Raw genomic sequence first — 144179 nt, 5'->3', positions numbered from 1 at the left:
ATTTCAATCTATGTGTTCTTCAATCTCTGTTTTCTAATCTATCTCTTTGTATTTATTTCTTCTCACACATTTTCATGATAATTTACATTATGAAAAGTTCTTATAGATAGAAAAAAAAACTCTAATCTTTTTTATAAATCAATGTCTCCATTGAACTTTTTATTTTATCTTTTATTATAAATTTTCATAATATAAACTTAATATAAATAATATATAAATATAATTTTAGAATATATATAAAAAATAAATTTAAAAAATTTTGGGGGAGCCGTGGCTCCCCTGTCATTGAGTAGGTCCGCCGTTGTATATGTTACTATCACCTAATATTTTTACGCTACACTCTCAAATTTCATGATAATCAATTCTTTTAGAGAGAACGATATGAATCTAACTTGTATGTGAAAGATTTGCGATTTTTAATTCAAAAATTTAAGATAATAAATTTATAGATCCACATTTTTATTTTTATATAGTATTCGGTTTTTTCAGTTTCGTCAAATTTTTTTTATCAAATCTAAAACAACAAATTTAAGGGAGTTAGAGGATTAAAACTATATACTACCTCAAAAGGATTTATTTGAGTAGTAGAATGAATTACCCTATTTTATGCAAACTTCACATGAGGTAATTCCAAGTTTTCAAATTCTTATTTACAAAATATCTAAGAAGTTGAGACAGAGTTTTATTTATCATTTGGATTTGTCTAATTGTCTCATGATAACGAGTTTCGTACCCACAGATAAGTAATAGTTGGCATCCACAAGTATTTATTATCCATAGGTACTTTAATAATCGTCGTTTATAGATAGGTCAAATGCGAGCATCATACTATCTGTACGTGCGAGTATCCGTTATTCACCAAAAGTTAAAATTAAAATTCAATTTATGTTTTATAAGTTACATTTAATTAAAATTAAAATTTAATTTAATTTATATTTTATTAAATTTAATTTAATTAAAATTATATTTTTATTTTTATTTAATTTAATTATTGTTTTATATTTTTTTTGTAATTTAATTTAAATTTAAAAAAAAATTAAAAAAATATTTTTCTTTAAATATCTGTAGATATATATATGGGTAACTGCAAATTTTAAAATATTCATAAATACTTTTTAATCGGATACCCAATAAATAAATAAGCAAATAACAAGTGAATTTTTTTTTTACAGATAAAATATTATTTGTGACCGACCAGTTGTCATTTCTAATGACAAGTTATACAAAAGAATAATTTTGTATCTAATTTATCCCACTAACACTTTTCAAAAATAACTAACAAATTTTACATCTCTATAAAAATTACATTTAGACTTCAATTTCTAGCCCAAGACTTCCTTCTTCTGTTCAAACTACCTGAGATCGGTGAGTTAACCGTCTGAATTGGGTAAAAACGGCACAAAATAGGGATCAGATTAAATTATATAGTGCCCTTACGAAAAGTAATGGCATTTATTGGTGAATGAGTCAAATCCTTGCGATCCTTGGCTCTTTTTTATCGGGCAATATTTGTTTTTTTATTTTTCCTGGTTTTAAAGTAAGGTAACTGCGCCAGGAAAATAAGTTGAGATTAGATTGTATTTTGATGGGTTTAAATTGAGCCAATTTATTAAGTTAAATAGATAACAAAACGCGGTACCCACCGGAATCGACACACGCGTCTCTCTCAACTTCATAAACACGGCTACCTCTGGATAATGACATACCACAGAATTATGCACCTAGTCACCATATGAACCCAAGTAAAACCTACTAAATACTTCTAAATTAACATATGACAAATTGAAATCTAAAAATAATATATTTGAAATTTTTAATTTTGATATTTATAAAACTATATATATTTTTAGAAAGTATTACATAAGTTTAGGTTTATTTCTTGATATATCCTAAATGTATTTTCTTCTCAATAAATATGGTTCAGTGAAGATTATAATTTCATTAGGATTGTTCTCCCGAAATTATGATATTATTAAGTTTTGAGAACCACTTGATTAAGTAATATAAATAAAATTATCTATGTTAATTAAGCATGTGCATTGTTTTATATGGAGAATTTAAGTTTAAGTTGTGAAACTAGGTTTCAAAGCATTTATCTGTGTCGACAAGTTACTGTCGTGAGACTGTTCCAGAGATAGAGCTTTTCATAATTGTGAACGCGACACCATCGGTTGTTAATTTGAGTTTCCTCTATCTTAGCTAAGATTGTTATGTACGTTTTCCACAGCCAATAAAAATCAACAACCTATTCAACTCACTCTCATGCACATCAATTATTGTTCTCTTTTTCTTTTCTTTTTTTTCACAACAATTTGTTTTTTTCATCTATTCGAACTAAATAAAATCAAAGATATTAAGGGTGGCATATCTGAAAAAAAAAAAATTCCACTCATATTTTGTTTAAGACGTTGATGCGCCTTATATGGATAATTTTAAAACTGAAACTGAAGGATACTTGCAATTTATAAAATAAAAGTGACGTTTAATTAAATTTGTGTAATTAATATTATTTGTTATAATTTGATTTCATCCAGCTAACTTTTGTTTGCTAGCTTACGCTTTTTAACACTGTCGATTTGAAAACTAGAGCACAGAAACCATGTGCTGTGTTTTGTTTGTATTCATGATTCAGTAGATTAGAATTCAAAGGTTTAAACAACACCAAAGACTATTCTAAAAAGCGCATGAGCAGTGAGTGACGCTATAAAGTGCAACCCCACTTCATCCCTTTTAACTATTATTCAAACCAACAACATTTCTGAACACAGAAATAGAAAAGTTCGCACCTTGCAGAGAGAAATAAAGAAATAGAAAAGATGAAAGAGAGAAAAATTGTGGTGGCTGTGGATGAGAGCCAAGAGAGCATGTATGCACTGTCTTGGTGCATCACCAATCTTGTTTCTGATACCAACAAGCTCGTGCTTCTTTATGTTAAACCACCCTCTGCTTTCTACTCCTTGGATGCTGCAGGTTACTTCATTAATGACACTTTCTTATTATGTATTCATATTGTTTGCACCTTATCTTACAATCATGTTTTGCAGGGTATATATTTTCCAATGATGTTATTGATGCTATGGAAAAGTACAGTATGCACTTGGTTAACTCAGTGATGGAAAGAGCTGAAGCTACATGTAGAGATTTGAAGGCTACAAATGTAGATCCACCTTACATATCTTGATTAGTCCTTTTGGGGGGGTTTGGTTTCGCCGTTCTGTTTTTGATTCTCTGAAATTGGTGATTTTGCAGGTGAACATGGAGAGGGTAGTTGGTGTAGGAGATGCGAAGGATGTAATATGCAGTGTGGCGAAGAAACTAGAGGCTGATACCTTGGTTATGGGAAGCCATGGCTATGGATTCTTTAAGAGGTAAAGTTTGATTACAAAGTTTATTTTTATTTTATCTGTGTTTGGAGGCAGCTGAAAATTTTGATGAGTTAATCGGATTGTTGGGTGTAATTTGCAGGGCAATCCTTGGAAGTGTTAGTGATCACTGTGCAAAACATGCAGAGTGTCCGGTTGTAATCGTGAAGCACCCATAAGAGAGATTGGTTTTCTGGACATAGCTTTAACTACTTCATGAGTGTATCTTCTTGCTGCCTATAGTTTGTGTATATAAGTTTTACTTTTGTTTTATATTTTTGCTGTGGTTGAATCGTGATATAGGTTGTGTTCCTAAGGTTGGAAATCATGAAATGACATCGACGTGTGCTTTTGCAAAGTGAATCAGGTTTAGCCACAATAAGCAATCTCAGGTCCTCGAAGAACCAGTGCTACAAAACAGGACATAAATCTTATGATCTAAGAGCGCTAACTTTTTCCTTTAATTAACCATTTGAGACTAATTGATTTTGAGAAGTTGACTACAAAATTTGATTATAAGGTAAGAGTTATACTCAGTGGAATAATAGAGTGAACAAATGACAAATTCCTTAGAATATATACCAATTTGTAAAATCAAACTTACTCTTATTTAGACAAAATAAATTGATTTTATGGTATAGAATTTCTGATAACAAATTTTAAATGAATATGGATGGAGAAGGTTGATATCAATAACTCATAAAACAATCATACACTATTTTCAATTTAAAATTTTAAAATAATAAATTTACAAATTTTTATTATTAATTAAGTTTTGAATGTATTAGTAAACTTCATACCTCAATTTCTAAAAAATAAAAGGGGTTGTTGCTTAATAAATTTGCAGGTGGCGTGCTGCATTGTTAAGTACAAAAAAGTCCCTCCAATTATTGCATACAGTAACTAATCCTAACTGAAGAGACGTGAATGCAAGGGCTTGTGATATTGGACTTTGGAAAAGCAAATGCCTATTGCTTCCTGCACCCCAATAGACATTAACTACACTCTCGTGGTAACCGGAAAAGACTCAAATACCTTCACCAGTGCATCACACATTGCTGTTGCTGCCACGGCATTGATGTCGCAGATGAAAAAGAAAGGAAAAATTGCTGCAGAAGAAGAAAAAGAGAAAAAAGTTTGGAAAAAAATTTTCAAAACGAATTTCATGTGTTTCCAAAAGTTATTTTTGAAACACATTTGATAGAGGATTGTTTAAAAAAAAAAAATCATTCCAAAAATTATTATATAATTTTGCTCCAGAAATCCTATTCCGAAAATTTGTTTCAGAATACATTTTATGTGTTTTCAAAATTTTGTTCTAAAAATCTTATCTTAAAAATCCCATCTTGTAAATTCTTTTTTGAAAACTTTGTTCCAGAAATCTTATTTCAAAATTTCACAAATACTTCTTCCAGAAAGTTTCAAGAACATCTAATCTGAAAATCATTTTTACGGCCATTTTGAGAAATTTAGGAAGTGTGGAAAGAAATTCTGAGGATGCAAAACGTAAAAGCCCAACTTAATTTTGTGATCAACCAAACAGACAAATTAGATATCACTGGCCCAATATTTTTTGGGCCTAAATCAAACTTTTAAGAGTTATTGTTGAAATAAGACAACAATCTGTTAAAAATGATTGTCACATTTTTAAATTTTGCTTTCAGCTTTTAAATGTAAATTATTCATTAAATTATTATAATAAAATTATGTAAGATTTATTTTCAATGGATAATACAGTGAATCTATGTCACATCCTTTAATACATTGATGATCTTAAGCTTCTTTTTTTATTAATTTTACTTTTAAAAGATTTCCACTGAATATTTTTAATTATGGAATTTTTAGAGAATATTTGTTTTTATTTATCTTTCATTTACATTCTATTTGTTTCCAACGATAAAAACTTGGTGAGAAAATAAATGCTAAGATTTTAGAAAAATAATACATTCAATCACGAAAAACAAAATTACACTGCAAACATTTTATCCTACATACGAGGAAATACGAAGAAAACTAACAATTTATACTTAAGATAATCTTATAAATAAAAAAATAAAAATTAAATAAAATAAAGGAAAGCTTTTATGTTTTTTTATTCTAGCGTAATAAATGATTTAAATATGTAAATATAATTAATAATAATTAAATAATAAATTAAATTAAATTAATCTGTTAGTGTATGGTCGGGTACATCCCGGCCCAGGTAAGAGAACTCTCATACTCTGGCCCAATCGCGGGGGTTTCGATCCAGCGCGACGCTGACAGCCCAATAAGTGTGATGGCCGGGTACATTCCGGCCCTCTTGGCCGAGTACATCCCGGCCCAAGGGAGTGGCAAATGAGACATGTGATTATGGCGCAGAGGTACAGAGGAGTAGCGCGCAATCTCAGTCAAAAAGGAAGGAGTTGATATTTGGCGAAATACATACGGGCAAACCCCAAAAAGTAAGGAGTTGATATTTGGCGAAGTACAGAGGGGCAAACCCCAAAAAAGGAAGGAGTTGATATTTAAGAAGTACAGACAACCAAGCCCCAAAAAGGAAGGAGTTGATCTTTGACAAAGACACAAAAGAACAGCCAATAAGGAAAGAACCGATGCGTGCAACCTCGGTCGGAAAGGGAAAAAATCGATCCTCGGATACAAATGGCCCGCAAATATTAAGGTCTAGTGAACAGGTAAAGGTACGCTTACATCTCATATCAATCACTTTCTCACTTGAGCGCGTCGGAGTGCTTGCAGGTACCCCCACCTCCAGAGCGCAGACGGCAGGGAGATTCAGAAGGAGTTCAGAGAGGAACAGGAGGAGGTTCTACACAGAGGGTTCTTAAGATTGTCTGGTTCCGCAGCGAAATAGTATCGATCAGGTACATAATCAATTCAAAATTTTATGATTTAATATATTTTTATTTCAAAATATATCTTTTTACAATTATTTCCTAAATATATTAATATTTTACCAAATTTATTCTATAATATCAATCAAATCTATTATAAACCTTTATATCACTTTTTACATCATTTCATCAATCCAAACAATATATTTTTCATTCTCCTTTGTTTTCTTCTTCTTTCTTTACTTTTTCAGATTCACTATTTAATCCGGATGCATTCTTAAACTGTTTGAATAGTGCTGATATTGACAACACACCCTACCCTACCCACATTCACTTATCATTTAGGATTTTGAAAGAAATGTTCTGTTAATTGAAGATAAGGTGTTTTTTTTAAATCGGATTAAATATAATTTTCTTCTTTTAATTTTTATTTGAAAATTAGAATTATTTTTTTTCTGAAAATCTTAAATCAATTTAGTTTCTTAATTCTATAATTATATTAATTTAATTTTTTTAACCAAATTTTATTAAGTTTATTTTACATTTTAAAATTTTGATTTGTTTACACAGTTTAATCTATATTCGCTTGAATGTTAATTGAGAAACGAATTTAAAATGTCAAATAAATTTAAAAACTAAATTTTAATTTAAAAGATTAAATTTACATATTTATAAAAATAAAAAACTAAATTGATTTAAAAAAATTTTAAAAATAAACTAATTCTAATTTTCGCTGCGAACAAAAAATATATTTAACCTTTCGAAATTTTTTAACCTCCTAATTATCCCGGATATTTCCATAAGGCAGAAACAAAATGAGATATAACGAAAGGGTAGATTAGATTAATTTTCTTTCATACACAACTGAACTTCAGCCATTAAGGATAGAAAAAAAAAAGATTATGCATGAAAGTGACGTGATTGTAAATTGTAATTATGATGACTTGGGAATGAAAACAGGTGGTTCTTGGTACTGTAGGTCAAGTTTCAGATTTAGTTTTCTTTTCAAAATTAATTCCACTTTTAATAATTTTATTTTGAAAATGCATCTCTTTTACTATTTTAAGTGGTTTTAATTGGTGATTAAAGGATAAAAACGATTAATTTGAAAGTAATAACAAAAATTAAAATACAGAATTTTAAAAAAATTATAACAAACTAAGACTCAAAATATTTGGAAGAAGTACATATTTTACTTTGGATCTTACTAAATAGTGTCATAAAGACATTAGTAATAAAATTTTAAAAAACATATAAAAAGGTATATAAAATTAAAAAAAAAACTTTTTTGCAGATTAATAAGAAAAAAGTCTTTTAATTTCTTAATTTGGCACCGATTGGCCTCTACCTAATTTGAGTTGAGTTCCTTTTGGGTTTTGAGTGGAATATATTGTGAGGCCTTACGGAAAAGTACTTCTTGCATAATCACTTATGCTATTTCAGACGTAGGTCAAATAGTCAAACTTTCTTCTGAAACTATTGTTCCCAAAAAAATATGACCTTATTTTGCGGTAATGCGAAAACATAAATAAAATATAACGTACATAAATCAGAGTTTCATGACATTGGATTGGGAATCTTAAAAAGGATAATGGTTTGTTATACAATTTGAAACATTTTAACGTTTGGGTAAAGAGTTATAAAAGAATTTTGAAATTCTAAATTATATGAAAGTAACTGAATCATTTACTATTAATAAGAATTTGAAATTTTCTTTAATCCTAAAATCATGATTCTCCTTTTTATATTTTCTCTTCAGATATTAATTTGATTGAGAGAGAGAAAGGGGTATTGTTGACTTAATTTGTAAGACCCTAGCAAATGACGTTTTAAAAGTGATAGTGGTTTAAAAATAGTGAGACTCGATTATTTTAATATTAAAAGATTTTAGTATAAATAGAATTGTTATAAATAAGTTTCATTATTTTAAAACACACCATCTATCTAGAAACCACTTTTCTAGAGTTCTCTGACTTCTCTCTAGAGGTTTTGTCTCTCTGGTCGTCTGATTGAAGAACCGAGACCGTAGGATTGATCCTCTCGGCGAGCTCTTCAAATTGGACCGATCAGTTTCTCCGTACGCGTAAGTTGAGTTTTCGCTCTTTATTTTAGTCTTTTTCTGTTTTCTGTTGCATGCAGGCCCTCTTCCGCTTGCATGCGACGTTTTAATCATCGGTATGAGTCTCTGCTGATCAGTGATCATAACGGTATGTCTTGATCGTTCTTGTGATGTTTCTCTGTGTAGATAGAGCATCCTGTGGAGTTAGAGGTGTTGACGTTTTTAAAGCGTTGACGTTTATAAAGTTGTCTAAACAGGATAACAGGTAAGGGAAGCTAACTGTTTTACTTGAATTTCATCTAGAAATCATTCTGATGACTTTGAATTGCATGATTGATTGTTGTATGAGTGCTTGAATTGTGTAATTGAGTGTATGCTTGGATTGTGCTAGATTTCTTTACTGTTGCATGTGAGAACAGATTGGGAATCTGGTATTTTCGCCTAAGCGAGCAGCTCTCGCCTGAGCGAAAACACCAGAAACTCATCCCCTGTTTCTGCGCGAGATCTCGCCTAGGCGAGCCAGTCTCGCTTGAGCGAGAGTCATTCTCGTCTAAGCGAGACAACTTAGCCTGAGCGAGAATTCGCCCAGAGTTTGGGTTGTTCTCTGTTTTGAGCCTCGCTCAGGCGAGAATGACTCGCCTAAGCGAGAGAGCCTTTTTGCCTAGGCGAGACCTTCTAGCTTGGGCGAGAAACCCTGCAGTTGAGTGTTATTTCTTTGTTTCTAATGGATGAAGCTATGTTTGAATGTTAAAATATGAACTTAGTTATGATATGCATGAATTGTTATGACTGGTAATGTGTGCGGTGAAATTGCATGAAGTTGGAATATGAGAAGAAGTGGTTGAACTAGGATTTCAAGGGAAATTCTAAGAGGAATGTTTTAGTGTATGTAAGGACATAAGGACTCAGTTTTGGTTGGTATCCTGACGCTCCTAGTAACCATTAAGACTCATGTAGAGTATGATGGATTACGTCGGGGAGAGTAGCAGGAGGTCCTGGTCTATGGACCCGATCCGCCATAGAGGTGATGGGACTTACCCTGGGAGTGGTTGGGTGATAACCCCTTGTGTCCAAACTCTGCAGAGTTTGGGAACCATCGCAGGTGCAAGCCACCAAGAGATCTGATGTCGCTTACATAATCCGGATATTGAGTCTAGAGTCATGTAAATGTGTTGTGGTGGTCTATATGATTCTAGTGATAATGAGAAAGATTGCGTGGTTTCTGTTTATAATTGAACTGCATGATTCCTTAATCAGATTAGCTTACCCTTGCTTTTTGTGTTCCTGTCTTGTGTTGTATGTTTCCTTTTGCGATGATCACCTATTCGGTGGGAGCAGATGTGGTTGCAGTGTCAAAGGCACTTCTGGAGGATGAAAAGCCATCGTGTTAGTGTTGAAGAGGAGGTTTCTAGTGGGAGCTTTAGCAGTGGTCAGTAGTACAGAGTTTATTAGTTTAGTTTAAGTGTATAAGTGATATATTTTTATAGTCATACCTTTTGTAAGACTGTATTAATATATTGGGTACACTGGATTATCTGTTTTGGAACTATGATGAAACTCCCTATTTTTATTAGTTTTAAGCTGCTGAAATTGGGATGTTACATTTATGGTATCAGAGCAGTTCGTCCTCAGGATGACTTGAGGGTTGTGGGTTTGTCATGTCTTTTTTGTGTTGGAGTTTGAGTTTAGTAGAGTTTGTCTTTGAAACCGAAAGTATTAAGAACAGAAAACGTCTTGATAAAGTAATGAGGGTGCACACTCATGACTAGATCAAAGATTATTTTCCTTTCTTAATTTTACTGGTTTGAGAAAATAAGAGAGATAGAGAAAAGTTTTGGCTATCAATAGATGTTAGAGTTTTGCTTTCTGTGTCCATGTTTGTTTTGTTGCACCTTTGTGGTTTGCGTTTAGTGTTTATAGTGATAGAGGAATGCAGATTCAACGTCAACTTGACCTGCTTACCTTTGTGAGGGTTGGATATAGCTTTTGAGATTACTTTTTGTCTCAAGGATATTGGTTTGTTGTATGAAGTAGATCGATGAGCGGGGAAAGTTAAGCTTTGGGTTAGTAGACTGGATAAAGAGGTTAAAATTTAGCGTCAATGTTTAGACTAAGGAAGCTTCAAGGGCAGGCTCACGAGATCAAATTTCACAAGTTTTCCAAAAGGAGTTGAGTTCAAAGGTTAGAAATATTGAAGATATCAGTGTATGCCAGCGCAACAATGTTTGGGAAAAATTAACTTGGTTCTACATCATGGCAATTCTGAGGTTCAGAGTTATCTAGATACATGCAATGTTAGGAGAAGTGTCATTAGATATAGTCGTAAGACCATATCTAGTGCTTTATTGGATTGGTGGAAGAGAAACAGTTGGTAGATCCTAGGTTACAGAAAATAATGAGATTGTTTGGCATCGAGCAAGCTAATAAAGATAAAGATCGTGAAGTGTAAAAAGACGACAAATCCCTAGTGGGAGGTTAAGACATATCAGAGTTTGAGGATCAGTTAGGTAAGATGATGTTTCCTAAGTAGAAAGAGAAATAATATGTGGATGAGACTGAAATGGCATAAATGTTTCATATTAGGTTCAATAATCAGAAGGAGATGCTTGGATCTTTTCAGTAGACAGCGGGATGTTTCAAGGAAAAATAATTCATGAGCATAAGCATTGACTTTGGGGCTGAGGTAGAGAAATTCAAGTGTGGGGAGAAGAAGTGAACCGTTAAGTTTGATCTTGTGGGAACGATAAAAGCTAGAGAAGGCAGGGTACCGTAAATAATGAAAAGAGAAGAAAAATCTTAAGTAGTTAAAATGGTGTCTACGGTAGTTGGTGTTGGAGTTGTTAATGCAAATTATCAAATTCAGAAGGTGGCATTTGGGATATGAGTTTTGGTTTCGTTCGTGATCATAAAACCTTGGTGTCGTCAATATGGTAAATGAGTCATGGTTAACTGCAAGGAAGAGTTGGAGTTTGAGCTAGTAGTTTTTCTTCTATGGCGAACAAGTAAATGTTTCTTGGACGTGTGGTATGTTTCGAGGTGATCAAATGATTCAAATTCAAAGTTAACTTAAATTGTTTCCTTTACAAGGTTTGGGAGCATAAATCTCAAGGGTGACTTGGTTGTTTTCCAAGCTCATTCTGGTGGAATGTGGTATCATAGGAACTAATGTTCCTTGTTTCAAGAAGGTGAGTAAATGGTTGTGCATCACTGTATGGAACAAGTTGAAAAGTGAAGACAGAGTGTTATCGGTATGAGTGTTTATCTAGTAAAGGCCGCGAAAAACATATGCAAGGGATCTTAGTGGTGAAGCAGTTTTAGTTATGTTATGAAGTAGATGTTAGAACAATCACCGACAAACGGTGGGATTCATTATGGCATTGATATATGAAACGTAACCAGTATCAATAGTTTTACATTGGATGGTTTTGCTAAAAGTGTGGAGTCAAGACAACAGGTGGAGGAGTCCTTAGAAAAGCAATGGTTTAATCGCAGTGTATCATCGTTAGTAATCTAGTCTAACAAAGTTTGGAAAGAGAAGTAATTATATGTTAAGATCTACGACTGTAAGTGGTTAAGATGAGTGGAAAATGTGTTAAGGGAAAGGAAGTTCTAAGAGTGACTTTAAGTAAGGTTTTACAAGCAAATTATTATCAAGGTTTCGTGACAAGTTTCTCAAGTGTGAAGAGAGTCGTCAAGACGTTGAAGAAAAACACGATCGGCGCTTTAATGATTGATTATTCTTTTGCAGTTTATTGTGGTTAAACACATCATATGTGAAAATGGTTGTTGATCAGAGTGACGCAGCGGAATAATGGTGGGATATACTTATCAATAGTGGGAAAACAGAAAAAGAGGGGGTATCTTACTCTTAACCTGGTGGTTGATGTGGTAGTGAGTTCTCTAAAACAGCAGATGTGTCAGTGTTATGAAGATTTGTTAAAGATGTTTAGTGATCATCAATAGCTAGAAGTATGGAGTTGCATAGAGGGAAATGGATAGGAAACGAGAGAGCAAAATCAAGTTATGGTTTTGAGTTGTGCTATCACCGTAGAAGTGGAAAAGTGCTAGTATATGTTTTAAGCGGAAAGAGAATTGCAGTGGTTGGTTCGACAATGAAGAGTAAGAATTGGTGGAGAGATGGTTGAAGATTAAAGGGTTTAATAAAATGCTAAGAAAGTGTCACAATTTGGGGTCGTTGTTGCCGCAAGTGAAGGGTCTACTCTGGAAGTGGGATAGCATTATTATGGACTTTGCTACCCTGGTCAAAGTCAGTGTGAGAAACATGATGTCATGAGGATGGTGGTGGATAGGGTGGTCAAGAATGTTATGAAGTTGTGTGCGACAAGTCAGATGAGTGGTACCTCAAGGAAGAAACTAGATAATGAGAAGTGATAACAATCGCGTTCTAGGTAGAGATCGGTTGCAAATCTTTACATTTTGGTAAACACCTACTAGAAGTAGTGGAGAACATATGGAAGGTGGGTCAGCATATCAGACATAAGTGGGTTGGTTAGGTGTCAATGATCATTCAAGTTTTAAGGTGGAAGGTGGAAAGTTACTTTGAAAGTAGTGACTAATCCAATCTATATTGTTAAACATATATCGCTTAGCACAGAGGCAGAGTTTTCAGTCAGTTTAGTTGTTGCAATCGTTAAGTTAGTCATGTCTAGGTGGTTGTTGTAGAGAACATGAGGAGAGCATGGTTTTCTTTCTATCTAACGAGTGAATTTTCGGGGACGAAAATTTTTCTTGTTGGAGAGAATGTAAGACCCTAGAAAATGGCGTTTTAAAAGTGATAGTGGTTTACAAATAGTGAGACTCGATTATTTTAATATTAAAAGATTTTAGTATAAATAGAATTGTTATAAACGAGTTTCATTATTTTAAAACACACCATCTCTCTAGAAACCACTTTTCTAGAGTTCTCTGACTTCTCTCTAGAGGTTTTGTCTCTCTGGTCGTCTGATTGAAGAACCGAGACCGTAGGATTGATCCTCTCGACGAGCTCTTCAAATTGGACCGATCAGTTTCTCCGTTCGCGTAAGTTGAGTTTTCGCTCTTTATTTTAGTCTTTTTCTGTTTTCTGTTGCATGCAAGCCCTCTTCCGCTTGCATGCGATGTTTTAATCATCAGTATGAGTCTCTGCTGATCAGTGATCATAACGGTATGTCCTGATCGTTCTTGTGATGTTTCTATGTGTAGATAGAGCATCCTATGGAGTTAGAGGTGTTGACGTTTTTAAGGCGTTGACGTTTATAAAGTTGTCTAAACAGGATAACAAGTAAGGGAAGCTAACTGTTTTACTTGAATTTCATCTAGAAATCATTCTGATGACTTTGAATTGCATGATTGATTGTTGTATGAGTGCTTGAATTGTGTAATTGAGTGTATGCTTGGATTGTGCTAGATTTCTTTACTGTTGCATGTGAGAACAGATTGGGAATCTGGTATTTTCGCCTAAGCGAGCAGCTCTCGCCTGAGCGAAAACACCAGAAACTCATCCCCTGTTTCTGCGCGAGATCTCGCCTAGGCGAGCCAGTCTCGCTTGAGCGAGAGTCACTCTCGTCTAAGCGAGACAACTTAGCCTGAGCGAGAATTCGCCCAGAGTTTGGGTTGTTCTCTGTTTTGAGCCTCGCTCAGGCGAGAATGACTCGCCTAAGCGAGAGAGCCTTTTTGCCTAGGCGAGACCTTCTAGCTTGGGCTAGAAACCCTGCAGTTGAGTGTTATTTCTTTGTTTCTAATGGATGAAGCTATGTTTGAATGTTAAAATATGAACTTAGTTATGATATGCATGAATTGTTATGACTGGTAATGTGTGCGGTGAAATTGCATGAAGTTGGAATATGAGAAGAAGTGGTTGAACTAGGATTTCAAGGGAAATTCTAAGAGGAATGTTTTAGTGTATGTAAGGACATAAGGACTCAGTTTTGGTTGGTATCCTGACGCTCCTAGTAACCATTAAGACTCATGTAGAGTATGATGGATTACGTCGGGAGGAGTAGCAGGAGGTCCTGGTCTATGGACTCGATCCGCCATAGAGGTGATGGGACTTACCCTGGGAGTGGTTGGGTGATAACCCCTTGTGTCCAAACTCTGCAGAGTTTGGGAACCATCGCAGGTGCAAGCCACCAAGAGATCCGATGTCGCTTACATAATCCGGATATTGAGTCTAGAGTCATGTAAATGTGTTGTGGTGGTCTATATGATTCTGGTGATAATGAGAAAGATTGCGTGGTTTCTGTTTATAATTGAACTGCATGATTCCTTGATCAGATTAGCTTACCCTTGCTTTTTGTGTTCCTGTCTTGTGTTGTATGTTTCCTTTTGCGATGATCACCTATTCGTTGGGAGCAGATGTGGTTGCAGTGTCAAAGGCACTTCTGGAGGATGAAGAGCCATCGTGTTAGTGTTGAAGAGGAGGTTTCCAGTGGGAGCTTTAACAGTGGTCAGTAGTACAGAGTTTATTAGTTTAGTTTAAGTGTATAAGTGATATATTTGTATAGTCATACCTTTTGTAAGACTGTATTAATATATTGGGTACACTGGATTATCTGTTTTGGAATTATGATGAAACTCCCTATTTTTATTAGTTTTAAGCTGCTGAAATTGGGATGTTACATAATTACTATTTCAGAGTTATAATCTCAACATAATTTTTTTTAAATAGCAATAAAAATTACTTTTAGACTAAAATTAATTATATTTATTTTTTATTTGATATAATTAAGATGGGTTTATTGTTAACGTTAAGTCCTAATTATTTTACAATCATTCTTAGTTATATTTCCTTAATCAATATAAATATTAATTTTCAGCCGTTAATGCCAAACATATCAGTTTTTCATATATGTAAATTAAAATTATTTTGAATTGATTTTAATTAAGATTTTTTTAATTAATATTAATTTAATTTTTTTTTTACATAAAGTTAATCAGTGATATTTCACAATCAATGTTAATTAGGAAATTATTAACCAATAATAGGAGAATTACGTTTCGGTTAATGTCGATTAATTTTATATCATTAACCAAGATTGATCAAAATAAATATTTCACAACCACTTTTTTATTCAATGACAATTAAAAAAAACTCAATCAAAAAATAAAATAAAATAAATTTAAATTTAATTTATTTGAATACTTTAGAAAATAAAATAAAATTTAGGTAAAGTGGCAATAACAAAGACTAACTATTGGTAACTTATTTAAAACAATAGAATGATGATCATAAAAAATGGACCCCATTTCATTAAAAAAAAGAAATAGAAAATAAAAGCATAGTGTGAGTGCCGTAACAAATGTAATTATGAATTGGGCATTAGATACAGTTAGATTGACAATCAGCGAAGCACTGTGACCCACATATTAACTGTTTAAACCAACTAATCATTTCATTGTTTAACACTTTTTTCTATTTAATATTTCATATATTTTAATTTCGTGTTCCTAATTTAACGAAATATTTATGACGTCATTTGATTGGAGCAATCAGTTTAAACGGCTGCAATTAAAACTGGACTTCCGCCGACCACACTCTTCCAACCAATTCTAACAACGTTGAATGCTACATATGTTATTGGTCACACAAATAAAAATTAATAAAATTTTTAATAAACATTCTCGTCTATACGACATCGTAATTTAAAGAGAAACTAATGACTGAAAAAGAGTCGTGTAATTCCTATAAATGAAAGCCGTATTTACTGTAAATTTGTATTGAGTGAACTGTAATTTATTTTAACGTTTTTACGCTATTTGATGTACAGGACTTTTAGCTGAATTAAATTACTTTTTGATGTCTAAAAGCGGTAAAATTGAGAAGTAATATGATAACATTAAGAATCCAATCAAACCTAGCATTTAAATATAATATCACATGACGATAGTTAATTAGCAATTATTAAACATATTTAAGACTTACCACTTGAATGTATTTTGCTTATAACATTTATATTTATCAAAATACATTGATAAGTTTATATTATAATTTTTAATTATAAGATTATGTAATTTATCTCTCAGGAAAAATTTAAAATTATGATTTTGATAATAATTATAAAATAATTTACAACATTTTTATTGGATAATTTCTATTACAACATATTTAGTTTTTCAGTAAAAATATGTTGCAATTATTTACGGAAGGTAACAAATTCATGTCAGGGAAAACCACATAAAATAACTTCAATTGAACTTCAAAATATTAGTTTAGTTTCATTCAAATTTTATATTAAATTAAAATTTAACCAAATAAAATCGTATATAATTTTTATATTTTATTTTAAGTGACTATGATAAACATTCCAATAATAATACATGAAAAGTGTTAATATAGAACATAAAATACTGTTACATAAACCGAAATCATAATATATAAGCAGACGAAGTTCATTATGAATGTTTTTTACGTAATTGTATGAACTAACATCCACACCCAATTGCATTTGTAAATCTTTATTCTTCCTTAACAATGAAATCATAAAATGACCGTAATGTTGACTCTTTTCTCATCTAACTGGTATCTATTATTGCAATTTCCGAGGCTAAGTTACTAGAAAAGTTCGCCTTGAATCATGCCACATTATCCATGGTTCCTTCCACTGCAGGTCAAGCTCACGACCAAACCAATTAGTCATAATTCTGGTCGTTGATGCTTCATCATATTAATGATAGCGTACATCACAGACTACCCATTCATTAATGCTACAAAATACATGTACATTTTGTGTTGACCATCGTTACCCTTCCACAGAGAAACCTTACAAGGTTCCAATTACACCACATGCAAGCAACCAAAACTTCATTTTAATTCAGTACCACGTCCCTAACAGTACAACCAAACCACCTTATTATATTTTCACACTTAACATTTCGGGAAAAACTAATATTAAACAATTTATTATCTTATTAAAAAGAGTTTTCATATTGATTACAACATATTCAGCAGTTTAAGTTTTAAGTTTTACCTCAATCAAAATCGTCATCCCCGGCTAGAAATAAGGATAAATGTGGCAGACATGTTATACCCCAAGTCAAATTTGGAAGTGACATTGTAACAGACACAAAGGCCAATACTCATCTAAACGAGAACAACCAAGTTCACCATTATGTGCGTCACAGGATGTAGCGGTTTAACAAACATCAATTCCTTTACCAAACGTGCCCTTGACGTAGGTTTTCAAACCCCAATATAATGCAATCCAAACCCAAACTCCTTTTACTTAAACTCAATAGATTGTGATTGTGATTGTGAGAGATGGGGAACCAAGTCTCACTTCGTCCCTCAGATGGCAGGGGCAAAATCGTGTGGTGGGACGGTTCCGTGCATGAAATTGAGCAATCGGTGACGGTGGCGGAGCTGATGCTGGAGCACCCGGAACAGGTGGTGGTTGAGTTGCATTCGGCGGTGAACCAGAAACGGCCGACGCCATTGCCGGCTGATAACAAGTTAGAAACAAACAAGGCGTATCTGATGATTCCCGTGAAGCGAGGGAAGCCCGTTGGGTTAAGCGGGGAAGAAACCCGACGCATTCTCTTCATCCTTAATTCTGCTCTGCATTCAAAGTCTCTTGTGGGGTCCTCAAAGTTTGTTCCTTGGCTTACGCGTTTGTGCCAGAACACTACAATTGTGGAACCGGGGAGAAAGGAAGAGGAAAGAGAGAAGAACGAAGAGAGGTGTCAGTTTTCGGAGCTTCTGCCGGAAATTCTAGAAGCCAGGCCGGAGTATTTGAATCGGCAGTTGTCGGGAAAAGGGTGGAAACCTACTTTGGACACCATTAAGGAGAAGAACATTGACAGAAAACACACTCATTGGTTGTTCCTCAGGACTTTCTAGTCCTAACTTTTGTCTCCACTTTTTTTAACTCTTTAGTTTCAGTTGTAGTTTCATTTCGATGATCTAGTCAAAATTTGCAGAGATGGTTAAATAGATTATCGAAATCAAACTCTCGTACTTGTTAAAACTGTTTTTGTTTTTTAGCATAGTTAATCAGTGAAAAAATGTTGTGGTGCCTTTACGCCGTTATGTATTCTGTGACAGGATACCTAGCTACCCAATCAAATCGTGTTACATACAAAGCTCAGGGTTGTAATTTTGTTCACATCAATGTAGAGTTAATATATGGAAAGGAATTAAAGTTCTTCTAACATTCATTTCTCTTTGCTCTTTTCTTAGATTGAACTTTGCAGATACAAAAAGAGTTGAAGAAACTAATTTGTAACTGTTTATTAAACAGAATATTTTTTAGTAGATAATGAAATTAATTCTATGTTCTACTGGTAGAAAATATTTACATACTGAATCAATAAAAAATTATTATAAAAGTTAACAAATATATTATGTGTAAGGTAATTTGTGAATAAATAATATAGAAGTTTTTTACATGGCATGGCCTGGTTTGCGATAATGATTTGAAAAGAATCTTGTAGAAATCAACAAGATAAATTTTTAAAAAAGATATGTGTATGCAGTTAATTATAGGGTTTAACTATTCAAATTAAACATGATTAGTAAAGAAGGACAAAGACACATTGGGGGTGGACATGATTTGGCTTTTACAAAAATTAAAGAAAAGAAATAATTAGGCTATGCATTTCGTAGAATCAGAAAAAAGAAAGTTCAATTTTAAAACTAGACCACTTTGTTTTATAAAACTGGATTCAAAATCATTTTAGATCTTACTGTTGAAACTAGCTCTGTTTATTTCCTTTCAAAACTAATATCTTTCCAACACTAATATCCTTGCAAATTTTTAATATATATACCAAATATTTTATTTTAATTATAGTATATTTTGTGTCAAAATATTTACTAAAGATGTGTCACTGTAGAGGATGTATGTGTTTGAGGAGATTAATATCCTTTCCATTTTTGCACTTTTTTTTTTGCACAGTATATGCTGACTCCTAGAGTCTCATAAAATTCAAGCTTCACAAAATTTTAATAGGTTTTAGTAGGGATGTCAACGGGACGAGCAGGATATGAGTAGTAGCTCCCCCGTACCTTACCCGCTGGATAAATATTTGCCTCGTACCTATACCCATATCCGTCAGGTATCCATTATACGGGTACTCGTCTATTTTTTTTATATTCGCGAGTATCCACGGGTACCCGCGGCTATTTACAAAATTATTTAAAAAATAAATATTTAATCATAAATTCAAATAAAATAAAATACATCACTGTCATAAATTTTAAATAAAGTTCAAACAAACTCAAGTCCATACAAGTCCAAATAATTATAAAAATAAATATAAAATGACGGTTCAACACAATGGAAATTATTTAATTAGTGTTTTGATCAACAAGTTCACTTTCTCCGATTGATTCCTGAAAAATAATCAAATAATAAATCCCAAATGTCATGTGTCAAGTATTCTTATTTTGATTCCATCATTTGACAACAAGCATACCATAAACGTCATTGTCTATATAGGGTTTGATGTATATGCCCAACTTCAAAGAAGGAAAAGAGAAGAATGTTAAGGGATGTACTTGGAAGAAGACAACGTACCAATATTTGAAGCCGAAAGAATGGAGACAAAAAAAGATAAAATGTACAGCTTAGAAAATATTAGATCAGAATGTTTTTTACTAATATATATATATATATATATATATATATATATATATATATATATATATATATATATATAAGGATATTTGTGTGAATTAAAGTTTAGCGGGTACGGGTATCCACGGGTACGGATACTATGATATCCGTACCCGCCCCGTTAACATGCGGGTATAAAAAATACCCGTACCCGCGGGTAGCGGATATTCATTTTTAATATCCATTTTCTATCCATGACGGGTTTTATCCGCGGATATCTGCGGGTACATATATTTTTGACATCCCTAAATTTTAGTTAGATTTCAGAAAAAAGGATTAAAAGAAAACCTCTTACAAATAGATCTCATCATAGGTTTGACTTGATGAGCATGCTCATATAACTTACGATTCACGTTATATGAACCTTCAAAAACAATGTTGAAAAGGAAATAGTTTTTTTTAGCCTTGTTCAATGTTCATATAGATGGAGTCCTAATTGATATATTTATTTTAGGATATACTGATATATTACTAAGCATGATCTTCTATCTAATTATGTGAAGTACTAGAGAGGTGGTTTGATATTTGTGGGGTAAATAAAATGTTAAATTCTCGTTTAGACCAATTAGTAAAATCATTCAGCGAACACCATCTACAACGTGTATATATATTGTGGTAGTTTGATTAGAATTGTCAATTTTAAAGTGATATATCCTATTATGTACTTGTATGGATATTTATTTGTAATAATTACATATATGTTATAAAAAGTGAGACATGTTAATATGATTATTTCACACAAAAATTATAATTCTTTAAAATTTTAATTAAATAAAAAATAAGTCGTTGACTTATTGACCCAAGATTGGATGAAATTAAGTGAAAAAAAAATATTAGTGAAGTTAGCCCATAAACTATACCGAGCCAAATCGGTAGCTACTTTTAACGACCCTACTCATAACATCTCAAGCCTTCTACTGAAACTATATAAACAGGAAAATTGGTACAATTCCACAACTAATTAAATGCTGCACTAGAAAACAATAAAATTTAACTAACAATAACGAAAAAAAGCTCTCTGGTCCTGGGTATACCCGGCCCATTGCCCAATCAACCAGACCCATCATAATACAATTTAGTTAAAATATATTTACTTCAGTCCAATAGATTTGGATTTTTTTTTTATAGTTGGATATAGTGAAAGTTAACATTATGGAACTGATAAATATTCTGAATTTTCTCGATTTTCATACTTGTACTCATAGGAATATATTAAAAAGTATAAAATATCAATTAAAAATATATCTTGAATTTTGTCAGTTAAATGTGCATCAAAATTAAATTTAAAAGAGTATAATATATTAGGTAAATGTTTGATTCTGCTTTGGATGAAGTGAAATGTATAAACATGATGATTTCATATTTAAGTGAACGCTACTTTGCATAACTTGTATTATTTACATCCAAAACATGTATCCCAGATTCTAAATAGCATACGAAACTGAGAGCGCATGTTTTTGCAATTACAAATGATTTATTACTCCTTCATTTGTATAACGGGCTCACCATTTTTTCTTAAATGTGAAGCAAAGTGACGTAAATTTATAGTACATAAAAATGATTGTGTTTTGTTTGCTTGGAAAATGATTATGATTGCATATGCAAAAAGGATTGTGGAAAACAGAGCATTAGAAGCCTGGTAATAAGGTTGAAGCATCTTTCTGTATGGGTTGGCAACCTCACTTTTCGTTAGACAACACCAACGACAACAACAACAACGTATGATGATCGTCCAAACAGACAAAACAAATAATGCACAAAGAGTTAAACGCTATTAATTACACACAATAACAAGGAAACTTCTTCTACCAAGCAACAACCTAGAACCACTTCTTAAACCATCACAAATTCTTCGGACGATGCAAAATTACTAAAAATGAAGAAGTCAAAGTTTTTATACTAAAGATTTCTCAACTATTCAATGAAAAGACTTGCATCGACACCTAGAGCAGAAGTCAAAGTTCATTATATACATATGTTACAATCAATAAATAAATAAATAAATAAAATTATATATATATATATATATATATATATATATATATATATATATATATATATATAAAAGAAGGACATGGTAATAGCCATAAATAAAGAATATAAATTGTTCTAGCTAAGAATCGTAAAACTCGGTTCTGTTTATAAAATTTTTGGGTTTGGGTCTGACTTTATTAGAGAGTCCAATGTCAACACTACAACAAAAATCACTTTAGACAATCATATGAATATGTGATGTAAATTATAAAAACTATGGTCTAAAGATTAGACCACAATTTTTTAGATGTGGTATAGGTGAGTGTAGCTATAGATAATAGACAACGGTTTTTAGTACAACAACACTTTTAAATCTGTTCCTTAAAATCCTCACAATTGACAACAGTTTTTCAAGTTGATTTTAGACCTAACTTATATTTTTAGACCACATTTTTACTTGTTTTGCCTACATAGTTTAAAGCAACAGTTATATAATCATGGACTTTCATAATATTTATACAACATTTATAAAAATGTTGTTTATTATATGTTTAGGCCACATTTATTTAGCCGTTGTCTAATTTAGTGTGGTCTAAACTACAAAATGTTGTAGTGCAACCTACTTATTTTTTTCAGGACCTCTTTTAGTTGTTAACATACTTTTCATTCTGTCTTCTCAACCAAAATAGTTCACACTCTTTTCTTCCCTTTCTGAAATAGGAGTTGAGCTAGGGCTCTTGAGAGATCCTCCTCCGAGCTAGCGGAACGTTCCTTCCTCCACGTAAGTCAATCCCCAACATTTGTTCCCTTTTCGTTTTTCTATTCTAGAGCTATAGTTCCACTTCGATTCTTGTATGGAGATTCACTCTCTCTTCCCGTGCCTTGTTTTTCAACTCTGTAGTTGTTTCTGGAGATGTAGTACCTTTCCGTTGGGGCTGGGTTTTTTTTTGTTGCTGTGTTAACTTTTGTCGAGGTAAGAAAAGCTAGGGTTTATAATTTTTTTAGATGATTTACTTGTTTTAACCCATGCATGTGTTTTTTGTTGTTGGATTGATGTTTGCATTGGACTGTAGACTGTTTATGCACTGCTTTTTGGCTTTGCATGTGTGAGCGTAGGTGGTTTTCTCCTATACTCGCCTAAGCGAGTGGTTTTTTGCCCAAACAAGAAGCTCTTGCCTATGTGAGCAGTGGCGGATCTTAACCAAGAGTTCTGGAGGGGCCAAAGTAATATAATGATTTAATCATTTGATTGGATCATTAGTATAATGCTTCAAAGAATTACGCTTCTATAAAACAATGAAGAAGTATAATTTATCTTGTTTTTATTTTTCACATATAATTTTTTTTTATCTCATGAGCCTTTTATAACTTTTACAAAATGAATCTATTATCTTATTGTTCATCGATATAATTTTTTTTAATATATTAAAAAATAATTTACCATAATCTAATAAAAGACTGGGAGACATAATTATTAGAAGAAAAATATATTATAATCAAGTCACAATTAAAAATCGATTATAAAAAACACATAATACATTGTTTTTTGCTTCTATAATCATAAAAAATGAGTATACAAAAGGCTCATGAGATAAAAAATAATTTTAATAATTATTAAACTAATATTTCATCATCAAGTCAAACAAGAAAGACTTACATTTTTTTTCTTCGAGAAATGAAGGAAACAAATGAGAAATGAGAGCAAAAATAATGACTATTTGTTTGACTTCATTTCTTCTTCAAAAAAAAAAAATGAGAGTAAGAGATAAGTACAATTTTGTAAAAAATAAGAAGGCAATGGCAGAAAAAAATTAAAAAATATCTTAATAAATGTTTGATTTAATTACTTGGTTAGTGTTTCTAAAATGTCAAGTTAGCCCTCGAGTTTTTTTAGTCTCAATTTAGTTCCAATTTTTTAGTCGAAATTTGATATTTTTAGACGAAAACAGAGACCAAAAGAGTAATTAAACCTAAATATTTTTATTTTTTATTAAATTTGATTTTATGTTTTATTATTTATTAACATTAAATGTTGTATTTTATAAAAGAAATAAAAAGAGATAATTTAATTTCTATCAATTTTTAAAATATACTATCTATAATTTTAATTTTAAAATTTTTAAAAATTTCAAAATAATATATATAGTTTTAAAAAAAATTAAAAAATATTGGGGGGGCCATGGCCCCTCCCTGCTACACTAATGCTCCACCACTGTATGTGAGAATAGCATAAACTCATCCCTACTCTCTGTCTTGAGTTGTCGCTTGAGCGAGGAACTTTCGCCTAAGCGAGAGTAATCTCGCCTACTTATTTTTGTAATGTATCTAATGAAATAAGGATTCAAGTAAGATTTATCTTGGCACTCAAATGAATCAGTCAAACTCACATAGAGTAAACTGGTTAATGTGGTGAGAGTAGCAGGAGGTCCTAGTCTTTGGCAGGATAATGACCCTAGATAATCATGGACTAACCTTGTGCGTGGTAGGGTGAAATTCATTGACAATGACTCTACAGAGCATAAGAAGCCACCACAAGTGCAAGCAACAAGTGAATCTGATCTCATCGATCTCATTACATGTATCCGAATAATTGAGTTAGAGGGTCTTTTACTATATGGTATTACATGCTTTATGTGTGCTCAATGAATTGCATGCTCGTAATCTGCTTGCTTATATATATCAAAATTATTTTCACCAGCTTACCCTTTCTCTTTGTGTTTGTGTTCTATTTAGTTTTCCTTTTTGTGATGATCACCAATGCTGATGTGAGTAGATGTGGAGGCTCCTAGTGATCGTGAGGATGGTGGAGATGCGGCTATTTAGACTAGGCTTTATTTTTATAGCTCTTTGAGCACCCTTTTGAAACTGTTTTATTTTAAATTCCTTACTTTGTGAACAATCCTTTTGGCCAAACTATTCTAGGTTTAAATTATGTTTATGGACTTATTTTTGTGCCTATGGTACTTGTGTTCATATTCTGGATAACTGTAAAAGATTAATTCTGATATGCTTCTGTCATTGCTCTATTTTATTATAATTTTTTGATACTTTATTTATTAGAATTATCTACTAATTAGGATGTCACAAGAAGTATGGAAACGGGTAAGTTAGAGCATTCTCTTCTTTCATATTTTTTCATTGTCACCCTTATTTAAAGAATTATTCTAATATCAATATTTCCCTTTTATTGTCTATATTCATGATATTTATTAATAGATACTCCTTTAGGATCATTAAAATGTAATTTAAATGTCTTAACAATGATGTTATAATTTTCTCATTAAATGTATATTACTACCACATGAATAAGTACGAATTGGGTCATCGAGTTGTATCATGAACAATCGTTTAAAATTGTCAAAAATTCGATCAACAAGTTGTGTTGTGATGGAATAATTAAGTCGTTAGTTCAATCATCAACTTATATTGTGATCGAAAAATTAAGATCATTGATCATTCGATCATCATCTTGTGTTGTGATCAGATAATTAAGATCGTCGATCATTCGATCTACAACTTGAAGTTATGATTGAGATCACCGGATTTACAACTCTAAATTGTGATCGAGTGATTAAGATCATCAATCCTTCGACCTGCAACTTTAAGTTGTGATCGAAGATTGAGATCACTTAATTGTATGATCTATAATAATATGATTAGTTTGGCAACCTTTCAACCATCATGTTGGCTAAATGTATGCTAAAATTTTCTCTTTGTTATGCTTGCCTCATAAGAAAAAAATCTATAAACAAATTAAAATTGATTACCCATATTCGATTAATCTATTCTAATTAATAAATCTCTTCTCACAAAACTTCATATACTTGATAAAAAATTTATTCATCTTGATAATAACTTGAACATTTACAATAATTAATAAACGTGTGATCTTGAAATCTCTACTCACAAAAATTCATATACTTGATAAAAATTTTATTCATATTGATAATAACTTGAATATTTACAATAATTAATAAATGTGTGATCTTGATTAGGTAGGCTTAGGGATGACAACGGGTCGGGTCGAGCATGGATAATACTTACTCGCAACCCGACTCGCAAAAAATATATTCACCCGCTATCCACCAGTTTATCTGTCGGGTACTCATTTAAAAAGTATCTACAAATTTTTTTTAAAACCCGTGGATACCCGTAGATACTTGCATACTCACAAATATTTAAAAAGGATATATATCTTATAATTTTTTAAAATAAAATTATAAAAATAATATAAATTAAATTAAATTAAGTTAAATATAAATTAAATTTTAATTTTAATTAAATTTAACCTAATAAAATATAATTTGAATTAAATTTAACTTAATAAAATACAAATTAAATTTATTTTTATTTTTTTACGGATAACGGGCACTCGTGGGTACGGGTAGTTTGATACTACATCTGACTCGTTTATAAGCAGGTATTAAAATACTCGCTACCCATGAATAATAAATATTTGCAAATACTAACTATCCGTTACGAAATTTTATCCATAGGTCTACAGACGCAAATTTTTGACATCCCTAGATGGGTTGCATACCACTCGATACTAATTCTAACGTGTCTAGGGATGTTAACGGGACGGGTAGTAGCTCTCCCGTATCTTACCCGCTCGATAAATATTCGCTCTGTATCCATATCCATACCATCGGGTATCCATTATGCGGGTACCTGCATAATTTTTTAATGTCCACGGATATCCACGGGTACCCGCGAATATTTACAAAAAGAATAAAATAAATATTTAACAATATATTTTAATCGTAAATTCAAATAAAACACAATACATAACATTCAAAAATTTTAAACAAAGTCCAAATAACTCATTTAAATTGTGTTGAATGACAGTTTACAAAGAGAATAATTTTAAAAAAAATAATTGATAAAAAAACAATTCATTGAAAATCAATATGTTAATATTTTAATCATGTTTTTTTTTTATTTTTTTAATTTAAATTAGAGTATAGCTAGTACGGGTATCCACATGTATGGATACTATGATACCCGTACCCGCTCCGTTAACATGCGGGTATTAAAAATACCCGTATCCGTTATCTGTGAATATCAATTTCTTATTCGTTGTGGATTTTATTTGTAGATACCCGTCCACACGTATCTCGACCAAAGACATGAACATAATATAATAATGTAAGAAAATAATTTCTAAAATTTCAGTTTCTATAAAAAAAATATTGTTCTAAACATATTTCATTATAAAATGTTTCAAGATGTCTTCTAAAAGTAAATTATTCACCGAAAATTACTCAAAGATATTTATATTAATTTGTGATAATTTTAAAACTATTCTTGAATAATCTTTTTTAAGAATGCACTAACACTGAAAAGTTACTCAGGGGCGGCGCCTGACAACAGTCATGATCTTCAGTTCCCGGTAATGGTCTTTTTTGTGTGTTTGTTTTCTATGATCCTTTTATTCCTTTTGTTTTTTCTTCGAACTTTGGGTCTCTGCAAGGAATACAGTTAGAAAGTTCAAGGAATCACTATGAATAGATTTGTTGGATTTAACTATGTAATGTGTTTCTTATTCATGCGATTCTGCCCCAATGTACCCAATCATAAGGAGCCAAAAGAAATAAAAGGTCAAATTTTGTATCAACCATTTGACTAATGAATCGGTAGATTTGGAGCAAAGAAAAGAACGAATAAAAAGTGCGAAATGATGAAAGGAAACAGACAAAACATCTGCAACACATTATGGGCACCCTCCCAAGAGCAATATCTCGCAAACCTTTTCTCATTCATGTTCCTTCGATGCAACTCAAGTGGAAAGTTTATTCTCTGTTCATCCACTTGCACACTACAATGCTGCTACTCCAATTATCGATATCCAAATATCTAAAATATAGATCATGTTCTTCCCCTTACTTAAATTTGAAAAAACCTCACCTCACAAAAAGTGAAAAAGTTGAGATATGAATGATTAAAAAATGTTCCCAATTCGTAGCGTGTGATATGTGTAACCTTGTTTCCCACCTAAAATTGATCTTTGGATATTGTGTTTTCCCCCTCTCTCTGTTTCTCCTTGTGTAGGTCTACTTGTTCATATAATTGAAGGGGAGAAAGACACGGAAAATAGTGCTTAGCTTTGCTTTTTTTTGTTTGTTCTATATCCCGGGTAATGCAATTATATATGTCACCGTCCAGATATTAGAGATATCAACTATTTTGGGTGGCTTTAGGTTTGCCATGAGATAAGATTTGAGCCACGAGCTATGTCCCAGATCCGAACCTCACTTGTAAGGGAAGCTACTTTCCCAACCAACAAGCACTTTTATAAGTTAAAATTGGACAATACTTTATTCAAATTTAACTTTACACTTTCTTCTTGATCTGTAATTTCTCTTGGACTGGACTCCACTATGTTTTCATGTTTCTGATTTTTAAACCAACCACCTTTGAAAATGTGTGTGATATACTCAACCTAGTTCTGGTTCTGTCCATTTTGTAAGTTAACAGCTCAAGAGTAAAACAAAAACCATCGAACAACTCATGCAGGAATGATTCAATAGCTTGCAATGATTTGACATTGGTAGTAAAATTTGATAAACTCCAATCCAAGTCATCCACTTGTTATGGATATCGGTACCAAGCAGAAAAGTAGAACATCTTCTCAATGTTTGGGACATTTCAGCAAAAAGGGTATTACCAATTGCCATGAGTTGCCATAAGCATTAGTAATTTCTGTGATGAAAAGTTGTTTCTTTATTCTGTTTGGCATCTGAACCAGATATAACAAGAAGTTTTGGACCACCTAATCATTTTACTGGCTAAGATAAGTTATGCTTGCCAGATAAACATTTGAAAATGTCTCCACCAAAATAAAGAAAGTCAATCCCATGCAATATCTAACACTGCACATTTGGTTTAATTATTAATGTCTAAAGAGTAGGACCAACCATACCCAAGGAATAGGGTCACCAATACCAAGGAATGGGATCACCAATGCCCATTCAAATGTTGTTGGACCCATACCCTAACCTCAGTGAAAAATAAGGTATAAGTAATAGAATTCTGAGGTTGCAATTGTAAGCCAATTATTAAAAACATTGCAATGGTAAATATGGTAAATTCAGTTTCGTAAAGAATAAGAAAGTAACAGCATTATAATGTGGTTTTTAAAACCGACATACGGCAGGTGATGAATTCTCTCAGTTGTTAATTTGACAAATTGACAGATATAACTTTTTTGAAGTCACCAACTTGCATTAAATCTCACCAGCCAAGTTGCTTCATTTCCTAAGAAGAAGAAGAAGAAGGTAAAAAGATAATGGAAAATCCAACAGCTAATAGCAACTTCTATCTGAAACAACAAGCCATGATGTTCCCTTACATATATATAAACATTGTTCCATCCCTCCCATAACTTCTCAAGCCACCACTACTTTTTATTTTCCCTTTCCCTACAATGGCTTCAGTCTTTTCACCTCTCACCACTATCTTCTTCTTCTTCTTCCTGATAGTGCTCTGGGGTGGCGAGGCACGCGAGCCTTTTGCGTGTGACCCAAAGAACGCCGCCACAAGGGGCTTACCCTTTTGCAAGGCGTCGGCGGCAATAGCGGAGAGGGTGAAGGACCTGATTGGAAGGTTGACGGTGGAAGAAAAAGTGAGCTTGCTGGTGAACAATGCGGCGGCAGTTCCACGGCTTGGAATCAAAGGCTATGAGTGGTGGTCGGAGGCACTGCATGGGGTCTCAAATGTCGGCCCCGGAACCAAGTTTGGCGGCCAGTTCCCCGCCGCCACCAGCTTCCCTCAAGTCATCACCACCGCTGCTTCTTTCAATGCTTCTTTGTGGGAAGCTATTGGACAGGTAAGCTTTTCTTTCATGGCTTCTGTTTTCTTAGAAGAATGGAATAGTTACCACTGATTTATTCTTGTTTAAAATATTTGTTAGCTCAGGAAACAAGCTAACAAATATATCTTTCATTGCATTTGATTGAACTGGAAAATTATTGAAGGCAGAGAAAAAAATTAATGGTGAGATCGCATTTATCTTTCTCGTCACTTTAGTCAAAAAATTGGAAAAGTGGAGTGAGTGAGACTTCTATTTTTTGGAAAGAAAGTGCAACTTTTGTTTTATACTTACATCCATTAATTCGTCGCTCTTTTCCGGTTTTCCGGTAATACAAGCTGAATTCGGTAAGTAAAAACATTTAGATTAATATTTAAGACGTTCTAATCATAAAAATTATTTTTGAATTATTTGAAATGAGTTTCCTCGATTTTTTATATTAAATTGTACAATCAGATTTTGAAACAAACTTTTTTCAATCCATTAAATATTTTTTTAGAAACATTTGATATAAATAGGACTTTATCATTTTTAATTTTAACAAATATTTTCCCGAAGGTACTGTAATTAGAAAAATTAATGACTATTTTGTAAATAATCAATGTATTTGTCGAAACAATAACTTTTCTTTGATATTTAATATTCAAGTGATGTTTTACCTTTTTTTATTTAAAAATTGTAATGTTGTAAATACATTTTGAAATATTAAATTATGTGTATATATCATCAAAATTGATCCGTGTTGCTCAAAACCAATACCTTAGAAACTTATGGTCGAACTTCATACTGCGTGGTGGATGTGAAAACATCTTGTTCAAAGTTTTCTAATAATATGTTTTTCTGTTATAATTGTTTTAAGAATTTTGTATTGCTTTTATTAATTTCTCAAAATCGTTGATTGGCCTTACTTTTATTTGTTATCTTTACTATATAAAAATCTTAAAAAATCATGTATTTTTGACCCATTGTTTTATTTTGTTTTTATTTCTCTCCTTAAACAAATATAACGTGAATGAAAGAAAGGAAAAAAGATTTAACAGTAAGTAATATAGTATTATTGATGATTATGTGCACTATGCATGCGAACATTTGTTCGACATTGATTTAATTCTCTATCTTGAATTTTATGCTGAAGAAGAATCTTACGCAAACCAATAAAATGATTAAAATATTTTTGTAATTGAATAATTAATAAAAATTGTAACTTAGGTGGCCTCCGACGAAGCAAGAGCAATGTACAACGGAGGAACGGGTGGGCTTACATACTGGAGCCCAAACGTCAACATTTTCAGAGACCCACGGTGGGGCCGCGGACAGGAGACTCCCGGTGAGGATCCATTACTAGCCGGTAAGTATGCGGCCAGTTACGTGAGGGGATTACAGGGGAACGACGGTAACCGGTTGAAGGTGGCTGCTTCTTGCAAACACTTCACGGCTTATGACCTTGATAATTGGAACGGTGTGGATCGCTTTCACTTCAACGCAGAGGTTAGCAAGCAGGATATGAAGGACACGTTCAACGTCCCATTCAGGATGTGCGTTAAGGAAGGAAACGTGGCCAGTGTCATGTGTTCTTACAATCAGGTTAACGGCGTTCCTACCTGTGCCGATCCCGTTCTCCTAAAGACTACCGTTCGAGGCCTCTGGGGTCTTAATGGGTAAGCTTACACTGCAAACACTTTCATTCTCTCTAACACAACAATAAATCTCACTCTTTGCTTTCCCCTACGCTTCAGCTACATTGTATCGGACTGTGACTCCGTTGGGGTCTTTTACAATAGCCAACATTACACGTCTACGCCAGAAGAAGCTGCTGCCGATGCCATTAAAGCAGGTTTGGATTTGGATTGTGGGCCTTTTCTAGCCCAACACACCAACAACGCTGTCAAAAAAGGCCTCTTAACTGAAGCCCATGTGAATGGGGCCTTGGCGAACACGTTAACGGTCCAAATGAGGTTAGGGATGTATGACGGTGAGCCATCGGGCCATCCGTATGGCAATCTTGGCCCAAGAGATGTGTGCACCCCAAGTCACCAACACCTTGCCCTTCAAGCCGCCACACAAGGGATTGTTCTACTTAAAAACAAAGGCCCTTCTTTGCCTCTCTCCACAAGGCGTTACCGCACCCTCGCTGTTATTGGGCCCAATTCTAATGCCACTGTCACAATGATCGGAAACTATGCAGGTACTTTTCATTCCCCAAATATCTTGTTAACTAAAAATCAATTTAACATAACCATCTCTTCACTTTCTTATTAGGTATTGCTTGCGGATACACCAGCCCTTTGCAGGGAATAGGAAAATATACCAAGACTATTCACGAGCCGGGTTGTGCAAATGTGGCCTGCAGAGACAACAAGCAATTCGGGAGAGCTATAAATGCAGCCCAACAAGCGGATGCAACTGTGCTGGTGATGGGCCTGGATCAGTCCATGGAGGCTGAAACTGTGGACAGGGCTGGCCTGCTTCTTCCTGGTCACCAACAAGACCTTGTGTCCCAAGTAGCATCTGCCTCCAAGGGCCCAACGATTTTGGTCATAATGTCTGGTGGGCCTGTGGATATAACTTTCGCAAAGAATGACCCTAGAATCCAGGGAATTTTGTGGGCCGGTTATCCGGGCCAAGCCGGTGGTGCTGCGATTGCAGATATCTTGTTTGGAACATCTAACCCTGGTTTGTCTTCTTTTAACTCTTGTGAAAAAGCCCATAAACTGTATGAAAATAGATAGGTAATGAAATAGGTATATTTAAATTTCAGGAGGCAAGCTACCTATGACATGGTACCCAGAAGGGTACGTTGAAAAGTTGGCAATGACAAATATGGCAATGCGATCAAGCAAAAGAAAAGGTTACCCAGGAAGAACCTACAGATTTTACAGTGGCCCAGTGGTGTATCCATTCGGTTACGGTTTGTCTTACACGCATTTTGTTCACACATTGGCAAGTGCACCCAAAGTGGTATCAATTCCCGTGGATGGGCACCGTCACAGGAATAGCTCCTCCAACATTGCGAACAAGGCAATTAAAGTGACACATGCACGATGTGGCAAGCTTTCTGTTAGCCTTCACGTGGACGTTAAAAATGTTGGATCCAGAGATGGCACGCACACGTTGCTAGTGTTCTCCGCACCACCTGCTGGAAAGGGCCACTGGGCTCCACTTAAGCAACTTGTGGGCTTCCACAAAGTCCACCTTCCCCCCAAGGCCCAACAACGGGTGCGGATCAACATTCACGTTTGCAAGCTCCTCAGCGTCGTTGACACCTCCGGGACTCGGAGAATTCCAATGGGCTCTCACACTCTTCACATTGCAGATATTAAACACTCTCTCGCACTTCACCCACAAACACTTGGAATTATCAAGACTTGATTTTTTTTTTTCCATCATACTCATGCAGAATATACACACTAAATAATCTCAAGTGTACGATAGATTGTATCATAGTATGAATTCCTACATACATGATGTTTTTTGGTTCAAATGAACCATCAACTCAAACCTCAAATTGTTGATATGACATGGCTTTCAAGACCGGACATACTACATTGATTCATCAATCACAGCCAATAAAGTAACAGGGCTTGGTTGGGAAATATATTTTTCTGTCTCTCTTCCATCACTACTTTCTTTACCATTCATTTTACATCTATACTTTTACCAAATGTAATTCTATGATTGGTAATGAGCACTAGCTAACTTTTTCACCATGATTTGCACAAACTACTTTGGCCTTTCCATTTCTACTTCATTTTTACCATCTATCATGTTTAACCATCTGAATTAGATTTTCCTCACATCAGGGATATGGATACTTAATGTATTTTAAAAAGATAATAATACAAAGTTATGAAATATTTTAACGGCACTCAATTATCGTTGTATTCAAATTTTGAATGGTATCAACAACCCATCCAATTGGTTAATTGTAAAATATAAAAATTGGGGAAATTACATATATAAATTGTTTAATAGGTCACTGGTTTTCCAAATAAGGAAAGAAGAACCAGAACGCAACTTGGCTTGGTACAAAAAATGAGCCTCCCATACATTAAAAAGCGATGATGCTCCCATCTTATATCAAAAACAAAAAGTGAGTCTCCCATCATTTAGATTTTAAAGAGCGAGAAAAACTATTAAGGCAATCATGTGACATGTAAACCAATAATGATCCAAATTGATGACAGAAGCTGGCATGTGTAGGCCAAAAAGAGCTGAGCGGAAAAAAATACAATAAAAAAATGGCGTAATGCTTTGATATTGGAAATGGCCTTGATGTTGACGTATAGCTTATAACAGGCCAATACAACACAGTAAAGCATTTAATTCAAGTTCCCATGTTATGGAGTCACAGATTCCACGCTTCCGTTTGTATTATTCAGCCGGAATGAAGGACTTTCACTGTTCAAAAATAGCTTCTAAATATCATAGCCATGCAGTGCAATAAAAAAGGAAAAAAAAAATAAAAATATCATCACTATCTGTCTCAATAAAAAGTTCTGCAATAAGCAACACCAGTTTTTCATTTTTCATCTTGTGAAACTTTTTCTATGTTTACCAAACATTGTTTGTTCCGGAAACACAATGTTACTCAAAAATATATATATACACGTTCTAAAACGATGCTTGACTTTGAATTCAAGTTTCTACTTTAACAATTATGCTTAAAGCTCCATCAAAACAATTGGTGAGCATAAGAAGGGATTGGCCTGAAGAGAATATAGATAAAAAAAATAAAAAAAAGTATGAACAGGGAATACAAGAGCTTTCTTTTTCCACCCTCCAACTAGTCATTATTCAAAGGACAAACTTTCGCAAAGGCTGACTTATAACATTCTACGAGGAGCTGAAAATCAAGAGAAAAAAAAAAAAAAAACCATGGGGCATTGCATATTTTGGTGTCTACTTTTTCGCTTCTATTTCTTAAAATGTTTCCAATTATTGGGGAGACCTCCATCACATATGTTAAGTACCAATCTCTGGAAGAGGAAAAGACCAATAACATGTCTTAGGTACTTACTTTTGATGTTGAATTCAGTGGTCCTGGTTAAAAAGCGTTTTATCTTTGGGGCACCTAATTAAAAGCTGTGACACATAAGATTGCGAAGGATGACTAATACAGAGCCCACAAGGCTCGTTAAATTTATGTTACCAGAAAATGTTTAACTTATTGGGAAGTGTTTGTTTCCTGAATAACCCATGATGAGGACCAACCCTTAGAATTGTCAAACGTCAACACCTCCAAAAATTAGTTTAATTGCCCCACTTGCCTCCTGCTTCTTTCTTCCCATCCAATCTTCAATGTTGACTTTTCATCATCTCACACTTTCAAAACAATCTCATAGCATTCACACCATAAATAAATTCCGAAATTCCCTCCATTTGTACGTTCATACTCGCATATTTGATTCTGCAAACACATTTTAAGTTGAATAGTTTGATTTTTATCCGTTGATTCTTATCACCGGAACGTGTGCTGCAGAAAATTCTTGACTTTGGGAATCTGATCCCATTATACACGCATTATTGCTCCTTTGGTGTTGTTTTGGATTTGCTGTGATTTCCTAATAATGTTGTGGGAGTGGTTAGCCATAATTTTCAGTGCGGTTTGATATTAGGTTTATCCTTAAAAAACTTTGTTACATCTGTGTCTTGTTGATTGATGACCCGAGTGAAACCTTAATTCCCATGTTTCAAAAACCTGGTATGACGTGATAGAAGAAGAATCGCTCTCTATATGCCTGCCACCTGTCAAACTTTATTCACGGATTTAAATTTGATAGTTTTATATTTATATTACTCCGATTCATCATGGTTTAACAGCGAGATGGAGTTTAATATAATGTTTAGCTGACAGATTCAGAGAATTAATAGACATATAATATGCTTGTATTTAAAAAAGAGTAAATGATTAGTGAGAGAGATAAATAAAGGATTTAAAAAGAAAGAAAAAGAAAATGAGCAGAAGCATATGATGTGTGTCTGAAAATTTGAATTTGAATTTGGTGAGGATGATGCATTATTGGAAAAACTTTTGAGGTAAGCATAAGAGTGATATGAAATCACACCCCTATTAAGCTGGCGTTGTTGGCCATAAGTCCATTGAAATTGAAGCTACACATGCATACCAATATGTATATGTTAGTGTATTATTACTGTTGGCTCGCAAAGCGAAAGCTACACTACACATGGGTCACCATCTCCACGTGAAATTTCATCAACAAGACACGTGCATCCCACAGAGGTTCCCTCAGTTTTTGCAGAGAAGCCCTTGGAAAGATAACCACTATGGATAACCATCAGAGGAATACGAGGCAAACAAATAAATGCTCAAACTTGAACAATATATATCCACAACAACAAAAATAAAAAAAAAAAACGATTTTGATTATAGAATATTGAAGCCTTTACGCGTTGAAAAATAGATTATAGCATTGATGAGAGGTTAATGCATATTTTTTGAGTGAAAAGAAGTAGCTTTTGAAGTGATAAAAATAGTTTTTAGAGGCTTTGTGGAAGTGAAACAGAGGAAAAACCTTATCCAAGAATGGTAGTTTGAGAGAATCTTTTGTGATGTGCGTCACACTTTGCCTCCCTATGTACAAACATGTCTTTGAGAACGGAAAGCGTTTCCCATGAATTCTTTATCTTTAATCTCCAACTTATTTCTTTAATCAATATATTTAAATTCGCAATTACGAAGATTGCCATCTCAGGATGCAATTCCTTCAATCATTATATTTATATGTAAAGGATCTTATTATTGCGTAAGGATAAGCAATAAAGGGCCACCCTGGAAAAACTGGGAATCCTAAGTTTCCGTCATTTTTATTCTTAAAAAAATGGTATATCACTTTAACAAACTATGTTATAAACCCACGTTCTGAACATAAATTCACACACAATATTTTCTACTTAATCATTCATTTCATTCATTTTAAGTTTAAGTATTAAACACTTTAAAAAACTTCCCTACTTGTAGAATTTCCATACAGCTCAATTCGCGAACATTAGTATCTCATAAAAAATAAACATATGATTTTGAAAAATAGAAATATTAGATTCTTGAATATTCATTGGATTTCAGCTATTGGGCCGTTTTTCTGGTGTAACTAAGCAATAATTAAGTAGTTCAGCGTATAATTTATGGTCTAATTCAAAAGAATGTTCCGTGGCCATTATTAGAATTACACATAATTACACATAAATACACATAAATCAAATCTGTCCTCCTTGAACCAACAACAACGAGTGTTTCTTAAAATTATAATGAAGTGTAGTTAGGTATATAATTCAACCGCATTATTTATACCTATCATTCAAAGGAGTGCTTCCCATTAGCATAAATATACAATTACAGCCATTTTTTTTCTTAATTTTTATGGAGAATAAATATGAAAGTATTAACCATCAGTTATATATAATTTCATGTTTTTTAGCAAGGTAGGTGATATATTATATTTAATTTCAATCTAATACAATTATAGGAATAAGAATAAAAGTGGCTGTGAATAAGTAAAAGGCTTATACGAATCTAAATTTTCATTTTATTAATGGGATGAAAATTCACTTCGTATGAATAGAAATAGTATTTATTTGGAATATCTAACCTTCTTTTTATGAATAGAAATAGTATTTATTTTGAAAGTTAAAAGTAATTGTTTGAATAATATACAATCGCTTAAGATTTGTTCATTACTTAACCTTCTAATCTTTCGGTCATTAACATTGTGTTCAGAAGGTGAGAAAGACAATCGCGATTCATTTACGACAACATGTTTGGAAGGCAAGAACTTAACAGAAATAGGCATAGCTTTTATATAATGAAAAAAATAAATAGACCCCACAAAGTGTAAGAAAAATAGCGAAAAAGTAAAAGAAATGCATGCACACTATTCGTTCTTGTACTAGCCTTTTTCTTCTCCATGATCTATTGTCTACCTATTCACATTTTGGTATCTTGCAATCGAATAATGAAAGAGTAATGTAAGAAACATTTTCTCCAAGCTTCTTTTTTTAGTGGGGGCATATTTTTCCACATTAAGTCAACAACACTTACAAGCATATGATATGCATAGTGGAAAAGAGAGAAACGAAACTAATTTGTAGGTATCGAGACATATGATGCAGTTGCAGCGCAAGAACCATGGACCTTACCTATTCAGTTGTGGATAGAAACAATAATTGGCAATAATAGGAGGAGAATGAAAACGAAACAAGGGTAGATCCAAAAGTAAAGGAAAGGAAACACACCAATAATGGTTGCACCAATCAAACAGTACCCAAGAACAAACATAGACCCTGCCATGCGTACAACATCAGGCCATCTTGTAAAACTTGTCATTCCACACTTAAGACACAACATGTGTCATACCTCAACCAAAACTAATCTTAAATCGGTACTTTACATCGGTAGTTTTACTATTGATTCTCCGAATGAATTCTAGGACCTATTGTCATTGTCGGACAAAACAAACAAAAGTACTCCAACTAACAAACTCATTCAAAAAAATTACAGACACCCTCACTCTACCTCGTCTAAGGGAAAAGGATCTAACAGGAAGTTGAAGAAAATGAAAAGAAAAATTGAATTTTTAAGAGTGGGTGAAGCACAAGTATGACATAAAATAAGTGGACCTCCAATCCCATGCCATTGATAATCTCTACCAATAAAACAGAAGATGTCATCCTCATCACATTATGGACCCCAATTCCTACCTGGATCTCCTTAGCTGTTGTAGCACAGCAGAGTAACAACTATGTATATGTATTATAGACCCAGTTTATGTCCTTGCCAAGGCCACCCCATTAATGGTCCCAAAACAACCAATACCAATGCTGCTTCTCTAATTTCATCTTTTCTTTATTTTAACTCACATCAAATAATTATATAAAATCAACTTATTAAATAATATTTAAATTTATTTATATATTATAAATTAATCTTATTTTTCACGCACAACTTTGAACATCCATTTCTATGACAATATTCTTAAAAAGTATCGACTGCACCTGTTCTCACCAATCACAGGGACTGCGTGCACTTTTCCTTTCGGACATCTACGTTACTGTGTATGTACGTGTGTGACAGTTCAAAGGTTTAGCACAAAATATTTGAGTCAAACCCAAAACTCAATTATTATGTTAATTAATGTTTTCCTAATCCGCTAATAAAAATGCACACTTCATCTTTCTTGATTTCGTTTTAAATAATCCTTTCAGGGTCGTCTTTTGCTGGACAGAAAGCTTGATTATTTGTCAATGAAAGATGTGGTACTCAAATTATTTTCATGATTTAAATTTGTTTTCCACGTCATCATAGTACAAAATGTGGCATGTGATACGAAAATAAGAGATGACCTTTTCAAATTTCATCAGTCTTGTGCTTAAAATACTATAAAGAAATTAAATCAAACTATATTATTGAAGTTGAAATGTGGCACACCTCACTTCTGTAGCTGTTGGCTGTTAACATTAACATTGTTGAGATTTGAGGAAGCGTAACTAGGTTCATTTTTTTTTTTTTTTCTTATTTAACCAGAAAGAAATTTCCAAAAAGTAACAATTCTTACCCCATATTTTTCTTTTGCAACTACAGAAACCGTAGGAGTATGAATTTCAGTTGGGAATCCGAATTCACAATGAAAATTTTAAATATAGTCAGTTAAATAAATGATTTGATAGATTTATTGTATTTAAATTAGTTGATAAAGAATGATAACTTTATTAAATAGTTCTTTAGTAAACTTATTTTACTAAATCAAAGTTTAAATATTGAATAAGTTATAATATAATAAATAGTATTCAATTTTTAAAATAATTAACTAATATCTCTTTTTTAAAAATTAAGAAACACTTAATAAATATAAATTAAATACCACGAAAATTTAGATGATTTTTTATACGGATACTCTTTTACAATTCTTGTATACTTTATGATTTATTTTTAGATTATTTGTTTTTTCCGTTTGATATCAAGTATTGGTCAGTTAAGTTTTTCATTGTTGTTGACAATTAGAATAATTTGATTGAGAGAAACACTATCATCACAGGAAGAAAAGAAAAACAACACATTTTTTTAATGTATTGGACTGCTATATGGAAGACTAAAATAATAATTGATCACGCAATCATATAAAATATGCCAAAATGCAACAATAATAACGTCTGAAAAATAAAAGCAGCAATCATATTACATTAATAATACAAAAAGTAAAAAAGAAAAATAGAAAAATGAAAAAGCAATAATAAGAGTGGACAGAAATGAGAGAATGAAATAGAAAAACAAAAAGGTGGAGTCCAAGAACTGAGGCTTATCCAGACACATGGAATGGAGAAGGGTTGTGGGGCCACAATGGTGGAATGCCACGTGGAGACAGGCTGGCATTAGAGAGTGACGTGGCAAACGGGAAGTGTAAAATTTTATAACGGGTTTGGAAAGGAAGGGAACGGAGTGCAGAAGTTAGGGAAGCCTTTAAGGCAAACCCATCTGGCTAGTTATCCCCATTCACGTGCATTCATTAATAATATCATATGGGTGAAATAAAAAGCAAACCCTCTTCAAAGAAAAAGCATGATTCCCGTGGCTTACGATACAAGCCACTCTTTTCCATCAATTTTTTTTTTCCCTCACAAGCAATGCTATCTACCATATTTCTTGCATATAAATTGTGCTTTCAGAAAAACAAAACACATATATCACAGGAAGATGATTTTTTTATTATTAAATTTTGATAATTTTTTCTTATAATATTAAGTGTTATTTTTTTAATAATTTTTTATTTTTTTATTTTTTTATTTTTAATATTTTAAAACTATTTAAAAAATGTCATTTTATATTAAAAAAATTGTCAAAATTTAATACTTTAAATATCGTTATCATATTATCTTTCAAATTTTAACATCTTTTATCTGCATTAGAACTTATTTTCTGAATCATTTAAATTCTGCCACCATTCTAAGCAAATCTATTCTTAAAAATGTCATATATAAGGCAGTTAACATATGGAAAGTCTAGGTTGTCACTTCAATTACACCTTTAGTTCTTCTTGATTCTTGTGTTGGATTGAATACTAAGTTAAGTTTTACTGGGTAAATAAATATTTCTCATAAAATTGATCACCCTTTAACACAGGTCATTCTTCTCATTAATTTTGGCTTAAGCATGATCATGCTAAACTTGATGTCCCAGCTTTAAATTTTATTAAAATTAGAAAAGCATAATTTAAACTTAGTGTGTTTAGGTTTGATCTGATCATGATCCTCTCACCAGAAAACAATACACCAGTGTATTTAATGCGACATTGTCGTGTTTTGTTTCCTAAGAAACAAATTTGTTTAATTGTACCCAGTATACTGTGTTTCTCATAAAGTGCTCAAAGCTCTTTCAAGCATCTTCTTTTCTCGATTATTTTCACACTTTTTTTGGTAGAAGATTCCATGTTACACACATAAAAAAAAGTTCTATTAACATAACTATAATAAAAAACGAGTTAATACAACCTTTAATAATACAAAATATGATTTATCAATAGTCAATACATTAAAATAAACTATAAAATTTAATAATAGGTTATATTCGCCTTAAAATCGTTTAACACCAGCTAGAGTTACCTAATAAATATATAAATTATCCCGTAGGCTTAGGAATGTAACGTATCTTAAGACATGGTAAAAATTATGCACTGGTTTTTATTTTTACTGATATTATAAATAATGAGATTTATTTGTTTGATTAAGTAGAAAGTAAAGTATTAACTGTTAAACATAAAAATAGCATAAAATAATTGATACACACAAAATATAAAAGTAAATTACTTTGTATTTAATATCACTTTCAAACCAGTTAAAATTAAACTACAAGATAACCGTAAGAGTTTAATAATCATATATTATTGTCAGGGTAAAAGTTTATACATTACCACTAATAAAAATATATTTAATATAATTTTAATTTAGTATTGTGAAAAATATAAACCGCCAAAACGAGATAATTAAATAACACTGTAAAATATTATTATTTTATTTTATTTATTTAATTCAAATTGTCATACAACCGAAGACACGTCTGACCCGAATAAATATTAGCTATTATGTGTTGACCCGAATTTTACAAAAAACTTGGCTCATAATTAAAGTAAAACTTTTATTGAAATGAAAAATGCAAATCCATCTTAAAATATCTACCATTTATGAAAACATGACACAACCTCTTTCTCGGTGATTACGGCAAATTGAAAAGTTGCACAATCACCATAATCACCAATGCGAAAAGAAAATTAAAGTAGTCCATGTCAAAGTGAATTGCTAACAGGTTATTATTTATTTATTGACCATGTTTCTTATCTAAAACTCCATCATCACACTCTGCTTTACCATGAAAAATTGCTAACTAATGCTCATTTCACAAATCAAAATCAAAAATCACATGGCAAGATACTATTTTGTCTACTTTTCTCTTGAATTATCAACCCATGTTGAGTTATTCGAGTTAATGACCAGGGTTAGACAAAAGAGGTAGGCAAAAAAAAACAGTTTATCAAAGAACCGGACTTTTGAGGTGATAAGAAATTAATGAAAACCAAACTTCTATGGGAAATGTTGTAAATTGTTTCCCTCTGCTTACATTTTCTGGGAGAATTTATTTGACTTAATGCTTCACGGTGATTATCCCAATATCCTTAACCCACACTCATCAAAGAGTTAAAAATACTTTTTTATTAAATATTTATTTTTTCAATTTTAAGCACTGTCCTGAAAATACCGGTTAAAAAGATAATATTTTATTAAGAAAAATAAAATGCAAGTCATAAAGCTGGAACGAGGTCCCAATATTGGTAATGTGAGAGAATCTAAATCTGTGTGTGCTGCCAGCTATGATGTTAAAGGATGAAAGCTCTTACACAAAGGTCAAAGTTGTCAATATCTCTTTCAAGGCATTTTTTTTTGCAAGGTGTTAGCGCTCTACTTACGCTTTTATATATTTATATAGAGTGAAACATTATTTTAATCAATGAAAATGTATAGTTATCGTATATATTTAATTAGTATTTGAAACTATTATGTATTTACACCTGTAAGGCTGTGACGTTAGTATATAAAGTTAAATAAAATTTGGAAAGCCAGATAAAAGAGAAGGAAATACAGTTGTTTATTTGTTGATAGTTTGAAATTCACACCGGAAATAATAGTTTTGTTTAATTGATAGATCTATACATTTATTAAAGGGAAAAAAGTATTTATTATATAATAAATAATGTAATAAGAAAAATAAATGAATAAGAGAGAAATAAGGTAAAAGATGTGAAGAACGTTGAAAGAATCTAGAATCCCTAGTTTGTGCGTCACTAGTCCATTGCCCCAGTTTTCTATCTCAAACTCTCTTCTTCCCCTTTATATATTTCTCTTCCTTTTATTATAGGTGCGGTGAGAGAGAGAGAGAGAGCGATAACACTCCTACCTTAACAGGTGGGAGAAGAAAGAAAAGGGACCAAAGGAGAGGGTGTTTGATATTTTGACGGTCCAGGGTTGAATCTTCTGCCACAGCACCATCAATGGCCGTGACCACTCCCTATCTCAATGCCACAGAAAAAAAGCACTGGTGGCTCACCAACCGTAAGGTAAGAATCTTCCACCGCCATTTTAATTAACAAATCTCTTTTTCCCTCCGTCGATCCTTAACAAGCGCCTGTTACTGTAGGTTGTTGAGAAATACATCAGAGACGCTCGCACTCTGATGGCCACGCAGGAACAGAGCGAGATCGCTTCGGCGCTCAACCTTCTCGACGCGGCTCTGGCGATCTATCCGCGGCTCGACGAAGCGCTGGAGCTGCGAGCGAGGTCTCTGCTCTGTCTGCGGAGGTTCAAAGAGGTAGCGGATATGCTTCAGGACTACATCCCGAGCCTGAAAATGGCGAACGATGAGTCGGTTTCTTCGGATAGTTCTTCGCAACAACTCTCTAGGGAGGGCGCGAAGCTACTCTCCTCTGATACCTCGGGTTCGGATCAGAGCTTCAAGTGCTTCTCTGTCTCTGACTTGAAGAAGAAGGTTATGGCAGGGCTGTGTAAAAGTTGCGACAAGGAAGGGTATTGGAGGTATTTCCCTTTTTTTAATTTTTTTTAAATATATTAGATTAAATACTACGTCATTTGCCATTATTATAGTATTTAGTATGCCCGTCTTGCATTGGTTTTCCAGTCTGTCACTGCGCCTGGATTTTAATTTTTTTCATTAAGAATTAATTGTTTGACAGCATTTAATCATAAAATATAAAATTAAAATGGAGTTTTTATTTTTATTGGAGTTGAGTTTTGTATGAGATGGGAGTTGTGAGTAGGTGTCATACGGGGATGGGGTCTGAGTAAATGCCCCTGCCAGCTGGCCTGCCATAATGAAATGTTTCCTAACTCCTACTTTTAAAAACCCAATTCAATTGAATGCACCGTAACAATGGGGAAACCCCAAAATACTAATATAATATTATTAAAATCTTTGCGTTTAAGTCTTGTTACATTTCAACTCTCCGGGAGTTTCTCTTTCTAAAGTAAAGTAACTCACTGCAACTTCAATTCTTTGAAATGTTAATTAGTGTTTTCATTTCTTTTTATTCATTTTGTTATTTTCATTACCTGTTTTTTGGTCTTTGTTCCTCTGTAAAATAATTAAAACTAAGTTGTTTTGGAACCCAACGGCACCTTTCTTTTACAATTTTTCACAATAAAACGATGAAAAACTATTTTAAAAATATTTTACTGTTAGACAGTTTTTGTGAAAAAGTCTCGCTCCTTGATTTACAAATATTACGAATGTGTTAGAAAAAACTGTAATTAGTCCTCTATAATGTGAAATAAAATAAATAAATGATGTGAAAAGGTTGAAGGACCTGTCTTGATAATTTTTTACTGTACTCAATTGTTTGTATTTCGTCTAGATTTTGTCTTACCTTCTTAAGAATATATTTTCTATTATGATTTTGTATATATGTAATTGATGTATTCAGTAAATATAAAATAGTTGAGAAAATTGGAATTAGAAATTCATTTGACATTTTTCCATTCTATTTTCTGTAACAGATACTTGGTTCTGGGGAAGGCATGCTGCCACCTAGGCCTAATGGAAGACGCAATGGTTCTTCTCCAGACGGGTAAACGCCTAGCCTCCGCCGCATTCCGCCGCGAGAGCGTGTGCTGGTCCGACGATAGCTTCTCCCTCTCGAACCCCCTCTTCTCCGGCGACTCAAGCCCACCCCGGGTCCCACTCCCGGAGTCTGAAGCAGTGACTCAACTCCTCGCCCACATAAAGCTCCTCCTCCGGCGCCGTGCTGCCGCGCTGGCTGCCCTGGAAGCCGGCCTCCACTCCGAGGCCATCCGCCACTTCTCCAAAATCGTGGACGGGCGACGCGGTGCCCCGCAGGCCTTCCTCGCCGAGTGTTATATGCACAGGGCCTCTGCTCACCGGTCCGCCGGCCGAATCGCCGATTCAATTGCCGATTGCAACAGAACCCTCGCCTTGGACCCCACCTGCATCCAAGCTCTGGAAACCCGAGCCTCTCTTCTGGAATCCATTCGTTGCTTCCCAGATTCACTCCATGACCTCGAACACCTCAAACTCCTCTACAACACCATCTTGCGCGACCGTAAACTCGCCGGTCCTGCCTGGAAGCGCCAAAACGTGCGCGCCAGAGAAATTCCTGGGAAACTCTGTGCCCTCACCACGAAGATGCAGGAACTGAAACAGAGGGTAGCTTCGGGAGACACCTCCAACGTGGACTACCACGGTCTCATCGGCTTGCGACGCGGCTGTGGTCGTTCGGAGTTGCAGAGAGCGCATTTGCTTCTGTCTCTGAAACACAAGCCCGACAAGGCAATGTGCTTCATCGAGCGGTGCGAACTGGCGGACGAGCGGGACCTCGATTCCGTCAAGGAGAGGGCGAGAATGTCGTCGCTCTTGCTCTACCGGCTGCTCCAGAAGGGTTACACCAACGTGATGGGTGCCATAATGGACGAGGAGGCTGCTGAGAAGCAAAGGAAGAAAAAGGTTCTGGAAGCCCTGGAAGCTCAGGCCAAACTTGAGAAATTGGAAAACAAAAAGTGCACCGTTTCGTCTCCCTCCACCGCCAATCCCGCGGTTTTTCAGGGAGTCTTTTGCCGCGATCTTGCGGTGGTTGGAAACTTGCTCTCGCAAACGGGATTCAACCGCTCCATTCCGGTCAAGTACGAGGCGTTGAGCTGCTGATTAGAAGAAAAAAAAAAATCCAAGAATCTCTGCTTCGTCGCTTCTTGTACAGATGGATAAGTTGGAAAATTTTGTCACATTTTTTTCTGTTTTATTCTATATTATTACTTTTATGTTTCATTTATTAGTTGTACAAAGTACTATTAATTTGGAAGTCTACTGCTGCCGCAAAACTAAATTATTTAAAACTTCCTACCTAGTAAAATTTGTTTTGCATTATTGCAATGAGTAAGTATTTTAAACAATTTACTTTAAACTTTTCAATAATGGGAATATTGAATCCTTCAAAAACGAATTTACTAATATTTTTTCAATGTTTACCGTAAGTTTCATTTTAAAATTTTTTTACTGGGTGCAATTTAAATCGTATTGTATGTCAACATGCATAGAATGTGTGTTGACTTAACATTCACTTTTGGAACAAATTTACAGCGCTCTTTTAGAGGACTAAGCATGGAGAAGTAGGTAAGTTTAAAGAGGAGAAATGTAAAGTTAAATTAATGGTGGGGTCCACGAAGAGAATCGCGATTCGTCTCGAACTACTCAAATACAAAGGACTCTTGGAATTTCTTTTCCCATTATTGAGTACGAAAGTACATGGGAATCTTTATTATTTTTTTCAGATCACAGTACTAAATAAATAAATAATTTTAATTTTCAAATAAATCATCAAAAAGGCTAATTTTCACTTTTTTCATTTCCCTTCTAACAAAATAACTTCCTCAATTTTATTTTACCTTTTATCTGTTTTTCTTTTGTTATTTTCTTATTTCTTTTTCTTTCCAAACTATTTATTTCCTAAAATAATCAGGTCTGCGTGTCACCTAGAAATATAGGTGGCAAAAATATATCGAGAGAATTTTGTAATGACTGAATATAGACATGGGTATAAGAAATTTTCGACTTTTTGAATCGAATATGGGAATGAATATGAGGATGTATATATTTTTGTCATAATATTCGTTCCCGTTTAAATTATTAAAATACTTACAATTAATTAAATAACCTTATATATATATATATATATATATATATATATATATATATATATATATATATATATATATATTCTATTTTTTATTTATTTAATTATTTTGTTTGTCATGAAACTCATTCGTATCTTCAATATATTTTTTATTTTATCACAACTTTATGTAATTATGTTAAAATGATGTATGTCAATTAAAAAAAATTATGTCTTACATTTGAATATTTCTATTATTTTTTAATATTCTTATTTATTGAATATTTTCATTTTCCAAGAGAATGTTTAATACTCTCAATTTAAGTATTAAATATCATAAACCTTTCATTCAATAGGTAATATAAAAAAAAATCTTTACTTATTATTATTAATTTTTGTTTCATTTGAAAAACTATTTTGTTTCGCTAAAATAATTTTTGTTATTTCTCAACCATCGAGTATATATATTGATATTTGAAAAGTTTCCTTAGATATCTAAGGTATTTTTTGATCTTATCATACATTTAATTTACATTTGTTTTTCTTTGTGTGATATCTTTCAATAGTCTCTCAAATTGTTTAGAAGACAAACATTTGTTAATTGTTTAATATATTTATTTATTATTTATTTTCATCATATAGAATACTATTTCGATATATTTTATCTACTTATTTTTTATTTCTAACTTATTATTGATCATATTATAATTTTTTTCACTACAATTTTATAAGTAACTTTATTTACTACAATATAAAAATTTAATGTAATTATCATGAATATTTCTTTTATCACCATCCAACAAATATTGAAATTCAAAAGATACAAGATCTATGTTAACATTTTATTATTATGTTTATTATTTATTTTTTACGTTATTTTAATCAAGTGATGTGTATTATAACTTTTATTAGTGTATAAAAAAGAGATTCATTAGAATTTAAAAGATTGAAGTAATAAACATTTAAAATACATTTTAATTTGAATATTTGTTTTCTTTTTATATATTTTTTAAAAATATTTTTAAATTTGATCAACTAGGTTTCATTAATGTTTGCAAATTTAATAAATGTTTTGGTTCTCATAAAATTTTATTTGGTATTCTAATATAAAAGGGAGTCACGACTCTCTCAAAGTTTTCTTATTTTATTTTTATATGTATTTTAAAATTATATTTATACATTATTATATTATTTATATTAAGTTTAAAAAAGTTTTCTTAAACGAAGTGTAGTCCCTCCCATCCTCTTTTGTTTTTTCTTCATTGATTCAATTTTCACCTTTAATGTCTCATCATTTTCAAAATGGAATTATACATAGTGAATTTAAGAAGTTAAGAAACATTTTGAACACATTAATTTTTCCTTTTCAGTAAGTTTATTTTCTACCACTTTCCTCTTACATTTGCCTTTTCGACTTTATTGACAGATATTTATCTATGTTAGAGATCATAAAATCATACTCTAATAGTTGATTGAAGTCTTCTTAGATAGAACTATTTTAGGTTTTAAAGTTGTACAAATAACATTATAACAATCTACTTTAACTTTAAGATAAGAGAAACTAATTATTTAGAAGTTGTTAACTTATTTGAAATATTAAGTCTTGATTTTGAGATTTAATTTACAGTTTTAAAATATTCTCTAATCACATGAAACAAAACACATTTATCTATTGTGTCCCATCAGATAATAATACATTTATCTTTTTCTAAATAGATGAGAGTTGATAAATTTATATTCAAAAAATTACGATAAAGAAATTTAAAGAGGAAATGAAAACTTTTTTTAATTAGAAAAAATAATTCATATATAAAAGAATTTTTTTTCAAAGTTTCGACACCGTAAATATCATGAGTAAAACCAACCAAAATCTTAAGGGTGCATTATTATTTGTCAATATATATATATATATATATATATATATATATATATATATATATATATATATATATATATATATATATATATATATATATATATATAAAAGGAGAAAACTTATAAAGTATTTTTCATTCGTAGATTCCTAATTGTATATGGCGTGGTCAATTAACAGAAAAATTAATTTAGTCTTTGAGTGTGTAAAAAACATGTTACCTATGTTTTAATTTTAAGTTGTGAGAGTATTTTGTCATTAAATTTAACAATGAATTTGATACTAAATTAGAAAACCATTTTGTTATTAAATTATGGTATCTTATTATTATTATTATTATTATAAATAGTGAGGGGAAAATTTACCTTTTAAACATTTTGCAAAGAAGACATATTTTTCAATTTTCCTGTGCATTATAACCAGGATACTGTCTTCTTTCACATTCAAGAAATTACGGATTAGGAAAAAAAGTAATATAATATAAATAAGATTGATTGTTTAAAGAAAAGGCTTCCTTAGGAGGAATGAAACTTATTTTATTATTATATATTTTTGTTATTTTTATTTTATTTCCAATTTCTTACGTGTATCATGTTTCCCTCCAGAACCAGAAACAATATGCGCGTACCCGTTGGTGAATCTGATTCCAACCTCGGAAAGTGTCTTCAAAATATACACTTACTCTGCTTCACAGTACTCTTTTTGAGTACTTTTATTTTATATCGTCCCTTATATTAATTGTTTTTACGGTGTTATAATCAATGAATAGTTAGTACTATAAAATAAACTTATTGCTTCTCCTGTGAAAATTGAAAAACAGCTAGCACATTAATTAATTAGAAAAAAAAAAACAATTGTACAAATTGTTAATAACTAGTGTCCTTTGTGAATATAAGTTTGTTGAAAGAACAATGTTAAAAGTATGTCATTAAAATATTAAACAAATTTATAATATTTAAATAAACGTAAAATCTGAATTTATAAACATTTTGTAAGATGAAGATAAAAGTTGATTACTTGGGTCAAAACTTAAAAAGTAGTATTTGACTATATATCTAAAGTAGTTTTTGATAATAAATGCTCTGATCACATCAGCATTCTAGCATTGGTTGATTGAACATGATGCGTACAGAGAAGAAGGTTACGTGGAATTAGGGCACGAGCTGCTGCTGAAAATAGTGGAGGCAACTGTGGAAGCGCATGATGAAGTGGTGCAGAAGGGAAAAAGTGGTCAGTTTCTGTAATCAGTTTTGCATTCATATACAACCAAAGATGAAAAAGGTCTAATCAGCACTCAATACAAGAAAACAAAGGATTAGAGAGGAAACGTCAATTCAACTTTTACCATCACAACCCTTTTACCCATGTGTTCCGTACCAGTGAATTTTGCTTCAACAGCTTTTATTATATCAATGCAAAAACTTTATACCAGGGTTAACCTATACACAAATTGAAGAGGGTCGTTGGGATTCATCCTTGGAAGCCTAATAATGGTCTTTTGTCTGAGGCGTGCTCGCTGATACACGCAAAAGCTTGTGTATTTCTTCTTCTGTGTAAGAGATGCATTATTACACTGTCTTCTCTGAGCTTCCTTCCACCTTGGAGGAAGGATCCAACTGTTGCCAGAAAAAAGTTTCAATTTATTATTCACATTCCCATTTGCTGATTTTGAAGACACCCACTTCAAGTGTTTGAGAAAATGATTCACTCAGTTAATACCAACAAATGTGACAACTGACCAGGTCAAATTGTAGCCAAATCTGATGCTAAATGAAACTGCGTGTAAATATATCTTCTTTCTCAAACTGTCCAGTAAGCTAGTTTTACGTTTAAGTAAAAGTGTGGTAGCAAAACTGTGTGCCATGATTGGAGTTGATTATGTTTTCAGATGTAACTAAGATTCTGTACCTTAATTAAGCAACTCTTGTTTATGAAAAACCATGGGTCAGCTTGTACACGTTACTCCAATGCAGAAAAATCCAACAAAATATAACCAGGTCTATGCCAGAGAAATCAGAACCAAAATTGCAGCCTCGTGCAGAGGAAGAAAATTTGTACAATCTTAATAAGTTAGTTGAAATAACCTCTTTACATTTTGAGGTATATACATCTTTTCTTCGTGAGTATAAAAATGGGTGGTGATAGCAGATGTAACGTCAAAAAATTTATTATTTTTAAGTTAAAATTTGTATTCCACTTATATATTGCGAAACTATTTTAAACTTTCGACATGTACTACGTTGAAATTGTTTGACATGAGTTTAGCACCCCCACCTTATTGTTTCCCTCAAACTTAAAGCGAGGAAATGAACTGTTGGATTAAATTTTTGTGGAACAATCTGTTTGAGTCAAATTTATTTATTTTTCATAAAGTCTTTATAGAAAAGTTCATTCCAAACAGACTCTAACTTATTTTGTAGATTTACTCCTAACCCACTCAAAAACAAATTAAACAAATGACTGAATGAAAATATTCCATTCCTTTTCTTATATACGGATATTTTAATCTGCGGTTGCTTTATTATTTTTTACGTGCCTTTAAATTTCTTTTTAATTTTGGTATTCTTTTGTGGATACGTGTTTTGAAACAGATTTAATAATCACAATAATTCGTATTGATAATAAGAATTAAAACGAATGAAAATAAGATTAATGTATAAGATAACAATTGAAGTCGATTTTTGATTAATACTTAATAATCCAAAAATAATTAAGTGTCTTAAGCATCCTAGTCTCCATCACATTGAATATTTATAATGATAAGTAGTTGTCTTGGTTGGAAATTACACAACTACTACTGAGCTGGTATTTGAATAAATGCTATAAACAAATTCCTTTTTATTTACCATTTTTGTTTGAATTAAGATGTAGAAAACATAAAAGAAAAAAATGTGTTTGATTTGGTATGGTTGATAAATAACACTGGTGGAAAAAAAAAAAAAAAACTTCTCTTGCATATCTCTTTCACTCACGATCCATACAAAATAAAAATAGTACTATTTCTGCAAAAGCATAGATTATACAGTCCATAAGCTTTAGTAGGTAGTGATGAACTACTTCTCTGACTGCATTATATTGTGATAATTAATTCTACATGTTTTTTTATTTCAATTATACTTTAATATTCGCTTTGAAAGCATATATAATACTTGTGCCGAAAGAAAAGGTGCATCTCACGAGGTACTATTTCTTTAATTGTTATATATACTAGTATTCTCTGCTCAGAAGGCATCTACATGGGACATTATTGTGTTTAGTCTTTTCTTTTCCTTTCGAATTTCGAAAACCTATATTCTCACTAGCTCCAGAGCATATAATCATGTCTAAGTTCATGATTTCAATGTATCAAATATAACCTAATTCATTTCTTAGATTTTTTTTTTCATGTAGTGTGAAATTAAATGAATGAAATTTGAGGAATACTGATAATAAATTTATTCGAACAATTTTTGCATCAATATTTACAGGAGAACGAATTCAACTTTAAAACAAATTTAGTTTAAATTAAGCTGATATATGATCGATACTTTTATAAGTACAGAGTTTAATATTTATATACCGTCAAAATGTAAAAAACAATACTCCGTGTAAATTTTTTAATAAAATTATTAGAATTAGAGACAGAGATAAAGTCAACTTATAATATAAGTGAGTAAAATTTTTATTTTAGAAGTCGATATTATAAAATGAATTAAATTTAAAATTCACTTTTAACATAGTATCTGAGCCAGGTTAGAACTTAATCTAACAAAATTTTGTAAACATTCTGTTCTAAGCATTATCAAACCACTAATGAACTATCTACTAATTTCTAGTTTCACACACAAAATAAATATATCTCGACGTGAATTTTATGAAAAATATAGAAACCATTTATTCATTAAATCTTCTTTTCTCAAAATAAAAAAGAAAAGTAAAGATAGATCTAATTTAAATTTGTTTAGATTAAATTAAATTGTATAATTGAAACTATTTGGATAATTAAAAAAATAAAATAACGGTAGGTTTATTCTCCAAAGACTGAAAAATTGACCCTGATTTTTTAATATACTCTTTTATTACTAGATAAATTTTATGTGTGTTGCCTACAAAATAAGCTTTAATCTAACTCCCCTGTAAAAATCATGTTGAAGAGATGAATGATTGAGAAGATTTTAGAAGTTACAGAAATTCTGGAACACAAAATGGACCGAATTAAAAGGAATAAATGTGATTATGCAGAATTATATATTAATATGTGAAGAGGCGGAAACAGAAGAGGTTTGAATGAAGGTTATTTGTGAAGAGGTGATGTTTGAATGAAGGGAACACCGAAAAGAGGTTAAGTCATGTGCTGCTATCATGTGCCTTATTTTCTGTCCAGATAAGCATGGATTATATATGCATAAACACTGTCTTTTCTACGTCTTTTTGCATAATGTGTTTTATGAAAATATCCCTTAAACTATTACCACATTATTTATTAAAATCTTACCACATTTTTTATTTCACAATAAAAAAATGTGAAAAAAAAAGTTAATGAAAAGGTGAAAAGATCAATAGTGTGTTGTTTTTTGCGACATGGGGAATCGAATTTCATTGCCAGTTAGAAAGGAAAAAAAAGTGATGGGTTTTATTGAGATCTGAGTTTGCAGGGAACAATATTCCTTTACAACAACACATGCGAAGTTGTTTTCATGTCGCTATATGCAAAGGGACCTATCAATTGTGCTAACTTACTATTCAAAAGTAACGTAGCCACTGCAAGAAGCTATAATCCATTTACTCATATATTATTAATCTATGTTTATGTTCTATCATTAAGGACAGATACGGCACGAGGCATGGGTTTAAGTTTGATTAAGACGTTATTATCAGCATTAAAGACAAATAGAATTGATCGTGTTAGGTAATCTTCAGACACATGAGTTTTGTCTCAAGAACCTAGAAAAGTTGTTGTGGTTGCAAGAAAGATCAGATTTTTTGTACCATCAACATGAAAACAGTGATTATTCAGAGGGAAAGGACAAGTGAGCAGAGAAAAAGCCTTTTGAAGTTGTTCACAAGAAAAAAAAAAAGGCCTTTAAAGATTTGTATGGAAAAAGGATGGGCTTTGTGATATCACGAACTCATTTCAGATTGAAAAGTTGAGTTAAACAAAGCCCAATACATTTTCTAGTTTTATTAAAGACTCAGTTACTATTAGGACCTGGTTTAAGAATTGTCTTTTTGACAAAGATGTTCTTGTATTTGGAATAGGATACTACTATACATGCAAAAGTTAACAATTGTTTTATTTAATTCAAAACTAATGAAAATGAATAAAGTAATAGTGAAAAAAAATCAGTTTTAATAGATTTTAAAAAATAATAATTTAAATTAAAATATTGTTAAGATCATAACCACACGTTTAAAGATTTTATGTACAAAAAAAGTCATATATATTAAATTAAAGTTTATATTATTTTATTATTTAAATTAAATAATATAAATTTGAATACTGTCTATTTGATCATTGTTGAACAAACACCAGCTGTTTTTCTCCTATTTCAATTCTCAATTCCATCTTTTAAATTCACTATTTCAATTATCAAATCCATTTTTTAAATAGTTCACAACCGTACAATAAAAAGAATAAATTAGAAGTGATATGAATGAATGAATAAATGATTTATAATATTTGATATTCAATAAGTTTTGCTAAATATGAGATCATAATTCTTGAAGACAAATAACAGATACAAAAGTTCCTAATTTAAATTATATAAACATATAGCATAAGTACAGTAATAATCTAAGTTATTGTCACCAAAATGCCGAAATAAGCAAACACTATGATCTAATGATAACATAAGTTTTAGTCATAATGTGTTTTTGTAATGCATAAAATCATATTGGATAAGTATTTTTATTTATAAATTTGTGACTTAAAAATAATATGAATTTTGGTTTTAAAAAGTATATTGTAATTCTATAATGAGAAAATTAAGTGTAATTTTCAATAAAATAACGCAGAATTCCACATAAGATTATATAGATTTTATGTAAATAATAAATGTTTGTAGTGTATGCATGTAGTATACATAAGAATAAAGTTAAGACATAATAAAAATGCATTCATCTTAATACTTACTCTTCCTAATGATTAATAATTTATGAAGAAAATTATAGCTCTCAAACATAATATAAAATGTGTTGCTAATATCATAGTGGAATACAAATGTCAAAAGGAGTTATGAAATAATATTTTCTTTTTGATCTTAGACATGAAACAAACTATAATATTTTATTGTTTTTTATTATAAAAAATACGAGTTGACATTTGTAAGGCCCATTAAAATCTTGTTCATGTAATTCTGCCCTAAAGTAAAGGGCTGCTCCTTGTAATTGGGCCTAAGGCTGGCCCAAGTGATAAAACTAAACCCTAAGTTGTCCTAACGCACTCACTCTCACTTTTCACAAAATCAGCTGTCACGCCTTCTACTCCGAGAGAGAGACCTCTGCTAGGGTTCAACCGCCTTTTTGCATCCAGTGGGCTTGAATCAGTTTTCCGCTTCTCGTAAGTCTATTCCAACTCGTGCTCGTACTTCCTTCGATATTTCTTCATGTTTGTTTTCAGCTAAGATTCCGTAATGAGCTTATCTTGTGATCTGCTCCGTTGTTTCTCCAGTTCCTAAGCATACCCTAGAGCCGTGGTGTCTGTGGTTGCTGTTGAGTTCCCGTACTAGCATATTCCAGGTAAGGGAAGCTAGAACCCCCCTTGTCTGGTGTTTGTGATGTGTGTACTGTTGATTTAATGATTTTTCGAGTTTGATATACTGTTATGGATGTTTGGACTGGCTGGTTTCCTTGTTTGAGATATGTTTATGCGTGTTGCAGGCGTGAACAGTGGCAAACACTGATAATCTCGCCTAGGCGAGCTCGCCTCGCCCAGGCGAGATGTGTAGAGGCTCGCCCAAGGCTTTCTGCGCGAGTGGTCGCCCAGGCGACCAGAACGCGTTTTGAGCGAGCAGATGTCTCGCTTAGGCGAAGGGGATCTCGCCTAAGCGAGATTGCGCAGGGGCCACTGTCCTCTTTGTCGAGCTCTCGCCTAGGCGGAGGGGAGCTCGCCTGAGCGAGAGTCATTCTCGCTTGAGCGAGACCCTCCAGCCTAAGCGAGGAGCTAGGCAAGGATGCGTCCCGAGATGTTGTTTCCTCTATGCTTGGATGTGTAAATTGTGCTTATATGGGTTATTGTATGATGGCTTAATGAGAATGAGTATTCATGATTGGGAGGGGATTATATGTGGGGGATTGTGAGTTTGGCATGATTTCTATATGAGTTGTACATGAGAAGTTGGATACATATATATGTGTGTGTGGTCACAAATTTGGCATGAACAACAATGGATCTTGATGGTTGGTAAACCAGTGGCATGGTTTTGGTATGAGGAGAAACACTTTACTCATGGTTGGGAATAACAAGTTGGTATTGATTCAACATGTGAGAACAGAGGATTGGTTATGGATGTTGGTATGAAATTTCATGTGTAATGTATGTGAAAATTCTTGGTTGTTTATATTTATTGATCCGTGTCAGTGCGTAATTCCTTGAAGTCTCTAGGTGAGACTTTCAGGGTCGTGCTTCAGTGGTCGGGACGTAATTCCATGGCCCTTGTTAGTGGGTGTCCATGGTGGTGCCCCATCTATATGTTCTGGTAAGGATTCAAGGTAAGGTTGCATCCTGACACTCTAAGGGATCAGTTAGTCTCACTTAGAGCGGATTGACTCCTGTGGTGAGAGTAGCAGGAGACCTGAAATTCATTAAGGGCTAACCTTGTGTGTGAGAGAAATTGATTCATTATAACACTTGTAACACTTAGCTCGGGGGTGAGCAGCTCGGAGGTGAGCAGAGGTATCCACCACAAGTGCAAGCATCCGCTGAATCCGACCAGGCTATATGTATCCGGATGAGTCGAGTCTTAGTGTATTGATTGAAGGGTCATAACATGCTTGGGTGATAGATGTATATTGTATGTGTGTATACTGAATTATGAAAGTACATTTGATTGCATGATAAAAATGTTGTTGGCTCTAGCTTTTTCTTGTTGGTTGCTTTGTATGTTGTTCTTCTATCTTCGCGATGATCATCAATTTTATTGATGGGAGCAGACGCGAGAGGTAACCGTGGTCAACAAGGGAGAGACGAACCCGCTGCTTAACCTTCTTGGGCTGTACTTTTTGTCCTTCTTGGGATATCTTTAGGGCTACAACCCCTATACTCGTCCGCTTTTATACCTTTCTAGGATTTCAGTAAACTGTTTAACATGTTTCCTTTATTTTCTTGGTGGCATCGTGGTGTGCCTTGGTCTGTACGACGTTATGTTTAAATTCCAGGACTGCATTATTATATTATAATTGTGTGACGTTTCTTTAATTACGCGTATTAATTAAATGAGACGTTACAACATTCATATATTAATTTTGATTTTGTTTAATACCTATTATTTATTACTATATCCATTGTGAAAAACTTTTTATTTTTATAAGTGGAAATATATATATATATATATATATATATATATATATATATATATATATATATATATATATATATATATATATATATATATATATATATATATAAAGTTGTATTTATTGTTGAAAGATTATAATTTTAAAAAAGTTTATAGAGTTATCCAAATATAACTAAAATTTAAGTTATTTAATTTTATGGATGTTTTAAAATATAATTTAAAATATACCCATTAAGAATTTTAGTGAAATTAAACAATAAAATACATTTTAAATCTAAGTATTGAATTTAAAGGGTCTGCATAATCTTCAAGTCATATAATAGATTAATAATCTCAACTTTGGTAAAATTGTTATATCTTGTTTTTGATTAACATTTTATTTACCTCTTGAAAGTTCAACTCACACGCATAAGTTCAAGCAAATAGTTAACTAAATTAAAGATGTTTATACTTTAGAAAATCTTTTTATGAGCCTTTTATAATAGGGAGCCAAACTCATAAAACTTCTTACTTTGGTGACACTTAGAAGGTTTCATTTAAATACGACTCTTACATTGATAGGATCTATAAAAATCCTTTGAGCTAATAGTATATGTTCCAAAAACTGTATTTTTCTTGCCAAAACTCACATATGGATAGTTTAACATATAGCTTCTTTTGCCCTAATATGTCCAAGTGTGTCCTCAAAAATTCATTGTGAGTAGACTATGAAGACAACACCAAACTTATCTAGGAAGGAGCTGAAGATTTGATGTATGTCTAGATCAAATTTGTCATGTTAGTAATAATAAAATTATGTTTATGACTATTTATTTCATTGTCATATTTATTGAATGCATATGATAATGTACTACTTGATTAAAATTAAAGACTTGTTATTATACTTGAGATTATAATAATGAAAAACAAGTCTTATATATTTTTAATTTAAATTGTTCTTGATAATAGGATTATTGAGAATATGACATCATTAATCCAGATAGATCAACATGTGTGTAGTATACATATGTACTGGTCTTTATCAGATAAAGATTAAGAGATCTCATTATCTTCTAAATTATACATATAAATGGTACATATTGAGATATGACCATTGAACTGACTCAAAAGGAAGAATTCAAAATGGTTAATATTACCTTTGAATATTCAATGGGAAATTTGTTTGAAGAAATATATAATTTTCTTATACTTAAGATTATGAATGAAAGAAGAAATGAGTTTTTTAAGTCATTCATCACGTGTTTAACTGATTAGAATTTGACAGTTATATCATATAAATCTTCTAGTGGTTTTAGAAGTAAAAGATATTTCCTACTACTATCCGTTAAAGAGTGTTGCTAGACATCAATCTTGATTAATAAATGAATGGATTAATTTATTATCAGCTTAGTAATGAACCTACAGGGTCACACACTAATGAGTATTATGTTTTTTTTGACAAGAAAATATTATTAATTAAATTAAAGAGTTTAATTTTATTGATTTAGTTTCTTGAAGTGGAATGTTATTATATATTTTTTGCTAGCACCAAAAATATAATTAATATAATATTTTAGAATCTATATTTGATGAAGTGAGACATAATCAATTAAATTAAGGTCAAATTACACATTTGGTCCCTACTTTCATTCTGTTTTATAAATTTAGTCCTATTATTATTATTTTTTTGAAGCAGATCCAATTTTTCGTCAATTTTTTTCAATTTGTTATTTTTTTGCTAACTTTGTTTAAATGATTCACAGTAGTGAACAATGACCTCCACGTGTCACTTCGTGATTTTTTGTTTTTTATTTTATTTTTTTAATTATTGAAAAAATATCCATGTGTCAACCCAACAACGTGCCACGTGTCAAAGTAAATGTTTTATATTCAATTTGATTCCTATATTCGTTATTTTTATTTAATTTAGTCTCAACTTTTTTTTAAAAAAAATGGAGCAATTTTGTTCCTCTCCAAATTGAGACCAAATCTAATTTTTATATAAATGTTATAATGTTTTATTAAAATTCATTTTTTATTAAATTTTTTTGTTTAGGGTTACAATTAGTTTAAAACTAGAACAAAAATTTTATGGATCGAGACTAATATCATTGATCTAAAATTTTAAACTGATTGTAACTATAAACCAAAAATATTTAATAAAAATTCAAATTTTAATAAAAAAAATTAATAAAAACATCATTATAACATTTATATAAAAATTAAATTTGATCTCAATTTGGAAAAGGACAAAAATACTCCATTTAAAAAAAATGGGACTAAATTGAACAAAAATAACAAATAAAGGAATCATATTAATTATAAAACATTGACTCGTGACACGATGTTGGGTTAACACATGGGCATTTTTTCAAAAATTAAAAAGAAGAACAAAAAAAATCACAAAGTGACATATGACAGTGTTCATTACTGTTAATCATTCAAACGATTTGTAAAAAAAAAGACTAAATTAAACAAAATTGACAAAAATTAGAACTTGATTGAACAAAGAAATCATATTAGGACTAAATTCATAAAATAAAATGAAATTAAATTAATAACCAAGTAATTTTTTTTTAAATATGATTTACAAGAAAATCTAATTTGTTTTTGAAAAATATACCAAACTTGAGAGAGAGATTTTTGTTTAATATAATTACCAACATTATATGGGGTGTACGATTTCTATGAGATAGGAAAATAAAATGTTAAAAAAAATCACATACCCGAGCTCCTTGTGTATATAGATGCACCTGGTCACTATTTTGAAAAAATATTTGACAGTTTTCAAGTCTCTCTTTTACAGTTTATTAGGTTATCCTCTGAACACACATCGCTAATTTTCACCGGTCAAGTGTTGACACCAATCTTGATGTGGATACACATCTTTCGGAACCATCCTGTTAGCTAAGGCATTTTTCTTATCTATTTTTGTCTTCTTGGTATCTAGTATGCATGTTTTATCTAAAATAGGATCAATTTTTTGGCTGTGCATATTATGAATATGATTTATAACCTTCACCATGGATATTTGTTACTCTAAATGACATAATCACATATTCATAGTGTTTATACCTAAATCTGAAATGTATTTTCTACTCATCTTTTTGCTTTCACCAAGATTTGTCTATCATAGAAAACATGAGTTAGATATATTTTTAGTCCATGAACTTTGACACAAAATTAGAATGTTTTTATCTGAAACTTTGATATATTTTAGTCCTCAAACTTTAAAAATGAATAGTTATAATTCTTTTAATCCAACGATGTTAAATAATTTTGACATGTCAAACGTGTTTTCCAATTGTCATTGAAGCGAGAACATGTTAAACAGTGTAAACAAGTCAAATGTTAGCACGAAATGCATTTGATACGTCAAAAAAATTTAATATAGTTTGGTTAAAAGAATTATATCCATTCATTTTTAAAGTTTGGAAATTTGTATCGAAGTTTCAAACATGAACAGATTCCAATTTTGGTTCAAGCTGAGTGACTAAAAACATAATTAACTCTAGCAAACATTATTATGCCGTGTAGTTGGTTTATCAAATCATCAATTCTTAACATTATATAATTGTCTGATTGTGTGTTTATTCACTTTGATAAATTTTATATATTTTTATTTGTTACAAAAATTTATTTATTAAGGAGTCAAAGATTTTATATTTTTTTAATTGAAACTTTAGTGTTTAATTTTTTAAGTGAATGATGGGAATATTATATTTTCTTGTCATTTTATTTGTCTTCAAGTATTAAGAAATTAAATATTTTGTAATTAATATAAAATAAATATATTATTTACTTTTAATTAAAACGACAGTAAAACAATTAAATAAGACAAGCAAGTAACATTAACATTACTTGAATGAAACAAAAACTTAACTAAAAGATATAAAAATTTTAAATTTTCAGTAAATAGAAAATAATAATTTAAAATACCTATATTGATCAAATTTAATTAAATCAACGTGAAAAAAGCTTTTTCTTTAATTCATAAGAAATAACGTTTCCTTTTACAGATACATTTTTTACCTTTTACTTCTCAAACCGACGGTGATATGAAAAAAAAAGGTTATTTTCTTATTGTTTAGATATTTTATATTTGATTTTTTATTTGAACTATTATATTAGTTACAATGTTTATTTTATTACTTTTTAGGTTATGTTTTTGGAATGCTAGTATGGATGATAAGTTTATTTATTGTATTTTTCTTCAGCAGTATTTTAACCTCAATATTATTATATTATGTTAAGTAGATGTCCGACCTGACTCATTTAGGGTGTTCTTTTGGGGAGATGGATATGAGGGAGAGTGTGAAGATGAATTTGTGTAGATTTGGGTGGGTGGATTTTTGTGTTTTTTTGAGTGGATTTAGAGGGTAAAATGAGTGGATTTGGAGATAAGTTTTATGAAAGTTAGTGAAAGATTTGATTGATATGATAGATAAAATAAATTGTAAAAATAGATAGAATTAGAAAGTTACCGAAATACCCTTGATAAAAAAAGAGAATGATTTTATAATTTGATGTTATAAAAATAATTATAATTAATTAATACGAATTAAAAAAATATTAAAATTATATAAAATTTTAAATAAAAAAATTAAATATTTATGAATGTAAAAAAAATTATACAGTTAAATTTTAAAAGAAAGTAAAAAAAATTAAATTTAAAAAAAAATTTATATAAAGTTAAAAAAAATTAAAAAAAAAGTTAAGAAAAAAAGTTTTAAAAAAAGTTAAGAAAAAAAGTTAAAAAAAAATAAAAAAAAAGTAAAAAAAAAATAAAATCATTGACACCGGTGTGGTAACCGGTGTCGGCCCTTCACAAAACAAAGGCACCGGTTACGTAACCGGTGCCATCCCCTCTCATAACAACAACACACCCCCATCCCCCTCTCATAATAACAACACACCTCATCCCCTCCATAATAGCACTGCAACACTCACACAGCACTGTCATCCCTCATCACAGCACCGCCATCCCCCCATAACAACCACACCAACACCTCAACGCACGACCATCTCTCACCACACCCCAACCCCATCACCTCACCTCACAAACAAGCGAAGGGTAATTTCGTAAAGCAATAAATATACCCGCTTATCCTCTCATTTTTGAGGGGATGAAATAATACACCCAACCTCAAATCGTCGCTCCCATATCCCTTCAAATGATTGAAATGGAACACGTTCCAAAACTAAATCCGCTCTCACAAATCGACTGAAACAGTGATACACTCTCAAACGAACACAACTTTAGGCTCATTCTATAAATGATATGCAAAAAGTGTGTTGTGTTTGTTGTCCCATTTCAAAAAATGTGCGCTAAATATTTTGATCCGTCCGCATTATTTTTGGTCTGCAGATTTATGGACCGGCTCACCTTTTTTTATTATTACAAATTTTGTTAAACTAAATGTATTTTTAGGGGTTTCTTCTTGTATCTTCAAACACTTCTCCTGTATCAACAAAAAATTTTAAATTCCACTTTTTCTCTCAGTTAAAAGTAACTACATTTTTACTGTCTATGACTAATTCACCCCCAACTTTTGTTCCTACAGATGTCGACATCCGCGGATAAAATCTGCAACGAGTAGAAAACAAATACTAAAAATGGATACTCGCTACCCGCGGGTACGGGTATTTTTGATACCCGCATGTTAACGGGGCAGGTATAGGTATCATAGTATCCGTACCCGTGGATACTCGTACCCGCTAAACTTACACCTTTTGACATACTTCTCTTTCCTTTCTTTGAAATTGGGCATATACATCAAAGCTTATATAGACAATGACGTTTATAGTATGTTTGTTGTCAAATGATAGAATCAAAATAAGAATACTTGGCATGTGACAATTAAGGTTTATTATTTGCTTATTTTGTTTAATTTTCAGGAACCAATCGGAGAAAGTGAGTTTGTTGATCAAAGCACTAATTAAAGAATTTTTATTGTGTTCAATGTCATTTTATATTTACTTTTACAATTATTTGGACTTGTATCAACTTGAGTTTATTTGAACTTTATTTAAAATTTATGACAATGATGTATTTTATTTTATTTTATTTGAATTTATGATTAAATATTTATTTTTTAAATAATTTTGCAAATCGGGTACCCGTGGATATGAAATAAATAGGCAGATACCCGTACAATGGATATCCGACAGATATGGGTACGGGTACGGGCAGATATTTATCCAGCGTGTAGGATACCAGAGAGCTATTACCCGTACCCTACCCACCCCGTTGACATCCCTAGTCGACATCTGATTAACTATATTAAAAAGATTATATATATATATATATATATATATAACCATTTCTCTTTTTTTTAATATGTATTTGAAGAAGAAAATAAAATATTAATACATATTTATATATATATAATTTATTTTTATATGCTATATTAAATAAATAACATTTTGAGACAAATTAAATTAAAAAATTTAATCTTTTAACAAAAGAAATAAAAAAAGAAAAAAAAATAAATAAATAAATATATATATATATATATATATATATATATATATATATATATATATATATATATATATATATATATATATATATATATATATATATATATATATATATATATATATAAAAGCAGATTTTGAAATTCGTTTGTCACATGTTGACATATGGATTTTCTTTTTCTTTTTTTATTTGTGTTTTCTTATTTATTTTTAATATTTTTACCGTTAATTTTTTTAGATTTGTTAATAATTTTTTTTGTTTACATTAAAATTTAATAAAAACTATTAAATATTTAAATTAACATAAATTAAAAATTTTGACGCAACTTTACATATGTCGATCTGGAAGTCGGTTAACAATTTCAAAAAAATATTTTTTTACGTTTAAAGTAATAAAAATTAACATAATACTTTTTTATAATTTTATATAAATTAATATAAAATAAAATATATTTTATTTTGTTTAAATTTTAATTTAATGTATATTTAAAGAGAATATAATAAATATTTAAATTAATATAAATTAAAAATTTTAAATGATTTAACATATGTTAACCGGATTTGGAAATCTGGTTAACGTTTTTTTTTCGATAAGAAATTGGGTGTCGACGTATATGAAAAAAAAAAGGTATAATTACTAATTTGGTACCCCAACATTTTAGTTAAATTCAATTTGATATTCATATTTTTGGTTTGTTCAATTTAGTACCAAATTATCTAAAGAGATTCAATTTGGTCCTCTCCGTTAGAAATGACAAATAAACCCGTCCCCGTGGGTATTGCCCGAACCCGTCTCCGTTTTGACAGAGAATCCCCGCATTGACTGGGTATGGGTATGGGTATGGGGAATCCCCGACTTGTTCAATTGGGTATGGGTATGGGGATGTACATATCCCCGTCATAATACCCGTCCCCGTTTAAATTATTAAAATATTTACAATTAATTAAGTAACCATATATATATATATATATATATATATATATATATATATATATATATTATTTTTTATTTATTCTAATTATTTGGTTTGTCATGAAACTCATTCGCATTTCAATTATATTTTTCATCTTATCCTAACATTTATGTAATTATGTTAAAAAGAAGTATGTCAATTAAAATTCTTTTATGTCTCACATTTGAATATTTTTATTATTTTTTAATATTTTTATTTATTGTATATTTTCCTTTCACATGAGAATGTTTAATACTCTCAATTTAAGTATTTAATAGCACAAATCTTTCATTTACTAGGTAATATAAAAAAAAATCATTTACTTATTATTATTAGTTTTTGTTTTATTTGAAGAACTATTTTGTTTCACTAAAATAATTTTTATTATTTCTCAACTATTGAGTATATATGTTGATAACTGAATAATTTTCTTAGATCTCTGAGATATTTTTCAACTTATCATACCTTTAATTATACAATTGTTTTCCCTTGTGCAATTTCTTTCAATAGTCTCTCAAATTATTTGTAAACATTTGTTAATTTTTTAATATTTTTATTTGTTGTTTATTTTCATTATGTAGAATACTATTTCAATATATTTTATCTAATTATTTTTTATTTTCTAACTCATTATCAATCATACTGTAATTTTTTCGCTATAATTATATAAATAACTTTTATTTACTACAATATAAAAATTTAATCTAATTGTCATAAATATTTTTTTTTCACCATCCAACGTAATTGAAGTTTAAAAGATACGAGATCTATGTTAAAATTTTATTATTATGATTATTATTTGTTCTTTGTATCATTTTGATCAAGTAATGTATTATAACTTTTATTAGTGTATAAAAAAGAGATTCATTAGAATTTAAAAGATTGAAGTAAACAAACATTTAAAATATATTTTAATTTGAATATTTATTTTCCTTTTATATTTTTTAAAAAAAATTTTAAATTTTATCAACTAGGTTTCATTAATGTTTGTAAATTTAATAAATGTGTTGGTTCTCATGAAATTTTATTTGGTATTATAATTTAAAATGTAAACAATAATAATTTATTTTAAACTTTTATTATGATTATTATTTGTTCTTTGTATCATTTTGATCAAATGATGTATTATAACTTTTATTAGTGTATAAAAAGAGATTTATTGGAATTTAAAAGATTGAAGTAAACAAACATTTAAAATATATTTTAATTTGAATATTTGTTTTGCTTTTATATTTTTTTTAAAATGTTTTAAAATTTTATCAACTATGTTTCATTAATATTTGCAAATTTAATAATTGTTTTGGTTCTCATGAAATTTTATTTGGTATTATAATTTAAAATGTAAACAATTATAATTTATTTTAAAGTATTTGATATCGAAGAAATAATCATCCTTCTAATATTGAATATTTGATAATATTATGTTTCATTTACCATAATTTTTTATTATTTTATAAAAATTAATTAAAATTAGTATTGAAGTAGTAAGAAAATGGGTATGGGTATGGGTACGAGATTATACTCGTTACCCGGTGAGAATGGGGGTGAGAACTAAATTAAATATCTGATGTTGACATTCGTAGATGAAAAATAAATATTATATCAGATGTCGACATCCGTAAGGAAAAAATTAAAAAAAATAAAGTACCTGAAATTGACATTCGTAGAACAAAATAAAGTACTGAATGTCGACATCCGGAAGAGAAAAAAATTTGGGAGTAGGATTGAAGAGAAAAAAAGTTGTTACTTTTAACTGAGGGGCAAAATGAAAATTTAAAAAATTCTTGAGGGTACAGAAAAAATGTTCAGAAGTACAAGAAATTTAAAAAAATTCTTGGGGATACGGAAAATATTCTTCAAATAAAAGATATTGCAAACACACCCCATTCAAAATTTCATTTTTCTTTTTGAAGTCTTTAAAATTTACTATATGTACTCCTCTAAAAGGTCCATTTGTTCTCATTTTTATTAAATTAATAAAGAAACTAATGCATGTAATATTTAGGCTTAAATGGTCATTTGGTCATAGTTTTGGTTAACTTTTTTTAATTTGGTCCTAGTTTAGGATTTCTTCTCAATGTGGTCCTAAAGTTTTAAAATTTCGTTCAATTAGGTCATTTTTCTTAACTCCGTTAAAATAGTTAATAGAACAGTGTCCAGGTAGATTGTTAATGTGACATGGTGCATTGTTGAATGACATGGCCGTTAATTTACTATAGTACCCTTTGTAATTTTAATAAAAAAGGTTTATGATTAGAAATTGATTGAAATTGGATTTAGGATTTCATTAAAAATTGGGAATTTCGTTCAATCGAATATCTGAGGAGGTTGTCCATAAAGGTTGTGTGCATAGCATTCACTTTCATTGAACATAATTGTAATATGTAGTAACATTGATGAAAAGAAATGATGAAAAATATTTCTATGATGAAACGTATTTTCAGAAGAAAAAGAAAACATATTCGTCATTTTCTTTTGCCTTTTTTTTTGTTTTTCTTTCCACTTTTTATTTTCTCATAATCTAGCTAATTTTTCTTTGGTTGACATAATTGTAATCTCAAAATCGATAGGATTGGAAGTTGTGGTTTTTTTGGGACTTTCAGCAACCAAAATCTATGACAGATTATAAGTGGGAAGTGGGAACAACATTCATGGATAAGGCTTAGTGAACAATTCTTGCATTTTCAGAAGCGAATGCACAATGCAAACAACTTTTCTAAACAACCTCCTCATATCTTCAATTGAACGAAATCCCTAATTGTTAATGAAACCGTAAACCTAAATTCAATCAATTTCTAATCCTAAACCTTTTTTATTAAAATTACAAAGGGCACTACAGTAAATTAATAGCCACGTCATTCAATAGTGAACCACGTCACAGTAACAATCCACTATGGACACTATTCTATTAACTATTTTGACGGAGTTAAGAAAAATAACCTAATTGAACGAAGTTTACGAAATTTAGGACCACATTGAAAAGAAATCCTAAACTAGAACTAAATTGAAAAAAGTTAATAAAAACTAGGACCAATTAACTATTTAAGTCTAAGATTTATATGTTTATAGGATGAAGCCAAATACATAGGATTTTGGGTAAAGCTTACTGCATGTAATATTCACGATGATTGAATATCATGTATGTTCTTACAGAAACAACAAAATTTCTACTTGAATTTAGTTTTCTAGTGGCCCATTGTCCAATGTTTAAATATTGCAATATCATTCAGCAAGAAATCAAATTTAATAAAGGGGACTTCTTGACACCTACAATGACTTCTATTACACCTCTAAAGAGTAATTATGCAGTCAATTTTGCCCCTCTGACTTAAGTAGGTAAAAGTAATTAAAATAATTACTGTGTTAGGTGAACAGGTAGTTCTACTTGGTTTTGATCCTGCACCCCTCGAGAAGTCACTTTCACTCTTTGCATTTTTTGTTCTTAGAAGCTCAATGACTTTCGCTCTCAACTGTGTTTTGAAGTTTTTGAAGTTTTCTAGTTCCGTTGTTTGGGTTGCATCATTCAGATTTATCGAAATGTTGTTCTGTTTTCCATTTGTTTAAGTTTTATCTTCTTGAGGTATGTAAGTGATTGTTTCACGTTCATTATCCATGCTGATATACTCAAATGTTGATGAGATGCATGCATTTTATAGTTAAGCTTTGTATATATTGATGCATTTTATACGTTAAGCTTTGTATATATTGATGCATGGTTATGGATGACTGATTTGTGTTTGTAAATGACACGAAAATGTTGGTAAATGACATTAGAAAAGCAAAAGAAAAAAAAAACTCAGAAAACATACACCGATTTTCGACATCCGATTGTGTCTAAAAATGAATTTTAAAATCCGCTTTATGAATTCCACATATTTCGACATCCAATTTTCCCAAAAAATGGATTTAGATATCGATTTGATAATGAATTTCCAAAATACATGTTTTCAACTATTAAAGTTTAAGTTATTTATATTTTTTTGCGATTCATTATATTTTTATTTAATTAATATTTTTTTTATTTTTAAAAATGTAATAATTTTTTAAGTCTTTAATTCTTAATTTTGAATTTTTTAATTTGTTTTTAGTAAACATGGAAACATAAGTTAAATATAATAATTAAATATTAAAATTAAAAAACATAAAGTAAGAACAAAACAAAAATCAGTAAAAAAACCTGAAATATAAATATTAAATAATTTAAAATATACTAAAAAAATCAAATAAAAAAATAAAGTTAGAATCGAATTTTGAAATACGGTTCATTTTCAAAATAGTATGTAGGCCAGATTTAGACATTCGCTAAACAAAATAAACAGATTTGGGAAATCGTACACATGTTTACCGGATTTCGAAATTTGCTACCCTAGCAAAATGGATTTGAAATTTACGAATCGGATTTCGAAATCCAGCTACTTGTAGAAACGGATTTCAGTGCCATAAACCAAATTTGATGAACATAACCGACTTTCAGTGATGGTGAAAACTACGGATTTGATTTTATATAAACCGAAATTTGAAATCCGGTTTGTATTTTGCTTTACCAATTTTTTTTTTTAATTTTTAATTTTAAAATAATATGTAATTATTTTGAATATCTTTTTATTTGTGCTGAGATGATTTATTTATTTAACGTATTTTTTTATTTATTTAACGTATTTATCTTTACAAATAAAAATAAAAATAAGAAAAATAAATAAACAAAAACTCAAGTTCAGAACTACAAAAATTAATTAATTAATAAAATATATTATAATAATAATTAAACAATAAATTAATAATATTAATCAAATATATAAAACCTTATAAATAAAATCAAATAAATAAATAAAAACATTAAAACTAACAAAACAATAAATAAATAAAATAAATAAAATCAACAAAATAATTTTATAATATTTTAAATAAAAATGTATTATTATTAATTAAAGATTAACAAACTAAAAATAACTACAAAAATTTAAATAAAATTATATTTAACGTAATTATAAATAAGAAAAATAATCTAAAATTAAATAGTTAATACAATAATTATAAAAAAATTGAAATTAAATTTTATAAACAAATCAAATGAAAAAAAAATTAAACTCATTAACTGAATTTCGAATACCGGTATAAAAAAAACAACAGTATAAAAAAAAACAGATTTTAAATTTCGTTAAAACCACTTAACCGGAATGCTGGGACACAATTCCAAATATGTTTGCTACTCTTCACTTATTTTGAAAGTCAGTTAACGATTTTACCAGAAATCCGATGTGTGCTAAAATCTGTTTTTCCCTTCTTTCCATATACCTGTATTCGAATGTTGTCAAACCCTATTTGGATAACCCTATACCAGATTTCCATAATCGGTTCATATAATACTAAATGGAATCTTAAGACCTCACACATGCTTGCTAATCTGAATCGATGCTACACATAGAATATTTTTTTTCCATTTTATAAACAACCCCTTAAATGAAATGACAACACTTCAAGAGGGCTTCTCCCTGCACCTCCGATACTTCTTCTGTACCCCCAAAAAAGACTCTTATACCCTTATTTATCAGAGTGGGTGAAAGTGTTTAGGGACACAGTAAATTTCATTTACTGCGTCACCAACCTCCTACATCCCCAACTATTTTTTGTGCTCGCGTTTCGTTTCTTCTCCAGTGCTTTCTTTTAAAATTTTGCCCTCATTCTCTTCTGTGTGTTCCGTGGTCCCTCAAATTTTCTTTCCTTCATTCATTCCTTCATTGTCTCTAGTGGTGGTCCCTCTGGTTTGTATCACTTTTTTTTTAAGGAATGTTGTTTATTCTGTTGTTGTCTTTACTTTGCATTTATGTTTATTGTGATTGAAGGTTATTTCATTGGTTCTTTGAAAGAAGGTCGTTGTGAGTAACTGCGTTTTCTTTTCCCATCCAGGTTAGCCTTCTTAGCAGCTTCTTACGAGTTAAAGTTTTTTTTTTGTTTGCTTGTGAAGTGAAATTTTCCGTTTCATAAACTATATAAACGCGTTTCAAACTTTTACAAAAGCCGTTTCACGAAAAAAATCAAAATTTATGGGAAATGGATTACAGAATCCGTTTCATACACTGTGAAACGGATTCTGTAATCCGTTTCATAAAAAAATTTGCAATTTTTTTTATCAAACGGATTACAAAATCCGTTTCACATGAAACGGATTCTGTAATCCGTTTTCCATAAATTTTGATTTTCCCATCCACCCCATCCCATTACTTTTATACGATACTCTGTCGTAAATATATAATATATATTTGAATCAGTTATTTCGTTCAAATTCCCGCTCCCTATTTGAATGGTTGTTTTGTGCGACGGACTGAAATGTCAAATAAAAACAATTTTTTTTTCAAACGGATTACATAATCCGTTTCTTAAAGATTTGTAACCCGTTTCACCAAGTTCCCTGTCCTTTTTTCTCAAACGAGTTTTGGGATCCGTTTCATATGTTTATTAAACGGAATAGGTATTCTGTTTCATACTTGGATTTTGTATGTTGGTATTGAATGTTGAAACGTGTATGTTGTGTTATTGGTGGATTTTAAATGTGAGTGAATGTATACTTTGTGATTGGTGAATTTTATGAATATCAGCATGCAATCACTTTTCAATTTTTGATACCATTCACTCTTTCGTGTTGCATTCTTTATGCATTCTTTTTTTAATTGCATTATTTTTTAATATTTTATGTATTATGTGGTTATCCTCGATGGGTTATTTACGTATTAAATTTTTTTTTATTATTATAGTTGATTATGGAAGATCATCATTTTAGTTATTTGAGTTTCTTGGATTCTCAAGCGGATTCTCAACTAAATTGTAGCCTCATATCAGAGTTTTCTGATTTTGTTCATGATATCTGCGAACAAGATTATACATCTCATTTTACAACTGATGTTATTTTCCCAACACGTGAAGATTTAATTAAGTGGGTTAGAGAGGTTGCTTATAATCTTGGATTTGTTGTCATTACTCGACATAGTTTGCCCTTCCATGACATCGATGTTACCACCACCGAGTAAAGTTAAGACGAAAGGTGCAGGTAAGAGTCATAAATCAAAGAAGTCAACCAAACGTGACCCCTCCTATTTTAAGCACGTGAACGCCTTCATTGAGTCCTCAAGACAAGACACACGTGTTGCAAAAACAGAAAACAAGCTGAAGAGCAAACGTGTAATTGAAGAGAAAGTTATACCCATGCTAGAACAGTTCAATCATGTTTTTCATCCTTATCTCGATGTTGTCGATGTTGTGGCGGACGGTCATTGTGGATATAGATGCATTGTTGCGTTGTTGGGTATGGGTGAGGAGTCGTGGCCTCTAATCAGACATGATCTATACAAAGAACTTAGTCAATGGCGAGACGAATATGCAACATTAGTTGGAGGCTATGATCGTCTGGAAGAACTGAGAAAGTCTTTGCTAGTTCAATCACCATCAGGGGTATAACTTCTATACACCAATGTTGAAATTTATGTATTAAAAGTTTTTTATGATTTTGTTTTATTATAATCTAATTAATTATATACAGGCTAATCGAGACAAGTGAATGACTATACCAGACATGGGATATGCGATTGCTAATCGGTATAATGTAATCCTCGTGTGCTTGTTATCAGTTCAGAATTTGACGATATTCCCACTTCGTACATCCCCACCTATTTCGCAAAGTCAACATCGACTAATTTGTATCGGACATGTTTACAATTCTCATTTTGTGCAGGTATATATGTTTATATATATATATATATATATATATATATATTATTTTTATAAACAACTTTATTTCTCGATTGACTAATTGTGTATTTACAGGTTCGTCTACAAGAAGGTTGTCCATTACCGCCAGTGGATATCATATCATCTAGCAATTGTTACCCAAAGGCAAAAGGGTGGGCATCATTTTATAGAGATAGGATGCAAGCATTTCTAGATTTACACGTAGTGGATCGTAGTTATGTAGATCTCATGGAAGACTGATATTTGTTGATTGTATTAAGTATTTCACTGTTGTAGTTTGTAATTATTTTACCAATATATAAAATTCTAACTCCTTTGGCCAAGGGACGGATATATTTTGGCCTCATTGCTAACATTAAATTACTAAATATTGGTGAAATATCTTAATATAAAATACCATACATAGATGAAATATCTTAATATAAAATCCAATAGAAATCTCAATTCTAACATCAAATACAAATAAATCGACTATCCAGACGTAGATGGTCGTCGACCTCGAACTCTACGTCCTCCTCTACTCTCTTCCTCTTCAACGCCGTCTCGAGCCATCTACAATAACTCATGAGTGCGATCCCAGCCAACTGTGCCCTCAGTAACGTCTCTACAGTCTATCATCCGCTGAAGACCACCTACAATGCGTTTCACGAGACCCTGTGATAATAACAAGTTAATATCAAATATTAAAAGTTACTAATAATACGAACAACTAAATTTGTAACATACCAATAAACCACTGGAAGATGATGACGGTGACGTCCTCTGAACTGTTATGTCATCTGGCAAATTCCGACGAAGTCGAGGCACAAGCACAAGGCTAGGTCGGTCAGCCTCAGCTCCACATAAAATGTATGGATGGGAGACTCTCCTAAACCACTGCAAATATCCATCTGAACATGAAAAAGGAGCTGGTGCATGGACCACATCATGTACAACAAACTGCTCGTGCTTTTTCCACCTATCATCAATAGCCTCAAAGTCCATCATGGGAACCGAACTAGGCGGTCATGGAATAGGCTGGATGAAGCCAAATTGTCGCAACACACGCTCTGGCAGATGACGGTGTAGGAGGGTACCAACCCTCAGGAAGCCAGAAAACATGACACGTGTTACAAGTTGTCGAACAGCTCTATGTGCTACATATGGGTTCCAAATCATCCCATCATATGTCAAGCCATCCAACTGGACTCTAACATCAGCTATAGCGGAAATGGCGCGTCCACTGACATAACGTAGAGCACGAGGTTCGGTCTCCACATATGTATCCCGTACTTGGTTCCTTCCCAATGTAGGGAAGTGCACGTATATCCAAGCCTGTACAAATAACATTTCATTTAACCATTGTCATATAAAACTAAAAACAAGTAAAATAAAGAATAAAATGTTATATAAATGGGTACCTGTACAAGAGGTAGATATCCAGCTAATTGCTTTGTATTTGCAAAGCTGGCATCTCCTAGCTGGTCATATAAGTGGACAAGAGCAGCAACTTCCCAAGCATATCTACGACATGTGGAGAGATCTCTAAATAGCTCGAGATAATGTGTACGAACATAGGTAGCGCTTTTGTTAGCAAATATCGTGCACCCTACAAGGTGCAAAAGATATGCACGTGCAGCAAACTCCCATAGCTCGTTTTCACAACAGCTGTCATACAACTCTCTCAGTCAACTAAGTCGGACCTGTGCACCCTGACTTTGATTCAGCTTCACACAAGCCATGGCCCGGTCAACACCAAGAAGTGTCTCAAAATCTCAACTGAATCTTCATATTCCAGATTTTCAGTCGAGCAAAAGTTTCCACTGATGGGAAGATGGAGAAGTGATCATACGTCATCTAAAGTTATCGTCATCTCCCCAATGGGTAGATGAAAAGTATTAGTCTCGGGATACCATCTCTCCACGAAACCCAATACTAACCCAAGATCGATATATTCATATAAAATATCGCACAGAGGCGATAATCCAGAAGCTAACACAAAAGGTGCAACAGAAGGGTGAGGACGTCCTAATTTCTTCACTTTTTTAATATGGGACACTACTTTCACAACTCGATCCTAACAAAAGAAACAAAAAATAAATAAAAGTACTTAACAAAAGAAACAAAAAATAAATAAAAGTACTTAACAACAACAAAATTAAACATAGATAATAACTTCTTACTAACCTGACCATCCCATATCATGCGTGCAACATGATCCTCGTACCGAGTCAATAAAGATGTATCATATGGACCACCAGGAAATCCTCCACCATCGTTATCAATCCCCTGCTCATCCTCCTGAGGAACGTCGGAGACCTCATTCTCAACAATATCATCCTCAACAACATTAGCCTCATGTTGACCCCTTCTACGAGCCGAGGCTGTCGGTCTCTTGCGTGCACCACCTTGTGTGGAACTCTCGGGTACATCATTTGAACCACGTCTAGATAAATTTCCTCGTGTCCTAACCATAGCTATAATAAAATAAAATACAAATTAATAAATAAGAAATACTCGCCCTCATCTTTCGTTTTTTTTTGTACTCGTAAAAACAATAACAAAACAATAATTGTAAGTGCAGGTTGAATTTCACAAATTGAAGACCAATTTAAATAAAAATTAAAGAAGTAAATCAGATGATAAAACGGATTTCACATTTCACTCGAAAACCAAAAAACAGAGCCAAAACGGATTCCAGGTTCCGTTTCAGCAGTGTGGGAAACGGCTTGACCTAAAATGAAAAAAAGGAAAACGAATTCCACAATCCGTTTCCTAAAAAAAAAAACAAAATGGATTCCACAATCCGTTTTTGAAAAAAAAAAGGAAACGAATTACATAATCTGTTTCCAATAAAAAAACAAACGGATTTCACAATCCGTTTTTGAAAAAAAAAATAAAAAAAAGGAAACGGATTACACAATCCGTTTCCAAAAAAACACCAAACAGATTTCACAATCCGTTTTTGAAAAAAAAAAATAAAAAAAAAGGAAACGGATTACACAATCCGTTTTCAAAAAAAAAAAAACCAAATGGATTTCACAATCCGTTTTTGAAAAAAAAAAAAAGGAAACGGATTCCACAATCCGTTTCCTAAAAAAAAAAAAAACCCAAACGGATTCCACAATCCGTTTTGTAAAAAAAAAAAAGAGGGAATACGGCTTCCACAATCCGTTTCCTAAAACAAAGAAAAAAAAACTCGAAAACCCTCTCTCAAATACACAGACATCAACACAACACACCTTCCAAACTATTTCTGAAGCAGGTTTAAGACAAAACAGCGAAGATGTACACATTCAAACCTACAACTAAAATCAATTAAAATCAAAATACACACGTACTGTGAAAAATGGAGAAGCGGCGGGAAGAGATGAAACGCGGTTGCCGACGCTGGGGAGAAGAATGGTGTGTGGAGAAGAGAAAAGGATGGCGTGGGTGCTGTTGTGTGGGAGAAGAAGGAGAAGAGGGAGAAGGTGGGTGCTGTTGTGAGGGAGAAGGGGGATAGTGTGTGGAGGATGGAGGCCCTGCACCTTAAAGGTCAAAAAAAACTTAGGTCAAAGATTCCAAGTGCAGGGGGTGCAGAGCGTGCAGGGAATCTGCTTTTGGGGGTGCAGTGCGGTGAGGCACGAGTATTTGAGGGTGCACTGCGGTAAAAAAACAGTAATTCATTTTTTAACCATGGGCAAAGATGGAATTAAAGTAAGTTTTGGGGGTACAGGAGAAATCATTGGAGGTGCAGGGAGAAGCCCCCCACTTCAATGTCGGGAAGTAAATATTCAAATTGAAAAAGCGGTCGGCATTAGCCCATCCACTCGCTTTTTAAGATAGTGTTTGGAGGGGGTTTCTTCCTGCACCCCCAAACCTTCTCCTATATCTCCAATAATTACTCTTTTGACCTTCTGTTTTCTTCACCCCCAAACCAACTCCACTGCCTCCTTCTCCTCCCGCTTCTCCTTCTCCATCCTCTCCTCTCCCTCCTCTCCCTTCGGCGAAGGCCTCGCCTTCCTCATCGCTTCCTCCATCCACTTCCCCGCCCTCTCCATGGGCCTCCCCCAACCCTCCCCCAGCTCAACCTCCTACGCCACACTACCTTCGACCCCTCCCTCACCGACATCATTGACAACCACATTTTTAATTTTAATTTTTTTTAGAAACGGATTTCGAAATCCATTTCATATTTTTCTAAAACGGATTTTGATATCCGTTTCACAATTTTAATTTTTTTTTTGTGAAACGGATTTCAGAATCCGTTTCAGAAAAGTATGAAACGGATTCCAAAATCTGTTTCACAAATTTTAATTTTTTTTCTAGAAACGGATTTTGGAATCCGTTTCATACTTTTTTGAAATGGAATTTGAAATCCGTTTCATACTTTTCTGAAACGGATTCTTAAATCCGTTTCAGAAATTTTAATTTTTTTTTTGTGAAACGGATTTCGGAATCCGTTTCATACATTTTTGAAACGGATTTTGAAATCGGTTTCACAAATTTTAATTTTTTTTTGTGAAACGGATTTCGGAATCCGTTTCATACATTTCTGAAACAGATTCCGAAATCTGTTTCACAAATTTTAATTTTTTTTTTGTGAAACGGATTTCAGAATCCGTTTCATACTTTTCTGAAACGGATTTTGAAATCCATTTCGTAAAAAACATGAAAATTTATGAAACGGATTTCGAAATCCGTTTCGTACTTTTGATTAGGGTCAAAAGGGTAATTATTGGGGGTACAGGAGAATGTTTGGGGGTGCAGGGAGAAGCCCCTGTTTGGATTGAGGAGATGATTTAAAAAAGAGAGAATAAATCGATTTGAGGAGATCAAGAGTGGATTGTGAATTTGTTTGAATTAAGATATTTGAAGGAATAGATGAAAAGATATAAAGAAAAAATTTGTGAAAATTTGTGAATGATTTGATGGATGTGGTAGATTAAAAAAAATATTTTAATTGATAAAAGTAGACAATTACCGATTTATCCTTGTGAAATAAATTAAAATGTAAGTAATGGAAATTAAATTAAAATTGAATTAAATTTTTTATTTATAATGAAAAATAAAATTTAATTGAACTTATTATTATAATTATTATAAAACTTTTTATATTAATTTTGGATATATGGATATATTAATTATTTTTGTTGTTATTATTAGTGTTATTAATATTAGTGATGTTGGTTTAGTGAAAATTATATAATTAAATCGGAGAAAACAAATTAAAATTAGTCTACGTACAAGTGAAGGTATCAAGGAATTTACTTCTTGCAGACATAAAAAAAAAAAAAAAAAAAAAAAAACATTTTTTCAAATTGAAATGAGAACATTTTCGTTATTTTGCATAAAATGAACAGGAAACACACTTGAATCTTAACATAATGAACAGATGCATCCACCTCTCTCACGAAAATCTGCACTCTCAAATCCTTTTGCAATCATAGATCCAAACAGAAGTGTTAATTGCAAATTCATCGTTCCACAGTAGCAGAAACATTACCATGATTAGAAACAAGCATACCCTAAGACTATGAAAATCGAACTTCAGGGAGCTGTGAAGTCAAAATATTAGTTTGCCCCCGTATTTTTACTAGCGGACCGGCCCAATTCGTTTTTGTCACCCGAATTTTGACTATTACAATCTCTGATATAGCTCGATCGTTATACTAATTAATGTAATGAAAATATGATATCTACTTAAAAGTACACATACACTATATTTTGTTTTTTATATTTAATTTAATTTCAAATATTGTAAAACACTGAATCAAGTCGATAAATGTATACCCAATATAAAATGTATATAACAATTAACAATAAAAAAATGTAATTAAAATAATTAATCTAAAAGTAAAATAGTGGGAAATTATATATTAATTAAAAAACATTTGAAAAAAAAAATCATAAATAAAAATTTAATTTTATTAAATCATATCATATGACATGTTTATTTATATAACTTTTTATTGATTTAATTCTATATTTAACTCTTTTTTAATTTGATCAGTAATTAACAAATTTCATTCAAGTTTTTCATTTTTTAAAATCACAATGGCATCTTTTTCCACTAAATTAATAATGAAACAGTTGATACATAAATATTAACGATTTTAATTTATATACAATGTAGTTTGTAAAAAGGTATACTAACCATTTATTAAATTAACTTCGTTAACGTACAGAAGATCACATTGCTATATTTTATCAAATTGAAAAACATGACTAAATTTTAAAAATGTCACATTGTTGCCATTTTAGAAGTTAACTTAAACTTCTAAAAAAGAAAGAAAGCTTTTGATGAAGCCTTTTATTATCAAAAACAATAAATTGAAAAAAAAATAAGTAAATAATCTAACTTAAATACAATTAAGCCTTTTTTTTATATTTTGTTTACTATTTTAACAAATTACTTTACCACACACATACTTGTACACTGATAACAAACTTTCAACTCATTTTTTCACCTTTTGTCGATCTTACGAGTACGTGCTTTATTAGAGATGTCAAAAATGAGTTTTAATCTGTGAGTCAATCCGGTTCACCACAGATTCGAGTTAGTTTGGTTTGATAAAAGTTCAATTTTTTCAAAAGTGAGTTAAACTCAATCCAGCTCACTTAACTCACTCGTTAAACGAGTTCGAGATGGGTTGACCCACCAACATTTTTTTGCAATTTGTTTAATTAATTTGATTGTCAAGCTATATACGTTGATATTTTAATCTTTAACTATAATTTTTGTAACAAATTACTCAATCAACCATCTTATAAACAATTTTTTCTAAATTAGCATGACAAAAATGTGTAATTTTTTATTTATATTTTGTTGAATATCATGACAACAAATGTGTAATATTATTCATGTTTTCTTAGACTATATGGATACTTTCTTGAAAATAATTTATCATATATTTGTAGTGAGCATGATAAATACATTGATTCTTAACTTTATTGTGATTGTCATCTCATGGATGGCTTAAAAAATTATTTAAATATTTAAATTCTTAAAAATAAATAAATATTTTTTTATACGAATTGCAAAATTTTTTACTTCCCTAGATTAGGTTCACTAATTTTCAACTTAACTCGTGATAAGTCAATCTGTTTGACATGTCTTGTATATCGAAAAGATATCAGTTTATCCTTTTATTTAAACAGATTTTTAATCAATCAATTACTGTGACTATTTGTGAAATAGGAGAATTATCGCACACTTGAGTTTTATAATAGCTATATGTAAAAGTTTATGTACCTTTTCTAAATTAAAATACGTAAATTCAACGTTTATTATCTTAAAAAAATACTAATGAAATTAATTAGAAAGAAAAAAAAAACATATTTAAAAAATTACTAATAAAATTAATTAGAAAGAAAAAAGACCATATTTACACAGACTATGCTCATAATATGTAACACTTTGACTGGTTAGAAACGTCTTGCCATTCAACCCCGAGTCAATAGAGAGCGTTACCCAAACATGTTTGAAATAAGTTAATTTTGTTAATTACAAAGGATTTACATTACTATTATTGTTGTGCAGATGACAACTAAAAAGACTAGATAGAAAGGAAGGTGCAAAGGTTGACATAATACAGGTAAGTATCCCAAACAATCACTTGGTCTTAGATTATGATAAAACATTTTTTTTCCTTTTAGTGGAATTTTTTGAGGAGTTTGGAGTGGTACTGCATTTTGAACAAAACCAGTCGTCCTCAGGGACTTGTGTTAGTGGAGGATCGCAGCAATCGATGTGGGTACCCACTCCACACCCAACAGAACCACTTTCATCACCACAAATCAGCATTACATCTCCTCTGTCGCGGGATCCACACACTTGGCAAGGTACATCATCACTATCATCATCATCACTGAAATCCTCAGGAGCAACAATCTCCTCTGCTTTGCTTTTAAGTTTATCCAATGATTTCTCTGCCCAAGAATGAGTGCCGTATAACACATGCTTCTCGAGGGAGAACCCGGGTTTGCAAACATACTCAACCAAATAGTCCGCTACAACACAAGGTATCTCATGTTTTAAGAACTCTTGGACCCAGATATCAACATGTGGCATGCCAGGGCTAACTACAGCATAGTCGACTCCGGTGCCAAGGAATCGTGTATAAGGTGGAGAAGTGGCTAATATTGTTCCATCGCCAGCTTTGATGACACGTTTCAGAGTATCCTGTAAAACAGTTGTGTTGGAGCGGAAATATAAGTCATCGTCAATAAAACGCAGTTGAAATGGTTGGAAACTCGTTTCCATTAATGACTGTACAAACAAAAACTGCATTAAAAATAGAGACCATCCCTAAAGTCTATTACAATTCGGATGAAAGTCACGGTAGCATTGGCAAGTAATAAAGGAACATTCTCAATAAAAACAAAACATACCAAAGGCGGAGCAATGCAATCGCCGTATACAACAATACGCATTCCGTAGAAGGCACCATGACCTGTTTTTTCTTTAACTAGCCGCCACTTTCTCGGAGCCTCCATATTGATTGCTCCATCCTCACTGAGACCATTCCTGTGCCACTCATACGGCTCCTCCGCCAAGAGTTTTCCTTCCTGACTGCTGTCAGTTAGGTAATCCATTTTCAGAATCCACCTGCATTCCACCGAAGATTGAATAGTTATTTATAATCAAAGAAATCCAAATTACATTGTTATACTGAGAATACGAAAGGAAAGGGAAAGACGCTAGGTTATGCTTATTTTTCAATGATTTTCGAAGGAGATTGAAGTAACACCTCCATTCTGAAATCTACACTACATGGGAAGTTACTACAACAAAAATTTTCCTTGCCGACTTGCTTTGGTTTGAACACAAGTGTTTAAGCAGGGGCATCGTATACGAACTTCATTTTAGTTTGTCTGATATTCCTTACCTTCCTGAAGCAGCCGCAGCAAAGAATTTCTCAACCCTGCGTAAGGGGTCTGGAGCTATAAAGTGTGTCGCCTGATATGACCACTGATGAGAATCCCGGCAAACCCTTCCTTTTAAGCGCTTGATTACTTGCTGAAACTCTTTTCTCTGTAGACGGTGACCGCTTAATATAAAAAAAGCCGCTTCAGTCTTTACTCTCGTGTTAGATTCTGATATAGATGGATTGAGCCCCACTTTAGTAGACTTGATATTTGTTGACCTTACATTAGATTTATTAGTTGGATTGCCATTGCTTCTGCCCTTCACAGGATCCTGCATTAGATCAATTGGTCTATTCTCCTTCTCTTCTTCAGCTAAAGTCACTGACTTATTTCTTGCTAAGGCCGACTTGTCATGTTGATCAGCAGGAGAGGGCACTTCTTCCACAGTTTCTATCTCTGCCTCATCCCCCGTTTCATTGGGAACCTTTTCCTTAGATACTGCAACTTTAGATTTCGATAAATCCTTGGCAACTGTGGCCTTGGCTTTACCAGCAGGACGTTTCCTTGCTTGATGCTTTACCACCAGTGAAGATGGCTTCTGTTTTTCAGTTTTATTCGTAACTCCTTTAGGAGGCATTGCCTCTTCACATTTTGACGCGGGACAAATTGCTTCTGGCTTCTCTTTTGAAGATTTATCTCGTTTTTTTGAAGGATGAACCTTTGTAGATTTATCTCGTTTTTTGGAAGGATTAACCAATTCTTCTTCAGTTGTCATTCCTAACTCATTTTCAAGTTTGTCATCTGGATCTTCGGTTTCATCATCCAAAGTCTCAGTTCTGTCACTTGCATCGTCTGCGTATTTACTAACTGTGGCATTAGCTTTACCAGCAGCACATTCTCTTGCTTGATTCTTTACTAACAAAGAAGACGTTTTCTGTATTTCTGCTTTATTTGTGCATTTCTTAGGAGGCATTGCCTCTTCACATTTTGTTGCAGGGCAAATTGTTTCTGACTTCTCTTTTGTTGCTCTATTCGGCTTTTCCGAAGGATGGACTGATTCTTCATTTAGTGCCATTCCAAACTCAAATTCACATTTATCATCTGGAGCCTCGGTTTCATCGGTAAAAAAGTCAGCTCTGTCAGAAGCATCATCTGTATTTTTAGTAACTGCTTCTTGCTCCATCATATTGTTAATATCCCGGTTTTGGGGACAACCCTGATGAATCTTCGCATCACAAATCTCTTTGCTTTCGCTGCATAAAGCTACACCTTCACCAAGGTTAGTTTTATTCAAGGAAAGTGATCTTTTATGTCGAGCAGTGGCACTTACTCTAGGTTTAGAACCTGAAATTCCCTTGACAACTGACTTCTTTGTGGGTGATTTTCTAACCAGTTTATTACATTCTTCATTGCTTAAATCCAAGTTAGTACAACCACCGGATTCCACATCATGAGAGTTTTTGTTTCCCTTTGACGAGGAATCAAGACTTTTGGTGATATGCAGCCCGGCTTCATCACAACCAACTTGTCGCAATCCAGAACTTGTGACATCAGGCTTGCCATTAATTTTAGACTCACTTATGCTTCGAATAGCCGATTGTGGACTATTCTGATAGACACTATCACGCTGTGCAGATTCTGGGCCAGCATTTCTTGAGAAATGCTCATCAAATGCCACTGAGTTGGAGTTAGAACCAGCTTTGGGTGGCTCATCAACCTGAGATGTCACTTTTAATCCTTGAGATTTACCATTTGCTGATTGGATGGAGACTTTTGCATCAGAAGACACCTTTCGTGATTTTAATTTCGTAGAAGAAGCTTCATTTATCCTCTTTTGAGGCAATAAACTAATTGGTTCATCCCCTTTAGTAAAATCATTTCCTCTCCCAGAAATATCTAAACTGGTAGATTTCATAAACTGAATTTCCTCGTCAGCCTTACTGTTTTCACATCTGTTGCCTTCTATGCCTGAGCTTCCGTCTAATATCCTTGGGACAGAAAATTCCCTTTGGTTCTTTCTAGAATAACTTGTGGTTCTAAGTTTTTCATTTGAATGTGCAACTCCAGCTGCACTTGCAGATGTTGATGTCAATTCATTTATCAACTTCTTAGACTCCGTAGTGTTACCATGCAGACCAGACCGCTGAACAGATGATTTTGTATTTGCCGTATTGCCAGGGTCCTGGCAGCCAAGTGCCTTTGGATAATCAGCATTCTTAGACTCAGTGGTATTTGTATATTTGTCAGGTAATTTAGAAATATCAGGAGTCTGATAGCTTATCTTTGAGTCATCAACATTATAAAAGCTAGAGTCTTGATCAGATTTTCTCTTGCTTTCTGGAATGGTTAAAGAGTCTTCACCATTATTGACATTTGGCAAAACCCGTGGACCAGTAGAATCTGGTAAGTTGCTCGATGCCTCTCTTACTGATTTCAACAATCCATGATTTGCAGCATGGCCAAATTTCGAACCAAGGGGGCTTTGTTGTATATTTCTCCCACCTGATTGTCCCAGCTTAGCATCTTCACCCTCTTCCTCCGAATCCTTGGCCTCTTCCTCCGTCATTTCTAGTTCAAAACCACTATTGAAAAGGAACAAAGCTTCAGTAATTAGCTGAAAAGATAAGATTTTTTAAAAGCTTATGGAAAATAAAGTAATCATAGGAAGAACAAGTGATTTAATCACAAAACTTCAACTATAAGCTGAAATGCCTCTTACAGTAGTGCATCCACATGACTCGATGACAGGTAAAACTTAATAAATTTTCCTTATTATGTGACACTATTTGAACATGGCAAGTGCATGAGTGTAAGTCATAAATCATCAAGGAATGCCAAAGAATGAGAGAACTAACGAGGACATGGTGCATTATTCTTATTGGCAATAAGATGTTGAGTAAAGCAAATGACATTTTATATTCTACCCAAGTACAGTTGAGCTATATTTTCCTTTAGTAATAATGAGATCATTTCCCGCAATCATTATCAAGGTCATTGAATAACACGAAACAAGATGTATGTAGACAATCTCTAAATATAGAAGAGTATGACAAATATGCGAGCATTGAAAGAAGAATACTGTCCCCATTCAGCTTCCATCAACATAATATCCGAAATGCTACACTTGCATTGCATGCTAGGATGTGGATAAAAATTTATAGTGAAATATTTGCACTTGTAAGTGATATAACGCCTAACCTCTTGTTATATTTGTCTTCAGGAAGAAGCACCCATTCCTTCAAGCTGAAAAAATAAACAGAACTTTATTTGAAAAAACTTTAAATTTATATAATCCCAACAAGTCAAATGAAAAAGGGTCAAATAGATGAGATTCATTCACATCCTTGTAAAGGTAGCAGGATACACATACATACCAATCTTCCAACCAACGATGATTAACTAGCTTTATTGTGCCCAATCTCTTGGCAAGCAGATACTTCTCTCCTATATTGAAAGTTGAATTTTAAAACGGAATTAACAAACAAAACGAAATAAAAATAAGCATGAATAGTCTGTAATATGAAGCAATTAAGAGAACAATAAAAGCATACACACGCAGTTAAAAGTGAAAGGCAGGATTTACGAAAATTAGACAAACCTTCAAATTTATAGCATATGAGATGAGTAACCTTGTTTGCTACCAATGGTTTAGAAAACTTCGCACCCATCAGGCCGACCATGGTCTAAGGGAAAGTAAGGTGAAGGTAAATTCAAGTAAGCTCACAAAACAAAGCGCACAACCTCCTCCGAATAAATCACACGGTAAAGTATAACAGATACCCACCATAATGTCATCCCGATCCTGCCGTAGATAACCAGTCAAGCACATTATCAAATCTTTTGCACCTGGTATTCCATCTAAGTCTTTAGGAGGTCTATACATAACCTGCCAAATGGAAAACTCAATTTGTTCAGTTAAAGGTTAAAATTACTACAAATTCATCCTACAAAGCAGAACAAAAATAAAAACACCACTGGCTCTCTAAGTGACTCGGAAGTCTAAAGATTTCTGGACACAGTGTAAACAAAACCAATTAACTAATTGGTCGGAATTTCTAATCTTTTTTTAAATTTTTATAATTTGGAAGTAACCAAATCTTTCCCCCGAGTTGTGTTTACAGATGAATCAAGTACTTACTAAATAAACGCTTATAATATAAAGATTTATTCATAAGTTGTTTCAAAACTTTAAAAAAAGTGACTGAATTATTTCCACAAAAACTATAAGTTATTATCTTATACTACCTAGAGGACTCAAGTTGAAAACACCTTATGGACACAACATTAGGTAGTTTTCTAATATGTAAGTGCTTCTACCATAAGAGAAGCCAAATAAGTTGTTCCAAGCGGACTCAACTCAACATTTCATGAGAAAGAAAGGCACTCCAATTAAGGGAATGGAAGAAGAAACTAACCGAAGAAGCATCAACGGGCATTCCAATATCAGCACTGTGATCAACCCAGAGTGCAGTGACGACCGCCTTCCGGTCCTTTCTTGCAGCAACACACAGAGGATCGTCCTACACGCACAACACATAATGCTCCCTCTCTTTAAAATGAAGGCCGATGATAGGGCTAAAGAAAAAGCAAATCGTACTGAACTCACATAAGCAATCTTGTCGACAATAACATGACTGCAACTACCACCGTACTGCCCTGCGTCAATTCCACCGCCATCTTCAAGCTTAACCCGGATCTACAAAATCACAAGCAGCAATTCAAGGGATAAATAAAACAACCTTACGGAAGAAGAAAAACAGAATAGAGAAGGATAGAGAGAAACCTGGCTTTCGGCGGCGGGATTGAAGCCACGGAGAACAAAACGAACACCTCGAAACACTCGCGACGCGTAACTAGCTTCCATCATGCGAAGCGGAAACGGAAGAAACAAGCGGCAAAATGAGAAACAAACTTCTGGAGGAAGACTTGATATGGTAACTAGTTATTTAAAATTTTATTTGAAAAAATAAAAATGAAAGCGGGGAATTTTTATTTGTCTCACTGTTTTGATTTTGGAGGCGGGATGATGAAATCATGAAAATCTCTACATGGGCTCTCATTCGGCCCTGGGATAGTTGGGCCGGTTACAATTCCATAAGGGGAGTTTCTTCCTGCACCCCAATATTTCTTCTGCACCTCCAAATATTCATGCTCTTTCATTTATGTTCTTGGAAAATTAAATAAATAAAAAAAATTAATTATATAGACGCAATAATTAAATAATTATGAAATGGCAGAGTTAATTGGCTGCCTAAATTAATTACCAGCAGTGTTTTATATACCCTGCACCCCCTTCTCTTTCAGTTTCACTTACACTGCAATTCTTATTTCACTTTTTCACTTGCACTGCAAAAGAAGAAATTTCATTGGTGGTTGAGGTGTGAATTTTTCAGTCGAGGGTCCACTCGTATTTCACCATTTGCTTCATTTCTTCTCAGAAAAAGGTACGCGCATTAGAATATAAGTTTATATTTGATAAGTTTATGTCTGAGGTAAATGTTATGCTGCATTTTTAATATTTCATGTTACATTTTACAGAAGTCATTTTTATTTACGGAAGTGGAAACTTCCGAAACAATAGTGAATTTATGCGGAAGTCAAGTTATTATTTCCATATACTGAAGTCGACTTCCGAAAGTGTATATGTAAAACGGAAGTCGACTTCCGGAAGACAAGTGAAATTTTACGGAAATCAAACTATTTTTTCCCTTATACGGAAGTCAACTTCCAGAAATGTACATGTGAAACGAAAGTCAACTTCCGGAAGTGTATGATTAAATCAAAAGTGGACTCCGGTGAAGTGAAATTTTTTAGTGTCACGGAAGTGGACTTCCGATCTTTAAGTGAATTTTTCGCCCAGAAGTCGAGTTCCAAAGATTTTTTTTTTGTTTTGTTTGGTAAGTAGCTTTTTGTTGTGGTGAGTAAATTTTTTCCACTTCCGTAGTAAGGTGGTTTCTCTTGTTTTTCACTTTTTCCACTTCTGATGCTTTCTATGTTCTACCATGCTTTCTTTTTTCTTTTTCTTTTTTCACTTTTTCACTTCCGTATATGCTTTTAGACTAAGCTTTCTTCTTTTTTTTCACTTTTCCACTTCCGTAGATGCTTTTACACTAAGCTTTCTTTTTTTATTTTTTCTTTCACTTTTCCACTTCCGTAGATGCTTTTAGACTTAGTGATATTTTAATTTAGTTTTATTTTGTAATTTATAATTTTGTTAGGGTTTGAATAATAACGTATGTTTTATTTATTATTTATTTATATTATTTATTTAACTTTTATTTACATGAATATTTATTTTTTGTTTATATATTTTTTATTGTTATATTTTTGTGTGTTTTGATTATTATTTGTTTAAGTTTACTATTTATTTATTTATTGTGTGTTTGTTTTATATTTTTGAATGAATATTTTTATTTTTTATTGATTTAATTTTATTTATTTTGATTTTTTTATGGTTGAGTGTTTATGTATGTTTTTTTTTATATTTATTCAATTGTTTGAGGAATATTTTCATTTTTTTATATTTATTTTATTTTGTAAAAAATGGTATTGATTACTAACGTTAGATTATAGGTGGTTAAAGTTATCTAAGATGGACGATCTCCCTTTAACTTTCATGGATTCACAAGTAAATTCGAGTTTCATCTCAGATTTCTCTTCTTTTATAAATGAGATGAATGATGGAGACTATACAAATAATTTTACGACTAATAAGATATTTTCAACACGATATGAGTTGATTCAGTGGGTTCGAGGGATAGCATTTCATCTTGGTTTTGTTGTTGTCACTATCAAATCTGACAAAGTTACTGGTCAACCTGGGAGGAAAACGTATGTATTGTTAGGCTGTGAAAGGGGTGGTAAGTATAGGAAGTATAAACAAGAAAATGTGATTGTCCATTTAAACTCAGAGGCAAACCAATTAGTAATGGAGATGGTTGGATGTTGAAGGTAATGTGTGGATATCATAACCATGATGTGTCTCATACACTAGTTGGTCACCCATTTGTTGGGAGGTTAAAATCTTATGAACAGTCATTGCTTGTTGACATGTCTAAGAGTCAAGTCAAGCCAGCAAATATTCTACTCACTCTAAAAAAAAATAGTGAGTGTAATGTCACAACGATAAAGCAAATTTATAATGCAAGATACACTTATAAACGGTCGTTAAGAGGTTCAAGAACTGAATTACAACACTTGATGATGTTGTTAGATCGTGATAATTACATCCATTGGAGTAGATGTCAAGAAGAATCTGAAGTGGTTAATGATCTATTTTGGACACATCCTGATTCTGTTAAATTGTTGAATGCATTTAATATCGTATTCTTGATGGACACCACCTGCAAACCAACAAATATCGATTGCCATTACTTGAGATAGTAGGGGTGACATCTACAGGGTTGACTTTCACTGCTGCGTTTGCATTCATATATAGTGAACGATAATCTAATTTCACTTGGGCCCTAGAAAGATTTAGAGGATTATTCATGACCTCTGAAGACGGTCCACAAGTAATTGTGAGCGACAGAGACCTTGCTTTGATGAATGCTATTGGTAGTGTTTTTCCTAATTGTTATCATCTCCTCTACCAATTCCATATTCAGAAAAATGTGCAAGCGAAGTGCAAAATGTTAGTAAATTTTGTTGACGCATGGGATGTTGTGATGGAAGCATGGGAAAATGTTATGTATTGTGAAGATAAGTCGTCCTTTAATGATTGTGTTGAACGCCTTCGTCATGTTTGTATTTCATGGCCTTTATTCTTTGAGTATGTCAATGAAAGTTGGATAATTCCTCATAAAAAATTCTTTGTAAAGGCATGGACAAATCGAGTAATGCATTTAGGAAACACAACATCAAACAGGTATGTTTCATTGTTATTATCATCAGTTATGTTCTTAATTCACTTATAATATTGTTTATGTTAAATATAATAGGGTTGAATCAGCGCATTGGAGCCTAAAGAAAGTTCTAGGAAGCAGTATGGGAGACTTATGCTCGTGTTGGGATGCAATCCATAACGTTATTATCCTCCAACATAATGAAATCATGGCATTTTTTGAAAAAAGTATAAATCTAATCAGTGACGTGTATAAGGGAGGCATGTATAAAAGATTGGTTGGAATTGTATCAAGACATGCTTTAGGACTCATTGTTGATGAGGTTGAACGAGTCAATCATATAGGATTTGACAACGGGAGTTGTGGATGTGTGTTGAGAGCGACATATGGTTTACCATGTGCTTGTGAATTAGCACGATATGTCTATGGGGTGATTCCTCCGACTGTTCTTCATATAATGCATACTAGATTAAGCTTCTCAAATATTTCATCAAATGAATCGCTTCCTAGGTTATGCATAGACAAGGAAATTGATATGGTTGTGAATCGTTTCAGTGAAGTTGACATTGCAAGAAAGGTAACAATCAAACAAAAGTTACATAAAATTGTGTGTCCTGCAATGACATCAATGGTGTCTCCAATGCAAAAAGTTAAAACCAAAGGTGCACAACAACGAAAAAGGTCATCGATCAGAACGATCCACTAAGCGTGATCCATCCTACTCTGAGCATGCCGACGCCTTCTTTTCCTCTCACAGTGGTCATTCCATTAAAAGTGACACGAAATCTAAAGAAAGTGCAATTTCGTTGTTAGATCAATTTAATCCTATCTGTCACTTTTACATTGTCAATGTTGTTGATGTGGTTGTTGATGGCCATTGTGGGTATAAATGTATTGTTGCCTTGTTAGGGATGGGTGAGGAATTGTGGCCCCTAGTCCGACATGATCTTTTTAAAGAACTTAGTCAATGGCGTGATGAATACGCAAGATTAGTAGGATCTTATGACCGTCTTGAAGAACTAAGGAAGTCATTGTTAGTGGAATCGCAAGCAGAGGTATGTTATATTCGTTTCCTGAACTTTACTGTTCACTTCTTACAAATACGTTTCTTAACCAATAGTAATCATTATTTACATTATTTACAGGCTAATATGGATAAATGGATGACTATATCCGATATGGGCTACGCGATTGCTAATCGATATAATGTTATCTTAGTCTGCTTATCATCACGGCAAAACATTACAGTTTTTCCACTACGTACCAGACCACCAATTGATTCAAAACAACATAAGCTAATATGTATAGGACATGTTCACGATTCTCATTTTGTTCAGGTAACACAATTGTTTTTTTTATTTGATTTACAATTTCAATGTATCACATCATTCATTTGTTACAGGTTCACCTAAAAGATGGTTGTCCTATACCCATGGTAGATATCATATCATCTACACATTGTTATCCCAAGACTCGAGCTTGGTTTGCGTTTTACGCTAACAGGATGCAGACATTTGTGCACTTGATGGGTGTGAATACTAGTTATGTGGACTTGGGCATGGACTAATGTTTGTATTTAATTTTTTAAGGATAGTTATTTTTGTAACTCAATATTTTGTCATATAGACATTAAAAACTATTTGTAATTATTCAGCATATTTATAAAATTATAACTCCTTTGGCCAAGGGACGAATATATTTTGGCCTTAGTGCAATCACCATTAACTCAATAAAAAAAAATAATTGCATATAAACACACATTAAAACACATTATGCGATTAAAAAAATAAGAAGTTCTACGTCATAAAATATCAAAAGTTCATGACTATTTAACTAATATAAAGGATAGAAATAAAGTCAAGTTCACATAAGAATATAAAAAGGTCTCCTATCCAGAACTAGACCGCCTCCCTCACACATTTTGACCTCCTTTATTACTGCTGCCATATTCTTCAACTGCCTGACGACCTATCCGCAACACCTCATTAGTGTGTTCCCATGCTATTATCCCCTCACTCACATCGCAACAATCTACCATCCTTTGTAAGACGAAAATCATGCATCTAATAGCACCCTGTAATGACAACATGAAATGGAGTAAATTAAATAATTTACATGTATTGAAATCTAGTTTTCAAATACTTACAGATAAGCCAGATGATGAATCGGGTGATCTCCTCTGCGGTGGAAGATCATCTGGTACATGTCGTCGAAGTTGGGGCACTAAAGTAGGTCGATCGTCATGGTTACCCGAAATAATATACGGATGAGATACTTGTCTAACCCATTGTAGGTAGCCGTCTACACAAGAATAAGGAGGTATAGCTGGAAGCAAACCTTTCAACACATGACCCGCAAAGCGAATCCATCGAGCATCAATGTCTACTAAGCCGAAATCACCAATAGAAAGTGGAGACCTCGGGATATGCTGCATAAGCCCAAATTGGTGCAAGACACAGTCCAGTAGATGACGGTGCACAATTTCTCCCTGTCAGGTTTTACAGAGGGGGTTTCATTGGGGAGAACAACACCAATGAGATCTGAGCCTAACCACATAAGACACTGACACCACTCTCAACCCAAAACCTTAAGGCGTTAGGTTTATGGGTCTTTATTCTTATATAGTGCTCTACTTTCTCATTTCTGGTCAATGTGGGACTTAGACTCACACTTGGATTCCTAACAATCTCCCCCTCAAGGGTAAGGGTGAGTCCCTTCAACCACATTGGTACACTCCCTCTCCAGCAGAAGCTACCCAACCACGAGTACTCCTTTTCTGCCCTTTTCTGTACCGCCGTTATTCTTAACGGGACACGCTTTACCTGGAACCCTTACCTGGGACCTTTGCCAGGAAGACTTTCGATACTAGGACCATACTGCACTCGTCTGAGCCGGTATTAACCATCGGCTCTGATACCACTTGTTAGGATTTATAAAGGAGGGGATTTCACTGGGGAGAACAACACCAATGAGATCTGAGCCTAACCACATAAGACACTGACACCACTCTCAACCCAAAACCTTAAGGCAATGGGTTTATGGGTCTTGATTCTTATATAGTGCTCTACTTTCTCATTTCTGGTCAATGTGGGACTTAGACTCACACTTGAATTCCTAACAATCTCCCCCTCAAGGGTGAGTCCCTTCAACCACATTGGTACACTCCCCCTCCAGCGAAAGCATTCCCAACCACGAGTACTCCTTTACTGCCCTTTTCTGTACCGCCGTTATTCTTAACGGGACACGCTTACCTGGAACCCTTAACTGGGACTCTTGCCAGGAAGACTTTCGATACTAGGACCATACTGGCACTGCACTCGTCTGAGCCGGTTTAAACCATCGGCTCTGATACCACTTGTCAGGTTTTACAGAGGGGGTTTCATTGGGGAGAACAACACCAATGAGATCTGAGCCTAACCACATAAGACACTGACACCACTCTCAACCCAAAACCTTAAGGCAATGAGTTTATGGGTCTTGATTCTTATATAGTGCTCTACTTTCTCATTTCTGGTCAATGTGGGACTTAGACTCACACTTAAATTTCTAACACTCCCAACCAGATGAAGCCACAAAATATAGCGATTTTCATAAGAGGACGAGTAACCCGATATGTTGCATAGGGGTTCCAAATGATCCCATTGTACGTAAGTGCATCCAATTGTGCCCTAACCTCAAGCAAAGTATAATTTAGTCTTGGTGTCACATAACGCGTCGCCCGAGGTCTCTGTTCATCATAGCTGTCTAGTACTTGCTTCCTTCCCAATCCTGGGAAGTGCTCATATATCCAACTCTACAAACAAATGCAAAGATTTTTCAACAACGAAACAAAAAATATGACCAAAGTAAAAAGTTAATTTTTGAAAAATAATTTTGTACCTGTAAAAGAGTAAGATATCCAGCTAATTGCTTGGTGTGGGCAAGGCTGGCATCGCTAAGCTACTCATAAAGATGTGTCAATGCAGCAGCTCCCCATGCAAACCTTCCACAAGACTGCAGATCTGCAAACATATTGAGGTACAAGACGTTGATGGAGGTAACACTCTTATTAACAAAGATGGTGCAGCCAACAAGATGCAGTAGATACGCCCGTGCCGCAAACTGCCACTGCTGATTGTCACAACACTCAGTGTAGACGTCTCTCAACCAACTGAGTCTTACATAAGGACCGCGACAATGAATCAACTTAGAGGACGCCTTCGACCGTTCAACGCCTAAAAGATCAATCACACACTGAAGAGCAACATCGAAGTCTAATGCTTCATTGCTTAAAAGCTCTCCAACTATAGGCAAATGGAGAAGGACAAAGACGTCGTCTAATGTCACAGTCATCTCTCCAAAAGGAAGATGAAAGTTGTTGGTATCTCTATGTCACCTCTCAACAAAAGCTAGTATGAGACCCTTATCAAGATATTTATATATTATATCACATAGTGGCATCAACCCTGAATTTTGAACAAATGGCTCAACAACTGCATGACAAACTCCGAATCTTTTCAATTTCTTGCCATGGGACACTAACTTCATGTCCACTCGGTCCTAATAAAAACCGTTATACAAATATTTTAAATTCATCCACCAATCTCAACAAATAAATTATTAAAGTACAATACTAACCTGACCATCCCAAATAGCACATGCAACATGATCAGCAAATCCGATCAACAAAGATGTATCCTCGGGTCCTCCAGGAAATCCTCCTAAAACATCATGGTCCTGCCCGGCAACAACCTCCTCATGGTAAATTATATTTTCTTGCTCCTCATGAATATCAGTAGGAGTTGGTAATGATGGACCAGCTTCTCCATGACCAGTTGATGAACCAGCTTTCCCATGAGATGATGGACCACTCTCTTTGTGATGACCCTGACCTCTTCTGCGAACAGATGCAGTAGGTCTCTGCCTAGGCTATTACTCAAAAGCCTTAGCATGTGAAGAACTTGAGCCACCACGATGTGCTCCTCTTGTCCTAGCAATATGTAATTAAAAATAAAATTATTCAAACAATATAATTAATTAAAATTATCCAAAATTATAAATAATAATTATAAATTTTCAAAATAATAATTATTTATAATTATTAATATTCATAATTATAATATATTATTATTTTTATTATTCAAAATTATAATTAATTATAAATAAAATTAATTAATATTTTAACTAATTAAATTAAATTAATATTAAAATAAATTTCAAATAAATTTGTTCAAAATTATAATTATTTAAAATTATATTTACTCAATAATAAAATTAATTAAAATTAAAATTTTTCAAAATCGTAAATAACTAAAATTTTAATTATTCAAAATTATAATTATTTAAAATTATATTTACTCAATAATAAAATTCATTAAAATTAAAATTATTCAAAATTATAATTATTTAAAATTATATTTACTCAATAATAAAATTAATTAAAATTAAAATTATTCAAAATCGTAAATAACCAAAATTATAATTATTCAAAATTATAATTATTTAAAATTATATTTACTCAATAATAAAATTAATTTAAATTATTCAAAATCATAAATAACTAAAATTTTAATTATTAAAAATTATAATTATTTAAAATTATATTTACTCAATAATAAAATTAATTAAAATTAAATATTCAAAATCGTAAATAACTAAAATTTTAAATATTCAAAATTATAATTATTTAAAATTATAATTATTTAAATTTATATTTACTCATTAATAAAATTAATTAAAATTAAAATTATTCAAAATCATAAATAACTAAAATTTTAATTATTCTAATTTATAATTATTTAAATTTATATTTACTCAATAATCAAATTAATTAAAATTAAAATTATTCAAAATTGGTAATAACTAAAATTTTAATTATTCTAAATTATAATTATTTAAAATTATATTTAATCAATAATAAAATTAATTAAAATTAAAATTATTCAAAATCGTAAATAACTAAAATTATAATTATTTTAAATTATAATTATTTTAAATTATATTTACTCAATAATAAAATTAAATAAAATTAAAATTATTCAACTTCGTAAATAATTAAAATTTTAATTATTCTAAATTTTAATTATTTTAAATTATAATTAATTAAAATTAATTAATATCAAAATTATTTATATTAAAATTAAAATTAAGTACAAAAAAATTATAAACGGAACACGGCATTACGGAAGTGGAAGTCACGCCTACGGAAGTCGCGTCTTCTACGTAAGTCACGCCACGATTCTACGGAAGTCATACTCTCTTACGGAAGTCAATAATGTTTACGGAAGTCACTTCACGAAACTCATTTTTAACTACGGAAGTCGACTTCCAGTATTGATGGCTTACGGAAGTCGACTTCCGTAAGTGCCATTTTTTATGTTTTTGCGTGATCTACACTTCCGAAACTTGTTCTATGGAAGTCCACTTCCGTCACTTATGGAAGTCCACTTCCGAGTTTGTGTTTTTACAAATCTATACTCAAATAAAAAAAATGACTATATACGATGTAGCAAACATGACAGAAACAATAAAAAGAATTAAAAAATTAAAATATACAACAGGGATACGTTTACTTACCTCTTAATGAAGAGGAATGGTGAAGGAAAGAGGGAGAGCGAACAAAAAATAGAGAGGAGTGGGGCACCTTAGAGAGGAGGAGTGGGGCACCTTAGAGAGGAGAGTGTGGCAGATGAGAGATTGGGGGGTGAGCGGCGGCTAGGGTTTAGTCAAAACAAAGTGAGACATTAAATAGGAGAGAGAAATAGAGATTGATTGATTTAAAATTTTAAAATAGTAAAAGGGTAGTTTTGGAATTTAAGAAGAGTTTGGAGGTGCAGAGGAAATATTTGGGGTGCAGGAAGAAAACCCCTTCCATAACGAAAGGAATGGCCCTTTCTTCATGTATCCCCTTTTTCATTATGCACCCTTTAGGTTTCAAAATCCCATATTTACCCTCTTAAAAACCCTAATGTGAAGTTCTCACCTTTCTTCCCCTTTCCTAACATTGTCGCTGCACTCGATCCACCCCTTTACAACCCATCTTCTTGTTTGTTTTTCGTGTCGTTGTTACACCCTATCTCTCTTAACTCATCTCCACTACTCTGGCAACAAACATCGTGCATTATCCTATCTACACAATTGATCCTCTAAGGACGAGGACAAGGACAAGGACGTCGCACTATTAATATCGCTCCCTTCTTCTGTTTGGTGCAAAAAACAATAGGTATGTTGAACAATGCTTGCATTTTGTGTAAGGATGGCAAAAAGGGTCAGGCCGGACATGCCAATCCACCCCAAAAAACGAGTCAAGACTGAGAATGTAACCTGCAACATTCACCAGCTCGGCCTGCCAACCCGACGGGCCAGCTTGTAGCCCACTTTTACTAAAAAATAAACATGTGATGTGTAACCATTGACATGTGTTATGTGCACGTGCAAGTCATGGAGCATCAAAATTTCAAAAAGAAGCCAAGCCACTAATCTCACTATAACACTCTCGTCTCCTCTCGTCTTTTTCTCCCCTTTGTCATTCATTCTCTTTTATCATTCTCCTCATTCACAGTCAGCCATCGTCCAACGCGACAATTGAGGGCAGTGACAACTTGTCTCACACCACCACCACGACACTTGACTCGACGTAGCCAACCACCACACCACCAGGAGACTCCATGTAAGCACAACACGACACAAACACAGCCAAACAAGTCGACGATACACTAGATGCAAAGGTCGAAGATGGAGTTAGATCCAACAGTTACGAGGGTGAGAATGAGGACCAGATCCAACAACAACAAAGGCGAGATATGATAGCAAGAGTGAGGACAAATCCAACAACGATGAGGGTGAGATCTATGCTAGCACCTCTGATCTCATCGTGATGAACCTTCGATCTCGTCGCGAGGCACCTCCTATCTCCTTGCGTAAGGGTTTCAAAATGTGTCATCAGTGTCATCTCCCTGTTTTTTTTTCTCATTGCATGTTGTTCTATTCAAGATTTAAGGTTTTCTTCTGTTTAGGAATTAGGGTTTCCTTTTGTGTTGGTTAAAACGTTGGTTGGAGCCCAAAACGTTGGTTGAAAACCCTAATTTTATTGTTGAACGAGATTGAAGATGACGAGGTTGTTGCATGTTGGAGATGGAGGTGTTGGCCTCTTGGCAAGCGTACCAAAAGTCAACTGTAGTATAATGATTTAAAGTAGGAGTGTCGAACCCACGAGGAACGGATTCAGTGAAAATTAATAATTATCTCAATCAGCATATATATGCAGAAATTTTAATTCGATGGATTATCAATAGTTAAACTAAATTGAATAAATAAAATATAGTAAAAAAAATTAGTTAAAAGATCAATAAAAGAAACTGTGATTGAATTTCATCTATCTCCCTTGTCTGTAATCTGGATGAATATAATATATATAACATCTGAAAATACCAATATTGATGCACACTCAAAAATCATTTATATCGATCCCTCGCGTATAAAATTCATAAGATTAGTTTCGTGAATATTGATTCCTCACATATTCAACAAACTATCCAGCATTACGGTCGAGTGTTAAAAGCAATTGATATATTGAGATCTATTCCTAACATCACAGTATATCAAGTATCATTGTTCAAATCAGATTTTCAGAAATACTTTCCAATCAAATCTAAAAATCAAAATCAAAACATCTATTGATCAAATAGAAGTAAGCATTAAGAGCAGAATAATAATACCAATACTGAGTAAAACAGAAATGCTATATATAAATATCACCATATTACATCCAAGTTCGAGTAGATTACATTCAATCCCAAAGGAGAAGATTAGCCACTCATGGTAGCCAACAAAACCCTATGAGCTAAGAAGAAGAAGAAGAAAATGAGAAACTGTGATGCTCCTGGTAACAGCTCTGCAGCACGGACGTGTTCTTCTCCCCAAATTCCAAGCTGAAAATCACTTTCTGATGCACGGAGAATATATACCCACAAAGTCTCGCTCAAGCTACCTAAGTCTCGCTTGAGCGAGACAACATTCTTCATCCCAAAGAAAGCCTCTCGCTTGGGCGAGATGTGCTGAAGCCAACATCTCGCTTAGGCGAGCAAGAGTACTTCAAGCTGAAGAAAGGATCTCGCTTAGGCGAGATTGGCAACATCTGAGCTCGCCTGGGCGAGAATGGCGGCAAGAGAGGGTCTCCAGTCTCGCTTAAGCGAGAATGGCGGCAGTTGCTTTAGCTTAGGCGAGAATGCTTTGGTTTGAGCGACCTTGACAGCATTCCTTCCCTATTTTCTCTGTTTCTTGCTTTCTCCTTCACTCTTCTTGAGTTCTCTTTAATCTTTCCTGAAAAACACACAAAATAGGATCAAATGATTTCTTTAAATCAAAACTTGGAAGCATGTGATTGAAACTTAGATTTAGGGAGAATCAATATGAAATGAACATCCATTAAAAGCATAAGTGCCAGATTTTGTTATGAATTTTTACTGAATTTTGGCACTTATCAACTCCCACAACCTAGCATCTTGCTTGTCCTCAAGCAAAGTAACAAAATCAACAGCCATTCAAAACTAAAACTGAAATTGGTTATTGAGAAATCATTTTCACAGTTCCTGTCCAGACAACTTTTGCATTCCAAACCACAGATTCAAAATCAGAAGCAAATGGTGAATCCAATTATCAAACAACAATAGGATAAGAGTGCAGCCAATTTTTCAGGAAAACCAATTGTAAGAACAAATGATTCTAACCAAGGAAATTCTCTCTTAAATCTCACAGGCATGTGTTTTTCTCATTTTCCACTGAAATTGAACAAATCAACATTGTCAGTCATTTACAATTCAACAACAAACACACAATCAGCATGGATCTTAAGGTCTTTTCAAGGTTGTAATGAGGCTAGGCTTTCAAGAATAATGGTTTTTCAAGATCACAAAAGCACAACTTAGAAAAGAGAGCATAACTACAATTCAAACCCAATTTCAATTCTACTCTCCATTCCTCACAGTTCAGACCTCAATACACCAAGTTTATTTTTCATTCATAATTCACTCTTATCTCTTTTTGAGTAAATATATACATTCCTACACAATACTAGAGAGTGAATTATGATACTCAGCCCTTTTCTTCCTTAAGTGCAATTCTACCAACCAATTACCCTTACAGTTGAAAAATACACCTATGCTCTCTATCCCTAAGTGTGTAAAGGGAAAGGATAATAATTCAAGTTAAGGTTAAGGTGCATAATTCAAACAATTAGGCTCAAATGGGCTATCAACAAAGGATGATTATTTACAGGTTGGCTATTTGGCACTGAGTTATAATTTCAACAAAATTGCCTTAATCATTTCCATGCTTCAAATGTGATGTTATTAAATGAAAACTCAAGCAATATCAATTTGTCAACAACAGTGGAAACACTCAAACTGTTTAAGGATTCACACACTCACTGGGTTTTCTGGTTTATTTCCTTGGTATCTCACTTGTTGTTACAACTGATTATCTTGACTAACTATGCAGCACTAATATCCTAATTCTGTTTAATTATGAATTCAACCAAAATTTCCTTTTTTCACCTCTGTGTTCAGTTCACTCATTGTTCTAGACTCAAGATACTTACTGAAATTAGATTTCTCTTTAACCAATTTCCTCAAGAAAAATTTTTAAAATGATTCCCAAAAAATTTTAGTTGTTTCTAAGTATTATGCACAGAATACTAAGCCAAAAGGTAAAGTTAAACAGTTAATTAACTAGATAATATAACATTCTAGCCAAAACAACTAAAGCAAAATAGTAGTAATTACATAAATACTGCAAAATACTAAAAGAAAAAGAACAATGAAACCGTATTTATAGAGTTTTGAAGGGTGGAATGGTGCTGTGGATCAATCTCCTCCAAAATCAATTTCATCCTCAATGTCTGCTCCATCTGCGTCAGCAGCTCCTGATGGTCCCTCACCTGCAGCAGGTCTACTTCCCCCTGGGAAAATAGGACTGTCCCCAGGCCACTGTAGATAAGTGAAGAATTCTGGTGGAGTCATGCTTGGGTATGGTCCGCGGACATTCTGATAGAGGTACTCCTGAAGGTGGAGTTATCCTCTATGAATGGAAGCATTTTGCTGGTGAGTGTGCTCCATCTGCAACCTTAGATATCTCATCTGCTCAAGCAATTCATTATTCATGTTGAGTTGAGGTTGCTGTGTGGGCCCTGTTTGTTGTTCTTCCATTGCTGGTTGGTCTTCAGCTGGTTGGTCTTCAGCTTGTTGATCCAGCTGGGGCTCTTCTAGCAGCTCCAAGTCCTCTGGGTGGGTACAAAAGTGTTCAATGAATCTCTTGGTAATTGATGGTCGTATCTTTTCAGTTAAATCTACCTCCACCCCTTTGTTCTTGGCAAAGAGCTGTGATCAATGCCGGAAAACCCAAAGCACCTTTTGCCTTGTCATTCCTAGTGTTGACTTCGTATCTCACAAATTTGTGGATTTCTTCAGAGATAATTGTGGCGACGTCAACAGTCAGATCCTCCCTCATTATGCAATAAAGGAGATGACATCTAGGAACATTCAAGTCTGACACGTGACCAATGGGCACTATGTTTGCAAGTAAGAATGTAGTCCAGACTTGGGCCAAGGTTTTCATATCCCCTTTTAGAATTCTGAGAGGATTTCCAGTGGGTCCGACTTGATAAGATCGGTTGGCAGCGTATATAAGGAGTGCTACTTCATTTTCATCATAAGGTTCATGACTCCTCCTTCTTGTTGTGAAGTCACAGCGTTGCCCTGGTTGTAGAGGTAGTGGATTACCAAGGAATTCACTAATGGCAGCTCGATCATAGTTTACCCACCTCCCCCTAACTTTAGATCTCTTTTCACCAGGATTGTCCTCAGAATAAGTATTTGCATAGAACTCCCTCACAATCTGTGGATCAAATTTGGGAAGCGGGTCAACCAACTTCATCCAATTCCTCCTGATAAGGCCATTCAAGAATGGATCATATTCATCTGGAAGTAGGACCACCTTTCTTTCTTTGATAAAGACCCATTTCTTTATCTTCTCATACCGTTCTTCTCTTTCGGGGTCCCTAAAACGGTTGCTTATTGGCCTTTCAGGAGAAGAGCTACTTGCACGTCTTCTCCTCTTCCCTTTGCTGGGTTCAGTAGTGGGAAGTCTAGCTATTGTCTTTGTTCTAGCCATGGACCTGCAAGGATGAAAATTAACCCACCAAAATCTTGTCAAGTTAGTCAATTACAATGCAGTAGCAGTTTCTAGAATCCATTCACTAGTCAACCAAACACAAACAAGAACAATTTCAGCATGACATTTCATCAAACACATGGAGTGCATTTTCAAACTGTGAAAATTTGTGAAGCAATTCATCCATAGGGAACCCACATTGTTCAGTTCTAGCATTAATTCACACTAAAACCCACAATATAAACACAAAACGCATTAAAACAGATTATGGGTACTACCTAGGGTTTGCAAGAGCACAAAAACGTGATTATGCTTGATGGAAATGAAAAGAATGAGGAAGAAGAACTTACCTTGAAGTGAAATTAGCAAAGGGAAGAAGAAAATTGTGAGTTAAAATGCAGAGAAATGAGTGAGTGAAGGCGTGCCCAGTGTGAGAGAAAGAGGACGTGAGCGAGAGTTGTGAGCGAGGGCTTGGGGGAAAAGAAATGAGTGATTTCTGCCTCTGTCCCTGCCATAAGCGCGATTTCTCGCTTAAGCGACCACATCTCGCTTAAGCGAGATGAGCGTTAGAGGAGAATTAAAAAGTCTCGCGCAGGCGAGACTGTGTCACCCAAAACAACCCTGGTGCAGGGCATTCTCGCCCAGGCGAGACACTACTCGCTTAAGCGAGTATATTAGCAAACTTGGTTGGCTCAGGTTTTGCATATCTCGCCCAAGCGAGACATGTTTAGCTTGGGCGAGATTTTCATGCAGTTTTCACACACACTGATTTTGCCACTTTTCAATTGTTGGTTCACTTTCACTGAGCCATTTAATGATCTTTTCAGTCCAATTAACTCATAAACACACACCAAACCATACTTCAATCAATTCTTTATCATTCCAAAAGGTTTCGCATCAACAAACTCAAAATCAAGCTTTTAAACTCAAATTTCACAATTTGGCCAAAATAAGGCAATTTTTAGCATTTGATGATCTCAATTCTGGCACCAAAACTCATTCTCATGCATAAAATACCAGTTTTGTTTGAAAACAACCAAAATTGCATGGTTTGCCTTATTGAGATGATTGGATGATTGGATGCTAAAATTCACCTTTTTACACACAAACATAAAATTATAAACACAAACACATAATTACATACACAAACACATTTAATCACACAAAAGATGAATTGAAGTGCAAAAACATAATTAAAACACTGGGTTGCCTCCCAGGAAGCGCTTGTTTAATGTCACGAGCCTGATGCCTGTTTCATTTAAGGTTCATCCAGTTGAATGATTGTGGCGAGCCTATCAATCTCACCGCCAAGATAGGGCTTCAACCTTTGCCCGTTTACAACCCAACTCCTTTTAGATTCAGGATCCTCTAGTTCAATGGCTCCATAAGGTCTCACATTTTTGACAAGAAATGGTCCTGACCACTTTGATTTTAGCTTTCCAAGGAATAGCCTCAACTTGGAATTGAACAATAACACTGATTGACCAGGATAAAATTCTCTTTTGAGAATTTTCTTGTCATGATACGCTTTCATCTTTTCCTTGTAGAGCTTAGAGAACTCATAAGCGCTGAGTCTCATTTCTTCCAATTCTTGCAGCTGTAATTTTCTCTTTTCTCCTGCTGCCTTTGGATCAAAATTCAAGAATTTCAAGGCCCAGAATGCCTTGTGTTCCAGTTCAACCGGTAAGTGACATGACTTACCATATACCAGCTGGAATGGGGATAAACCTGTGGGAGATTTATAAGCAGTTCTGTAGGCCTAGAGTGCATCATCCAACTTCATTGACCAATCTTTTCTTGAAGATGCCACAGTCTTCTCTAGAATACGCTTGATACCCCTGTTTGACACCTCCGCTTGTCCATTGGTCTGTGGATGATAAGGTGATGCAATTTTATGCCGCACTCCATAATGTTCCAAACATTTCTGAAGTTGAGCATTGCAAAAGTGTGAACCACCATCACTAATCAACACTCTTGGAGTACCAAACCTGCAAAAGATGTTCCGCTTGAGAAATTTGATTACAGTTTTGGCATCGGCCTTAGGAGCTGCTACTGCTTCAACCCACTTCGTCACATAATCAACTGCCACCAAAATGTATTCATTTGAGAAAGAAGATGGCAGTGGTCCCACAAAGTCGATTCCCCAACAATCAAAAGCCTCAACCTCTAAAATGATATTCAGTGGCATTTCATGTCTTTTTGAGATTCCCCTTATTCTCTAACAGCTATTGCAGTGTTGCACATATTTGTGTGCGTCTTTGAATAAGGTGGGCCAATAAAATCCAGATTTGAGGACTTTTGTAGCTGTCCTCTCTCCATTAAAATGCCCTCCATATGGGGAACTATGACAGTGCCACAGAATGCTCTTTGCCTCATCATTGGATACACACCTTCTCAACAATTGATCAGCTCCAATTTTGAACAAATGAGGATCATCCCACACATATTGGTGTGCATCTTTCAGGAATTTTCTCTTCTAGTGCCAATTAAAATCTTCAGGTATGACCCCTGCAGCTTTGAAATTGGCCATGTCAGCAAACCATGGCCTTTCTTGCACCATCATCAATTTTTCATCAGGAAACTCCTCCTGCACCTCTGATTGAGTGTTGGTCACCTCAGTATTCACCAATCTAGATAAATGATCGGCTACAAAGTTTTCACTTCCCTTTTTGTCCTTGATCACCAAATCAAATTCCTGCAACAATAAGATCCATCTAATTAGTCTTGGTTTTGAATCAGATTTGGTTAACAAATATTTAATTGCAGAACGATCAGTATATACAGTGACAGATGAACCAATCAAATATGCTCTAAATTTTTCCAATGCATAAACTATAGCTAGCAATTCCTTTTCAGTTGTTGCATAATTAATTTGAGCTTCATTAAGGACTTTGCTAGCATAGTGTATAGCATGAAAAACTTTGGATTTCCTTTGTCCTAAAACTGCTCCTATGGCATAGTCACTTGCATCACACATTAACTCAAAGCCTAAATTCCAATCAGGAGCAATTATCACAGGAGCTGAAACCAATTTTTGTTTTAACAATTCAAATGCATGCAAACATTCAACATCAAAATTAAAGGGTGTATCCTTGTTAAGCAGATTGCTGAGTGGTTTGGCAATTCTGGAGAAATCTTTGATGAATCATCTGTAGAACCCAGCGTGGCCTAGAAAACTCCTGATACCCTTCACATTTTTGGGTGGTGGCAACTTTTCAATGATCTCCACTTTAGCTTTATCAACTTCAATACCTTTAGCAGAGATTTTGTGGCCCAGAACCACACCTTCAGTTACCATAAAATGGCATTTTTCCCAATTCAAAACCAGATTGGTATCAACACACCGTTTTAGTACAATGTTTAAGTTTTCCAGGCATTGATCAAATGAAGCACCAAATACAGAGAAGTCATCCATAAAGACTTCTATGCATTTTTCCACCAAATCAGAGAAAATTGCAAGCATGCATCGTTGAAAGGTTGCTGGTGCGTTACACAATCCAAAAGGCATTTTCCTGTAAGCAAACACACCAAAGGGACAAGTAAAAGCAGTTTTTTCTTGGTCTTCTGGATCCACTGCAATTTGATTATAACCAGAATATCCATCCAGAAAACAATAGAATGCTTGCCCTGCTAACCTTTCTAGCATTTGATCCATGAAAGGCAAAGGAAAATGATCTTTCCTAGTGGCCTGATTTAATTTTCTATAATCTATACACATTCTTCAACCTGTGACTGTTCTAGTAGGAATTAATTCATTTTTATCATTACAAATAACAGTCATACCTCCTCTTTTGGAACTACCTGGACCGGGCTGGCCCAGGCACTATCGGAGATTGGATAGATCATACCTGCATCAAGTAACTTCATTACTTCTTTCTTGACCACCTCTTTCATGGTTGGATTCAATCGCCGTTGAGGCTGTGCTACAGGCTTGTAGTCTTGCTCCATATGAATTTTGTGCATACAGTAGGATAGACTAATTCCTTTAAGATCAGATAAAGTCCAACCTATTGCACCCTCATTGGCTTTAAGAACTGAAATCAGCTTTTCTTCTTCAGAAGCCGTTAAAGCACTACTACTCACCACTGGTTTGTTACCTCCATCTGCAAGAAAAACATATTTTAAATGAGGAGGTAATACCTTTAGCTCCAGCTTCTGACTTTCAGTTCTATTTTCTTGCTGCAATTTCTCAAGTTGTATATCATTTGATTCAATTTCATTTGCTGAATTCAGATGTGTTAGGTATTCATCAACTTCCTTTTCTTCATCTTCCTCCAGATCGTCACAAGCACCAATCAAAGCTTTTTCCAATGGGCTTGCCTTTGCTAATTGCTTCCTGGATGATAGAAAAAGTTCATCTATCACATTCATCTTGAAGCATTGTTGCTTGTCCTTCGGGTGCTGCATTGCTTCAAATACATTAAAGTTGACTTCATCATCGTGCACCCTGACCTTTAATTTGCCATCATCGACGTCAATAATGACCTTGGCCGTCTTCATGAAAGGTCTTCCCAGTATTAGAGGAACTTCAGTGTCTTCCTCAATATCCATTACTACAAAATTAACTGGGAACATGAATTTGTCAACCTTAACCAAGACATCCTCTGCCACACCATAAGGATACTTCATGGATCTGTCAGCTAGCTGTAATGTCATCCGTGTAGGCCTCACTTCCAGATCTCCTATTCTTTTTAGCATAGACAAAGGCATCAGATTTATACTGGCACCCAGATCAAGCAATGCCTTTCCCACTGGTAATGTCCCGATTGTAACTGGAATAGTGAAGCTCCCAGGGTCTTTAGATTTCTGAGGTAATGATTTCTGAATTATAGCACTACACCCTGCTTCAAGCTCTACTGTCTCTTCAGAGAATCTTCTCTTTTTTGTTAGGAGCTCTTTCATAAATTTTGCATATGTCGGCATCTGCTCCATAGCCTCCACGAAAGGGATGTTAATCTGCAGTCGCTTGAAAATGTCCATGAATCTTGCAAACTGCCTTTCCTTGTCTTTTTTGGAGGGATTTTGAGGGTATGGTAGGTTCTTCAACTAAGGTACATGTTTCTCACCCTTCTCCCTCTTTTTCTCCTCACTTTTATTTTTTTCTTCCTTTTCTTCTCTTTTATTTACAAACTCTCTTTTATTTTGTTCTTCCTCTCCCTCACACTCATTTTTTTTCATTCTCTTTCTCTCTTTTTCCTCCAACACCTCCTCCTCTACACCCAGGTTGTCTCCAATCCCTCTTCCCACAACTTTACCACTTCGGCTGGTAATAGATTTACAATGCTCCTTGGGATTAGTCTGTGTGTTGGCTGAAAATTGACTTGTCTGCTGATCTGATAATTGTTTCGCCAACTGTCCAACCTGTGTTTTGAGATTTCTGATTGAAGCTTCTGTATTTTTCTGATTAGTCAAAGAAGCTTGCATAAACTTTTCTAAAGTATCCTCCAGTTTTGTCCTGTCATGCACCGAAGGATAATGTTGTTGTTGTTGTTGATAAGGAGGTTGTCTGTTTGAAGGACCAGCATCTTGCTTCCATCCAAAATTCTGATTTGGATTGTTTCTCCACCCTTGTGAAAAGTTGTTATTGTTGGAGAAATTTCCTGGTCTTCCTTGGTTGCTCACATATTGAACTTCTCCTTGTGAGCTACTCTGATAAGAACAATGATCATTTGGATGATCTCCTCCATAGAAGTCACATCTCATGGGTTGTTGACTAGGAGAAGATTGCACAACTTGCAACTGCTCTGGTAATTTAGACATTTGCTTCGTCAGTGCTTCAATCTGTTGAGTCAGAATCTTATTCTGAGCTAAGATCGCATCTGTAGTACTAAGATCAAGCACTCCCTTCCTCTGAACAGTTTGCCTATTATGATGAGCTTGATGATCTGTGGATGCCAATGCCTCAATGATTCTTGTTGCTTGCTCCGCATCTACACTCATCATTGTTCCACCTACTGCTGCATCTAATATCATCTTGGTGTCAGGCCTCAGACCATTACATAATATGTTCAACTGAGCAATATCCTCAAATCCGTGATTTGGGCATTTCCTCAATAAGGAATTGAACCGCTCCCAAGCTTCACAGAATGGCTCATCTGGTCCTTGCCTAAACGTCAAAATATCAGCTTTGGCTTTGATGTAGCGAGATGGTGGAAAGAATCTGTTCAAGAATTTCTCCTCAACATCCTTCCAACTGTTCAAACTCTGATTTGGATGTGACTTAAGCCATTCCTTTGCTTTACCTGCCAAAGAAAAAGGAAACAAACGCATGTATACATGCTCAAGATCTCCTTCTTGAAAGCCCATGGTTCCTATCAATTCATAGAATGTAGAGAGATGAGTGTATGGATCTTCATTATCCATTCCAGTGAATTGATGAGAACTGATCAAGCTGAGGAAAGCTGGCTTCATCTCCAGAGTTTTAGTGGTGGATGGTATTGCTATGCTAGAAAAATATCTCGGCCCTTGTTGCATAGCATAGTCTCCAAGTGTATTCCTGGCTGGAGCTGGTCTTTGATTCTCCATGTTTTCTGATTGAGGTGTGATAGAAGTACTGAAAGATTCTTCCCTTGTCTTTCCTTGCTTCTTTTTGCTTTTGCCTCTGTTCCTTCTAGCTGTCTTTTCTATCTCCGGGTCAAATGCTAATCGATCTTCAGGAACCTGACCTATTAAGAGCATAAATCAAACAGCTCAAGCAAGGATTAGTACAAAGGAAAAATTTAATAAGCTATCTAATAAAGAAAAAATATACACAAAGCTGGATGAGATAACTAGAAATTTCAAAAGAACACCGTTCCCCGACAACGGCGCCAAAAATACTTGTTGGCCTCTTGGCAAGCGTACCAAAAGTCAACTGTAGTATAATGATTTAAAGTAGGAGTGTCGAACCCACGAGGAACGAATTCAATGAAAATTAATAATTATCTCAATCAGCATATATATGCAGAAATTTTAATTCGATGGATTATCAACAGTTAAACTAAATTGCATAAATAAAATACAGTAAAACAAAAAATTAGTTAAAAGATCAATAAAAGAAACTGGGATTGAATTTCATCTATCTCCCTTGTCTATAATCTGGATGAATATAATATATATAACATCTGAAAATACCAATATTGATGCACACTCAAAAATCATTTATATCGATCCCTCGCGTATAAAATTCATAAGATTAGTTTCCTGAATATTGATTCCTCACATATTCAACAAACTATCCAGCATTACGGTCGAGTGTTAAAAGCAATTGATATATTGAGATCTATTCCTAGCATCGCAGTATATCAAGTATCATTGTTCAAATCAGATTTTCAGAAATACTTTCCAGTCAGATCTAAAAATCAAAATCAAAACATCTATTGATCAAATAGAAGTAAGCATTAAGAGCAGAACAATAATACCAATACTGAGTAAAACAGAAATGCTATATATAAATATCACCAGATTACATCCAAGTTCGAGTAGATTACATTCAATCCCAAAGGAGAAGATTAGCCACTCATGGTAGCCAACAAAATCCTATGAGCTAAGAAGAAGAAGAAGAAAATGAGAAACTGTGATGCTCCTGGTAACAGCTCTGCAGCACGGACGTGTTCTTCTCCCCAAATTCCAAGCTGAAAATCACTTTCTGATGCACGGAGAATATATACCCACGAAGTCTCGCTCAAGCTACCTAAGTCTCGCTTGAGCGAGACAACATTCTTCATCCTAAAGAAAGCCTCTCGCTTGGGCGAGATGTGCTGAAGCCAACATCTCGCTTAGGCGAGCAAGAGTACTTCAAGCTGAAGAAAGGATCTCGCTTAGGCGAAATTGGCAGCATCTGAGCTCGCCTGGGCGAGAATGGCGGCAAGAGAGGGTCTCCAGTTTCGCTTAAGCGAGAGTCTGCGTCGCTTAAGCGAGAATGGCGACAGTTGCTTTAGCTTAGGCGAGAATGCTTTGGTTTGAGCGACCTTGACAACATTCCTTCCCTATTTTCTCAGTTTCTTGCTTTCTCCTTCACTCTTCTTGAGTTCTCTTTAATCTTTCCTGAAAAACACACAAAATAGGATCAAATGATTTCTTTAAATCAAAACTTGGAAACATGTGATTGAAACTTAGATTTAGGGAGAATCAATATGAAATGAACATCCATTAAAAGCATAAGTGCCAGATTTTGTTATGAATCTTTATTGAATTTTGGCACTTATCAGGAGGTTGAAGACAACGAGGTTGAACAAGATTTATGGGGTATGTTTCTTTTTTTTTATTTATGATTGTTTGCAATTCCAATGTACCGAAATCAGAAAAAAAAAAGAACAAATTATATTAGGCCTCCAGTACAAAAAAAGAAGAAGTTAAAGTTAGTAGGCTAAAACGGATAGGGTTGTCCCGTTTTGCCACCCCTAATTTTGTGATAGCTGAGTTTCAAGTGCAAATGGTTGTCGGCGGAGAGGAGGAAAAAGAAGAAAGTTTCAATACAAATCGAAAGTCACTACTGGATTTGAGAATCTTTTTCGAATTGATCAGTCCAGTAGGATTTTACCGGATTACCCAATATGAAATAGGTTTCCAAATCTGATAGTGACTTCTGAATTAGGCAATCCAATTTGTATTAGATTTTTAGTTTCTTTGTATTTACTGATTTGTTGGTGGGGTTTGGTGTTATCATTTTAAGTTGTTTAAGGAGTAGGTTAAACTTAGTTTTTTTATGTTATAATTATTTTTTGTGTTAATTTTGAATCATGATGTTCATACAGAGAAATGGTTAGGACAAAAAGTGTTAGTTCTACCCATGTTGGAAGCAACAAAGATGCTACAAGATAAAGACCCATAACATTTGTTCATAGGAGGAACCATAGTGAAACTTTATATGTGAACTTTGTTGTTGCAACTGAGATGACTGGTGATAATGAATAACGTGAATAAGGGTTTCTTAGAGGCCCATCAGACACCTCTTTACTTCTATATGTTGATCACGTGGCTTTGAAACTTTGGGATAATGAGGTAAGTAGACAAAACTTATGTTCTTGTTAACTTGACGATGAATATGTGATTTATATAATATGTTAACACACATATGACGTGTAAGACTGAGGAAAGTTGAAACTATGGTCGCAAGTTAAATAAAGTAAGCATTTCTCATGCAAATCTTGAGGAATTTGTTTTGAATTTTGGGTTTGCCTTTGTGCGACATAAGTTATGAGGTGACAAATAGGGGATTATTATTTTCCTTTGTGGCATTACAAAAATTGTGTAAGTTGTGGCGTTTAATTTTGTACGTTGCGGCGTTTTTAAACGTCATTTTTTAGTCCCTGGCATTTTTTGAAAACGTTGTAATTTCTGCTGTCAAAAAGAATAATATGGCGTTTTGAAGTGAAACGCCTTAATAAACGTCATTTTATACATTATATAAAGTGACATTTTTTTAAAGGGGTAATCAATGACAGTTAAAAATGACGTTATTTACGTATTGTAAAACAAATCCATTGAAAATAGTGACACTTAAAAACGCTATAAATCACATCACAATATTTATATTTTATTATTATAAAATATTTTATAATAAAATATTTTATTATATTTATTTATTCACGCGTATTTTATAATTCAATATATTTTACTATTTATTATCACCCACCTTTATTTATAAGTTCATAATTCAATATTTTATTATTTATTATTATCCAACTATAATTATAATTTCATAATTCAATATTTTTTTCCTTAATAATCACAATCTAAATTATATAAAAATGATAAAACTCTAAACAAAATATATCAATATATAGATAAAAATGAACAAAAGAAGAAATTTCACTGATTGTTCAACAATTTCAAAGTGCGTAGGAGTTGAAATATTTAAGCATAAAATAGACAATATTAAAAGTCATTGTTAAATCGTAATACAAATCTACATTTAAACCTAATCCTAATCGGTTTTGCTTCCACCACTTGATTGTGCTACACCATTTGGAGACGGTGCACCACTTTGAAGATCCTGTGTATGCAATGAAAAAAAAAAATATAAGTATTTGAATAATTTTAAAATAGTAATGGAATAAGTTTAAGAAATTTTCTTGAAGCAATATAGGCAAGCACCGTTTGCATTTGGTTCATTTGGTTCTTGATAGTTGCAAGCTCACTTTACATCTTTACAACTTGTCTTCCGTATTTGATGAAGTTCCACTAGATGAAGCAAAGTTGATTCCACTTATTTTTGCAGTCGGACATTGCTGGAAAGCAAGTGTAGGACAAGCTCCAAATGAAAGTCCTCTAACCTGTCCTGAATATTCTTTTCCAAATATCACACCAAGAGGATCATTTGAAGATATATCTGATGCAGTTTCTAGATTTTTCAACACCAAATCATCAATTTTTTCTTGCATAAAAACGTGAAACATCATCATCATCTCCTAATTAATACATAGGGATGGGCATGGATTGGATTTTTAATGATCCAATCCTCATCCATTTTAGATCCAAATAATTGGATTAGATTTTCAACCCAAATCCATTTTTTCAGCAAAACAAGTTTGGATTTTTTTAAAATCCATATCCAAATATTTGGATTAACATTTAAATCTAATCCAAATATTTGGATCAAGTTCAAAATCCAGAATCCATTTTTTATAAAAGAAATTTAAATTGAATTTTCTAAAACTTATGTCTTTAAGGCCAACACCACTCAACCTGTCCGGGTCGTCGAGCTCACAAGGGCCATCGAGGTCTCGAGCTTGCTCAGTTCGTACAAGTTGTCGAGCACGACCTGCCTGAATCGTCAGGTCGGTCCGACCTAGCTCATCCAGGTCTTTGGGCCTGCCTGGCACCTTCTAGCATCGGGCCTGCCCGGTCCGTACGACTTTTCTGGCATAATTCGTCCGAGTCGTTGGGTCAACTTAGCCTGTCTAGGTCGTCGGGTCAACTCAACCTATCGGGATCGTCGGGCCTGCTCGGTCCATCAAGGACGTCGGTCACGACCCGTCCAAGTCATTGGGCCGACCCATCCCAACCCATTTGAGTCTTCTAGCCCGCTTGGCCTATTCAGGTCTTCGGAACCGCCTGACCCGTTCGGGTCATCAAGCCCACCTGGTCTGTTCAGGTCTTTGGGCCCACCTAGCCCATTCGGGTCATCGGGTCCGCTTGGCCCGTTCAGGTATTCGGGCCCGCCTGACCCGTTCGGATCATTGGGACCGCCTAACCCATTATGGTCTTCAGGCTCACTTGACTCGTTCGGGTCATCGGGCCTACATGGCCTGTTTAGGTCTTTGTGTCCGCTTGACTCGTTCGAGTCTTTGGGCCCACTTGGCTCATTTGGGTCTTTGGGCCCACCTGGCTCGTTCGGGTATTCAGGCCCGCCTGGTCCGTTTGGGTCATTACGTCCACTTGATTCATTCGAGTCTTCAAGCCCACCTGGCCCGTTCAGGTCATCGAGCTCACCCAACTTTTTCGAGGCGTTGGGCCCGATCAACTCGTTCGATTTGTCGGGCTCGCCTAGCCCGTTCATGTCTTTAGGCCTGCAAAGTATGTTCTGGTCGTCGGGCCCGTCCAACCCTTCAGGGTCGTCGGTCCTGCCCGGTCCGTAGAGGTCATCAAGCAAGGCCCGTCTGAGTAGGGATGACAACGGGACGGGGCAGGGACGAATTTCGCTATCCCATACCCATCCCCGTAAAAAAAATTCATCCCCATCCCCATTCCCAAACCCAACGGGTATCAAAGTTTTATCCCATCCCCGCCGGGTAACGGGTATAATCTCGTACCCATACCCGTACCCGTTTCCTTACTACTTTAATATAAATTTTAATTAATTTTTATAAAATAATAAAAAATTACGGTAAAGGAAATATAATATTATCAAATATTAAATATTAGGATGATAATTATTTTTTTGATATCAAATACTTTGAAATAAATTATAATTGTTTAAATTTTAGATTAGAATACCAAATAAAATTTTATGAGAACTAAAACATTTATTAAATTTGCAAACTGCAAACATTAATGAAACCTAGTTGATAAAATTAAAAAATATTTTTAAAAAAATTTAAAGGAAAACAATATTCAAATTAAAATATATTTTAAATGTTTGTTTACTTCAATTTTTTAAATTCTAATGAATCTCTTTTTTTATACACTAATAAAAATGATAATACATCACTTACTCAAAATGACGTAAATAACAAATAATAAACATAATAATAATAAAAATATTCATGACAATTACATTAAATTTTGATATTGTAGTAAATAAAAATTATTTATACAATTATAATGAAAAATTACAGTATAATTGATATAATGAGTTAGAAAATAAAAAATAATTAGATAAAATATACTGAAATAGTATTTTACATGATGAAAATAAATAACAAATAAAAATATTAAAAAATTAATAAATGTATGTCTTAGAAACAATTTGAGAAACTATTGAAAGAAATTGCACAAAGGAAAACGAATGTATAATTAAGGGTATGATAAGATGAAAAATACCTTAGACATCTAAGAACACTTTTCAAATATCAACATATATAATCAATGGTTGAAAAATAATTGTTTTAGCGAAATAAAAAAGTTCTTCAAATGAAACAAAAATTAATAAAAATAAGTAATTTTTTTTATATTACCTAGTAAATGAAAGGTTTATGCTATTAAACACTTAAATTGAGAGTATTAAACATACTCATGTGAAAAGAAAATATACAATAAATAAAAATATTCAAAAATAATAGAAATATTCAAATATGAGACATAAAAAAAAATTTTAATTGACATACATCATTTTAACATAATTACATAAATATTATGATAAGATGAAAAATATATTGGAAATGTGAATGAGTTTCATGACAAACCAAATAACTAGAAGAAATAAAAAATTGAAATATATATATATATATATGGTTACTTAATTAATTGTGAATATTTTAATAATTTAAACGATGATGGAGATATGACGGGGACGAGTATTATGGCGGGGATATGTACATCCCCGTAACTATCCCCATACCCAATTGAAAAAGTCGGGGATTCCCCGTACCCATACCCATACCCAGTCAATGCGGGGATTCCCCGTCAAAACGGGGACGGATCCGGGCAATACCCACGGGGGCGAATTTATTTGCCATCTTTACGTCTGAGTCTGAATTTAGCCTAGTCCATCTCAACCTTTAACCTAACCCAACTAAAAATTTAAATTGAAAATTTGGATTGGATTTTTTGGATTATCCATATTTGAAAATCTTGATTTATAGAATGAATATCTAATCTATAAGATATATAAAATGTAGATTAGATTGAGATCCAGATGCATTAAAATGGATTTTAAATGAATTGAGTTTTTAGTAAAATGAATTTTAAATGGATTGGATCAGAGCAAAAGTGGATTGGATCAAAAAATTAGATTTTTTGACCATCACTAATTCTAACAAAGGATGTGAGGGACGAAGGTAGTCTTGGAAAAAGAAAAGAAGACCGTTTAATTTTCACAAGGGCAAAAGAGAGACTTTAAAAGTTAGGGGTGCAGAAAGAAATGGCCACAAGGAAGTTAAGTAAACCGGATTTTAATTTCAACGGGCTGGTAGGTTGGTTTCAGTTTGGTAGGTAGAGAAAGATTTAATAGCATCTTTTATTGCTTCAACTTATAGACCACCTCGTTCAGTGTTCTGGTCCCTTGGTAGAAGCAGAACCACATTTACTGTTCACTTAATCACTCAATCACTTTCATCTTCTGCTGCATGGGTTGGCTTAGTCGGTTCATCACCGCCGTGGCTTTCTTAGCCGTCGGAGTCATATTTTCACCGGAGACTCTGGGTTCAAAATCACCCACTCTTTCCACCTACCTCAAACTCGCTCACCTCCTCAGCTTCTCCACCGCATTCGGCGCCGCTCTATGGGTCACCTTCATCGGCGGCATCATTATGTTTAAGTAAGCATTTTTTTATCACCCCTTTTCCTTTTCTCAATCATGCTTAAAAAATTGAGTTTGGGTCCAATTTCACCTTGGGAAGCTTGGGGCTTTTCTTATATACTTCATTTTGAGCGTGACTAGATGATTTGGGATCTCTGGCTATTTATGAATTCTTTGCTGTGGCTGTGAAAATTGGTTATGATTTTGTTGAATTTTGTGATTCAGAAACCTGCCGCGGCATCAGTTTGGGAACCTGCAGAGCAAGATGTTTCCGGCGTATTTCTCGATGGTGGGGGTGTGCTGCGCCGTATCGGTGGCTTCCTTTGGCTACCTTCACCCGTGGAAAACTTCCTCCACTACTGAGAGATACCAGCTTGGGTTTTTGCTCTCTTCCTTTGCGTTCAATCTTACCAACTTGTTTGTCTTCACACCTATGACCATCGAGGTAAAGAAAAACTTTATTGGCATGGCTTCATCTTTCTCACGAGTAAAACAAACAAGGTCTTTAAATGCTGTTCCCGATTTGTTACAATGGAAACTTAAAATGGCAGATTGAATGGTGTAAACTATCACTTGGACTATGTTTTTATAGTAAAGATCGAAGTGTTGGTCTGTGTATTTTTTACATGCATGCATAGCAAATTCAGTTTGCCAAAGTCAAGATGTAAAACCTTTAGTGTCAGTGGTTAAAGAAGTTTGATTTCATTTTAAGATCTTGTCAAGTTTGATATGTGTCTATAAATGAACTAGACTGAGGAGACATTTTGCAAAAGGAAACTAAGCATTTGTCGGAATGTTAATTGTACTAATGTTTAAGGGGATATGAGGTTGATGTGGTGGTAAAAGTGGAAGGAGGAAGGGATGGATTGTGAGAGAATTTTCACTGACAAAAGTTATTGTATTAACAACTAAAGTTTGTTCATTAAAAAAAATAAAAAGTGTGCTGAAATTTCAGTTGGCTTAAATGAAGGCCAACTAAATCAGTCAAATGTATGACTTATGTTCATCTAAATTTGATAAATTGGCTGCTGCTCTCTTACCATTCCCATTTTTTATTTAAAAGGGAAGATCTATAACTGAACTTAATTTATTGTCATTATGTTGAATCTGACTTCTATTATTATTATCATCATCAATATCAGTGCTGATTACAAGTTTTTTCTGTCTTTCTACACAAGGATTTTGGACATTCATATTTTGCTTTTATTTATTGAGCATTCTTCCGTGACACAAAATCATATTTTTTTATATAGTCATCAGTAAATTTTATAATTTGTAAAGGATTGTAATCTCTTATTTCTTGTACTGCTCGCACAGTATCTTCTAACGAATACCTGAGTCATGTCAACATTTTATGCTGTTAAGCTGCCAACATTCATTATACTATACTATTTGTTAGTTTATGAATCAGAGCATTTTGTTTTTCTGATGCAGATGATGAAGCAAAGGCATAAGGTGGAGAGAGAAAACAGTATAGGGGAGGAAGTTGGGTGGTCGAAAAATGTGGAAGTTGCTAAGTCAAACCCAAAACTTAAAGCCATGAATAAGAAATTTGGTATGATTCATGGATTATCCTCTCTTGCCAACATAATGTCTTTTGGGAGTCTAGCAGTACACTCTTGGTACTTGGCAGGAAAAATTGATCTTTGATTCAGTTTGTGCCTCCAATTCTATTCTATTTAAGGCAAATGAACTCCTTGAGAAGAACAATATAAGTGAGGATCCTAGTGTTCCCTTTATCTTGTTTTATTGTCAAGTAAAATAAGTCTAGGATGTCTGTATAATGGAAACATGATGCCTCCTCACATGAATAAAATCAGCAGTATCTGCTCCTTGTTCACTTTTTGTTGGTTACTTGAGAGGGTTTACAGCTTTACTCTTTGTTCAGAATAGGGGTGTGGAATGGATGGATTGGATAAATTTGAATTTAAATGTATGGATTCAAAATAAAACAATTAATCCATTTATATATGTTAAAAATGCACGTTCCCCCGAAAGAAAAGGATCGCCTCTTGTACCTCTGCACATGCTTCTCAAACACTACAAAAAAATAATCCTTGACAGGCTATACAAGTCTCTTCAATGGCTATTGTTTCAGATCAACGGCCTGCAGAGCTTGGTTGTGATGCATTGAAAACCCAGTTTTCCGAACCACCCTTCAATAAAGTACAACAACTATGTTTTTGGACTGTTAACGCTACTGTTACAAAAAACTAGTGTCCAAAACCAGACTGCTAGCGATTGAAAACATGTATCTATTTAAGGTGCACTTTTACTTTTGGATGATATAATTCATAAGTTTCTGTATTCTGATTTTCTTTTCCTTCTTCATGATGCAGCAGCTATGCATAGATTCTTTCATGCGACATGATTTCGTGTATGTTGAACTTTTCTTTTCCTTCATGACGCAGCAGCAACATGATTTCGTGTATGTTTAACAAACGAGACCACAGCGACATCGTCCCTGTGCATATACCCATCTCCTTTTCACAATGTTATTAGACATATTTCAAACGTTTTAAACCACGTCTACCTAAAAAAGTAGATATATAACTACCATCTTCAGGAATGAGATTGGACCAAGCACTACTAAAATTATACAATCACGTCAAAATTAATTATACTATACTTGAACTAACACGATGCTTATGACTGTTCATTAAGAATGATACCTATCTAAGTTAACAGAACGGTTAGGAAAAAAATGAACATAAAACAATAACCGATCCAGTTTACCTCTATTTATCTCGAGCATAATAATGTAAAAACATCTTCAAATTTCTTTTATCATAATTAGATTTCAATTTTAAAGAAATATTTGTATATGTAAATAATATTAAATAGTTTCTATTTTTTCACAATTAAACCCGATAGGATAATTTTTTGAACTATCTAACATCAAACCGTATTTAAGATGATATAATTGATCAAGCTGAGTAATTTTCTTCGACAACGACGACTAAAAAGCGGTTAAAAATAAATCTTAAAAAATTCTTTTAATAGCATATTTTTTAATTCGTTTTTCCTTCGCCTTGTAATCCTTCCTCTAGTTCTCAATTTCATCCTGAATGCAGCAAATAAGACACCAGAATCTCGTACAGCATACAACATGGCCACAAGTGTAGCACCAGATGTAGCATCATCCACGAAAAAGTTCCCGCATAATACTTAAAAATAAGGAAAAATCACGAAAAGAAGATCATAGACGACTTATCACAGCTTCCACCTCAGAGGGGGTATAAAGATGATATGTTGGAGCTACCCTGGCAATGTCAACGTTGTTGGGAGTGACCTAATATCAAAATACAAAAGAAAGGATTATAAATTTTGTTCCATCCCTTTCAGGGGTGGGGCGTCAATCAATTCGCATAAAAATGTAACAGGCAACGTACCTTTTCTTCCATGACTTGCTTCAAAATGGATAAAGCAATGGTTTCGGCTTCTTGAAGGGTTAGGTCCTACACAAAATAAAAGATTAACACCACATTGCATTGCTTTAATCCCATCTTAGAGCATCGTATGTTCAGCGTAATGTTGGAAAAATAATCACCTATTTAGAACATTCTGAGCTAAAAGACAAAAACAATTGAGAGACAATCTTTCAGAGCAACATTGGCAGTGCAAAGACAAAAACAATTGAGGAACGACTTGATAACGGCATTGCACCAACTTGACAATCAAATTATCAGAAAAAATGGCTAGTTTAACATTTTCCAAGATAATACACAGATGGTGAACAAGACATTTTGCTTCGTAGCAATGTCAGGAAAGGGAAAAAAAAGGGAGCAATGTAAACTGAATAGTTAGTTAACTTAAGTATACTTAATTACATGGTAAGCGAGGAATAAAATAGGATTAAATAAAAAAAATATACAATTCTGCATGTCACTGGCTTGGATTTGTTTTATTTTCTCAGTTAGTAAACTACAAATTAGGTAAATTTGGAAGGCAAAGTTAAAAGTTTTTTTGGTTCCAGATAAATGACAAATATTATTGGAATAGTATTACTTCTATTTATTCATTATCTAAAATGGAAGGTAATTATTGTTTACCATGTTTTCTTTCTACTCCACCTGTCCTGTCGAAGAGTGATGAGAATGAGGTCTCCTCATTTCTGTTTGTTTTCACTCTTTGTTCATTTACCCTAGTGAACTATGAGTTTACTATTATAAACATAAGGTTCAGAAACAATCAAGATTTAATTGTTGGTACCTTGTTGAATTGTTCCTGTAGAGAACTGTCTGCGCCTTCTGACCCAGAACCAATAGCTTTTCCATTGCATTGCCAAAACGTGCCAGATGGATCGGTGTAATATCTGATAATTGGAACATATCAATTCAGTAAGCATAAGTCCAAATTGAAAGAGTACTGGAAAAAAACCAGCAGCAATATAAAACTACATATTTCCTATGACAACAAAAAACAGAATATCATGATCTGCCTTAGTGTCTATGATATTCAAGAACACGAAATTGTTTACACTTTACAATTGAACAGTAAACCGTTCCCGGAAAGTGACCTACACGCTACCCCACAAATGTTTCCAACAGAAAAACTTGCTAGTTGTAACAATGAACGGCTTTCCATTCACAAGCTAAAGTACCAATACATATTGAGAGTTGAATTAGCAGGGCAAACGACTGAAACACAAAAAAATCATGCTACAAATCAACGGTAAGAGAAGGTAAAGGTACGCGTTGAATCTAAAATAATATTCTCTTTAAACCATAAAATAAGTGCAAAGAATGACAGGGTTTCTACTTCCTTTGAGAAAGGAAGACGAAATATAAAGTGCCGTCTTTAAGTTTTATTTAATTTTTTTAACATGTTTGAGTAAACCTAAACCAAAAGCTTTTTCAGAAAATGTAGAATCTAAAAAAGGCCAGGTTTTATGTTACTCAGAGAAACTGTAATAAATAGCTTATAAAACAAACTCTAGAAAAACTTACATTTATCACAATCTTATATCACTTTGTTAAGCTGAAACAAACAGTCAAACAGTAAAAAGAAAGGCTTTAAGTGAGAAAAGTAGAGGACTTGTCCTCATGTGGGGAAAAGGAGAGAAATGGAATTCTTGAAGCAAACTATAAAATATATCGTGCAGTAAGACAAAGATAACTAGTATTTTGCTCAGAAGTCCAACTATCAATCGTGAAACTTACACCTTGATTTGAATGACTAACCAAATCTTTCAACTTATGGTTTTCATTAAGCTAAATACGCCAGCAATCCCTAACAATCAAAGTCCTTCCCGAAATTGGAAAGTTAGGTTGTAAGATACTCATAAAACAACGGAATCCCTCTCCCTCAGCGAACTTAAAAGGCCACTCATCCACAATGATCATACTAGCAAGTGTTTGTCTGCATGCATCAACATCAAAACCTGGTTAGAACAATACTACTTTCTTTCCCACCTTTTTTTCATTTTTTTTTGGAAAAATAAGGGTTTGTTGAGAAGGATCAAGTTTCTCATTGGGAAACTTTTTGTATTTATGCAACAAATGGCATAATCCTTACTACCCAATGATAGATTTGGAAGAGTTTATAAAAGGAGGGAAAAGAGGAATACCTGAATATAACAGTTAAAACCTCTGCAGTTGTATTTCTTTGTTAACTGACTATTAAATAGTCAGGGGTTGGGAGGAAATGGGGGAGTTGACTGTATTCTAGGAACTAAGGGGTTGTGGGAGATTAAAGGACTTCTCGAAAGTCCTTCAGTGTCAAATGCTTTACTGTTTTCTACCACTTTGGCAGAAACAGTGCTGTTATCAATAAAAGGTTGTCAAGAACTTGACTTGTTTGTTCTGTAATACGGATTGAACCTATCACCCAATTACATTTAGATTTAGAGGTCCCATCAATTCTTGAAAAATGATCCCAACACCAAGATGTAGCCTACAAGGTCTTTTGATGTCTGAATCTCCGGCATCATTATTAGATGTTGGTTCTTCTACAGTTTTTCTTTTACTTTCATCTCCCTCAATGCATCCTTCTTTATTCAAATCTTCACGTTCCTCCACATTCGTTGGTTCATTTGAAGCTTTGTAAGATTGAGTATTTATATTGAAATGTATAACTTACAATAATAATAATAATACTATTCTAAAGGTATATTTCAGTTCGATTTGGGCCAGTTCTGAACATCTAAACTGCAAACCGAACCACATGGTTCTTTTTTGAAAAAAATTTAAAACAATCCAAAAGTTTTCATTTTTTTCATTTATCAAATTTGGGTCAGCTATTGTTTTCTGTTTTCTTTTATCGATTTGTTTCTGAACACACCCTAATATGTAGACACAACCCTCACCTAGCAAATTAGTTTTTTGAAGTTAACTTAGGCATGCATCGACTTTTTAAGATAGTATCAAAGTTTATCCTAACAAAGGTTGTTGGGTCTCTTGTATTATATCACCAGCTATTAGACGGTTAACAAAAACAGATACAAAGTCTCATAATCAATATGTCTAGTCTTTGGTGTAATGACGAACGTTAAAGATCCAACATCATCGATAACAGATATAATTTAATAATAATATATATGTGGATACAAACCTTATCTTGTATGTCAGTTTTGTGAGATTGAGTTAAGCAAAAATCCCCTTCTTAAGAAAATAAATTTTGTGCAAAGTTCCTTTCTTTGCAATTCCACTAATCCCCAAAAAAATAAATAATAAAATATGAACAATGACAAATTGAAAACAATCACTGATATTATTCAGGACAAACAAACATTTAATGTAATCACTGACTAAACACAGAAAAATGAACCAAAAGAATAACTCCATTACACTACATACAACAAGCCATTGCATAATAGGCAAAATAAACACTTACAAGCTAGGTCCATTCTCGTCATGGCCAGCAATGAGGAGAGATACTCCAAATGGTCGAGACTGTCAAAGAGAAAAAGAAATGGCATGTTAGAATACATGCAAGATGATCCACTGCAACAGGAACATACTGATTTAGTATTGTGTACAAAAGATAAGTGCTTGTTGGCATATGCTACTGAATCAAACTGCAATAGAAATTGCACATTTAATTATAAATGGCAAACATTCAATAGTTGACGCATAAAAGGATTTCTGCGCATAGAAAAATTGGTTAGGTATCTAACACTTGCTTATATCTCCAATCAACCTCTGTCAAATGCAATATATAAGGCATCTATACATCTAGAGTATACATAAACAAGAAGCAAAGAAAAGCTCATAAATTAATTTTCCTAATCAGAAGCATAAAAAATAGAAATTAATATCAAAGCTGAGAAGCTCCTTACCATGGATTCTTCATCACCTTCACCAAAACGCAAGGCAAGGTCACAAAGAGCTTGAGTGGTGGATTCAACAGTCATTGGTTCACCGTAGGAGAACCTATGATTCTGTGAACAATAAACCAAAATATATAAATCATTAGCTAATTAACTAACTAATATATGCTACAAGGTTAAAAATACCTGAGTTTCAACCCGCGCATGCTCAACAAGTGTTCGAGCATCAGCAATCAATCCACTCATAGCACAACCTATGTGGTCATCAATTTCCATAATTTTCTCAACACTACTAGGCTCCTGAAAGAGAATTTCTTGCAAGCAATAAATGATAGTGCAAAGCAAAAGTGACAACTACAAGATAATTATGTCTCTATCTCAAATAAAATCCATATAAACTAACTGCAGCTACAATATAAGTAGAGACCAGAGGTTTATCATGTGCAGAACATAAAAGTATATCTTGTAAGCGGTCATCAACTCCTCCTCCCCCCGCTCCCCCTCAAAAAAAGAAAAGGATCCCTTTTCAACCCAAAAATGAAGAATACAGGGATAAAACAATAATTACGGTAGACATCGTTATTTTACAAAATATATGAATATATTCTCATGTTGTATCTAAAATTAGCATCAACAACCAAGATTCAGAAGTACAACCAAAAGCAAACAGCTTAACCCCAAAAATACAATTTATGTCAAGCACATTTATGTGTTTCTTACTTAATTCCATGATATATAAGTATGGTAGTTAATAACTAATAGCACGTTTATGCATAAAAATGTCAGAGTAAGATCATAAAATGCCAGTAACATAAATAAAAGGTTAATAAACGAACCAGCAGAGGTGAAGTGATGCGCTTTTCAACAGCAAGGACAACACCCTCTTTCGTCTTCAGCCCAATTGCAGTCGATCCAAGCTGCAATCCAATATAAACCCATTTACAAACAATAAGAACAACTGTAAACTCTTTTTTTGTCACAGACGGACAAAAAATGACGGAATATATATATATATGGGGGGTGAAGCGACAAACCTTGATTGCTTCAATTGCATATTCAACCTGAAACAAACGGCCTTCGGGAGAAAAGGTGTTGACTCCTCGGTCATACTCGGTCCTATGTCATTCACGCAAAAACAGTTAAACAAACAGAAAAAAACCTAATGCGTTTCGTCATTGAATGAAGAAAAATTGAAAAGCAATTTTTCCGCAAAAGTGGGGTATTCACCTTGTGAGAAACATCTTCAGAATTCAGAAGAAGGAACTAAACAGACGAGTGGAGATTGAAGTTTTTTGTTTGGGTCGCCAGATTTCGAAAGGAACTTGATTTACTTGCTCACTCGCTCCTCACTGAGCTTAATTACCTTGCTCAAGACGCTCCAAAATTCTCTTGTTCTTTTTTTTTTTTGATCTTGGAGGATGGAGGACGAGATCGTGAAATCCAAGAGGATATGGGCTCATCTGGTCCATACACAATTCAGCCTGGCCCATACAAATTGGGTTCCCTTATTCGGCGATTCGCTAAAGGTTTTTGTTCCTGAAGCTCTCTATATGTTTTTTTCTGCATCCTATATTAAAAAAAAAAAAGACTTTTTTATTTTTTTATTGTGTAATTTAAAAATTAAAATAATTTTAATTATACAATTCAAAAATAAAAAATATTTTTGAATTAAAATTACAAATTATTTTTTTCTCAAAAAAATAAATCGAAAGTCATTGTCAACTTCAGATTCTACAATCCATAAAGAACATAGTAAAAAGAAAATTAATATGTAATTTTTCAAGTATATATATAATTTATAGAATAATTAATGTTAAAAAATTTAGTATCACTTACTCCACTTGAAAGAAATTTTCAAAATTAAAGCTAAAAAATACTTATTTAAAAGGACTATAAATGTTTCAATAAAGGTTAAACAGATTGACAATATTATCTATTAAAAAATAAATATTAAATAAAATTAACTACAATAATTTAAGAGCTAATTTTATATAAAAAAACTCAAAAAATAATTTTAAATAAATAGAATTGTGATACAATTTAACAAATTATTTTTTTAGTAAATTGATAAGACTTATTTTATTCGTCATAAATCATTGAGCCGCACCCCACGTAACCGTTTTACACGTTTATTCCATTAAATAATATCTCTAATACCAAAAAATTATATAAATGTTTAATGCAACAATAGATGTTTCATAAATTCATAGTCTCATCCTTTTTTTCTTTTTAAACTTTTCCTAGTGAACCTCTGGTCTGTTTAATCTTCAAACTATTTTTTCACAGCGTTAATCTTGTGTTTGTTTGATTGTAATTAGTGAAGAAAATAACGGAAAGGAATAAAATATGACTAGAATACAGACATCATGTATGAAGCCCAAAATGCTTTGTTGCATTTGATGCATAACAAAATAAAGCTACGTACTGAATTTTAAGTTTAGTTTTTCAGAGTTTAATCTAATTCGCTTTAAAAAGAAAAGTTTAATTTAATTCAAATATAATGCGTAAAAGAATTTCTATTGTCAAAAAAATATACACAGTACTCCGAATATTGTTATATAAATTAACACGTTAATGTAAACTTAAATGAAAAGATCTTTATAATGGTGCAATGAATTATGTAGATAGGCAGCTATGGATAACGGAGCCGTGAAATCATGAAGACTTTGAATCTTTACAACTACTTGATTGACCCAGGAATAAAATATCCAACCGTCATCCATATTTAAGGATCCTAACTACTAATAACGAGTGCGTAGTGACCCACCATCCGCATCAGTCAACAGGAACAAGAAAAAATGTCGAATGTCACTCATGATATTTACTTATCCACCATGCTCTTGACTTGCGAGTTATCTTATAAAGAGTTTCATCGGTTAATTTAATTTCTCTCGACCTTCTATTGGGAGTTATATTTTATTTTTGTAACCCAAATCAAATATTTTTTGCTGGCTTGGTACCAGAAGAAAATGATGAGAAGGAGAATGGTTTTGTTTAACCATATCCAAATCGACGTGTAGTCGAGTAATGATGCTGCCAAAAGCGCCAGCATTTGGAAAAATTGAGGTCCAAGATGTATAATAGCGACTCGATTTTGCTTTGTTGGATGGATAGACAACGGAGCCACTTGGATGAGTGGTGTGGACTATTACGTTTTTGTTTGTGAGTGAAAAACACCAGCCGTATAATGCAGACTTGAACTTGTTGAGTAGACGAAAGAATCTGGTTCCAAATTTTGTCGGCTATTTTTGGTCTGGCATGTGAATCTGCATGTGCTTAAAACGAGACATCAAAAGGAAACAACAGAATCTGACTAATTTTCATGAATTGCCACTGTCTTTCCTTGTCTACCTATCTTGCAAAGCAACCACTTCATCTTTCACTTTTTCAAGTAACAACTACTTGCAATTTTAGAATACGCGGGTAACACGAGTAATTAATTTCTTGCCAACACGTTGTAGCTTGATTAACTAACACGTTGATCGATGAGGATTCAGCTAATGTTGGTCCACCAATGACGTCTTGAAAGGGCGAAGCAAACCAATTTTTTACTTCACTCGATTGCGACTACCGGCAGAATTGGAACAATATTTATGCAAGTCTTACCTATTTTTTTGTTAGCCCAACCAAACAATCAAGAAGACCCGTTCCATAAAATTGCTTAAGTTGAAAACAAAAACAATTAAAATTTTCTAAATATTAATTAATCTTTCGGTGATATTCTTCCACAAGCAAGGACTGATAAGAACGTATGATTTAAATTTTGAAATCAATGAATAAAGAATCATCTAATGTGTGTAATGATGTGCCACTAAGCATGTCCCTCGCCCTATACAATTGTCCCCCATGATTAATAATGAATCATATTAATAATTCATTTAAGGCTAATTAGGCTGTATGTTCCCAAGAGTAACAAGCGAGCAGGGAACAAGAACAGCACAAACAAATGAATATGCTGGGATGTAACAAGCCTCTTGAACCTTTTCAGGGACTGTCTCCCTGTTTGTATCATGCCAGAGAAGGGTGACTGGCGTTGGCCTACGTTGATTGATATCATGGACCTTCCAGCACCAATGCTGGTATCCATTCCACGTGCTAACACAAGAGGCCACCACACCTTCCGTCGTTGCTCCCTCTTGACCTTACGGATCTGGTTAAGTTCCTGGCGAATCACAGTTCTCACACACTTTAAGTAGGAGTTCATGTCATGATCTCTTTGGATACTTCCTCCGGATCCATAAGCAGAACGGTCACTTAATATCTCAAGTGGGTGGGGTGAGTTCAAGAACACCGTCTGAGCAGCTCGGAGCTGCTTGTCTGTGTCCTTGGATTCTGACAAAGGGCAACACAAAAGATATAGACCACTGCCTGAAGGCAGGAGATGATGGCTTGGTGAAAATTTCTCATCTGGCTGCAGAATCAGTAGATTACCCATTGGTGTATATAGTACCTTCTGCAGCAAACATTCACAAACAAGTTCGTCAGATTTCAAATTAAACAAATTTCTTTATCTACATTAGAATACTTGGATAACCAGAACTTTACCTGTTTATTGAGACAAGGATGACTACGGAAGTTCCCATTGACAGCCTTCAACAGTTCTGCAACGTGGTTAGGGTAATTGCAAGAAAATGCTCGAGGAACAATGTCTCTGTGCATTGTAATTGCTTGAACATGACTCCTAGGCAAACCTAATTTTTCTAGCAGACTATCCCCACCACACATGATGGATGGAGAACCAAATGTTACCACGGGAAGTAGAGAGGACACGGGCACTTCCTGCCTAATCAACAGCATGAGATTTACTAGTAATGCCAGGCTTCCACCAAGAGAATGCCCAGTGAAACGAAAAGTTGCACGAGAACCTCGAGATTTTAGATGAGCATGTACTTCTGGCAACATCTGCTCATACATCCCTTTAGCAGCCTCGTATATACCTCTGTGCACAAGAACGTCTAACCCCTGGGGAAAAAAAGCACAATATTATGTCAATTTTAGGATAGATAGTTGGTAGCAGGCATTAACAAAGATTCAAAAGTATTTATTTATAACCATTAAAAAATGAAAATCTCCTTTAACAAGCAGAATGACAGTCAGCAATATTGACAATTACCTCAAATTTAATCGGTTCAAAAAGCAGGTTTGCTTGCCAAGATGCCATTGTCTCTGAACCCTACATGTTTATTGAAAATAAAATAGTGAGAAAGATTGACAGGGAATTTCGAATACTCTAAATTATAATCTGCTATATATCATGCAGATAAATAATGGGAACCACAATAATAATTATTTTATCATATTTGAGCTCATAAATTCTCCCAAATTACTGAAAACTTTCAAACTACAACCAAAAAGTACAATTGTAGAGGAAAAATTTCCTACCTGAATAACAAAGAATCTTGCACCACTCTCGTCATCATCACAGACAAACCATTCACAAGGTGATGAATGTGCAGAGTTTAAATCATCAGCGACAGCCTGCTTTACTTCCTCCTTTGCCGCAACCACTGCTGTCACTGAATCGGTTGTGGCCATCAAAGATGACACCTCTGAGTTTATTAAGTTACTGTCTAGGCTCTCATTGCTTCCATCAAGTGAAGCTTCACCAGTCACTGCATTTGAGGATTTGAATGGAAATATGCTCCTAGTCTGAGAATGCAGATATGTGGCAGCAGAGGCGGCAATGTTATAAGCAGCAGTTGCACTTATGTTGTACCCACTGTGCTTCGGATCCTCTCTTTTTCCTTCTTCTTTTTCCTCTTCTTCCTTCTCGTCAGTTTCAACTTTCTGGGTATCTTTTTCAGCTATTGCTGCCAATTCCTTCTTCTCTATTGATGAAGTTACAAGGCGCAAACCATAATGTTTTAAGAGTTTCCCGGGCTATATTTTCAAAGCCAAAATATAAATTAGTGTTCTATATTCATTTTGTGGAAAATCAAAGTCCTAGAGTTATCAATCAATTCCAGAACATGCTATTTTAATAATGAAAAAAAAAACAATAACAGAGCTTTACGGATAAATGTTCTAGTTAGAGTTATAAAATGATATTTAGACTTAGGTAAATGGTAAAATAACACAGTCCCAATCTACATCTCTCCTCGCAGAACCATACGGCCAACAACAATGATCAATCAGATGACACAAATAGAGTAGTCCATAGCTAAATGAAACGTGTATCGTAACTATGCACTTCCATTCCAGATGACTGCTTCATGCAGTTTAAAATTAAACCTTCCACGAGGTTTTTGAAAAGTTAGAGAAATCATAACACAAAAAAATCTTCAAGCGAGAAAAGCGTGCTAGATCCAGATCAGATAGATCTGAGGTACAAAAATCTATGAATCACTCAAAACAATCAAAAAACAGAAACAAAAACTAAAAGAAGTATGAAAGAGACCTAAAACCTACGATTTACCAAAATTAAAAACAGAACACAAAAAGAATGATCTAAAGCCTCGCACCTTGATTTTCGGTATATCGTAAGCCAAGTTCCCCAAGTGTGACATCTGAGCATACAACCTAGCTTCGGCTAACGATACCCTTCGGAGCATTCTGGAAAAGGAGCCTCTATCGAATTCAGCCTCTTCTGCGTCACCGTATCCGTCATCTTCCCCAACTCCGCAAGCATCGCATTCACACAGTTCCTCCCCGTCGTAATTGCATTGAGTCTGATCATTAACCGCGACCTCCTCTTCATCGCGCTGTTTCCCCTCCCACACGGACTTCACGCGCAAAATCTTCAAAACCCAGTTTCCGCGTTCCGTTCCGTCACCCTCGCCGTCATCCCTAACGGTCTTCGCTTCCGCGTTATCCGCCAAAACGGCGTCGTCAAGGGCGAGCCCTTTGTGCTTGCTGTTGTTCCCCCGATGCCAGAGAGATTCCAAAGGATACCGAAAGGAAAACCTCGAAAACAACGACCTTTGCGGCGGTTTATCCCCAGCGGAACGCCCCACCGTGCTCACCTGAGAAGGATTGGCACGTGCGTCCAGCGACCCACCAATAGAGATCGTGGGAAGCATCCCAGATTTTAAACACACAGCCTCCATTCCTTTCTGGAAACACAAACACACAATGTTCACAACAACGACGATTTCTTCTCTGTATTTATTTATTTTTTTCTTCAACTTCAAACGTTATGCAGTTTGCTTAATGCTTCACTGTTGTTTATTGTTCTTGAAATCGCGAGAAAGAGAGGCCCAAAGGAATAGGAGGGAGCATTTAAAGAAGGCAGAGGAGAAAAAGGCGCAAATAATATAAAAAATAAAAAAATAAAAACAGGTGACCAAACTTCTCACAATTAAACTTGGTTACGTGATGAGGGCTGAAACGACAACGTATCTTGGTCTTGATAGACAAATTAGTATTCTCTGGAGGCGACGGCGTCGTTTCAGAAGGAAGGGGTTTCGCGTTTGGTTTGGGAACTGCGCTGTGTGTTTGGCAAGTTCGCAGAAAAAGCGCGTGAATCTCTGACAGCTCCAAACTTTTAGATCAAAGTGCCACGTCACACGTGTTGATGCGGTGCACGCGTACATATCCGGTGACGTGTCGGTAAATCATGGAAAACTTTGCTTCCCATGGGTTGTGTTCTGGAGGATTGTACTGTGCGTCACGGGTATTATCGGTTGCTACTAAACGCCACACCATACCACGCCCGTCACATTAACATTCTCCTTTTTCAAAACGCATATTTTCAACGATGATAATCTACAAGTCAATTTTCATTTTAGCATCTCTTTTATTTTGATTAGATATCCGATCTTTCCAGAAAATGTTTTTTTTCTTCACATTTTAATTGTCTTCTGCTTAAGTTAAATTATTTGAAATTTTTACAGTAATAAATAAATCATGTCCACTATAAAATTTAATCACGATGATAGGATAAAATTATATGAAAATTTCGTAAAAAGTATTTAATATTTTATATTGATATATATAGAGAGAGAAAAACGGTCTTATTATATTTATATTTTTTTTATACCTGAAACGATTTTCTTTTCATCTAAAAGCAATTCTATTTAAAAATTTGAAAAAAAAAACACTTAAGTATCTTTATTAACAATATAAAAATAATACTGTTAAAACGTCTCTTAAAAACAATAAAAAAACATTGAATTTTGTTGATTGTGAATGTTAATTAAATTATGATTTTGATAATTATTAATTCAGTTTTATTTTATTTATAGAACGTCTATAAATATTATATATCTACAATTAATAATTGATTTGATATAAAATAAGAGTTAAACATAATTAAATAATAAAATAATTATATTTTAATGTTATTAAAAATTAAAATATAATTGACGTAAATTCTAAAAGACATTTTTATTTTTATAAAATCTGTTATATAAATTTATATTATTTTAATTAATAAAATTAAATATTTCAATTTTGAATATAAAAATATAAAAATTAAATATCATTAATTGTACCTAAACGATGCATTTAGAATACTGGTATTTTCCTAGTTAAATAAGTGCCATAAATATCATATTTGTTTTTCTCGTAAACAGTGATCACTATCGCTTGATAAAAACATAAGCTAATAAATGTTAAACAATGCATAAATAGTGGTAATAATTGATTGCTATTGAAATTAGTACGTGAATTAAGATTTGCATTTAAACATTTTAAGTAAAAAGGTACTTCTAAAATAATTTATTTATTAAAATGTTTTAAAATAAATTATTTTATGTAGTTATAATAAAAGAATTTATATCTGAAGTAAAGGATTATTATAGGATGATATTAAAAGATGGATTTTATTGCATAACAATTAAAAATTATAAGGTAATTGTACTATGTTTCTAAAATCTTAATCAACCCAGTGAAAAAAGTTTGCATAAAAGGATTGATCAAGCGGGAAATGCATTTTTGGAGGGATATTTGTTTTAGTGGTAAATGAAATCGTTTCGTTCGTGAGGTAAGGAAGAAGGGGGAAAAAGTTCATTCAAAATTGATTGCGAGGAGGTTTATGATTCAATGAGTTAGAATTTCTTTCCATATATATTCAAAAGATTAATATTTTGTAATAAGTGGATTAAATGAACAAGTCAATATTTAAAATTAAATTTGTTGTCAATTTTTGTTGATGAGAAATTTAGTAAGAATGTGAATTTTATTGACTTTGATTATATTTATCAAATTAGAAGAAGCTAGAGGCAGACTTTTAATAAATATTTTTGGAGAAACAAAAATAAATATACAGAACTTTTAAGGCGTTACGTATATAAAATATATTAAAATTAAAATAAATTATTTCCTTTTTATATATTAATTTATTTACAATAAAAAATTAAGGAGGCGAAAGCCCCTCAAACTATGAAAAAATTCCGTCAACTGAAAGAGGGACCAAGTGATTTGATTAGAAAGACACTTAGAGAAAAACAAATGAATTAATTGTTAGAATGTCAAATTTAGGGGATTAAATATTACAGTGTATTTCATTCAATATTCCATTTATAGAAATGTAATAGTGCTGACTTTCCGTTCTGATACTTCAGAGACCAAAACCCATTGAAAAACATAGCATAACATTAAATTTTCCATAACTATATTAATTGAGGAAGTAGTTAGAGAGCTGGACTTTACATCAGCAAAAACGGTTGTCACAAACTTATTTATTCCAATGAAGCCTAACAATAACCTCAACACTCCAACCAGGAAAAAAAAACGACATTTATTAGCTTTTTTAAGATTATATTGAATTATAAAGATATAATTTAAATACTGATTTGATGATATTATTAGTTCTGTTTTTTAATTTTTTTTATAATATTTTTTTTTAATATAGTATTAATATTTGTCAATTTCATTCAATTTGATCATTTTCTATTAATGCAATTAAAATAATTAATGAATTGTGAACATTAATTAACATTAGAGATAATAAAGCGATCAGTCCAACTCGTTTTATCTGCCTCGTAATTTAATATTAGGTTTACTTTTCTGGCCTGCCCCACCTGTGGATTGGCCGGACGGACTCGTAGGCTGATCTGCATTTGTGATGAGCAAATTTTTTTTTTGTGATGAGCAAGATAATTTTTTTTTAGTTTTTCATACTAATTGATATTTATTTTCTATTGAAATAATCCAAATTAGTTTACCTAATCAAAGACAAAAAACAATAGCAACAAAAATGATAGCTAAAGTACAATAGCAACATGTCACTTTACAAGACAGGTACCTAAAAAAGCATAAAAAAATATTTCATATTCAAAAACTAAAATTATTATCTTATATACAATGATTATACGTAGTAATAATAATAATAATAATAAATAAATAATGCATGGGCTGTGAGCTTGTGCGGGGCGAGGCAGCGGGTTCAACATCCCAGCCCACCATGCGGTTTTTTATGCGGGTCTGTAGGTTAGTTTGTTTGGCCCGCCCCAAATTACCATCCCTATCTAACTCATGTCATTCCATGGTTTTTTTGTTTTTTATTGATATTTTTTATTTCATTTTTATTTCTTTTACTTTAAAAATATATATGTCCACGTGTCAAGCCAATATCATGCCACGTGTCAGGATCACTTCTTTATATTTAATTTGGTCCTAATATTAATTATTATTTTTTATTTGGTCACAATTTTTTTTTGGGTTTAATCATGCCTTTGGTCCCTATTTTCGTAACAAAATCTCAATTTGGTTCCTTTATTTTTTTCATCTCAATTTGGTCCCTATTTTGGAAATTTGATTTCAATAATGTAGTCATTTCCATTAGTGGTATAGTAACAATATTAAATGTGGTGCCACGTGTCAGTTCCTCGGTTTTTTGATTTTTTTTTATTTTTTGAATTTTTTTTTGAAATAAAAAAATAAAAATTGCCACGTGTCAAGCTGTCATCGTGCCATGTGGCAATGACAGAGTGATGTGGCAGTGACAATTACATGGTTTTTTTGTTTTTTATTGATATTTTTTTATTTCATTTTTATTTCTTTTACTTTAAAAATATATATGTCCACGTGTCAAGCCAATATCATGCCACGTGTTAGGATCACTTCTTTATATTCAATTTGGTCATAATATTAATTATTATTTTTTATTTGGTCACAATTTTTTTTTGGGTTTAATCATGCCTTTGGTCCCTATTTTCGTAGCAAAATTTCAATTTGGTTCCTTTATTTTTTTCATCTCAATTTGGTCCCTATTTTGGAAATTTGATCTCAATAACGTAGTCATTTCCGTTAGTGGTATAGTAACAACATTAAATGTGGTGCCACATGTCAGTTCCTCGATTTTTTGATTTTTTTTTTATTTTTTGAATTTTTTTTTTGAAATAAAAAAAATAAAAATTGTCGTGTCAAGCTATCATCGTGTCATGTGGCAATGACAGAGTGATGTGGCAGTGACAATTACACGTGTCACTTATGTCATTTCCACTTTCTCAATTTGGTTTCAGTCCCAGTTTTTGTAAAAATTTAACAATTTTGTTCCTCTCCAAATTGAAATCAAATTTAGTTTTTATATAAATGTATACAAATATTTTTATCAAAATTGGCGTAAATATTTTTAACAAAATTAAGTTTATTTAATTAATATTTTACATTGAACTTTATTTAAAATTGTTTTAAAGTTGTTAATAGAAAATAATATTAATAAAAAAATTCATAAATTAATTAGTTCATGTAACAATAAAAAACATATAAATTTAAAATTTGAAAACAATTTTAAGTGAAGTTGAATGTGAAACACAAATTTAAATAAACTTAACTATGTTAAAAATATATAATAAAAATATCAAATTTAAGAAAAATATTTGTATAACATTTATATAAAAATGAATTTTTGTTTCAATTTGGAGAGGGACGAAATTACACTATTTTTACAAAAATAGGGACTAAATTGAGACAAAAATTAGAATACAGAGACCAAATTAAGACTGAGAAAATGAACTTAGCATAATACTGACAGTTGTCATTGTCACTACCACGTTATTCTATCATTGTCACGTGGTACGATGACAACTTGACACATGGCAAATTTTTTTATTTAAAAAAAATTCAAAATAAATAAAAATTCAAAAAAATAAAAAATATAAAAAATTCAAAAATCGAGGAACTGACACGTGGCACTCTATTTAACGTTGTTACTGTACCACTAATAGAAAGAATTACATTGAGATCAAATCTCCAAAATAAAGATCAAATTGAGATGAAAGAAAATAAAGGGACCAAATTGAGATTTTGCTATGAAAAAAGGGACCAAAGACATGATTAAACATTTTTTTTAAATTGATCAATTTTTTTCTTTCCAAATTGATATGAAATTTAATTTTTATATAAATATTATACTGATATTCTTATTAAAATTCACATGTTTATTAAATAATTTTTGTTTACTGATAGAATTGGTTTAAAATTAGAATACAAATTTTAAAACTAGAAAATAACACCATTGGTATGAAAATTCAATAATTAAAAACTGCGTAAAGTATTAAAAATACATCAACATTATATTAATCAATTATATTACTTTGTATTATTTTTTACCTCTTTAAATTTTAAGTCAATGGTGTTATTTTCTACTTATAAAATTTTTATTTTAATTTTAAACCAACTATAACTCTAAATTAAAAGTATTTAATAAAAATATGGATTTTAATAAGAATATCAGTATAAAATTTATATATATAAAAAAATTGATCTCAATTTATAGAGGGACAAAATTGCTCAATTTTAAAAAAATGAGACAAAATGAAAAAAAAAATAACATCAAGACCAAATTCAATACAAAAAAGTTTTTTACCAAAATCTCAAATAGATCCCTAGATTTTTTTTATATTTTTTTAGTCTTAACTAGGTTTGTATTTTTGAAGATGGGTAACAATTAGGTGCATTATGTTAGTATGGTGTTAACGATGTTAAGGATATACCAAGTGTCAGCTCCTCATTTTTAAATTTTTTTATTTATTTTTATTTTTATTTTTTAAATTTTTTAAATTATTTATGCCACATGTCACGTCAGTATTGTGCCACGTGTCAAGTCAGTATTGTAGCACGTGTCAAGTCATTGTCTGAATCTCAATTTATTCCATATATGTTATTTTGATTATGATGCACCAATACTTCAACTTGGGTCACATGTCCGATACTTTAGGATATTTTAACGATACTTATCAATGAAGTATCTAATTTATAAAGTCATAATACACTACAATAAAATCTTTGAATGATGAAAAATTTTAGTGACAAAAAATGATTAGTTACTATATAGTGACCAAATTGACAACTAAAATAGTTCAAAAAATTATAATTAGTCTCCAAATTGATAATTAAAATAGTTTCAATTATGAATTGATTTTTAAATTGGTCACTAACATTAGGTACCAGATTTTGGCTACCAAAATAATTGGTCTCTCATTAGGAAATCTGGATTCACACATTAACAATCATATATTTATTATATTTGTAAGAATTATTAATATAATTTTTAAAATTCATATATCACATATCGTATCTTATTATTTTGAAAATAAACGTATCGACGTATGAGATACGTGTCGTATCCGATACACATATTGTATCTGTGTGTAACATCCCATTTAATTAATAAACGTAATTAAAAGAAACGCACACACAAATAGTACGACAGCGCAGTCCTGGGGTCCTTAACCCAACCGCTACAAAGTTAGGCACACCACGATGCCAAAAGAAAAATAGTTGAGAGGTCTAACAATTACAGGTAGAGTAATAAAACATATTGACATGAGACAAAGCCCTAAAGAAAGCCCAAAGAAACTAAGATCCAACCCATGCAGATTATGCAACGAAACCATCACCTCCCTGTTGCCCGCGGGTGTTCCTCGCATTTGCTCACACCAACAAGTTGATGATCATCGCAAAAGAGAGTACCACACAGCAGAACACACAACAAAGAACGTAGGGTAAGCTAGAGCACAAAAGATTTCATTCATACAATCAAATATATATTCACCATACCATACCCACATATCAACCAAGCATGTTATGACTTCTCAAACAATACACAAGACACGACTCGACTCATCTGAATACATATAACCTGGTCGGATTCAGCGGATGCTTGCACTTGTGGTGGATACCTCTGCTCACCCCCGAGCTATGTGTTACAAGTGTTACAATGAATCAATTTCCCTTACCACAAGGTTAGCCCTTAATGAATTTCAGGTCTCCTGCTACTCTCACCACAGGAGTCAGTCCGCTCTAGGTGAGACTAACTGACTCCTTAGAGTGTCGGGATGCAACCTTACCTTGAATCCTTACCTAGTTATACAGATGGGGCACCACCATGGACACCCACTAACAGGGGCCATGGAATTACGTCCCGACCACTGAAGCACGACCTTGAAGCCTCACCTAGAGACTCTAAGGGATTACGTACTGACCATTTACCAACATATATAATCAGCCAAGAAATAACGTATACACCATGTATAGGAAATTCATACCAACATCCATAAACAACCCTCATGTATCGCATGTCAAACCAATACCAACTCGTGTTACCAATCATGAGAAAACGTCTCCCCTCATATCAATATCATGCCACTGAATTACCAATCATCAATGTTCGCCGTTGTTCATGTCAGATTTGTGACCACATACGTATCCAACCCCTCATGTATATTCCACATAAGTTCATGCCAAACTCACCATTCATTACATGCAAGCCTCCCCTCATCATATATATATATATATATATATATATATATATATATTCAATCTCATCATGACATCATACAATAATCCCATTAATTATACACCAAACATCCTGAAACGGGAAGAAAGCCAACTAAATCGCACACTCTCGCCCAGCCTCTCGCTCAGGCAGAGGAGTCTCGCTCAAGCGAGAGGGTCTCTCGCTCAGGCGAGCTCTCCTCGCCTAGACGAAGGCTCGAAGGACTGAAACAGTGGCTCATGCGTTGTCTCGCTTAGGCGAGACCCTCCTCGCCTGAGCGAGATACTCGCTCGCTCAAAATGAGCTGGTCGCCTGAGCGACCTCTCGCGCGAGAATACCTGGGTGAGCCTCTGCTCATCTCGCCTAGGCGAAGCCAACTCGCTTGGGCGAGATTATCAGTCTCCGCCCACTGTTCACTCACATAACAGATAAAACCAGGCCAAACACATGCAATAATACACTTCACAAACTCAGGGCAACATACAGAACCGTAAATCACACGAATCATACACAAACAATCATGTTAACATCGATTTTACAGAAACCCTAACTTCCCGTACCTGGAAAGGGGTTACACGAGGCTTCGACACGGGACCACGGAGCACAACAGCTCGAGAGATGGACTTGGAAACTGGCGGAACAACGAAACAGTAGCAGAACAAAGTTATTATGGAACCCTAAATGGAGGAAATTCGGAAAAAAGCTCTTAGGGAGTAAAGGTAGTAGGTTTAGAATCACTTACATGGAGCAGAAAGCAATACTTGATCTTTGAGCGAACTGGTTCGAGACGGGAAAACAAACCCTAACAGAGTTATAGCGGTACAGTTGAGAGAGACAGCTGCAAATCTGTGAATGAATGAAAGTGGAAGCGTTAGGGCAACTTGGGATCAGTTTTATCCTTTGGGCCAGCTCCTTGACCCATCAGATTTGGGGCAGCCTTTTCGTTAAAAGGGGTACAAAAGAATAGGGCCTTACATTATGCATCATAGTCAGTATGTATTTTTTAAAAAAAAAATTCAATTTCATCCTCTCTAAATTAAGACCAAATTTAACTTGTATATAAATCTTATAATGATATTTTTACTATAAGTGATATTTCTATTACATATTTTTAACAATATATATTTTATTTAAATTTATATTTTACATTAAATTTTATTTTAAAATTTTAAATATATTTATTTTAACTTGTTAAAATATTATTTTAAAATTTTATATTTAAATTTATAAAATTGTTATTTTTAAACCAACTCTATAATTTATATATAAATTATTTAAAATAATTTTGTAATAATTTAAAACAAAAGTTGTGAGTATCGGATCTGATTCTAGATGCTTAGATCCGATTCTTAAATTATATATATATATATATATATATATATATATATATATATATATATATATATATAAATTATAATTATTATATTAATATTAATAGTAATAAATAATAGGTTAAAATACTCATTTGGTCCATGTTTTTGTTGAAAAATCTCAAATATGTCCTAAAATTTTTTTTAGTCTCAATTAGGTCCATATTTTTGAAGATGTGTAACAATTAGGCCCATTCCGTTAGTATAGAGTTAACAGTGTCAAAGATGTGCCACGTGTCAGCTCCACATTTTTTTGATTTTTTTTGAATTTTTTTAAATTTTTTTTAAATTTTTTTTAAATTTTTTTTAATTGTTTTAATTTTTTTTTTGAAAATTATTCATGCCACGTGTCACGTCAGTATTGTGTCACGTGTCAAGTCAATAAGGTGACACGTGTCAAATCATTGTCTGAATCTCAATTTTGTCCATATATTTGTTATTTTTATTACATTTCAGTCCATTTTTTTAAAATTTTTTAAATATATTTATTTTAACTTTTTACAAAATTGTTTTAAAATTTTATATTTAAATTTATAAAATTGTTAATTTTAAACCAACTCTAACATTTGTATATAAATTATTTAAAACAATTTTGTAACAAGTTAAAATAAATATTTTAAAATTTTAAAACAAAATATAAAATAAACTTAATATTATTAAAATGTTTAATAAAAATATCATTATAAAATTTATATAAAAGTTAAATTTGATCTCAATTTGGAAATGATGAAATTAAAAATAAAAAAAAAATGGACTGAAATATAATTAAAATAACAAATATATGGACCAAATTGAGATTCAAACAATAACTTGACACGTGTCACCTTACTGACTTGACACGTGGCACAATATTGATGTGACACGTGGCATGAATAATTTTCAAAAAAAAAAATAAAAAGATTTAAAAAAATTTTAAAAAAATTAAAAAAAAAATTAAAAATTCAAAAAAATGAGAAGCTGACACGTGGCATATCCTTAACACCGTTAACTCTATACTAATGGAATGGGCCTAATTGTTATACATTTTCAAAAATATGGACTTAATTGAGATTAAAAAAAATCTTAGGACCTATTTGAGATTCTTCAACAAAAACATGGACGAAGGGAATATTTTAACCTAAATAATAAATAATATTTATAACAAAAATATTATTATTAAATAATAAAAATAATATTAATTATTATATTAATAATCTTATATTTTAATTTATTAAAATTTTATTTTTTACTTATCAAATTATCCAAATCATCGGCAAACTTCTAAAAAATTTGAAGATATATACACTTTCATTTTAAAATCTCTTAAAAACAAAAATTTCCAATTCAGATAAATTCATCCTCAAATCAGTCTTCCATATAGCCAACAGAATGTTGAACACTAATCTGGCTCAGGTTCGAAAGGTGTTGTTGAAAGGTGTTGTTTGCTTCTCCCTATCCTTCGTATTCACTTTGCCTTTAACATCGACAACGATCCCAAATACAGACCACTCGAGTAAACAATTTCTCAGTCCCAACAAATTTCTTAACTCCCTTTTTCTTCTTTCTATATTTCTCTTTGTCTTGTCACTCTGCAAATTCATCTTCCAGGTACACACGGATGTATTCTTACTTTTGATTTGAGCCTTTCATTCCCCTAAGTTCTTTTTAGAGAATTGTGGGTTTTCTTCAGAATATATATTTTTTTTCAATAGAAAAAAAGCTTTCACACTCTTATGTTGTTATCCCTTTAATTTGTTTTGCTTGGCTGTGAAATCTGTGTGAGGATTAGGAGCTTGTGAATGCGCATGACTGATTGTGGTACTATGGTGTGCTGGGATGTCCTTCGCGCCCCGAAAATTATATTTTTGTTTTCTGATTTGCTTTGAAAAATAATGATGAAATCACTCATTTTTTAGGTTAGTAATGTTTTAAAATGATAGAATTGCAGTTGATTTATCCGCTGAATTTTAACTTCCTTTTTCTTTTTGTTTGTGAATTTAAAAGAATATTTGTTGGATAATGCCATGAAAGTAAGGGTTAGAGCTGGTTTGGTACTGGGTGTCATCAGTGAAGTGGGTTTGTAGACAAGGTAAGGAAAAGCTTATACTTCTAATATAACATTTGTTGAGTTCTTTAAAGCAGGAACTAGCCATTTAGTTTTAAGTAGTTTGCTAGAGGTATTCTAGGAAGTGGAAACCTTACTTAAGAGGCTGATTCTTTGATATTGGTTGAAGAAAAATTACACAATTCTAGACTATTTCAGGTTTATGGAATTAAACAATTATATTTTGTATGCATTTGGTGTATCTGCACAAAGCTATGTTGTTGACTTCGATTACAAAATTTTAAGTACAAAATAAAGTTGGATAAAGTCTATTATTTGCTTCAATTTATGTAGTCTTAACATATACAATATGTTAATGCTTCTATTTTCGCAATGCTTAATATTGGAATAGTATATTTGTCTACCCATATTGGAATAACATAAAAATGAACAAATATAGTCAATGCATAAAAATTACAAACCCCATTCGAAAGATTCAGGATTCTACATGGCATGTTATCTATTTAGCTCTCCGAAACTGGTGTACTCTTTGTAATTTGCTGCTGCAATATCATATATATATATGGATTGCTTTTCTTGAAACAAGTGCAGATTTCTACTCTTATAGGTTGTAAGTAGTCCCATGTTGAGTAAGATAAGCTACTTGATGTGGTATTTAAGAATTGAGGTTTTCCCACTTAATGGATCAATCTTTTTTGGATTAGATCCTCTTCTTGTGTTTTTGAGCAAGTAATCTTAGGCTATGAAAATGTTATTGACTGAAGGATGATCACAGGAGTGCTGCTAGTCCTTACATATCTTTTAACTTTATCACAAGGGGCCTTTAAAAGTAGTTAATGTTTTTAAAGGAGGTTGGAAAACTGTATTATGTATGGTTGCAATATTCCGGTATCTTATTTTGTTTATGGTTTGGCATAGCAATAATGACTGAAACTCATGGTACATTGTACAGTTAATTTCCTTCCTTTATCTAATCTTGTTCATGATGGGAATCACCTATACAAGTTTATCAATTCTGATGGGATTTATTTTGACAACTGGGGTTCTTGGATAGAGGATGACAACTTCTGAGTGGGGCAGGTTGGGTGGGGGTTAGCCTGGGACAAGTTAAGTCCATTTGAGGGGTGTGCAGTTGCTAAGACCGGTGTCTCTCATTCTTTCCTTAATTTGATTCTTGTCATTATTCGTGTTTTTTATTCTCTGGTATTCTGAGTGCAGGACAGAACCTACAAACTGCATTGAAAGGTTCAAAAATAGCTTCAGTTTCTCCTATTCATTAACTCCAGTTACCCTGAAGATACCAGTATAAGCATTGATCTATAGCAATGAGCAGCTCTGCTGCTGGAACCTCATCAAAAGCAAGAGCAGCTTCCTCACAACCATCAGAAACTTCATCCAAGCGCAAAAGAGGAGTTTTCCAAAAAGAATGTAAGAATTTTTGTTCTAAGTTTTTAACATTTTATCTAGTTTCCTCTCATTCGTAATAATGTCAATTTTTTGGTTACATTAGTGCAGCACATGGTGTATGGCTTTGGAGATGATCCTAATGTGAGTGTTAAGCATTAACCCTTACCCTCCGGCTCATGTGCCTATCTACACATAATTTGCATTGTATTATTGCCTTTGTTATGTAACTTTAACTATATTTTTTTCTTATAATTTAAAGAATTATGTTTATTAACTGGAAGACTTTTTTTTTTTTTTTTTTTTTTTCTGTTTCAATTAGCCGCTTCCTGAAAGTGTGACTCTTATGGAGGACATTGTTGTGGAATATGTCACAGAACTGGTAATAGTCTTAACTTTTAAATTGTTCAATTCCGTCTGAGTGAGCTAGTTAGCATGGTTGTCCTTATGCTTAATTTGTCTGCCAAGGTTCATAAAGCCCAAGATATTGGATCTCAAAGGTGGAAGCTATCAGTTGAGGATTTTCTCTATTTGATTCGCAAGGTACTCTTTTTTAAAATATGGCAAATAATTATTATTAAGATTAAAAGTTACTGGGGAACCTTGAATTCTAATATAACTATCATTATTCTACAGGCAAAAATTTATTTTGGTCTCTGTACATCCTTTTATTAATTGTTAAAATCTTATGTATTCAAAGAGAAACACAAAACTCAATAAATGAATTAAACAGGAATCATGCTCAAACTAACGGAAAAATTCTCTATAACACTTCAATGTGTTTAGAACACCCTACTTAATTGATCCGTCTTTTTATAAGTGTTTATTTCTTAATTTATTCAGAATCAGAATTTCACAATACAATAGCTATATAACAATCATACTAGACAGAAATTGCTCGTTTCAATCTACCTTTATCAGCATGTGAATAATTAACATTACCACTCTATTAGCATTTTATTAACCTGACGAGCTAAGGAATCTGACATTTTCATGTCTATATACTACCAACTCCAACGTTTTTAGACTAGTGATCAACTTATAAATACGAGTCTGTAGAGAGCCATTGATGAATGTAATTATAGACTACATATATATAACTGTATTATTTATTCCACTCCCGCCTAGACTTCCTCGTCTTTGGTTTTGTAGCGATGGGACCAATTAATAACTGGCATTAGACCTACATGTTTCATATTTTAGGCTTAGTTAACAGGGTCTGAAGGATCATTAAGTATTACCAACAAATCTAAATGTCAGTTAGTGACATAGATTGTAAAAGTAGCACCCTACTGACATTAGCAGAGGTTAATTTTGTGATTCCTCAAAGGCTTAAACATGCACTGGCGGAGACTCTTCCTTCATGAACGTTACCTCACCATTTTTGATTAAGTTGAGGAAACGTAGCGTGATATTATAAAAAACTGGTGAAGACTACCTCGTAATCTTTTGTTAACACTACTATCATATTTATTGTTTGTCTAATATCCATAACTGTACACTGCAGGATTTGCCGAAACTTAACCGTTGTACAGAACTACTGTCTATGAATGAAGAGCTGAAACAAGCAAGAAAGGTTTTTGAATCAGATGAAGAGAAACTGAGGAAGGTTTTTGAGGTGGACGAGCCGGTAGAAGGATGAGTAACAGAGATTACTGAAATGCACTAATGTTGGTTGTAATATGTTTAGTTTTTCTGATGATGTAGATTTGAAATTAATGCCTCCTAACCCATGATCGAAGAAAATATTATTTTATCTTGCTCAAATTTGATGTGCAAACTATTTATGTCTCTAAATTTTTGTAGTTGTGCAACACAAATTAAAGGATTTGTCTATACTCCATTGTGCCTCCCTTACATAGACATCTTCCCTTCTTTTAAGGAATCATATATATTTTTCATTTTGGTGTTCAATGGAAATGGTTAATCATCACGAAAAATAAGTACATAAAAGTCAAAGCGGTTCATAGATTTGGTAGCATAAGTTTTAATCTTCACCCCAACTAAATGTTTTACAAGTAATTTATCTTAAATAAAGTACAATTTTTTTGAAAGAGAAATGATAAATTTTTTAAACATTCATTTGATGGAGACTACTCAAGAAAAAATCACTTCTAAAAGATGTAAGTATTTATAAAACTAAAACAGGTCTATGCTCGGCATGGGTGGAAAAAGGCCATCTATCAATCTACTGTTGCATCTTGGGCCTTCTAATATAATTAGGAACAAGTACAAATCATGTAATTGAAAACCACTGAAAGCTGTTATCGCAACGTTTACCAGTGTTATACTGACAGTGGTGTGCAAGTCATTGCGTTTCCCTTCTGAAGAGGTTACAGGGAGCTGTAATGATTC

The 144179-nt window shown here is 33.0% G+C and overlaps 10 protein-coding genes, 1 non-coding gene and 1 pseudogene across 12 annotated transcripts; 8 read left to right on the top strand and 4 right to left on the bottom strand.

The window, feature by feature from the left end:
* Nucleotides 1-2696: 2696 nt before the first annotated feature.
* On the top strand, nucleotides 2697-3725 carry LOC114190273 (Adenine nucleotide alpha hydrolases-like superfamily protein). Its single transcript, XM_028079086.2, has 4 exons — nucleotides 2697-2970; nucleotides 3045-3157; nucleotides 3250-3368; nucleotides 3466-3725. Exons 1-4 carry the CDS (start codon nucleotides 2817-2819, stop codon nucleotides 3539-3541), a joined length of 462 nt encoding a protein of 153 aa, XP_027934887.1. The 5' UTR covers nucleotides 2697-2816; the 3' UTR covers nucleotides 3542-3725.
* A 13611-nt stretch (nucleotides 3726-17336) lies between these two features.
* Nucleotides 17337-18401, top strand: LOC114192283 (uncharacterized). The gene has a single exon (XM_028081961.2). It carries the CDS (start codon nucleotides 17512-17514, stop codon nucleotides 18088-18090), a length of 579 nt encoding a protein of 192 aa, XP_027937762.1. The 5' UTR covers nucleotides 17337-17511; the 3' UTR covers nucleotides 18091-18401.
* A 10728-nt stretch (nucleotides 18402-29129) lies between these two features.
* On the top strand, nucleotides 29130-33355 carry LOC114189782 (putative beta-D-xylosidase 2). Its single transcript, XM_028078468.2, has 5 exons — nucleotides 29130-29669; nucleotides 30861-31309; nucleotides 31388-31836; nucleotides 31911-32324; nucleotides 32410-33355. Exons 1-5 carry the CDS (start codon nucleotides 29268-29270, stop codon nucleotides 33018-33020), a joined length of 2325 nt encoding a protein of 774 aa, XP_027934269.2. The 5' UTR covers nucleotides 29130-29267; the 3' UTR covers nucleotides 33021-33355.
* Nucleotides 33356-42996: 9641 nt separating this feature from the next.
* Nucleotides 42997-46002, top strand: LOC114192089 (uncharacterized). The gene is made up of 3 exons (XM_028081667.2): nucleotides 42997-43267; nucleotides 43348-43742; nucleotides 44721-46002. Exons 1-3 carry the CDS (start codon nucleotides 43202-43204, stop codon nucleotides 45880-45882), a joined length of 1623 nt encoding a protein of 540 aa, XP_027937468.2. The 5' UTR covers nucleotides 42997-43201; the 3' UTR covers nucleotides 45883-46002.
* Nucleotides 46003-79696: 33694 nt separating this feature from the next.
* Nucleotides 79697-86143, bottom strand: LOC114192749 (transcription coactivator). The gene is made up of 10 exons (XM_028082547.2): nucleotides 85985-86143; nucleotides 85808-85897; nucleotides 85617-85721; nucleotides 84986-85087; nucleotides 84800-84884; nucleotides 84576-84645; nucleotides 84400-84444; nucleotides 81222-83783; nucleotides 80725-80941; nucleotides 79697-80515 (listed from the first exon to the last, which is right to left on the bottom strand). The coding sequence occupies exons 1-10, from the start codon at nucleotides 86066-86068 to the stop codon at nucleotides 79961-79963; spliced, it is 3915 nt and encodes a 1304-aa protein (XP_027938348.2). The 5' UTR covers nucleotides 86069-86143; the 3' UTR covers nucleotides 79697-79960.
* Nucleotides 86144-89253: 3110 nt separating this feature from the next.
* Nucleotides 89254-90612, top strand: LOC114191309 (uncharacterized). Its single transcript, XM_028080480.2, has 4 exons — nucleotides 89254-89622; nucleotides 89696-90100; nucleotides 90191-90382; nucleotides 90448-90612. The coding sequence occupies exons 1-4, from the start codon at nucleotides 89254-89256 to the stop codon at nucleotides 90610-90612; spliced, it is 1131 nt and encodes a 376-aa protein (XP_027936281.2).
* An 11838-nt stretch (nucleotides 90613-102450) lies between these two features.
* On the bottom strand, nucleotides 102451-107662 carry LOC146884780 (uncharacterized; annotated as a pseudogene).
* Nucleotides 107221-107327, top strand: LOC114192844 (small nucleolar RNA R71). Its single transcript, XR_003606163.2, has one exon. It is a non-coding gene; the product is annotated as a small nucleolar RNA R71 (small nucleolar RNA).
* A 7134-nt stretch (nucleotides 107663-114796) lies between the features above and the next one.
* On the top strand, nucleotides 114797-116914 carry LOC114191600 (Late embryogenesis abundant protein (LEA) family protein). The gene is made up of 3 exons (XM_028080871.2): nucleotides 114797-115092; nucleotides 115300-115519; nucleotides 116509-116914. The coding sequence occupies exons 1-3, from the start codon at nucleotides 114902-114904 to the stop codon at nucleotides 116722-116724; spliced, it is 627 nt and encodes a 208-aa protein (XP_027936672.1). The 5' UTR covers nucleotides 114797-114901; the 3' UTR covers nucleotides 116725-116914.
* Nucleotides 116915-118044: 1130 nt separating this feature from the next.
* LOC114191599 (proteasome subunit alpha type-5-like) lies at nucleotides 118045-123753 on the bottom strand. The gene is made up of 9 exons (XM_028080870.2): nucleotides 123572-123753; nucleotides 123379-123460; nucleotides 123181-123261; nucleotides 122531-122644; nucleotides 122354-122455; nucleotides 121909-121967; nucleotides 119287-119389; nucleotides 118467-118532; nucleotides 118045-118366 (listed from the first exon to the last, which is right to left on the bottom strand). Exons 1-9 carry the CDS (start codon nucleotides 123583-123585, stop codon nucleotides 118274-118276), a joined length of 714 nt encoding a protein of 237 aa, XP_027936671.1. The 5' UTR covers nucleotides 123586-123753; the 3' UTR covers nucleotides 118045-118273.
* A 2330-nt stretch (nucleotides 123754-126083) lies between these two features.
* LOC114191781 (phospholipase A1 PLIP2, chloroplastic-like) lies at nucleotides 126084-129589 on the bottom strand. Of its 2 annotated transcripts, XM_028081172.2 has the most exons (5): nucleotides 128806-129583; nucleotides 127727-128224; nucleotides 127458-127517; nucleotides 126890-127306; nucleotides 126084-126797 (listed from the first exon to the last, which is right to left on the bottom strand). In XM_028081172.2, exons 1-5 carry the CDS (start codon nucleotides 129388-129390, stop codon nucleotides 126219-126221), a joined length of 2139 nt encoding a protein of 712 aa, XP_027936973.2. In that variant the 5' UTR covers nucleotides 129391-129583; the 3' UTR covers nucleotides 126084-126218. The 2 variants fall into 2 exon arrangements, with proteins under 2 accessions (XP_027936973.2, XP_027936974.2); XM_028081173.2 differs by lacking the exon at nucleotides 127458-127517 and having other exon boundaries at nucleotides 128806-129589.
* A 10147-nt stretch (nucleotides 129590-139736) lies between these two features.
* Nucleotides 139737-143677, top strand: LOC114190023 (transcription initiation factor TFIID subunit 13-like). The gene is made up of 6 exons (XM_028078771.2): nucleotides 139737-139963; nucleotides 141639-141848; nucleotides 141931-141968; nucleotides 142147-142206; nucleotides 142293-142367; nucleotides 143332-143677. The coding sequence occupies exons 2-6, from the start codon at nucleotides 141746-141748 to the stop codon at nucleotides 143464-143466; spliced, it is 411 nt and encodes a 136-aa protein (XP_027934572.2). The 5' UTR covers nucleotides 139737-139963; nucleotides 141639-141745; the 3' UTR covers nucleotides 143467-143677.
* Nucleotides 143678-144179: the final 502 nt, after the last annotated feature.

This window comes from Vigna unguiculata, chromosome 7 (assembly GCF_037176805.1).
Source record: "Vigna unguiculata cultivar grain cowpea cultivar isolate G323 ecotype 2 chromosome 7, ASM3717680v1, whole genome shotgun sequence".
Classification (NCBI taxonomy): domain Eukaryota; kingdom Viridiplantae; phylum Streptophyta; class Magnoliopsida; order Fabales; family Fabaceae; genus Vigna; species Vigna unguiculata.
Note: the sequence above shows the minus strand (reverse complement) of the source record. Positions and strands in the feature narration are given on the sequence as shown.

Excerpts from the sequence above, each read along its gene's own strand:
- LOC114190273 (XM_028079086.2), top strand. The coding sequence starts at position 2,817 with ATGAAAGAGAGAAAAATTGTGGTGGCTGTGGATGAGAGCCAAGAGAGC. Across the intron at positions 3,158-3,249 it reads GAGATTTGAAGGCTACAAAT|GTGAACATGGAGAGGGTAGT; the intron begins GTAGATCCACCT and ends GTGATTTTGCAG. Across the intron at positions 3,369-3,465 it reads GGCTATGGATTCTTTAAGAG|GGCAATCCTTGGAAGTGTTA; the intron begins GTAAAGTTTGAT and ends TGTAATTTGCAG.
- LOC114192283 (XM_028081961.2), top strand. The coding sequence starts at position 17,512 with ATGGGGAACCAAGTCTCACTTCGTCCCTCAGATGGCAGGGGCAAAATC.
- LOC114189782 (XM_028078468.2), top strand. The coding sequence starts at position 29,268 with ATGGCTTCAGTCTTTTCACCTCTCACCACTATCTTCTTCTTCTTCTTC. Across the intron at positions 31,310-31,387 it reads GGCCTCTGGGGTCTTAATGG|CTACATTGTATCGGACTGTG; the intron begins GTAAGCTTACAC and ends CCTACGCTTCAG. Across the intron at positions 31,837-31,910 it reads AATGATCGGAAACTATGCAG|GTATTGCTTGCGGATACACC; the intron begins GTACTTTTCATT and ends CTTTCTTATTAG.
- LOC114192089 (XM_028081667.2), top strand. The coding sequence starts at position 43,202 with ATGGCCGTGACCACTCCCTATCTCAATGCCACAGAAAAAAAGCACTGG. Across the intron at positions 43,268-43,347 it reads GGTGGCTCACCAACCGTAAG|GTTGTTGAGAAATACATCAG; the intron begins GTAAGAATCTTC and ends CTGTTACTGTAG. Across the intron at positions 43,743-44,720 it reads GACAAGGAAGGGTATTGGAG|ATACTTGGTTCTGGGGAAGG; the intron begins GTATTTCCCTTT and ends TTTCTGTAACAG.
- LOC114192749 (XM_028082547.2), bottom strand. The coding sequence starts at position 86,068 with ATGATGGAAGCTAGTTACGCGTCGCGAGTGTTTCGAGGTGTTCGTTTT. Across the intron at positions 84,646-84,799 it reads CATATGCTATAAATTTGAAG|GAGAGAAGTATCTGCTTGCC; the intron begins GTTTGTCTAATT and ends CTTTCAATATAG. Across the intron at positions 84,445-84,575 it reads CATCGTTGGTTGGAAGATTG|CTTGAAGGAATGGGTGCTTC; the intron begins GTATGTATGTGT and ends TTATTTTTTCAG.
- LOC114191309 (XM_028080480.2), top strand. The coding sequence starts at position 89,254 with ATGGCATTTTTTGAAAAAAGTATAAATCTAATCAGTGACGTGTATAAG. Across the intron at positions 89,623-89,695 it reads AAGTTGACATTGCAAGAAAG|TTAAAACCAAAGGTGCACAA; the intron begins GTAACAATCAAA and ends CAATGCAAAAAG. Across the intron at positions 90,101-90,190 it reads TAGTGGAATCGCAAGCAGAG|GCTAATATGGATAAATGGAT; the intron begins GTATGTTATATT and ends CATTATTTACAG.
- LOC114191600 (XM_028080871.2), top strand. The coding sequence starts at position 114,902 with ATGGGTTGGCTTAGTCGGTTCATCACCGCCGTGGCTTTCTTAGCCGTC. Across the intron at positions 115,093-115,299 it reads GGCGGCATCATTATGTTTAA|AAACCTGCCGCGGCATCAGT; the intron begins GTAAGCATTTTT and ends TTTGTGATTCAG. Across the intron at positions 115,520-116,508 it reads TCACACCTATGACCATCGAG|ATGATGAAGCAAAGGCATAA; the intron begins GTAAAGAAAAAC and ends TTTCTGATGCAG.
- LOC114191599 (XM_028080870.2), bottom strand. Across the intron at positions 123,262-123,378 it reads ATGCAATTGAAGCAATCAAG|CTTGGATCGACTGCAATTGG; the intron begins GTTTGTCGCTTC and ends ATTGGATTGCAG. Across the intron at positions 122,645-123,180 it reads GCATCACTTCACCTCTGCTG|GAGCCTAGTAGTGTTGAGAA; the intron begins GTTCGTTTATTA and ends ATTCTCTTTCAG.
- LOC114191781 (XM_028081172.2), bottom strand. The coding sequence starts at position 129,390 with ATGGAGGCTGTGTGTTTAAAATCTGGGATGCTTCCCACGATCTCTATT. Across the intron at positions 127,518-127,726 it reads CAAGATTCTTTGTTATTCAG|GGTTCAGAGACAATGGCATC; the intron begins GTAGGAAATTTT and ends ATAAACATGTAG. Across the intron at positions 126,798-126,889 it reads ATCCTTGTCTCAATAAACAG|AAGGTACTATATACACCAAT; the intron begins GTAAAGTTCTGG and ends TGTTTGCTGCAG.
- LOC114190023 (XM_028078771.2), top strand. The coding sequence starts at position 141,746 with ATGAGCAGCTCTGCTGCTGGAACCTCATCAAAAGCAAGAGCAGCTTCC. Across the intron at positions 141,969-142,146 it reads GCTTTGGAGATGATCCTAAT|CCGCTTCCTGAAAGTGTGAC; the intron begins GTGAGTGTTAAG and ends TGTTTCAATTAG. Across the intron at positions 142,368-143,331 it reads TTCTCTATTTGATTCGCAAG|GATTTGCCGAAACTTAACCG; the intron begins GTACTCTTTTTT and ends TGTACACTGCAG.